Source organism: Chlorocebus sabaeus, chromosome 12 (assembly GCF_047675955.1).
Source record: "Chlorocebus sabaeus isolate Y175 chromosome 12, mChlSab1.0.hap1, whole genome shotgun sequence".
NCBI classification, from domain to species: domain Eukaryota; kingdom Metazoa; phylum Chordata; class Mammalia; order Primates; family Cercopithecidae; genus Chlorocebus; species Chlorocebus sabaeus.
Window position 1 is genome coordinate 45,515,853 of NC_132915.1, and position 144,179 is coordinate 45,660,031.

Here is a 144,179-nt window from a genome sequence, read left to right on the forward strand (position 1 = left end):
ACTCAGTGGTCAGTAGTAAGTACTGCTGGATTTTGGATCCAGGCAGTGTGACTTTTGTTTAGAGTCTTAAAACAGTTTGCAAAGATTTTCACAAACGCTATTTCACCAACTTCTCCACTTAGCTCTGGAAAGAAAGCAGGATAAGAATTATTATTCCCGTTTGACAAACAAGAAAACTGAACTGCAGAGCTTAAGTGATATCCAAGCGTAGCTGGCCAGGGCAGAGTGGAGTCTGGAACCCCAGTTTCTTCTTTGGTAATTCCAGACCTCTCAGGGCTGAGCCTCTGCAAAATGAAATGCTCGGCCTGATGATTTCTAAGCTTCCTTCAAGCCATCTCCTCTGATGATAAACGCTGACTTCATTTTTCTTTAACAGTCTTTAGAATGTAGGAAGGAATTTCTTCTCATGGAGGCTGTCATTGTATTTAGAAAAACCTTGCTAATACTTCTTTAACAAAAACAACAAAAACATTCGGTTGGATATTTTGTTCTTCAACAGAAGCCTAATATTTACTCAGGATTGCCCTATCTAAAGAATATTAATTAGGAAATGATTAAAGGATATTGAATCTTCTTCCATTCATTGCCTCAAATATGAGGAATGCGTATTTATGGAAACGCTTATTTTGTCATCTTTGAATCTACTCTGTTAGTTTGCATACTGTGTTTAATTTTGTCAGGTTTCTCCAAAATCCAGTTGTTAATAGGACCTAAATCTATTAAATATTGACTCCAGCTTTGCCATGCGGAAACATTATTCCGTTAATAATGCAGTTCTATGAAACATCATTGATACCGAAAGTGGAATAACGTCTCAGTTTGAGTGGCTGTGTTTACTCTCAGGCAAGATACTAGAGAGAGGTTTTCTGACTTGATGTTAGCCAGTTTCTTCTACCGTGGGGATGCTCGTGAAAGAAAAAATTGACCGAATTAAAATTGGCCTGTGGGCTTTATTTTTTATTTCCTGTAGCTAAAAGTGTATAAACTGAACTGCACTAAATAAAACACAATAATTTGTTCTCGAAATTAGCAAACACACGTTCCACCCATAAAACTGTTGGTCTGTGATGTGAGACTGGATTTCATTTCAGTGGTCTTGATTTATTGTTTGGTTTGTTTTATTTTGAGGGGGTGGGGCTGAGACCACTGCAGGACAAATCTATTAAAATGGTTGACCGGAGCAGATTTGTGAAGGTTTATTAATCTTTAAAAAGTCTGAGTCAGTGAATTGAAAGTTTTTAAATGTTAGAAATGATTTTTAAAGGCCTTCAAGATGAATATATGTAGCTTAAACCAAAAGATTTGTGTGAGCTCAGAGAGATCTTCCTCTGTGTATTTCACTCTTCTCTTGAAGGTCATTCTCTATGGACTTGCATTTTGTGCTTAAGGGACAGATTTTGTGTCATGCGAGTTGAGAACATGGTGAACTAGGATACCTTAGCTGTCCTGACAAGGGCCTGGATGCTGCTCAAGTAACCTCCCCTACAGCTTCCCACCAGCCCCCCTGCTCACTACATCCATGTGCATCCTCTGAAATGAGTGGGCATAGATGGGAAAGGTGAGAGGCATGTTAGTTGAAATTGGGAGCCAGGGGGTGATTTGGAGAGAGGAGATGGGTTTCCGTCAACTCCCTTGGGCTAGTTTTAAGTTTCTCTAGGAAAGCAGACTAAAGGCAAAAGCCATCAGAACAGCTCAAAAGAGGCTTAGTGAATATCGAGGTGTAGATATCTTTATGAAGTGGTGATTTCATTTCTTTTGGGTATATTCCTTTGTATTGCTAAATCATGTGGTAGCCTTATTCACAATAGCCAAGATATGGAAGAAATCGAAGTGTCCATCAATGGATGAATTAATAAAGAAATTGAGATATGTGCATGTATATATATATATAATTTAAGGCTAAATTATATACCTATATATAGAGATTATATAATCTCTTTATACACATTATATATACATATTTTATATATATATATTCATATTCCATAAAGAAGAAGATCCTGTCATTTGGAACAACACAACATAAATGAACCTAGACCACATTATGCTCAATGAAATAAGTCAATCACAGAAAGAAAAATACTGTATGACCTCACTTATATGTAGAATCTCAAAATAACAACAACTTGGAGAGTAGAAAGGTGGTTATCAGCAGTGAGAGAAATGGGGAGATGGAGGTCAAAACCCAAGTTGCAGTTATGTAGGATAAATGAATCTAAAGATCTAACATACAGCATGAGGATGATAGTAATATTGTACACTGGAAATTTGCTGGAAGTAGGTTTTAGATAGTCTTACCACACACAAAAAAGTTAATTATGTGAGAAGTTAGGTATGTTAATTTGCTTGATTAGTAATCATTTCATGATGTTTATGCATATCAAAGCATCACGTTATATATCTTAAATATGCACAGTAAATAATGTGCTAAGGAAAAATAGACTTGGGAAGTTGCTGGATGCAAGCATAAGTGTTTTGGGGCTCAGGATTCTTAGTTCTAGTGGCACCTAGTCTAAGGAAAAGAAAAAAAGAACTTACCGGTTCATGTGAGTGACAGGAATTACCTGGTTTTAGCTCTCAGGTTGTCCCAGGGACCCAAATGATGTCACCCTTCCCTTTCTCTTGGCTCTGTTCCCTACTAGTTGGCTTCATAACCAGACTCCATGCAGTGGCAAGATGGCTGCCAGCAGTTCAAGTCCAGTAGAAAGAATTTTAGCCTCTTTCCCAGCCTACCCAGCAAAAATGCCTTTGCATCTTGTTGCTTCTGATGGGGCCACCTGACCCTCTCAAATCAATTGCAAGATCCGGAGGAATGAATGCTCTGATTGGTCAGGCCTGAGTCGTAGGCCCAACCATAGAGCCAGGCCCACTTCTGGCACTGGCAGAAGAGGATAGATGGTTACCCAGAGGAAAAGAAGATGTTTGAAAAACAGGTGTCAGAAACAATAGAAAGCTGGGTGCTCTCTGCAGGGTAACAGAGAGACAGTAGAAGAGAACAAACAGGGCCAGCTCCATGGGTGGCTGCTGCTGTCACAGTTTGGGACATGAAAGGGAACTCCCAGAAATAGCTGAGAAACACTCTGAGGGAACTCCCAGAAATAGCTGAGAAACACTCTGAGGGAACTCCCAGAAATAGCTGAGAAACACTCTGAGAGGGCTAGTTTCTGGCAATTAAATGGACTTGGACCATTACGATTTCGGTATAAAAACAATGTGTTGATTTTCCTTCCAAAGCAAGGCCTAGGGCATTTGATTCTACTTGGAAATCTAGTAAGACAGATGTCACTTAACAAAGTTATATGAACATATGTCATCAAATCCCTAAAATACTCTGTTTAAACCCTTCTTATGGTTTGTTTTTGCAGTTTTTAAATGTCTCATTCTGGTAAAAATTCATTTATAGACTGATTCTGAGGACCTGGAGACAAAGAAGTCTTTATCTAAGGCAGTTATTAAGTTGAAATTTTCTTAGGCAACCTCAGCGGCTAAGAGATGTGATTGCATTTGTCTCCTAAAATGCATTCAGTCTCTTCAGTATCTGTGACTGTGCCATTTATTCTTCATTCCTCATGTTGTAGGTTTTAGTTTTCTCTCTTTATTTCTTAGGCTTGCCAGGGATTGGTTAATTTTGTCTTTTCAAACAACCCACTTCGGTTTTACTAGTCACTTACACTTTGCTATTTATATTTTTCTAAAATTAGCCATAGCAATTTCTAAAATTGCTATTTCATTTTTATATAATTTATCTTCCAACTTTGTTTTAGTTGATTTTTTGCTGTCATTTTTCTATTTCCTTAAGTTACATGTTTAGTTTGCTTGTTTCCTTAAATACTAAAACTATACATTTTATTTTGAATACAGCATTAGCCACTACTCATAAATTTGTATCATGTCATTTTTCTGCTAATTTTCTATGTAATGTATTATTTGATTTGATTTCTGCTTTGATTCAGGAATTGTTTAAAATTTTCCTTTGAATTACCAGATGAGTAAGTTTTGTTTGGTTACCTTTTTGTTGTGGTTATGGCTGGTTTCTAGCTTTATTTCATTATACTGAGAGAATATGACCCTTATGAACTCAACATTTTACATTTTTACAATTTTCTTTTTGGTCAAGCACACTATCAGTTTTTTACATATATGTATATAACATAAGAGGAAAAGTGAATCTTTGTAACATACATATGTGCATGTGTGTGTATATATATACTCGCACATGTGAAATATTAGAATTTATTATTTTACTCCTTTATATCTTTTTTTGTTGCCAAAATTCATCTGTTGGAATCTCAGAGAACTGAAGTTCCCCACTATGATTATGGTTTTACCTAATTGTTTGTATATGGTTAAAATGTTTTTTATATATGACTTCTTGCTGCTATATTTTGCTCATTTCAACAACTCAAAATATTCCTTGTTACCTAATCTCATGCTTTGGCTTCAAGTACTACTTAATCTGACATTAATATTGGTATTCTTCCTTTCGTTTGGTTTGTGTTTGGATGATATAACGGTAGCTATCATTTATTTTTAAACATTTTCATTTTGTTTTAGGTATCTATAATCTTCTAAACAGTGCCCGATTAAATTTTGTTTTTTGTTGGTTGGTTTCTTTTTCTAACCTAATCTGTGAGTCTTTGTCTATTAATCAGAAAAATAAAGCCATTCACATTAATTGTGATATCTGATATGTTTGTTCTGATGCCTTCCATGTTATATTTTCTTTAATTCTTATTTTTTCTTCTTCTTCCCTGATTTGAATATTTTTTAAATCCTCTTTTCTTCCTTTAATATGAAATTCTGCTATGTTTCTTATTTTGTTGATAAAGTTATATCTATAAAAGTCATTTTTAAACATATGTCTCTGCCACAATTAAATAACAACTGTATGCCTGCCCCCCTCTCCTAAAAAGCACAGGGCCTTCAGCAGAGTTTTTGCCTTCTCACTCTTAATTCCTACACCTACCTCTACCCCTACTCCCAATTTTGAGTATTGTTTAATTAATATGGGATTTTAATTCAGACAGTTATTAAACTTTTATTATAATACATCTCTTTTCAAACATTCTTTTTTATCATTCACATTATCATTTATACTTGCATTATTATGAGGCTATGCATGGCATTACCATATACAGAGTAAATGTGCAGGTTCTGAAATCAGTTTATCTGACTTTAGATCTTGGTTGAATGAGCTTGGACAAGTTACCAAAGGAAAAGTAATAGCAAAATGTGATATTTGCCTCTAATGTGGGGAAAGTAATAGTAAATAATAGATATAATGTACTTAGAAAAATGTTGACAGATGGTAAGTAGTCAAAATCTGTAAGGTAGTATCATCATCATTCCATTTAGATCGAATTGTAAACGTCATTGCATTGTTGCATTTGGTCTCCTCTAATTCTTACACTCCGTTATCTGCTACCTTGAGATTTGCATTCTGATTTTATTTTTATGTGACTTTCACATTTTATTAAGTAATTCCTTTATAAAAGGTACAAGAGTCTTTGCTGTGTGGAAATGTCTTTCTTTGGCCATCCCAATATCTTGGCCAGGTAGATAATTTTGAAACTATAATCCTTTTCTTACATATAAGAAAACCAATGCCTGTCTCATTCTGTTCTGTGTTAAGTAAATCATTCTCCCTCTATTGTCTGATTTCAGAAACTTTATCATCCAGTTATAGCTAGCTTTGTTTCTTTTGTCTTATTAAGTCTGCCTGGCACTAAGCAAGCATTTTTTATCTGAAAATGCAAGTCATTTTTTATGTAAGAGGACTTGTCTTCTAAAATGCATTTGATTATTCTCTTCAAACTAGTCCTTCCTTTCCTTGTAGACTGCTATTTTCACATTATAGATGTCCTGGATCCATCTTCCACATCTCTTATCTTTTTATTCATTGTTACCATTTCTTTATATTGTTCTCTGTCTTGTGAGATAATTTGTCCGTTTAATCTTCCAAGTCACTAGTTGAGTATTCATCATGGTCCAGTTTATTGTTCAATTTTCCTGTTCTAGTTTAATGTTTAGAAATTATATTTTTATTCTAGAAAGATTTATGTTCTTGGGTTGTTCCATTGCAACCTCATCTTTTATCATTTTAAGAGTTTTCATTTTAGTTTTTTATTGTATTTTGTTTTATATCCTCTTTCTATCATTAAATCAGCCGCAATAGCAGCCATGTACCCTGGTTTTAGCTTGGTTTCATTTTCTGGAGTCTACTGATTTTACTTGCAATCTTTCTGTTAGTGTGAGTTGTTTTGGGACCTGTGTAGATAAGGCTACCAGTGTCTACTGGGCATGTATACATAGTGGAAGATTGACAAGTGAACAAAGGAAAAGGAGGACTATGTTTTCCACCAGTTAGTTACCAACAGATTAGCAAATTGAGTCCTGTTGTCTGGGGCATGGGGAGCCCTCTAAGATCTTATTTTTCTCCATGACTGACAGGGAAGCACTGTCTTCAAGTCTATGGAAGGGAAGCTGTTCATTCCAAGATTGTTGTTCTTGAAGGCAGCCAGAACCAATGAGATGAACAGTTGTTTCCCAGGGTTGCATCCAGCAAACAGATGGGGCAGTTTCTGTGCCTGTGCCGCAGAATCCATTGACTCAGTTGGGGATCCCCCTTAGGCAGCCAGGGGAGAAGTGATCTCACCTGGTGAGCCCTTCAAAGTCAGACCACATCCTTCAGCTCTCCTCCCCACCAACCCTTAGTGTCAAAAACATGGCTCAGAAAAGCTACCCTTCATTGGCCCCTCATAGCACTTCTTCTTAAGAACCCAAAGTGTCAATTGCATGTAGATTCCCTCGAGGCTCCAACAATAGACCTCGCTTAATCTACAGGTTTTCTTCTGTGATCATATTTGAATTGTAAGGATTCCTATGACATCATTTAGTGCTAGACATTTCTGTTGGGAAATAAATAGTTTTCTTTCTTCTTTAAAGAAAAAATAGAATATTGTTCCTTTCATATTTGGAGAGAGAGAGAGAAAGAGAAAGAGAAAGAAACTGTATAGATTTCATGCGACAGTTAAACAATTTTTTTCTTCTTTGGTGCCTGAAGACAGAGGGCTCAGAGGAAGCAGGAAAGGAAATTTCCTAACTCTATGTTTTCCAAACTGCATGTGGCAGACATTGTTAAGTAGCCCCCTCTTATCTGCTGTGATGCTTTCCATGGTTTCAGTTACCCACAGTCAACTGCCTCCGAAAATGGATGAGTACAATACAGTAAGATATTTTGAGAGAGAGAGAGAGAGACCGCATTCACATAACTTTTATTACAGTATATTGTTATAATTATTCTATTAGTTGCTATTAATCTTTTACTTTAATTTGTTAATTAAACTTTATCATAGGAATGCATGTATAGGAAAAAACATAGTATATATGGCATTCTGTACTACCAGTGATTTCAGGCAACCATTGAGAGTCTTGGAACTTGTCAGCTATGGATAAAGGGAGGCCTTACATTTGTCTATCCAATAGATATTTCCTGCCTCCTTATTCCCAGTTAGCCAGTTAAATGAATCAGGATTAGTCTAAACCAGTCATGGGAATTCTATTCCGCTTTGCCAGAACTTACATTCCAGCCTCCCTTGTAGCTAGAGAGAATCATAGCAAGTGTCACCCAAAGAGATTTATATATATATATTTTGGAGGGCCTGTCCCTTACCTTTCATTCTTCTTGGAATGATAGTATGAAAAGGAATGCCTGGAGTTATGGTAACCATTTTGTGATCATGAAAAAACAAAACAAGACAATCATAGAAAGCCAACACATTGAAGATGGTGTATTAACTTAGGCTCGGAAGAGTCAGGTCACTGATGACAGAGTTGAACCACTTAAACATGTTAAGTCATAATGTAGGTACCAATGGCTTAACCCACTATGGTTGGGTATTCTGTTACCTGCAGCTGAAACCCTTTCTAATTGACACACCGATGTTTGGGTTGGTATACTGCAGTTATGCAAAGGTCAAAGATGAACATTATTTTGTTTTTAAAACAAATACCAATGTATTATAAAAAGAATTCAAAACCCACATGAATTTTTAAAATAAAACAGGAAGCATCAAAGTGAATTTCTATTTGCCAGGAAGTTGTTTGGCTTATGCCTATGGATGGTCACTCTCCTGTGCCCTTAGGAATTTGGAGGGCAAGAGTTTCAGAAAGACACTAGAGAGGCAGACCAATGTTTTTTGTTTAATAAAGATCAATAGTCATGCAGATTATTGCTGCCACTACTGCTGCTGTTATTGCTGCTGCTGTTGCTGTGATATCATTATTTTTCCACCAGTAATGGAAGAAGAACACATTGCTGACGACTGTAAGACATTGATGCCAAATATCCCAGCCTGGGAAATACCTGATTTTACCATAAAGATTCAGGGAGAATTACAAATATATTTTTCAATTGAATTAAAGTTAAATGAGGCTGTGATTCATAACAGTTGGGGGTTTGTGTTATTTATTATATTTTGAGTTGCCTCTGAGGTGAGCTGCTCTTTAAGTACTTTTTCTTTCCAAAAGGGAAAATGGGCGAAATAATAATGAATGCTACCTATTAGGTACATATCATGTGCCAGTCACTGTGCTGAGCACTTCATAGGCATCATCTCATGAAGTCCTTCCAAGAATTCTAGAACAAGCTGTCATAGTCATTGTTTTACAAATAGGCAACTCAGGGCTTAGAAGCATTATATAACTAGTGGGAGAAATTTGTATCTGCCAAGCCCATATTCTTAATATAACACTATGCTATCTTCCATAAAGTAATTTAATGCCACTTCAAGGCCATGAAACTTACAGTTTAACATAGTGGTCTGGATCTTTTAACCAAGTTATCTATTTAATAGTGACATATTTTGAACTTCAGATTTAGTTTTTTCTTACTTTACACATCTTTGAAATTGAATTGGCAGAATTACACCAACTGATTATCAACAGAATATGGCATGATTTGTTTCTTCATTATCAACCAGGGCAGTGTTTATCAGTAGTCACATGTATACTTTCATTGTATTAAGTTTTTGAAAAATCAAATTCAGCACAGTACAGATAGTCCTTAAGCCACTGACTAAGTGAGAAAAAAAATCAAGGGGATAGTGAGGCACGTCACAGATAATTTGGACATAGAACACTAGTTTTCTTAGTTTTCTTCATAAGACAGTGCTCAATAGTCTCTGACTATTTTTCTATATTGACAAAAAATAATTCCAATTTTCACACTGTCATGGTACAAATAGAAGTGTGACTTACATCTCACAATTTGCATAGCTGATTTCCTGTCCTTTTGACCATTCCATCATCTGTATGACAGTTACAAAATTGTTTTTCTTTGGGACATCATTGGTATATGCTTATGCTTCAAGGAGTTTCCAAATGAAGCCATGGGTTTATTACATGACACACAAGGAATCTGATCCCAAGTAGCATGATAACCAGACTCTGCAACTCAATAAATCAGGCTTCACTGATACTCAGAGCTGCAACTCCAGCCTCAGGAAGCACTTGGCTTTACTCTGGGTACCAAAGTACTCAGATAACCAGTTGTGAATAATAAATAGACTCAGCCTTACTGAGGCCTGGAGTTAACCAGTTTGGAATCCTATTCTACTGATATAGAACAGCCCTGCTATATACTTAGTGTGAACACTGTAGAGATGGGGTTTCACTATGTCGGCCAGGCTGGTCTCCAACTCCTGACCTCAGGTGACCCACCCGCCTCAGCCTCCCAAATTGTTGGGATTACAGACGTGAGCCACTGCACCCAGCCATTTAATGGTCTTTACTTGTAAATATGGGGATAATGAAGGAAACCTGGATGACTCTCAGATGAGACCAGTCACCTGCCTTAGTCACACTTCTCCCCTTGATTATGCTGGTAGAGCACTAAGACCACCTGGCATGCCAACGTTCCCCTTCTTGGAGAACCTTCCCTTCCTACAGCTTCTGTTTAAAAGTCTTAGGGCTGTCATCTTTGATACCATATGACTTGGACCAGGTATGGATGACTGGACCAGGGATGCGCAGTGCTCTAAGGAAGCCAAGCCACAGACACAAGGCATGGCCTGACCCCCCAAAAGATGAGCTGAATCAACCAAGATCTTCATTTGAGCTGAGAGAATGCAGTGAGGTATCATCGACGGGAGCTGAAGTAGAAAGGACATCCTGGGGTAGAATCAGGCTGGACAAGATTCTGGGGAAACAAATTCTGAGATGAGGAAGTAGATATTATAGGGACACAGGAGCTATGAGGCAGGGAAAATATGTGGTGCAAAAATGTGGTGACAGGGTGAATGTAGGTCACTGAAGGATGGAAGAGAAAGAGATGTACAGGGAGAAGCAGAGTGTGAGAGACAAGAAAGAAGAAACAAATAGATGGAGAGACAAGAGAGAACTAGTCTCTAAAACTGACGAAACTGTCTCTAATACTAACAGTTTTCCCATTCCTGCCCATGACTGTGGATATTCACAATAAACCCTCCTTGTTTTGCTGGATGTTTTGCCCTGTCAGGCCATTTTCAGAGGCAGAGAGTTTGAGAGGCTTTCTCTAAAATGTGTCTCACAAGTCTGGAAATTGAAGTTGGCTCCACTCGGTATGACCTTGACTATGACCTAAGCAGTGTTATTACTAAGAACTAACCCTTAAGAAGGGGCACGCCTAGTAACTAATTCAGATAAGCAGAGTTTGCTTGGTTGGGAATCCTCTGGACTGCCTGTGGCCTAATTCTATGAACAAAACCACAGAGAAGAGCCACTGCTTATGGCTGAGGGAGGGGTCCATTTACTTAAATAGGGCCCAACATGCTGGTAGCTCGATGCTTTGACAAGTGGGAAAGGACAAGTGGAATCATCTAAATGGCTCTGGCTATTTATCTATATATTGTAAGTGCTGTATTTCCTGGAAAGAAGCTGGGAGTTAAGAAAATAGTTTTAACCTGTTCTCTCAACTTCCTGGCTGCCGTGATACTCAGACCACATTTCAATATTTCTGGGTTTTGTCTGACAAAGTAGAAGTGTGTGGAGGTGGAGGTGAGGAGGGGAGGAAGGAGGAGGATGTAGTGAAGATGAAATCATAAAACCGGAAGGAATTCAAAGGGTCAGACACTATAGGCCCCATCTGCAAGCGGGACTGTTCTAAAACGGGGGGAGATGCACCTCCTACTTCAAATTGGCAACAAGGACATTCTATGTATTTAGGCCATTTTGCTCATACTGCCAAAAGCCTCCTTTGTCAAGGAGAGTAGACCTGATATCTGATCTATCTGAAGGAGGACTAGGTAGTTGCCCTTTTTTCCAATCTCTCTTCCATTGCTGCCTTAAAATTTTGTAAGTTAAAAGTCATCTGTTTGGGCTACCTATCTCCAGGCATTCTCTTTCGATCTTTATATAAACTTATCAAATAACATTTCTCTAGGGCAGTAGGGAATTACTGAGTGATTTTGAGATTACTGGGCATCTATGTGGACTGTGGAAAAAAACAAAACTATGATATGATATGGTGTGATATGATATATGAAATGATATGACACCATCAATCTGTGGTTTTTAAAATTCTTCATGTATTTATCTCATTTTTTCCCCACAACACAAAAGACAGATACTTTTATTATTCCCGTCTCTCAGATGAGAAAAACCAAGGCTTTGAGAGATTGCATGACTTTTCCAAGCTCTAGACTTAAGGGGCAGAGTCTAGGTGTGACTCGGGTCCTTGGGTTGGGTGCTTTTTTTCCTGCTCTAGGTGGGTTCTCCAGGGAACTGAAGATATTCACAAACTGTTTCAGGTTGGCTTTTTAGCCAGTGACCAGCAGCCAGCAGAATGCAGGGGTAGCAGTATGCAGTGGGCCCTCCTTTCCCCATGAGCAGACCAAGCCCTCTCCAGGAGGGGAGGCTCCAGGAGGTCATGGCACCCCCGAGGAGTAGAAGCTTGGCTAGCCCTTGGGAGAGATGACAAGAGTTGTCTCTCTACCTAGCACATAAAGTTTTGCAATAAATTACCAATCCTATTCTCTGCCTTCTCTTTCCACTCAAAGGCATGTCACTTTCAGACAGAAATCTAACTCAAAATGTACTGTCATCATCTATACTAGTTATCTATTGGTGCATAATAGCTTACCCCAACATTTAGCAGCTTAAAACAATAAACATTAATTATCTTAGTTTCTGTGGGTCAGACATTTCAGAGTGGCATAGCTTAGGAGCTCCAGCTCCAGGTCTCTCCATGGCTGCAGCCTCTCCACGGTTCTCCAAGCCATGGCTGGGGCTGGAGGACCCACTTCTGAAATGGCTCACCCAATGGCTATTGGCAAGAGATTTCAGCTCCTTGTTGGCTGTTGGCAGGAAGCCTCACTTCCTTGCCACGTGGACCTCCCCCTGGGGCTGCTTGAGTGTCTTCATGACATGGCAGCCAGCTTTCCCCAGAGTGAGTAATCCAAGGTAAAGGAGGAAGTCCTGGTGCCATTTATGTTTGAATCCTGGGAGACCCACACTGCCCCTCTGGCACACTCCATTCCTTAGAACAAGTCACTAAGTACAGCTCGCATTTCAGAGAGGGAATTAGGGCATACCTATTGAAGGAAATAATATCAAAGTATTCGTGGATATTTATTATTTCTATTTTATTTTATTTTCCATTTTTTGAAACAGGGTGTCACTCTGTCACCCAGGCTAGAGTACAGTGGTGTGATCATGGCCCACTGAAAACTTAAACTTCTGCATCAGCTTCCCAAGTAGCTAGGACTACAGGTGAGCAGCACCATGCCTGGCTAACTTTTTAAGTTTTTTGTAAAGACCAGGTTTTGCCATGTTGCTCAGGCTGATCTTGAACTCCTGGCCTCAAGCAATCCTCCCACCTCGGCCTCCCGAAATGCTAGGATTACAAGTGTGAGCCATCATGCCCAGCCTATTTGTGGATATTTGAAAACCACCATGCAGGCCCACAGGAGCACTCAGAAATGTCAACAACATTCAAGAAATGTGTGACTCTCACAATTGTCAGTTAATAAAACCAGAAGGATGAAGGTTTATCTTAGTTATGCACCTCATTAGACTAGATTATAGGATTGTTTTGATGGAGCTCTGAGAAACATTCCGAGAAGCACACAGTTCTAAATATAGCAGGCAGATGATTACAGTCCATTGCACACAGTGCACTAACAACCATGACCAGGATGTATTGATAGTTTACTGTGTGCCCACCATTGCCAGAGAGGTTCTACTTGCATTAACTCAACCCTCATGTTATGTACCTATGAGATAGGTACTCACATTATCCCTATTTTACTTACAGGGACAGCTCATAATTGGTAGAGCTGGGATTTTTAAAAAGGCATGAACAGAGTGCTAGCGGAGTCCAGTGGGGAGGAGCCTCTTCCTGCCTGGGTCGGGGTGAGAGTCTGAAAGCCATTCTGAAAGAGGAGATATTTGAGCTGGACTATAAAGAATGAGTAGAAGTTTTTTGAGCAGTCGAGGTAGAAGAGAACACAGTTTGGGCAGGGAATTATGACTACTGAGGTTAGGTTGTGTAGAGCTGCTGGGATTTTCTTACAGGCCCCTTATGTTCAGGTAGATGCAGACAGGTTTTCTGTAATGTTTGCATCTGAGTCTTACACAAGTCATGCCCACAGTCTGATCTTGGTCCCTCCCCAAATAGAATTTCCCGCACCAATAGGCCTTTGAGGAGACAGTGGTGGGTGTGGGAGAAAGAGGAAAATGTCTTCATGTTGCCTGTGTCTAGTTAGACTGGGCAGACAGGGAATGAAGTGAGTGTCTTGATTTCATTTCCCACATGGTCTGGTTTGTTTTCTTTGATGCCTGCCACAAACAGTAACCACCACTAGCTAGTTTTCCCACTGGTGTGTCTGGCTGGTCATGCTCAAGCTGGGTAAGTTCCATCCACTTTACTGGGGGTAACTGAGAAGCCTTAAAGCACACATGTTAATGACAGAAACTATACATCTATAGGAAAAGTCACATCATGGCCATAGCAAGCTCCTACTTAGCATGGCTGGGTAAGTAAAGTTGTAGTGGTTAATTGACTATTTCATTTAACTAAGGGTTACCCATACCTTACTGATTTTCAAATAGTTAGAATCCAGTTAGGCACCACTTTGGTCTGAAATAACTCTGTGCCTGATTCAATATTTCTATCAAGACTCACTATCAAGAAGGCACTGCAGATTTTGTGGGTTCTTGAAGTCCATGTTGTAAAGATAGGTTAGGTATATGAGGTTGAGAGGGAAAAACAGGGCAAAGAATGTTTTCCTGTGGAAACCACCAAGTTTGCTCTGGGGGCTGAGTGTGGATGTCAACTTAGGAAGTCATGGGTCTTCCAGGTTATTCCTGGAATGAGAAGACCTTCAAAGAGCAACACGGGGCCATTCCAGAGGACAGATGCCACCACAGGCAGTGTCTTGGGTCTTCTCTGACCCAGAGCTAGAAAGGCATCTATGAAAAAAAATTCCCTCCTAATCAAAACCAGCTGCTGAGTAGGGTCTATGTGCAGTTTTTAGGGGCATTGCTTCTTATGGGAGCACTGAAGTATCACTTAATGCTAAACCTTACTGGAAATGTAACAAGATGAGAAAAGTTGTATTCATCAAAAGTGCATGTGTAGATGGAATATTTCAATTAAATATTCTTTGCAGAAGGTTGGGATTTCACAATACTTGCATGTCTTTTCATCTTCAAAGGAAATCAGGTCTCGTTTGCTGCAGAACTTTTGTTTATTTGAGTGGGATATGCAAATTTGAGGCAGAGCAGAATTGTTAGAAGAGCACAGGAGAGGCCCATCACTTTTATCAGCTGTCGTTTTTCTCTTTCCCTTACTCCTCCACAAACATGTTGAACAGATATTTAAAGAAAATATGGAGGCATGCTCCATTATTAGGCTTCCTACTAAGACCATCATGTCAGGGTCCGGCTTTGTTCCTAATGCATTGATTGTTTAAAGCTCACTGGCCAACTTATCTTGTGACCCTAATCACCATGTTCACTGTTAATCATACTTTCATGGGAAAACGGGAAGGATAAAAAAGAAATAAGGAAGGGAATCTAAAACATCAAGTATTCTACTTTTTGACAATTCTAACTTTTAAAAGGGGTAAAAATCAATGGAGAAGGTTCAAATGAATGTTTAAATGAGGTTTAGCACATGGAGGCCAGTTGGGGGGTGTAGGGGGCAAGGGGAGGGAGAGCATTAGGACAAATAGCTAATATATGCGGGGCTTAAAACCTAGATGACACGTTGATAGGTGCAGCAAACCACCATGGCACACGTATACCTATGCAACAAACCTACACATTTTACACTTGTATCCCAGAACTTAAAGTAAAATAAAAATGAGGTTTAAAAGTTGCCTATATCTGACTTTTAAAATCATGTACACTAAAAGGGATTTTCAAGAGGCTTTGCAGATGAGGAGGCATTGCAGATTTTCAAACTGACTGCAGGTCATGATGCTTTTTTTTTTTTTTTTTTTTTTTTTGAGACCAAGTCTTGCTCTGTCGCCCAGGCTGGAGTGCAGTGACCGGATCTCAGCTCACTGCAAGCTCCGCCTCCTGGGTTCACACCATTCTCCTGCCTCAGCCTCCCAAGTAGCTGGGACTACAGGCACCCACCACCTCGCCTGGCTAGTTTTTTGTATTTTTTAGTAGAGACGGGGTTTCACCGTGTTAGCCAGGGTGGTCTTGATCTCCTGACCTCGTGATCCGCCGGTCTCGGCCTCCCAAAGTGCTGGGATTACAGGCGTGAGCCACCGCGCCCGGCTTGTCATGATGCTATTATAACGTGTAATAAAGCTAATCAATGAGGTACAGGAAAGGGTCCCTAAGATGGAAAAAGTATCAAGGATGTGTCTATCTGGTCATCACGTCTTTTCCTTTTACTTTCCTTTTTTTTTTTTTTTTTGGAGATAGGGTCTCACTCTGTCACCCAGGCTGTAGTGCAGTGGTGCGATACTAGCTCACTGCAGCCTTGACCTCCCGGGCTCAGGTGATCCTCTTATCTGTCTCCTGGTAGCTGTGACTATAGGTATGCACCACCACACCTGGCTGATTTTTGTATTTTTTTTTTTTTTTTTTTAGAGACAGGGTTTAGCCGTGTTGCCCAGCCTGGTTTCCAGCACCTGGGCTCAAGTGATCCACCATCTCGGCCTCCCAGAGTGCTGGGATTCCAGGTGTGAGCCACTGTGCATGGCCCTGGTCATCATGTCTTTGTGTTCTTTTCTTCCTTTTACCTAATGAGAGATGGGGGAAAGGCCCCCAGGATTACTCAGGAAATAGCACAACCAGCCTGGGTTATGTACTTTTATTTGACAAAGATTTATATAGTGGTTATTATGTGTCAGATACTGTTCCAGCAGATTCTGAATATTAACCCATTTTATGACCATCACAACCCCATTAGGCAGGTACTGTTGTTATTTCCATTTTATAGATGAGGCAATTGAGGCACACCACTAGTCCATGATAGCACTGGGGTGCACGCAGACAATCTGGCTCAGAATCCATGCTGTTAGCCACTAAACCTGCCTGACCTCAGAGCTTTGTTCTTTAAATTTTTCCAGAAATCTTTACTGAAATCCCCTGTGATCTGCCTAAACTAATGAGCATACAGAGATGTGGTGCCAGTGGGAGCACGCAGACTTTGCTATCTGGGAAGGGGTCCCTGGAAGGGCCTTCAGGATGGAACAATAGAGCAACAGGATGACACCCAGAGGAAGTTTCCCAAGTTTCACACAACTTGGGAGCAGAGGGAGGAAGGCGGGGACGGTGAGTCTGTGGCTGGAAGATGCAGTCCATATGGGATTACATGAAGACATCTGTATATATGTGTTTGGAAGTCTGTGTACATGTGGTTCTGGTTGGGTGTCCCTGCGTGTGAAAGTGTTCATGCATTTCTGTTCTAATACCCACCATATGCGTGTGTGTGTGTGTATGTGTGTGCGCACGCGTGTGTATGTGTATGTATATACATCCTTGGGCTTGTTAATATACACGAAAGGTGCAAGAATAGACTCCTTGTAAAGTGACTTGGTTTCTGTCTTCTTAGTGAATTCAAATTCACATCCAACAATTCTAAAATCAACAATTTTTATTTTTCCTGAAAGGACCATTAATTGCTTATAAGTCCATAGGATGAGCAATACATTTGGTATTTTTCTCTTATCTTTACTGAAGCTGAGGCCCAGTTGAAGATGAACACAGAGTTCCCTGGTATGCAGGCTCCCTAAGCCAGAGCCCATTCCTGTGGGCAGTCAGGACCTGTCCCTGGGGCTCGTAGGCATTAGCCACCCAGCTATCAAATAGAGATATGTAAAGACCCTCCAGGTTCTATTTCTCCAAACCTTTAAATCTTCAGATCCCATCCAAGACCAGCCCTTCTGACCCCAGCAACACTGTTTATTCAAGGGCTTTTCAGGGAGCCACTGCCTATGCTGACAGGGACAAGGAGGCAGAGCATATTGCCGTCTGTTGTTGCTGCTGCTGCAGTTTTAGCACAAACTGTGAGCACGTCTGTGGGCATTTGTCTGTCAGCAGAGAGGTCAGTCCAGACTTCTCTCACGGGAAGGCGATGGCTGGAGTGCTATTCCTAAGAAAGCAAAGAACAAGGGGTGGAGAGAGGAGTCCCCGGAATTGCAAGGCTTGGGGCTTGGTCCAGACTGCGTGGCGAGGAAGGAAAGCAGGCCCAGCAGAGGGCGCCACCGCGCTGGCTCTCGTCTCCCGCGCAATGCAGGCAACGGGGCGGTGTTCAGGAAGGCCAAGGAAGGATCGATTCAATACCGTACCCCCACCCCACCCGCCTCTGCCTCCCTCCTTCTCCTATCTCTTCTCTCCTCCCTGCCCCCTCCCTCCCTTCCCACCCCTCTCTCAGTCTTTCTTTCTTTCCATCTCTAGCCCCCTCATCCCCCTCCCCAGCTTGAGCAGCTCACCCCAGGGAACCTCAAGTCTAGTAACTGAGTGTTAATTATGTCTGAGTGGATTCTGGAGAAAAAGAAAACCATATACTGTATCAGCAGAGAAATGGTTTCACTATGAGGAAACTAATGATGCTTTTATCAGGAACAATATAAAGATTGCTTTTTTACTAGTGTGTGTCCCATAGGGTTCAGGGCTATGAGATATTTCTGTATCTGGCTTTAGGTTCCTCTGAGCTTTTACATAATCAAATCAATAGAGCCATGATTCACCCTCTGGCAACAACTGCTCCCTGCAAGTTTGCTGTTGCTTCTTTAGTGGCGAAAGAGAAAATAAATAAATATATGGAAAGGAACTTATTATGAATCTGTAAACATTGATTTGTTTCGTCTTCAGTCTTCCTTTTTAATTGCTCTGCATACACATGTACGCATACACTGTGAGTGTCTAAGTTCACAGCCGGTCAGAGAATGAGGTGACTGGCGATTGCCCAGGTATTTGCCATTGTCTGATGGGAAGATACGGGTTCTGTTGAGCAGAATCAGAGGTGGAGATGTGCTGCTTGCCTGTCCTCCCGTGTCCTTTTCAGACATTTTATTCATCTTCTTTCCCATCCCTGTGAATTCCCTACATTCCAGGCATGATTTTGGTTCTTCCCTTTTTTTTGAGTTGTATTGTTTTTATCAGAAATTTCTCTCCCCTCCGCCTGGCAGAAATGATCACCCTTGGACCTACATCTGTCCCCAGCAGCATCAGTGAGGCCGCAGACTTCTCACCCTCCTCAGCCCCCATTCTAAGAACAGCTGGTTAGGACCTCAATGAGAATACAAGATGGGAGTGGGCAGGAGCAGAGAGAGCAGATCTCACCATTTACTCCGGAGACACATCTTTCCTTCTCATTTCTCCTATCCCCAAACCTCCGAGTTCATAGAAAGAGAGCGCCAGGAATAACTCCTGAATTCTTTCAGGACACATGCAGTTTGCCACTCCTTTCCCTCCTTTCTTTAACTAAATAAGCAAAGGCATCTTTCAGGCTAAAACATGGGGGAGGATTTAGTGTTGTGCTATTGTGTCATCTACTTTTCACAGGCAAATTTGGATGACCAGGGCCTCAAAATACAGGTGTTTCAGTGTCACTTGCTGCTTTGCATTGACGAAGTCAACTGATAAAATAGGTATGTTCAGCTGGGCTTGGAGAAATAAAAACAGGGCCTCACTGGCAATCCAGCTGGTCACAGGGACAGGCAATGGTTGCTTTGTATTTTCTACTCCAGTCCCCAACTTACAGGCCTTCTTCATAGATATGCTTCATTTTTCCCATCCTTCAGAAGAAGAAAAACATTAGAAGAAATAACAGAGATGAGGAAGGAAAGAAAAGCCACTTATGTAATCAGGTGTGCTGGGCCCTGGGGATGACAGTATCACAAAAATAAAATGGCTCCCTAATGATGACAGTCGTATTACCAAAGCCATGTTCCTGTGACCATGCTGCCAGGCTCCTCTGAGAGGACAGCAATGACAGAATTCTGTAAGGACCTACCTTCTTTGGGTAAATATTTGTCCCTAAAGAACATCATCTTTCAGGACCCTCAATCCTCCTATATTCTGGGAGTTCTAGGCATTTGGACAGATGGGATCTAGCTTGGGTTTCAGGAAAGAAAGGGACTTTCACACAGCACTGGGGATTGTGATACCAGCAACACAGTGTATTAGCATACAGACAATTGCAATGGTGGCCATTTACTGAACATCTACCTTGTACCAAAGACTGTGCCAGGAGCTTTGTGCGGATTATTGCATAAGTTAACTTTAACCCTCAAGACAGTATAGCAAAGAAAGGCTTATTATTCCCATAATTGGGAATTGAGACTCAAAAAGATTACATAATTTGCTCAAGGCCACAGAACTGGTACAAGATTGAGCAGGGGTTCCAACTAAGTCTCTCTGAGCCTCAAATCTCTGGTCTTCCTGCCATGCCAGCATCATAGAGAGTGTTGAAAACATGCCAAGTTAACCTTCAATGGATCCTGGACAACTTTATTTAAAAATTATATAATTATGTACTTTAAAAAAAAATCAAAATCTTATTGTTACCACATTAAATCAGGGATATTATTCTTAGAAAAAGGCTATTCTTTGGCTTATAAAAAAGGGAATCACTGTAAATCAATTAAGTAAATATATTGAGATGACAGGGAGGATAGATATAGTCAAAATCATGAAGGAGATGAACAGATGACTGGAGGTTGGGGGATGCCACAGCTGGCTGTGCTGCCTTGAAGGGCAGTGAGAATGTTGTTAGTAGCTGCTTACAATGTTGTGTAGAGAAGGAGTCTGAGGCCCCACATGTTGTCTGTTAGTGACGTCTGCCATGGCGCACAGGGCAGCCCTGGGGGTTGCTGGGGGTAACAGCAACTTGTGAGGTCTCCTTGCTCTCTTGAATGAAGCCCAACATGCTCCTTTTTCAGAGGAGGAGGAAGCCCAGAGAAATTAACTGAACTCTTCAAATGTCTCAAGGCAATGATTCTATAACCAGTTACCTCTTTCTAACAGGCCCAAACATTTACTCATGATTCCCAGTCAATATATTTTGTCTTTTGGGGAGTGGGGATCATGGTTTTGAATAATTTCACCCAGTTTAGATTCTTTCCAGTAGAAAGGCAGACCTGGTTGAGAATCCTGCCTTATTCCACGTGTGCTACAGGAAGTAACCATATCCCTTTTAACCTCTGAAGTTTCTTCCTCTGTGTAGTGAAGAACATCATCATCACAGTGCTGCTGTGAGGGTTGAATGAAATAAACTACACACAGCACCAATTACGAAATGCAAAGTAGAAGTTCAATAAATGGTACCTAATGTTCTCTCTTTCCCTTGTCTATAAAATGGATACTTGTTAAAAGCCTACCAGGTGCCTCAACCTTTAACCAGTAGGGTTTTCACTACCGTGAAAGCAAGGGGCAAATCCATTTTCCCAGCATGCTCGGGAGGCTCTGCTGACTCTCCCAGGCCTTCATGGTCATCATCATTGGGCGTGCAGCCCACCACCCTCCCAGCACAGACTCACAGATCCCGATCACATACTCTCAACCAGAAATATCCAAAAACACACTAAGAAAAATCTAATAATACTTACTTGAGGTTTTTAAACTCCTTGGGGGTAGGTAGATACAAGGCAGTAAACCAGCATAGGGAAAGAAAAATAGCAAAAAAAAAAAAAAAAAAAAAAAAAAAAAAACGCTAATAAATCCCATAGGAAGGAAATGGAACCCCCCCACCCACCCCAAAATGGATCTAAATTTTGTGGTTGCTGGAGCTGCTTTCCTGAAAAGAGGGCCAGAAACTGAGCATGGAGTGCTTAGACCGGAATTGTTTTCTAAACAGATTTCTTTAGGGTATATTTTTCACATATATTACCCTTTCTCAAAACGGCCTGGCCAAAAGTAGTAAAAATACTGTACTATTAAACTTAAATTAGGGGCCTGTGTCGGCTGAGGGACCCAGCTGGGTTTCTTCTGGCAGCTGGAGAAAGAAGGGGGCAGGAAAGTGCCACTGCACCCTGTTACCCTCAGGTGCCCATTTGGTGCCGACTGGGGGATGCTTGATTGGACTTGGCCCCCAGCTAAGAACAGTGAGGGTAGAAATGGGGCAACAGTAAGAGAAAGTTTAAAAAATAATGAAGGGACACAGGTATGTTGAGAAGAAGAAAAAAAAAAGAAAAATCACATCTGCATATTTTCTGAACCAGCAAGAGAGGCTATGATTACAGCTTCATTTTGTGTTCCTTGTTAAAAAGAGGCAGGGCCTCTTAGGACTTGGCAGGGGTGCCTAGAGGTAGGGTAAGAAGAGGGTGGAGAATGGCCGAAGTTTTATTCAAAACAGTAGGTTTTAGCTAAAGCCAAGTTGGGCAAAAGACATGTTCACAAGTCATCACCAGTTGTGGCCAAAGAAAGGTCACTTTCCATCTTGTGATTTTCCACGGTCCTTGGGGACCAAATTGAAAGCTTTAGGGCTTTGCCTTTGTCCTCATGAAAGCAAACTCAGCTTGAAGTACAAGTCCCTGGTAGCACACTGGGTCACATTGCCACAATGAAAGTCCAGCACACCCTGACTTGTTGGAGGCTACCTGAGGAAAGGTCTGTAGTGAGAGCTGAGTGAGTTTATTGATCTCATTGGAAAATGGGCATTTCAGCTTCTCTCCAAGGAACCAGCCCAGATGTGTCAGCAAAGAGTCCGTTTGGACACATCAACCCAAGCTGAAAAATGTACGAAAACACTTCATGTCTACTGATTCTGGTACTACTAGCTGTACTGTCTGATGGTCCATCCAAGAAGAAAGGGAGGGACTGGGAACAGTGACTGCCTCTCTCTGAAGTCCTGTGTCTGCACCAGAGCAGCCTCACAGGCCTATGGGCAGCCATGGAAGCTGTCAAGGACCCACCAAGCCTTGGCACAAAGATTGTTGCAATTGGGAAGAACCTTTAGCTTACAGATGTTTTGCAGCAATGGATGGAACAAAAAAAAAATGTCTGTTAGTGCCACCAGGCCTTGCAGTTGGAATCTGAGTTTGGGCTGCTAGAACATGACCAAAGGAAACAAATGTTTGACCAGACATCTGAGAACATCTGTTGTGTTTTGCTTGTGTGGATGCAGACTGCTGGGCTGAGGTGTCTGCTTTTGGCTGAGATGCAACATACAGGCCCATTGCAGACACGCGTCATGCCAAATACAGGCAAAGCCAACCTAGAGGATTGCACTGGTTTCTGTTTAAATCCCTCAGTAAGATGGGTTACCCCCTGTTCTATTCCAAATCTAAACTTACGGTGGTTGAAGAGACGGGACAAAAAAAACGGATGTGTGGTTTGAACCCTCTGGACTTTGAGCTCTTTGTTTCTCTCCTTTTCCTAACTTGGATACCAAAGAGCCTCAACTCACCACTGCTTGGACCACCCCACAATAGCCCCACTTCTTTTCTGACCAGGACAAGAAAGGGGCTCCTGAGGGAAAGGGTTTCTAATAGACCCATCCTGGGATACCCTGGAGGCAGTAAAAAAAGGAAAGAAAGAAAGAAAATCAATTCTGTTCTGGTGATGTTTATGTGGGCTTTTTAAGAATGTCCAGGCTCCTGTCCAGTGGTGGCTGTCGTTTCTCGGTGGCAGAGATGATGCCTGGTTTATTCTTAGTAAAGTGTTTAGGATGCTGAGCCTGAGGGGCTCTGGAATGGAAAAACAACAAAATAAACAAACCAGAGGCCTGCTCTGCCTGGCTCCCAGAGACTTGCCAAGCTGGGCAAAGGAAGGAGATTGAGGTGGGACTGAGACATTGTTGCATTGTGAATGCCCCGTTTCCCCACCTCCTGCCCCCCAAATCATGATTGTTTTATGTGGTTATTTTTCCCTTTGGTGAGGAAAATGGGATGTGGTGTCAATTACTGGGAAAAATATACAAAGTCCTAATGGCTAATCTATTCTTCTAAGTATGTGGAAGGCTACTACACCTAAGAGACTTGATCTAATTGTATAATAAAACTCAAATCATTTCCAGCCAGATTGGACATGCCAGGGTTGCTGCTGCCGCCGCCGCCGCTGCCCTGGGCGGAAGAGAGGTGAGCTGACCCTGGAAATTGCTCGTGGGTAAAATCAGCGGAGGATCTGAAGGCAGTCGGGAATATGGCTGCGGGGAGCAATGAGGGACCATAAAGATGTTGTACCGTAAATAGTATCTTCTTGTTTTATGTGTCTCCGTGGTGGCAGTTGTTTTCTCCGCTAGAATGTCTATGTCAAGAGTCTAACCTTGGAGAGAAATCCACAATCCTGCTCCATGATGTTCTCTCCCTTCTTCCTCCTTCCGTGGACTCATCGTTTATAGGTTGTCGTTTAAAAAACTCACAGCGCCAAGCATTTTCACATAATTTGTCTAGTTTAATTTCATCCTCCTGACGACCCTCCCAGGAAAATCCAATTATCATTTTACAGATGAAAAATCGAAGAGAGGCTAAGTTGTCCAAAGTTGAATGGCTAAAAAATGATGGTGCCAGGACTCAAACCCAAGCTTTCTAACTCATGTTGGCCTTTTCTGCTCTTCCACAGCTGTCCCAGTTTGGGGCCAGCAGGCCCTCTTTGCAAAGCCCTGTTAAGTGATTTTGGTGTCAGGGCATGGTGGAGACCTGAGGCTTGGGAGGAAGGTGTGCACAGTGTGGAGGTGGTGGAAACACATTTCCTAAAATTAGCTTTCTCCTTTCAACTCTTTCTGATCTGATCTAAAAACATGAAAAGGCTTGCAACCACCCCCTTGCATGTAAATCCAATGACAGCATCTTAGGCCACCACAAAAGGCAAAGCCTCTGTTTATTTAAGCATTGGGATTTAAAAAAGAAAAAAAAAGAACAATACATCTGGGAGTAGAAGTCTTTGGGTTATAAATGAGCTCTCGCCCCACCAAAGAAAAAAATAATAATTATAATAAAAATAATGGCACCGTATTCTCTGATAAACCAGTGCCAGAAAAGCTCTTGGGGATCAAGTTTTGTCAGTCCCCAGCTTTTACCAATTTAAATTCTTGGCACAGTATTAAAAAAAAAAAAAGTATAAGGTATTTGAAACTCCAGTCCCTCAGGTACTAAATCTAGCATTTCCTGGCAATAGATGAATGTTGCTGGAGTGAAAACCTAGCATCATAGGACCATATCTCCATGGCTGTTCATATTTATACTTAACAGACAAATATGTCATTCTTTCCGGATCCCTTTATGGGGCCAATTTTTTTTTTTCTCACGTGTTACCCCCCCACTTCTGATAAAAAAGCCTAGGACACAGACTTTGAGTTAGCAGGATGCTCTGTGGTATCAAAAACCATGCTTCCCCCCAGCTGCTTAATTCCTGAAGCCACAGGTACAATAAAGTAGGAACAGGATTCTAGACACTCAAACCTCGGTGGAGATTGTGAGCGGGCACAGGATCGATGTAGCCTAGTGACATTCACTCCTTGGTCCCTTCACATGTTCTTGTTCTTCATAGGGTGGTTGTGATCCACAGAGAGAGTTGAAGCTAAGATGATTTTGCCAGAACTTGGATTGGCAGAGGCTGTGTGACTCTTTCTGGGCAGTTAGCAAAAGGACCACTTTTCAGTGTTAAGGTCTACACTCATTCACAAACTATGGATCATTTTCTCTATTCGGGGGTCCTGCAGTTCCACTTCATCATAAAGTGTTCTCTAGTTGCCTTTCAGAATCAGAATATCTTTTCTATTCCTCTTTTTTTTTTTTTTTGAGATGGAGTCTGGCTCTGTCGCCCAGGCTGGAGTGCAGTGGCACGATTTCGCCTCACTGCAACCTCCACCTCCTGGGTTCAAGTGATTCTCCTGCCTCAGCCTCCTGAGTAGCTGGGACTGCAGGCGCCTACCACTATGTCTGGGTAATTTTTGTATTTTTAGTAGAGACGGGGTTTCACTGTGTTAGCCAGGATGGTCTCAATCTCCTGACCTCGTGATCCACCCGCCTCGGCCTCCCAAAGTGCTGGGATTACAGGCATGAGCCACCGCGCCTGGTCTATTCTCCTAATTAAGTTTCTTCTCTTTCCTCTCCTCTAACCCCTGCTAATGGCATTAAGTGTAGCCTGGAAGTATCTCAGATTATTCACCTCCCTGAGTCTACAGACCGCATTTCAACCTTTATCACATAAGAAGGGAAGAGGACACACATTAATTGAACACCTACTAGCCTTTGGGCTCTGTGCTTACTCCTTACCCAACTTTAAACTTGCATAATGAAACTTACAAGCCTCATGGAGAAAGGAATGGAATTAACATCTTCAGTACTTTGAGGCCCTGAGAAACACTGTATAAAATATTGCAATGTGATATGTCCATTTCTTTGTCCAATCTAGAGTTTCATATTTTTGTAAGTGGAAAATGCATCCTTTAACTTTCAGAAAAATGAGTTTTCAGTTAAAGTGTTAAGATATCTCAACCCTCTGTGTTTCATAAAATATTTATACCATAACCTGAGGGACACAGAGATGTCTCAGCAGGAATGGAAAATAACTGGGGTGAGGATTTTCAATAAGAAGTTGCCAAGGGAACTTTCCACATATTCTGTGAGTACCACTTAAGCTTTAGCCCACACAGCAGCCTTTCCTTAGCTCAGGCTGATGAGATGCTACTCAGCTGTCTAAGGCAACCTGAGAACCACAGCATCTTCTGGTAACAGCAACAAGGTCGACTTTTCTTTTTCGTTCTCCTGCTCCCAAAATAAGGCAGCTGCCCAAGGCAGCCTCTTGCTCTCTGCCCTTTCTTTCTGTTCCCTTTATAGAGTTGCTCATCTATTCTCTCAATTTCAGCCATGCCCCATGCTGACCCCTCCTTAGGGTCTCAGTCCTATGTGCTTAGCTGCTTGTGGGACATTTAAACATGCTTGCCTCACTTCAAACTCAATATGCCCTGAAACAAACCCTTTTCCTCCCAGAGTTTCAAATTTGAGCCAATGTCCCAATTTTCTGAGTACACACATCTGAAATACCAAAACCATTCTCACTCTCCTGTCTTTCGTAATATTAACAATGGTTGCCATGTATTAATAATCATAGCTAATTTTAGTTAGATTCTTCCATATGCCATTGTCATTTTACAGATGAGGAACAAGCTCATAGATGGGAAGGGACTGGCCCAAGGTCACCTCACTGCCTGTGATGCTACAAGAGGTGGGTCTCAATTCTGATCTGGGTCTGTCCCTCCTCAGAGCCTACCCTCACAACCTCTCCACACTTTGTGGCAATCAGGCAGAGCCCCATGAGTTCTTCCCAAGAAATATCTCTTGAAGCCATAAACATTGGTCTATTCCCAGTTCAGCTTGTCCCTCACCACCTTTCTCCTGGACTGATTTCTCCAGCACCATGATTTCCCTGGCTTCAACCTTTTTCCATCAGAAACAACATCAACAGCTCATCTTGTTAAGGTGTGCCATGTTTACCATATTGAGCAAGAAGCAACCTCCAGTGGTTCCCAGGAGAGCAGCCTTGCCCAAACTATGTTTCTGGAGTATTCCACATACATCCCCTCTTTGGAGGAGTGAGAATCTGCTCTGTGCCAGGAAGTCAATGAAACAAATGAATGGAGTTTCATGGTAATAAAAAAGTAGACGTTGAATCAAAAATTGCACAGGTGATGAATGTTTCTAAGAAAAATGCAGAATGCTTTTGGGAGCCCCTGAAAGGTGAGCCAATCTCACCTAGCTGGCTGGTCAGGGAGGTTTCTTTGAAGAAGATCCAAATGCTCTTTGTGGGTGTATACTGGATTAAGGAAAGCTAAAGCCATGTCTTTGTTCTAGGTCTTCTCAGAGTGTGACAATGTGCTAGAATGTAGTATGACTTTTTTGAGGCGATGACTTTGTACACAGCATCTTCCAAGTGTCCTTCATGTTGCTGCCCTCTTTTGTGAAGCATCTTAGAGGGTGGGTGTTCCATAGCATACTAGTTTAAGAAAGACTGCCTTAGAGGATAAAGTCCAAGTTTGTTATCCTGGTCTTGGTGTTCCAAACACAATGACTAACTTGACTTGAATATTGTTGCCCTGCCCTGCCCATCCACCTAACCTCCTGTTAGTGCATCCCCTTCCACAGTAGTGTAGCCATTTCCTATTAACGTGGCTCTATGCTGCTCATCAGACACACAAGCCCCCCTCCCACAGAGAATACTGCCTTTCCCCCCAACCCTTGTCAAGTCGTTCTCCACTCTCCAAGGTCCAACTGGAAATTCCTACTACCACCAAGAAAACACTGTTTCCCTTTCGCTTTATTAGTTCATGTGTCTCTTGCATTTTTCAGTCCCCTAACCCTTAGCTATATGATTCAATTAGATTAGGTAGCTATTGGAATCTAAAGACCTTGTTTCTAGTCCCTGCTGTGAATCCACTCTGTGCAACCCTATGCTCTTGGCCTTTCTAAGTTTCAGCTTTCTCATCAGTGAAAAAGAAGTACTGTTCCCGCAGAAGCTGAATTGGTTTTTCCTTTAACGAGTGTCTTTTTGTTGTTGTTGTTTAACACAAAACAAAACAAACAAGAATGTGGAGAGAACACATCTTTGCAGAAACGCTGTCTCTTGGTCTTTGAGCTAGTCCATCCAGGCTCTGTGCAGAACTCTCCATGAGTCCAGGCAGCACGTTTTGGTTGTTTCCCTCAACTCTGCTTCTCTGTTCCCAATACTTCTATCAAAGGAATGAATCAAAGAAGAGCAGTAATGAGTCTAGTAAAGCAGATGATTGGCGGCTAGGAGCGGTGTGATTGGCCTGCCAGTTGGGGACTGGGTGCCGTGGGAGGGCTGATGTGAATCCACGTGTGAGATTCGGCTGCGTATTGATCAAGTCCATTTGCACGGGAACCTCATCATCAGCTCCTGCTTAAGCCCTCGCTTCCCCGGTAATTGACTCTCGCATATTGATTAAGATGTTGATGTGTCCCAGGATTTCTCGGTGGTGATGCAGGCGCGCCTCCCGGCAGGCCAGGCTGGCAAAGCTCTTGCTGCACGGCTGTCACCAGGCACTCCTTAATGGATAAAGCTGTCATCTGAGAGCTGGAATGTCTTGCAGGCACAAAGACGAAATTAACTGTTCAATAATGTATGGGGCACGGAAAAAACTTTACCCAACAACTCGAATTGATTGCTGTAAGTGTTTTGACTGCACTTGCCTGCTTTGCATAAAGTCAGCGACTTTGGCAAGCCTGATGTTCACGTACATCCATTTCTCAGCTTCTTTCAGAATAAGAGTTGCGAGACTTCAGTGGCTGCCAGGAATGGGCTGTCTGGAGGGAGGGGGGAAAAGGGGTTGGGGAGTAGATGGCACCACTGACACCTCTCCCTTGAGAGCCTTCAGCGATTTCTGGGCTTTAAAACAATGTGTTACTGGCAGTTTATTGGAATCTTGCTGGAATGGATCAGCTTGGGCGAGTTGGGTGAATCACCGGGTATGGAATTCCTGGAGCTCTGTGTCCTCACTTTGCCCCTGGCTTGCCTCCTCCCCTTCCCTGTTAGGCTGGGACCTCTTGCAGAGAGAGGCTGTCAGTCAGACCTATGGGAGGAGGTCTGCTCTTGGTCACACATTTAACACCAGTTTGATAAACAATTTTCATGCATTTAAGTTGGACCCTGCTTATTATTTGGGACTTGGTTAAACACGTGCTGTCTGACGATCCCACAGGTACTAGAAACCACTGTATGTGTCTCCTCCACTTCTCCCTCTCTCACCTGGAAAAGGGGGAAAATACTAAGGTAGCAAAGCTATACTCTACATGTTTTCTGCCAAGCTCAGCCCTTTAAAAACATAACAAGATCCTTTGAACATAGCTCTGTTTTATCACAGGATCTTTATTGAAGTTTTAATCAACACAAGCAGCTGACAAAATAGGAGACTGTAGATTCGGCTGTACATTATGTATCTTCCTTGTGAGTCTGAAAAAAAAATCATCACATTAAAAGAAGATAAAATAAACAGCCCCGTTTAAAAAACAAACGAATCCCACCAAACCAAGGAAATCCTTTCACACCCCAAGGAAGGCCTGCCGTGTGGCGTGCCGACTGCAGCCCCAGAGTTTGGAGCCTCATGGAGATCATTACCATAAAACAAATAACCATCTCATTTTTGTCACCCACTATGAGTGAACTCAAAACCTCAGGCCCACGTCCAGAGATTCCTTCTCCACAGGCCCAGCCAGCTACGAAGGGAAGGAGGGTACCAGCCCCTATGTACAAATCCGTATCCTTTTCTCGGTCCAGCCACTGTGCCATGGCTCTGGATGGTGATGCATCATTCTGGCTGGCAGAGTCCCCTCCTCACCACTGCCTCCATCTCCTTTACTTGCTTCCTTTCTTCCCAAAGGAAGGGTCTCCACTTAGTGTGTGAGGGAGCACTGGACGAGAGGGAGGAGTGCTTTCCTCTTTCTATCCCAATCTCAGTTCCCTTTTTGAAGCCCTTCTGCTGTCTGGCACTCCAAGAAAGGTGTCTCCCAGGCCTACACAGTGATGTTATTTCCACAAGTGGTGAATGGAAACTATTGAAGAGATGGATCCTGGGGGCTACAGCCCAACTGGTGGGACTCTTGCTTTTCCGGTCAAAGTGATGTCTCTTTTCACTGAGAAAAGAAGCTAAGTCTATGTCAAAGAGAACTCAGGGGCGGGTGGTGCCGTGGAGTGTTGTGATGGAGAGCCAGGCTCTTTAGTTGTTTAGATCTGGATTTGAATCTCAGCTCCACCTCCCACAAAGTATGGGCCTAGCATGTGGTAAGGTTCTCGAAATATGCATTGACAGAAGGAATGCATAGGGAGGAGGAGGATGGGCAGAACGTGGTCCAGACGGGGCACCCGAGCAAGGAGAACATACAAAGTGTGAGAAAGATGAGCTGGATGTGGTCCCTCAGAAAGGTTTCTTGAAATAACAGATGAATACCTATTGGCACAGAAGCATTGAAAGGTCTGAGCTAGGACTAAGCACACTGGGGATGACAGGATTGGCCTGAGCATCCTTGGGGAGTCTGGAGGGTTACGTGGTGCCACGGGCCCTGTTGGAGAGCCTCAAAGGCCAGGCGGGGCCTGGGAATGAGCATCTGATTCTGGAATAGGACAGTGGCAGGATCTGTCCTTTGGGAATGATTACTTGGCCATACTGGAATGATGGTGAGTGAGCCAGCAGGAGCCTAGACACAGGCTTTGTCCAGGATGGCCACCTTGTGTTGGGTATCAAGGACCAGAGCTAAGACTGTCAGCATCAGATAAGGAAATGACATGGTCTTGGCAGGTCTTGGGGGAGATGGCTACCCAGTCATCCTGATCCTATGAATACTGTGCTGGCATTCATATCAGAGTTTCCATCTGAGAGTAAGATTTTCCAGGAAGCTTCCCTGGAAGTTCTGTTTCTGTGCATCTTATCAATTTGCAACCACATCCAGGGAACTGGGCCAGTAGGCCAAGACTTCTTCCTGTCATCCTTCCCCTCCCTTGCTTTCCTCAGATACTTGTTCCCTGTGTGCTCTGGCAGATGGTGGAGATACAATGATGAGACACATCAGGTTCCTCATTCCCAGATGTTCTCAGCCCAAAGGAGGTAGACAAACCAATACACAGGCATGGCCAAAGTGCAGAGGAGGCCAAGAGAACAGGATGACTAACTCAAATGGGAAGCATAGTTCACAGAGACTCATAACTCCCTATTGATCAAGAGTACAGAGGAACTTGGCCTCTCCAAAAAAGTAAGAGAGGTTCCAAACCTTACTCATTGCAGCGGGATGAAAGACTGGGAGAAAATGGAAGAAGTACACAGGAGAGTATGATTGGCTCTTATCTGAGTCCATTTGTGCTGCTACAACAAAATACCTCAGACTAGGTCACTTTTAGATAATCGTAATGTGTCTCTTATAGCTCTAGAGGCAGGGAAGTCCAAGATCAAGGTGCCAGCAGGTTTGGTGTCTGGCAAGGCCTTGCCTCTGCTTCAGAGATGGCCCCTTGTGCTGAGTCCTCACATGGCAGAAGGGAGAGCAGAGGTGGGTGGGGTGAACTTGTTTCCTCAAGCCCTTTTTATAAGGACACTAATTCCATTCATGAGGGCTAATCACCTGCAAAAGGCCCCACCTCTTATGCTATTGGATTGGGAATTAATTTTCAACATGCATTTTGCAGGAACACAAACATTCAAACTACAGATCTGTCCAGGCATGTGATTTGGTAGAAAACCCAGGCAAGCCCAGCCACAGCAGCTCATTTGAGCACTCGGGCCTGCAAGAGGCCACTTCGGAGTCAACACACAGGTACAGGATTCTCAGAAAAACTTTGCAATTATTCTGGCCACCTTTAACTTCTAGATTTCCCTGGGATACAGAGAGTACTTGCCCTTCAGCCTTAGGGAAGAGAAGTAAATTAGGTCAGAGCTGCATTTTGTCCTCATGGGTAAATGGGGGGAATTGTCGCAGAGCTTAGGTAACCAACGGCCAACTCCCCCATTCTGTCTCAGGGCAATTACAGTAAGTGATCTGAAGTGGTGAGAATGGAAATGATTTATTCTGAGAACCTTGTCAGTACCGCTGTTAAATCATTTGTATTTCATTATGGACCACGAGCGGGCTAGACTACATTCCTTTGCTTCAGGCCCCCGTGCCATTTCCACAACTGGTTATTTCAGGTGACAATTAACAGGAAATGATGCTAACAGCCCCAGGGTGGTCACTTTTCTGGGGGACTCTGCGTATTAAGTTTCAATTACTTAGAGTCTCCCATCTAAGTCTCCAAAAGGAAATGAACTGCTTTTATAGTTGTCACAGAAAGTCAGTTACTTCTTTTTTTTTTTTTTTTTTTTTTTTTTTATCTTTCCCAGTCTCTGTTTTGTCAGTCAAGTTTCAGGAAGTTAAACTAAGAGTTAAACTCAAGGTTCTCTGGGGTCTCATCTGTAAGAAAGTCATCTATTTCTTCTACAATCCAAACACCAAAGACAAAAATGAAAAGCATACGAAGCAAATCATAATGTGGAATAAAATAGTGTTTGTCTTTTTCCCTTCGGTATTTTAATCCCATGTTATGGAGAATGCTCTCAGCAGGGAACCCAGCATTTCCTGCCCCGATGGTCTCCATGTTCTTTCCTTCTTTTCTGAGGACTTCTGCTTCAGGACCACGGAATAGGATGTGTTGGTTTCCAGTGCAGTGTAGCAAACGGAGGTCCTGCCCAGACAGGCAGGATGTGCAGCATTTTCTGCTGACTGCAGCCGTCGCAGCTGCTGTGGTGCCTTTCTGCTAAGACAGCGAGCAGTGTCTGTTTGAAGTCTGGTCTTTGGGAAGGAGACCCAAGAGAACTTGAGCTGGGCTTGTCTGGATATCAAAGTCCAAATTAAAAATTTATTCTAGTGTTTGAAAAATTCCTGGCCAAAACCTTCATATGGATTTAAAAAATACAAACTCCCTGCTTTCTTCAGTGTCTCTGATTGAGGACGAGAGGATTTATTTCTAAAAAGAAAAAATGAAAGCGAGTCTGAACAGTTCCATAAAAGGACTCAGGTCAGACGGCCTCTTAGCTAAATCTATAAGAAAAGTAATCTGTTAAACCACTTTGGGCAACTGGGAAGCACTTGTGTTAGTTATCATTTGTGAATCTTCGTTTTCCCCCTTTCCTATTGCATGTCGGATCACCTGGCTCTTTCTGCTGGATGTAAAGGGTGAAGAATAAGAGAGTTCCTATTCCACACCCCATACTCCTACCCCATTAGACAGAAAAGTAGAGGAGAAAGCTCTGTTTAAAAGTCGTGATATTGGGAAGGAAAAAAAAGATTGCCAAGCAGATAATGTAATAGTAATTATGAAATTATTGATAAAAAGAACATAAAAATCATTAGGCCAAAACAGAAAAAAATTAAACAAGGAAAGAGTGAACATTTAAGCAATAAAATTAAACCAAGGCCATTAACAAAATATACAGAAGAAGTAGAACTACCTGACATGGGACATTATTAGTGAAATGTGATTTTGGTGGTGGTTGTTATTACTGTTTTTGTTTGTTTGTTTGAGAGGGAGTCTCTCTCTGTCACCCAGGCTGGAGTGCAATGGCGCGATCTCTGCTCACTTGCAACCTCTGCCTCCTGAACTCAAGTGATTCTCTTGCCTCAGCCTCCTGAGTAGCTGGGATTATAGGTACCCACCACCACACCCAGCTAATTTTTTTGTATTTTTAGTAGAGACGGGGTTTCACCATGTTGGCCAGGCTAGTTTCAAACTCCTGACCTCAAATGATCCACCCACCTTGGCCTCCCAAAGTGTTGGGATTACAGGCGTGAGCCACCACGCCCAGCCGTGAGCCAACACACCCAGCCATGAAATGTTGAAACAGAAGTTGAGAATGAGAAATTTGCTCCAAGGGCAGAACAACTCGATGAAGGATCAGGATGAATATATCAAGTTTAGATTGAAAGCAAAGTGCTGAATAAAAGAAAGTGACAGACCCATGTCAACAGACAGAAGCAATGGCAACTATGAAGGCAGACAGCCCCAGAACTACAAAGACACAAAACAGCCTGCAAAAATGAATGCTAAGCCTCAAATGAATTCATACAGATCCTCTGGTAAAGGGTTTTTGCTATTGTGGTTGTTTTGGTAAACTTCATAATTTGAAGTATATCTAAGATACCTAGCATTAGTGTATAGTTTGATTAATTTTTCAGAGTGAACACACCCACATGACCACCATTTGGACCTGGCCATGGAATAATGCCATTTCTGTAAGGCTACCATCTTGACTCCCACTTTCCAAGAGTGACCCCTCTTTGGACAGCCATCAGTATAGATTAGTTTTGTCTGTCATTGAAGGTCCATAGAGTCATACAATATCTTTTATTTCTTCCTTCACTCAACATTATAATTTTTATCCATACTGTTGCACATAGTGGTAGTTTGTGCATTCTCAGTGCTATATAGTATTCCATTGTATATATGCCATAATGAACACATTTCTCCTGTTGATAGACATTTGTGTTGCTTCTAGGGTCTGGCTAGTAGAAATAGCACTGCTATGAATATTCTTGTGTGTGACTTTTGATGCCGTTATATGCACATCTCTTTGTGTATATATCTAGGAGAATGGTTGTATCAGAGACTATGCATATGTTAGCTTCAGTAGATACCACAAAAACAATTTTTCAAAGCATGGCATCAGGTTCCATGCCTGCTAAAGGCATGTAAGAATTCCCATCACTTCAGATTCTCACCAGTATTCAGCATTGTCAATTTATCTTAAATTTATATTCTGATAAGAAAGTGGCTTAATATTGAATTGTGATTCTAAGTTTGCATACTTTCATAAGTTTGTTACCAATTTAGACATCTTTTTTGTAAAAGGACTGTTCAATAATTTTTTGTCCATTTTTAATACATTATATGTCATCTTGTTATATAAGAAATATTTAAATATTCTGGATGTATTTTTGGAAATACCTTCTCCCACTCTATGACTGGCCCTTTGATTCTCTTAAATGTATGTCTGTGTTTTCTTTACTTTTCTTTCTTTCATGAGAAGTTGTTAATTTTAATGAAACCAATTCATCAATCTTTAGTTTTATAGTTAGCAAATTTTATGCATTGTTTTGATTTATCTACACCAAGCTCATGAAGATATTCTCATATGTTATATTTCAGAAGCTTTATTGTTCAACCTTTTACACTTAGGCCTATGTTCCATCTGTAAGGGACTTTTGTGTATGGTGTGAGATGGGGGTCAAATAAATTTTTTCTTTTGGAAATCCAATTCACCTAGCCATTTATTTTCACACACTACATTGCAGTAGTGCCTGTGTTGTACATCAGGTGATTTCTATGCAGCTCTGTTTCTGGACTCTCAACTCTGTTCCATGGATCCATTTGTCTCTATTTACACCAATATCATATTGCCTTAATTACTGTGGCTTTATAAGTTTTGATATCTGGTAGTACAAGTCCTTCAGCTTTCTTCTTTTTCAATTTTGTCTTGACTACTTTTGACACTTTGTATTTCTAGGTAAATTTTGGAATTAGCTTACCAATTTTAAGAAGGAAGGGAGAGAGGGAGGGAGGGTAGATGGGAGCGAGGAAGCAAGGGAAAAAGAAGGAAGGAGAGAGAAAGAAAACCTGCTGGAATTTTGACTAGTATTGCATGGAAGCATAGGCCAATTTGCAGAGCATTAACATTTTTACAACTGTGGGTCTCCCAATCCAATTTACATGTTATATCTCCTCATTTATTTAAGTCTTTAAAAACTATTCTCTGTAATGTTCTGCATTTGCTATGCATTGGTCAAGTGCATATTTTGCTAAATTTATTCCTAACAAGGTGCTTAATTTTTTAAATACTATTATAAATGGCATCGAATTTAAAGTATTATTTTCTAATATTTGTTGCAAGTATACCAAAACATAGCTGATTTTTGTATGTTGACTTTATATTCATTAGTTTAGCTAAATTTGCTGACTCATCCTAATAATTCACCTGTAGATTCTATGCATATAATCATGTCCACAGATAATATCAGGTTTGTGTCTTTTCTAATCCTTAAATTTTGAAATTTATTTTTCTTTTCTAAACTACGCTGGCTAGAACCTCCAGTACACTGTTAGATAGAAGTGGTAAGAGTGAACATCCTTGTCTTGTTTCTGGTCTCCAGTAAGAGGGTTCCTATTTCATTATTAAGTATAGACTTTTATAGGTGAAAGGGTTCCCTTCTAGTCCTAATTTGATGCCAGTTATATTTTCAATGATAAACAAATTCTGAGTTTTACCAAATGCTTTTTATTCATCTTTTGAGGTATTCATATGGTTTTTCTTCTTTATTCTGTTTCTGTGGTGAATTATATTGATTTTTAAGTGTTAAACCAACCTTGCATTTTTAAAAGAAACTATTTTGTCATGCTATCTGATACTTTAAAAATATCTCTAGATTTGGTTTGCCACTATTTTGCTCAACAGTTTTATATCTATATTACAATGAAGGATTGACCTATAATTTTCTTCTCCTGGAATATCCTTGACAAGTTTCAGTATCAAAGTAATGCTGGCCTCATAAAATGAGTAGCAAAGTATTTCTTCCTTTTTCCAATCCCTGGAAGAATTTGTGTAACACTCATATTTTTTCTCATATGTTTGAAATAACTCCTCACTCAAATGTCTAGGCCTCATTTCTTTGTAGGAATTTTAAATTATATATTCAATTTCTCTAGCAAATAGGTGAATATTCAAATTATCCACTTTTTCTTCTATCAATTTTTGCATTTTTCTAGGAATTTGTCCATTTCACCTGCATGTTTAGAGATATTGACATAAAATTCCTCATAATATCATCTTAATATTTTGTTTAATGTTTGTAGGGTGTGTGTTAGTAGTTTATGCTTTTGTTTTATCTAGGTTAGTCTCTCCAGGGATCTATTTATTAGGCTTTCCCTGGAAATATGGACAAAGACATAGAAATTCATTATTCAATAAAAAAGAGAATGCCAACTGAAAGATATATAGTGTGTTGGTAGTTAAAGGCAAGATAAATTATAATTGATTGGGAAGCTCACAGGGACTTAAAGTGGGAAATAATTAAGATAAATCTTGAAGGAAAGTGGAATGTTGACAGTATTAATAGAAAAGGCGTTGTTGGCATAAGAGAAATTTGGATAATGTGTAGCAGAAAATTGGGAAAAGATGGGACGGTCTGGACAATCAAGAGATGTGAGTCATAGACAATGAGAAGACACTGAATTAATATTTTCAGTATTTTCGTATGTTGACTATTTGGAAAATATGAGGAATGATGTTGAGGAAAGACACTAAGTTGTCCAGCCTAGTGATTGGGAGAAGAAAAAGAAGGCAAGAGGAAGAGCATTTCAGGGTTAGAAATGTAGACTTTGTAGGTCCTAGTCAACAGCTGCAGGCTGGGGCCAAGACAGTGGAGGAGCTGTCAAGACAAGGAACAGCACAAGGATGTGATCAAGCTGTGTCCAGAACCATGGGCTTTCTCTCTTTACAGCATAAGAGGAGGAAGGAGTCAGTGAGCACAGACCAGAGAATGGAGCCTGGAGCCACACAAGCCAAGAAAGCGGGCTTTCTAGTAGGGCAGAGTTGATTCTATCAGACTCCACAGCTCAGCCGAGGGATGAGGACCCAGAAAGCCACTGGACTCACTCAGCATACAGGAAGTCACTGTGGGCCTTTGTGGTATATAGGGAGATAGTAAATGTCTGGCGTCAATGGGAAGAGAGAGAAGAGAGGGCTTCATTCTAAGGGGCATGCTTTTCCAAGCTGTGCAACCCACTCTGTCTTCCATTCACAATTGTTTATTGGTTGCCTCCGTATTCCAGGCACAACGCTAGGTATTCATTATATAGTAGTGAGTAAAATAGACATGATCCCTCTCCTATTGAGCTCATATCTAATGAGGAGCTAAACATCAAATAAATATAAAGAAATGATTAAAAACCATGATTAGTGCTTGGGGAGAAGGAAGAGGGAATTATGAAAGAGAATAAAAGGAGGCCAATTTAGATTGCAGCGGGGATTGGGGAACGCTTGACCATGGATTACACGTAGAAGCATGAAAGAGTTCTGACAGCATTGAAATAACAAGATGGGCTGTTTGAGTGCCTCCTTCGGGGGCCAAGTAAATTCTGGGGTTCTAGAACTTGCCAGGCATCATAACCCCACAACTTCATCTAATTCCCAAACCTCCCTCCCCATCACATGCCTGTCTTCAGGAGACAGAGAAATCAGTCAGAAAGCAGAAACCACCACAAATCAAAGGAGAAAATGTGTAGCTCAAGGCAAAATCTTCTTCCAAAGAACACAAGGAAGATGAATCTACCATTGTTGGGTTATAACGCTGGGAGATTATGAAGGCTAACATGATTAATTGTAATTATCATTTATAATGTATACTCATAATGATATTGCTTCTAGAACATCTTCATTATCTTTCACTTTTGAAATGCTTGGGCTTCCCAACAGATTTCAGAAGGGGCTTTTATTGGGCCCAGATCATCAATCCAAACCTTTTAAGGTAAGGGTGTTGCTACCTCAGAAGCCAAAGACACATTTCCTATCCTGGAAAGCACTAAGTAGTCATTAGCTTCTTCAATCTGTTTACCAGCCCGCCTGTCACTGGGGTTCGACAGGCCTCAAAATTAATACTCTGCTCTATTTGTCCATCACAGGGCTGTCCCACAGACTGCGGTTCTCAAGTGGCCTCAGGCAAGCCTTATTTCATGCCAGAGCTGAGTTCCTGGGGAAAAACATGTCTAAATTGAATTTGGTTTATTCAGTTCCATTTGAAATGAAGTCTTGTTTAAAAGAAAGCCATACTCGATTTTTTTTCAAGCAAATCTTCACCATCTGACCTAATTGGTCTCAGAGACCCTAATTTGGAGACATTTCATGCCCTTCATTTATCATTGTGGCAATGTCAAAATCAGGATGGTTTCTTTCAACCACCTATGCTGCCTTTGTAAGAGCAAGGATGCTCCAAGCAACACTACTCTCCCCAAGCGTCATCGAGGCCCCTCTCTCCATAATCGCTGGCCACCCTCTGTCTGTCTCAGTTTCCTCTGACTACACTGTAGGGCTCCCCAGGCCTCCTCACTCTTGTCTCTCTTGGACACCTGCTCAGTGGGAACCCATGTCCTTGACCATCTCGGCTGGCCCATGCACCTTGGCCTGTTTATATTCAGACCCTTTGGAATCCACAGGGACAACTCACCAGTGACCAGGGGCAGAGCAGCTGTATCAACTCAGCTTGGGGAAGCTCAAGTATCCAGTGATCTTGGCTGTGTGGAGTTTGAAATTAAGCCCAATGTATTACTCACAGCAAAACCAGGGGCCAGCCAAGTTAAATAGAGCACTCCCCGAAACATTCACGGACTGATTAGAGAAGGAAGCTCTGATTTGAAGAGAGGCTATTTTGTGTCTCCTTTTATTTTTTTAAACAACACACTTCCCATTAGTGAGATGGGAAAAGTAGAAACCTCAAAGAATGATATTTATTAATTTTAAAAGTTCAGGTCTGTGACCATATGCCATGTCCCTTTAACTTCATTATAATGGCCACACTTTTATTGAGGTCTTCCTTTGTCCAGAAACTGTGGTAAGCACTTCGTAAGCATCTTCTCATTTAATCTTTATGAAAACTCTGTGATGTAGGCACCATTCTTATTCCCCTTTGCAGATGGGCAAGCCGAGGTCCAGAGAGAGTAAGCACACACTAGTTTTAAGTGGTAGAGCTAAAATTTGAACCCTGGCAGTCTGCCTTCCTATTCTTGCGCACTCTTAAACAAATGTAAGTACCCAGGAGCTGTCATGAAGAGAACCCCTCAAGAGAAAGCTGTGACATTACCCCATGGGTTCATAAGTGGGCGAAAGTTTTTTTTTTTTTTTTTTTTTGAAAGATCTCTGAAGGCCAGGAATTCAATAAGGCGGAACACACCCCACTGAACCTAGCAGGGCTTGAGTTTGCAGATTATTTTCCAACCAGAAGGAGTTCACTGACTTGGAGAAAGAAAGGAGATCATTTAATGGACTTACAGAAAATATTTTTGTTTTCGCTTTTTTTCTCTCGCAGAACACTTCAAATCTTCCAGGCCATGGTTCATTCCCTCTGTTGGCCTTTCTACCTGGGATTGTTATGAGAGGCCTGAAGCTAAGTCCCCGTGTCCCCCACTGGCCAGGCCTGCCCTCTCATTTGGTCAGGGCACCCATACTGCCTTTGCAGCTGCATATCCACATAGACATGTTTATTGGAGCGCTGAGAATCTCACTTCTCAAAAAGCCCCGGGAATTAGATTGTTTTCCACACTGAAAGTTTTCGTTTGAAAAATAACCCTCTTTGTTTAACTAATGAAAAGGAGGGGCTGCTGCTCGCTTCTCAGGCTGGGTAAGAATTCCATGGGCAGTAATTCTGTTTCTCAGTGGAAAATGTTTCGGTTTCTTAATGTTGTTTTGCAGACTGGTCCCTGCCCGGCCCTTGCTCCCAGGACCACACATATACACATGTGCACATTCACCCATGCACAGTGCAGCATTTTCCACCCTTCCCTGTTGGGGATGGTTGCATCCTCTTTCCAACACCTGCAGAACAAAAACTAGGTGGGTCAGTGGCTGTCACCCAGCCAGAGGCATCCCTGCATGTACGGGAACAGAACGCTTTCCCTGGCCACACTTTCAACCCCAGAGGCTGGGTGGGCCACAGAGGAAGGAAATTGGACTCCAAACTTCTCTTGTTTCTGTGCATCTCCATGTCAAGCAATTCTCTCACACCGTGGAGGGGGTGTTCTGTAACATTCCCTCCTCATTAGGTTCATATGAAATGGTGATAAACACAGTGCTGTCATCATTGGACTTACAGTGTGGCCAGCATGGTGCTGAGTAGTCTGGACTGCACAAAACAAATCAAAACATGGCCCCAGGAGACAACTTAGTGGTGGTAGAAAAAGCACGGATGCTTGCATTTAGACAGACCTGCACTGTCACTGAAACAGCTCAGCCCACGTGCAAGCAACTGCTGAACTACTCCGAGCCTTTGCATCCACAGCTATGGACAAGAGAAGTTATATAACTCACGGGCAGGTGCCGTGCCCTGGGTGGTGGCTCTCACATAGTAGATGTTCAAGGAACATCTCTCTTCTTCCCTCCCCTTTGTTCTCTGAAAACTAGCCGTCTCCCCTCTAGCTGGGGGCCAAGCCCCATTCCTGCAAAACAAATTACAAACAATTGAGTGCAGCCACAGCAGAGCTGAGTTCAGAGCAGGGTGTCCTCACCAAGGTCCACTGCAGAGTTAATGTGTACTGTCAAGGGGGTGCTGTGTGCTGTAGGACTGGGGGATCCAACACCAGTGGGAACTGTTAGGTCTGTTATCCCGAAATTTGAAGTATTCCTTCTCTCTACAGTCTTTTTGTGAGACAGATGTATCTGCCCTGAGTATGTGGCTTAAACACAGTTCTGCTTAAAGCAGGCAAAAGGACTGGGCAAAATAACCGCCATGTGAAAATAGACATTTAGGAGAGCCGCATGCATTAAATGTAAAGAGAAGATTAGCTGTTAGCATGGAGCAAATGAATAGCTTTAAAAGTAGACAGGATAGTATGAAACAAGTCTGTCAGTCAGACTGCTTTTAGTTTTAAGTGATGAAAACCTTCGTCTATATTACCTCTAGCAAATAAATAAATGAGTACTTTATTGGTTCATATAACCAAGACATTCTGGGTTAGAGCTTCAGCTGGGGCTGAACACACAAAGTCATATGATGCTGGTAGGGCTAGCTGCTTTGCTGGCTCTCTTTCTCTCTCCATATTTTCATTTTGTCTAATAGCCTAATTCTCTCCTCTTTTGAATTAGCATCCTATTCTCGACTTAGTAACTCCAACAGAGAAATTCTGTCTCTTGGCATAGGTACATCAAAACCAGGGAGGATTCTAATGGACCCAACCCTGAACATATTACTGGCTAGAGGATAAGGCACTATACTTTCTCTGCTACAGAAAGTGCAGATCTAGACAGATCTGTTTAAGTGACACCCTCTCTAAGTGACAGTGTAGGTCGAAGTCTCCACTCAACCCAACGTTTTAGTGTCTACTCCCTTCTAGCTATGATCTAGCCACTGGGAACACAGCAGTGGACAGGGGAGACGATGCCCGGCTCCCAGGCAGCTTACGGTCTTGTGAAACGCCAACACTTTAGTTGAATCCTGTTACTTCCTACTACTCTGCATCAAGAACCCAACAGAAGTACAGAGTCCTCTCAGTTCACAAAAAAGCCAATTTCTTTATAAAATTAACAAAGTCACCAAATACACTTCTATAAACTGAAAGTTTCCACATGTAAAGCAAGCATACATATTGTCTCACATTCCAGCCAGCAGGCAGCCTCAGTGTGGAACCTGCCTGTTGAATGGCACCTCCAGAAGGTATGCAGCAGGCAGTACTGCCAACCAGAAACAGCTGGGGCTTTCAGAAGACATCACTGCTTTGGAGTTTCTTGCAGAAAACTTTCACGTTCATCTCACACACAAGGAATGCAAACTACTTCCATCACGTATATATGTATATTCCTCTGTGTGTGTGTGTGTGTGTGTGTGTGTGTGTGTGTGTATGTTCTCTGATCAAAAGAAGGTGGGATACTCTGTAATACTCTGTAATCAATGATATGAAATGGAATTACACCCTCAGTACACTATAACGGGCATTGTGGATTTAGGTTAGGGGAGAAAAGGTGGCCTCCCAAAATTGCTGTATTTGGAGGGACCAGTAGACTTGTTTTTTGATGACTTGGATGTGTGATGGTATGGGAGGGCAGTCTCATCAAATATAATTTACTCAGTATTTACTGAGTGCCTACTATGTGCCAATCCTCTGGTTATATAAAAACAGATAATACAGCATTTCTGCTTCATGGATAGAGTGGCTAAGTTGGTGACCTGCACATAAACCAAGCACACTACAAGTGGGTAAGTGTTCTAAGCATATGTGCACAGCACATTACACTTTGACATGTCTAAGGCATGCAGTAATCTCTTAGTGCTTATGGTGGGGATTAATGGTTTTCTCCTCATCTCTGAATGGCTGGCTGGAACCCCAGCATGGAGCCTTGGCTGGAAACTAGAGGATTCTGGACAAAGACGAGGACAGGCTCTAATGTCAGACCTTGGAACCATCTGAGGCCACCGCCTGTTAAGCACGCTTAACCTCTGTGGACCCAAGGTGGTGTGTGACAAGCATCCCCAGGGCTTTGCTGGGCAATGATTACTTTTTATTATGTTTCTTACTGTCAGGTGCTCTGAAATCCACATGGACTGCTCTTATGATTTCAGGTTATCCCAAAAGAGAAACTCAAGAATCAGTGATGAGCACAGCGGGGAGTGAGCCGGCTGCCTATCTCAAAAGGGCACATCACCATAATCACAGATATACCGTGAGCATATGCAGAAAGAATGTACCGAGGGAGTGTGTGTCAGGAGCAGCCAAGAGGATACATACACCAGGTGCCCCTCCCAGCATCCCTCTCCCCCACCAAAGCAGTGCCTTTAAAATATGTGATAGGTGCCCACATCATCTCTCTGGCCCTGCAGAACGGCCCTCCCCCAACAGCCACCTTTGCTGCTCTTCCTCTAAATCCACCCTGGGTCTCCCCTGGGCTGGCTGTTGCCTTCATATTTCATGCGGAATGTGCAGCTTCCCAGGAGCCGGAGGCATGCCCTGCATTCTGATGCATCGGCTGGCTCTGACACCAGCCAGCTCCAGAGCATGCCTAATGAGGAGGCTGACACCGAGGCAGAAGAGCTAGGCCAGGCTGCGGACGGCCCGCTGCAAACATGGAGTGGGGTGACAGGAAGGCACCAAGGGTGAACCTGGGGGAAAGATGGCGGTTGCCTCTTTAAGACACTACTCTAGCATCAGATACCACAAACATGGGCCAATTTAAACCACACCAGGAATGAATCACAGCCTCGAATAAAGAGCAGTTTGGATCAAGGAACATCCTTGGGGAAAGCATAAAATTAAAAGAGGAAGGAGAAGCGGCAAAGACTAAGAGAAGGCAGAAGCTTTGAAATCACTCATATTTCAGTAGGCAGAGTGGTTGCCCATTTTAGTTTTTCTTCCAGTATAGAGCGCCTTCAAATTTCCTTAGAGACCACTTCATTATCTAAAAGATCCTGCTGAACAGAAGTTTTTCCTTTCCTTAAAGCCTCATCTACCTTAATTTCATGCATTATTCCTCGTTTTGACTGGTTCTATCAGGATAAATTGACCCTTGCTTCCATGGTATTTCTGGCATTTATCCTTGGGGTAGAGCCAGTACCTACAGTCACCATCCCAAAGCTTTGAGGATGCAATGGTAACAGGCTCATCAGCCATCTACCTAACACTTTGCCCAAGCCTGGTCCCGTTTCATCATTCCAGCAACTGGATGAGTTAGGTGCAGATGAGAAAACCAAGAATGACACAAGTTTATCCAAGGCCATACATCAAACCAAAGGTCTCAAACATGGGCCCGCCTTCAGTACTTTCAAATGAGCTGGATACCCACTAAAAAAAAAAATCAAAATCTACCATTCCACTTGGTTCTCTGTGGAATGATGTGGCAAATCATGATTTCTAATTATTTAATGTAGATAAAAATGTAAGCAAATGAAACTTCACATTGACATAGGAAAGATTGTTATTTACATCATGGACTCTTAACAAAGAAGTTTCCTTTAAAGCTTTGATTTTGTCATTTGTGTTTCTCTCTCTCTCTCTGTGTGTGTGTGTGTGTGTGTGTGTGTATATGTGTAATAAGTCTTTGTTTTTGACTCTGAAGACGCTAATTTCACAATGAAATTCATAGTTCTTTATTGAATACTTAATGAAATTTGTAGTTCTTTATTGAATGCTTACCATATGTCTCACAGTTTTCATTAATTGTCTCATGTCATCCTCCTGACACTGTGAACCAGGTGATATTGTCCCACTTTGCAGATGAGGAAACTCTTGTTCAGACAGGTTACACAGTTGGACCAAGAACACAAAGCTCTTAAGTGACAGGACAGGAACCTGCCTGGATTAAAGCTACAGATACTGCTCATAGTAAACCACCCTGTTTTGCAGCCATGTGGTATCAAATGTATTTAATATCATTCAATGCCTTGTGTTTCCCAGCATCATTGTTCTTCTTGTACTTCCTGCCCACTGGGTTCTTGAAATATTTTCCCTGTTAATTCTTGCCCTTTTCCAGAGGAATTGAGTATCAGGATATCAAAGAGATATCTGCATTCCAGTGTCCACTACAGCATTATTCACAACAGCCAAGACATGGAAGCAACCTGAATGTTCATCAACAAATGAATAAAGAAAATGTGGTGTGTACATATAATGAAATACTACTCAGCCTTAAAAAGAAGGAAATCCCGCCTTTTTTTTTTTTTTTGAGATGGAGTCTTGCTCTGTCACCCAGGCTGGAGTGCAGTGACGTGATCTTGGCTCACCCCTCCGCCTCCTGGGTTCAAGCGATTCTCCTGTCTCAGCCTCCTGAGTAGCTGGGACTACAGATGCCCATCCCACCTGGTTAATTTTTGTATTTTTAGTAGAGACGAGGTTTCACTATGTTGGCCAGGCTGGTCTCAAACTCCTGACCTCATGATCTGCCTGCTGTGGCCTCCCAAAGTGCTGAGATTACAGGCATGAGCCACTGCACCCGGCCCCTGCCCTTTTTAATAGCATGGATGAACCTGGAGTCCGCTGTGCTAAGTCAAAGAAGCCCAACACCAAAGGACAAATACTACATGGTCTCACTTATGTTAGGAATCTAAAATGGTCAAACTCAAGCGGAAAGTAGAATGGTGGTTGTCAGGGTAAGAGGGAGGGAAAAAATGAGGAGAAGTTAGACAAAGGGCATGAAGTCATGTGATACACATAAGTCCTGGAGAGCTACTACACAGTGTAGTCCCTAGAGTTAATAGTATCGTGCTGTATACCTAAAATTTTGCAAAGAGAGTAGATCTTAGGATAAGTACACTTTTTGGTCGGGTGCAGTGGTTCACGCCTGTAATCCCAACACTTTGGGAGGCCGAGGTGGGCAGATTACCCAAGGTCAGGAGTTGAGACCAGCATAGCCAATGTGGTGAAACCCCATCTCTACTAAAAATACAAAAATTAGCCAGGCGTGGTGGTGCACGCCTATAATCCCAGTTTACTCGGGAGGCTGAGGCAGGAGAATTGCTTGAGCCCAGGAGGCAGAGATTGTGCCATTGCACTCCATCCTGGCCAACAGAGCGAAACTCTATCTCAAAAAACAAAACAAAACAAAAATTTGCACTTTTTCTTGTATAGAATTACGTTTTACTGGTTCTTTTTTAATGCTTGTTTAGATTCTGTCCTTTCTAAAAACAGAACAATTCCTAATTGAAAATCTTCAGGTAATTTTTTGTTTCCAAATACTTTTGGAGTTAGAAGCATAGAATTTTACAACTGAAGGAAATCTTGGAGATTATCCATCCCCGGCTTGCGGGAATTTTCCCTATAATAGCTCCAGAAACTGGTCATCTCATCATCTCCACTTACACATCCTCAATACTACAAAGCACACTACACCAAAAGGCAGCTCAGCCCACACTCAGACCATCTGAACTGTTAGAATGCTCTTCCTTTGTGCTTTCTTCAACATATAAATTTGGGGATATAAGGAGGGGGGGATTCAAACCCTAACAGTCTCTTGTCTGCAAATCAATGCTTTAGACACATGAAGAAGTAAGTTGTGTGATCCCTGAAGCTTCTCTTTTTCTGGTTTAACAACCTCCAACTTTTCGCCAGACCCCTCTGTCCTGGGAGTCTCTTCTGAACGCACTCTTCTCTTTGTCAGTGCCTAAAAGGGTGGCACCCTGCCAGCTGGGCTCAGAGGACCCTACTTCCCCATGTCAGCTCCGGTCAAGTTCACACTCTCCGCTGCCTATGTGTGCAGAGCTAGATGTATATTGATCACAGACTCTGCTAATTCTCTCAGGTCCTGATCACACGGATGATTCTTAAACCTGGACTCCCACATCCAGTACTATGCTATTTGATTCTCCTTCTAGAACATCAACAAAACAACCCTGGCCAAAGAGACATCCTTTCAGTACTTTGCTGAAAACCTCTTTTCTGCATTTGGGGCTGTGCCACGTATTTGAGGGTCTTTCCATTTCTCACTGCTGCAAACCCTATTCTAGTCTTCACATGAAATCCAACAAAGAAAGGAAGATATGTGAAGCAGTTTAAAGCCACCCTATTTGCTAATTCTGAAACTCCTGAAACTGAAGTATGCAAAGAGCTGGAGTTTGTTTGGCAAACTCAGTTTTCCAGAAACATGCCATGTTAATTTCTCATTGTCCTGTTGTCTTGTAGATAGTGAGGCTTTTTCTCTTAAGATTTGTTCCCTTTTCTTGCAAAACATTGAACTTCCCAGTTCTATGTTTTCCCTGGATTATTTCCAGGGAAATAATGCTTCCCTATTCTGGAAATCAGTCTTCTTTTAATACTTCTGATAAATCCCCCCTTTAAGTCCTATAAACAAGTTCACTTCTTAAGCAATTGTTTTGATCAGTTTCTAATTTGGGGGCAGGGAAGGGCAATTCCTTCAAATCTACTGATCCATATTCTCCAAGAGCACCCTTTCTCTTTAGGCTTCCTTTCTAGATATCAAAGAACTAAGGTGGGGCCATGAAGAAATCAGGAAGTGGAAAGAGGGTAAAACAAGTAGCAGGCTTACAAGAAAAAAACAGTCAAATCGGTTTTTCAAAATTCTTTGTGGAATATGAGATAGGAGAACTATAGTCCCAAGTGGAAAGTCTCGTGGAACAGGAAGGAGAAAGGTAGGGTGGACGTGGGATTATAGAGGGACCTGAATTGCCATGACATGTGAAAAAGATAACTCTACCAACCCAAGCAACACCCAGGTCATGAATTCAGGTCTGAATTCTTCCAGGACAAGTTCTGGAATTTCTAGAAAGCAGGGATGTCCTAATATATTTTACACTGGGAGCATGTCATTGTTTAACACCCTCACCTATATCACATTAATTTTTAGGAATCAGCATGTAGCATTCGATTATAAAATTTTTGTTATTTAGTTTTAAAACAATTAGCAATTTTAAAAGGAGAAATATCAGCCTTAAAGATACTAGTCAAAGTCAGCAAAATATTTCATGCATGTACTAAAATTTATATTTATTAAACAAAAACATTACATCTCACAGTTTGCCCTATTTCACTGTCTTGAATTTCAAACACAAAAACTCCAAGAGGTCACATAAAATGACAACATTGATATAACCTAAGTTTTGTTTTTTCATCCTTACAATCACATACCATCACTTTAAAAAAAAAAAAAAAAAAAAAAAATCTGTTGTTAAGGCTGGCAAGATGGCCCAATAGGAATAGCTCTGGTCTACAGCTCCCAGAGAGATCAACACAGAAGGCCCGCGATTTCTGCATTTCCAGCTGAGGTACCCGGTTCATCTCACTGGGACTGGTTGGACAGTGGGTACAGCCCATGGAGGGCAAACCAAAGCAGGCTGGGGCGTTGCCTCACCCAGGAAGTGCAAGGGGTCAGGGAATTTTCTCCCCTCCCCAAGGGAAGCCATGAGGGACCGAGTCCAAGGAACTCCAGCACAGATAACTGCGCTTCGCAACTGTCTTCGCAACCGGCAAACCAGGAGATTCCCTTAGGTGCCTACCCTACAAGGGCCGTGGGTTTCAAGCACAAAACGGGGCGGCCATTTGGGCAGACACCAAACTAGCTTCAGAAGTTCTTTTTTTCCATACCCCAGTGGTGCCTGGAACACCAGCGAGACAGAACCATTCACTCCACTGGAAAGGGGTGCTGAAGCCAGGGAGCCAAGTGTCCTGGCTCTGCAGGTCCCACCCCCATGGAGCCTAGCAAACTAAGATCTACTGACTTGAAATTCTCACTGCTGGCACAGCAGCAGTCTGAGATCCACCTGGGATGCTCGAGTTTGGTGGGGGGAGGGGGCGTCTGCCATTGCTGAAGCTTGAGTAGGCAGTTTCACTATCACGGTGTAAACAAAGCCGCTGGGAAGTTCGAACTGGGTGGAGCCCACTGCAGCTCAGCAAGGCTGCTGTGGCCAGACTGACAGATTTCTCTTCTCTGGGCAGGGCATCTCTGAAAAAAAGGCAGCAGCCCTAGTCAGGGACATATAGATAAAACCCTCATCTCCCTGGGACACAGCACCTGGGGGAAGGGGCGGTTGTAGGTGCAGCTTGAGCAGACTTAAACGTCCCTGCCTGACAGCTCTGAAGAGAGCAGCGGATCTCCCAGCACAGTATTTGAGCTCTGCTAAGGATTAGTCTGCCTCTTCAAGTGGGTCCCTGACCCCGTGTATCCTGACTGGGAGACACCCCCCAGTAGGGGCCAACAGACACCTCATATAGGAGAGCTCTGGCTGGCATCTGGCAGGTGCCCCTCTGGGATGAAGCTTCCAGAGGAAAGATGAGACAGCAATCTTTGCTGTTCTACAGCCTCCGCTCGTGATACCCAGTCAAACAGGGTCAGGAGTGGACCTCCAGCAAACTCCAGCAGACTGGCAGCAGAGAGCCCTGTCAGAAGGAAAGCTAACAGAAAGAAATAGCACGCCCACTCAAAGACCCCACCCAAAGGTCACCAACATCAAAGACCAAAGGCAGATAAATCCACAAGGATGAGGAGAAACCACCGCAAAAAGGCTGAAAATTCCAAAAACCAGAATGCCTCTTCTACTCCAAAGGATCACAACCCCTCACCAGTGAGGGAACAAAACTGGATGGAGAATGAGTTTGATGAAGTGACAGAAGTAGGCTTCAGAAGGTGGGTAATAATAAACTCCTTCAAGGTAAAGGAGCATGTTCTAACCCAATGCAAGGAAGCTAAGAACGTTGATAAAAGGTTAGAGAAATTGCTAACTAGAATAACCAGTTTAGAGAAGCACATAAATAACCCTATGGAGCTGAAAAACACAGCACAAGAACCTCATGAAGCATACACAAGTATTAGTAGCCAAACTGATCAACCAGAAAAAAAGGATATCAGAGATTGAAGATCAACTTAATGAAATAAAGAGAGAAGACAAGATTAGAGAAAAAATTAAAAAGAATGAAAAAGCCTCTAAGAAATATGGGACTATGTGAAAAGACCAAATTTACGTTTGATTGGTGTGCCTGAAAGTGACGAGGTAAATGGAACCAAGTTGGAAAACACTCTTCAGGGTATTATTCAGGAGAACTTCCCCAACCCAAGACAGGCCAACATTCAAATTCAGGAAATACAGAGAATGCCACAAAGATACTCCTCGAGAAGAGCAACCCTAAGATACATAATCATCAGATTCACCAAGGTTGAAATGAAGGAAAAAATGTTAAGGGAAGCCAGAGAGAAAGGTCGGGTTACCTACAAAGGGAAGCCCATTAGACTAACAGTGGATCTCTTGGCAAATACCCTACAAGCCAGAACAGAGTGGGGGCCAATATTCAGCATTCTTAAGGAAAAGGATTTTCAACCCAGAATTTCATATCCAGCCAAAGGAAGCTTCATAAGCAATAAAGAAATAAAATCCTTTACAGACAAGCAAATGCTGAAAGATTTTATCAACACCAGTCCTGCCTTACAAGAGCTCCTGAAGGAAGCACTAAACATGGAAAGGAACAACCAGTATCAGCCACTGCAAAAACATACCAAATTGTAAAGAACATCAAGACTATGAAGAAACTGCATCAACTAACAGGCAAAACAACCAGCTAGCATCATAATGACAGGATCAAATTCACACATAACAATATTAACCTTAAATGTAAACGGGCTAAATACCCCCAATTAAAAGACCCAGACTGGCAAATTGGATAGAGTCAAGACCCAACAGTGTGCTGTATTCAGGAGACCCATCTCATGTGGGAAGACACACAAAGGCTCAAAATAAAGGGATGGAGGAATATTTACCGCGCAAATGGAAAGCAAAAAAAGAAAAAAAGAAAGAAAGAAAGAAAAAAAAAGTAGCAGTTGCAATTGTAATCTCTGATAAAACAGACTTTAAACCAACAAAGATCAAAAGAGACAAAGAAGTACATAACATAATGGTAAAGGGATCAATGCAGCAAGAAGAGCTAACTATCCTAAATATATATGTACCCAATACAGGAGCACCCAGATTCATAAAGCAAGTTCTTAGAGACCTACAAAAGGACTTAGACTCCCACACAATAATAGTGGGAGACTTTAACACCCCACTGTCAATATTAGACAGATCAACGAGACAGAAAATTAACAAGGATATTCAGGACTTGAACTCAGCTCTGGACCAAGCAGACCTAACTGACATCTATAGTACTCTCCATCCCAAATCAACAGAACATACATTCTTTTCAGCACCTCATCGCACTTATTCTCAAATTGACCACATAATTGGAAGTAAAACACTTCTCAGCAAATGCAAGAGAACAGAAATCATAACAAAGTTTCTCAGACCACAGTGCAATCAAATTAGAGCTCAGGATTAAGAAACTCACTCAAAACTGCACAACTACATGGAAACTGAACAACCTGCTCCTGAATGACTACTGGGTAAATAACAAAATGAAGGCAGAAATAAAGATGTTTTTTGAAACCAGTGAGAATGAAGAAGACACAACATACCAGAATCTCTGGGACACAGTTAAAGCAGTGTTTGGAGGGAAATTTATAGCACTAAATACCCAGGAGAGAAAGCAGGAAAGATCTAAAATTGACACCCTAACAACAAAATTAAAAGAACTAGAGAAGTAACAGCAAACGAATTCAAAATCTAGCAGAAGACAAGAAATAACTAAGATCAGAGCAGAACTGAAGGACACAGATACACAAAAAACCCTTCAGAAAATCAGTGAATCCAGGAGCTGCTTTTTTGAAAAGATCAACAAAATAGACCGCTAGCCAGACTAATAAAGAAGAAAAGAGAGAAGAATCAAATAGACACAATAAAAAATGATAAAGGGAATATCACCAAAGATCCCACAGAAATACAAATTACCATCAGAGAATACTGTAAACACCTCTATCCAAATAAACTAGAAAATATAGAAGAAATGGATACATTCCTGGACACATACACCCTCCCAAGTCTAAACCAGGAAGAAACCAAATCCCTGAATAAACCAATAACAAGTTCTGAAATTGAGGCAGTAATTAATAGCCTACCAACCAAAAAAAGCCCAAGACCAGACGGATTCACAGCCAAATTCTACCAGAGGTACAAAGAGGAGCTGGTGTCATTCCTTCTGAAAATAGTCCAAACAATAGAAAAAGAGGGACTCCTCTCTAACTCATTTTATGAGGCCAGCATCATCCTGATTCCAAATCCTGGCAGAGACACAACAAAAAAAGAAAATTTCAGGCCAATATCCCTGATGAACATTGATGTGAAAATCCTCAATAAAATACTGGTAAACAGAATCCAGAAGCACAGCAAAAAGCTTATCCACCACAATCAAGTTGGCTTCATCCCTGGGATGCAAGGTTGATTCAACATACGCAAATCAATAAACATAATCCATCACATAAACAGAACCAATGACAAAAACCACATGATTATCTCAATAAATGCAGAAAAGTCCTTTGACAAAATTAAACACCCCTTCATGCTAAAAACTCAACAAACTAGGTATAATGAAATGTATCTCAAAATAAGAGCTATTTATGACAACCACAGCCAATATCATACTGAATGGGCAAAAACTTGAAGCATTCCCTTTGAAAACCGGCACAAGACAAGGATGCCCTCTCTTATCACTCCTATTCAACATAGTACTGAAAGTTCTGGCCAGGGCAATCAGGCAAGAGAAAGCAATAAAGGGGATTAAAATAGAAAGAGAGGAAGTCAAATTGTATCTGTTTACAGATAACATGATTGTATATTTAGAAAACCCCATTGTCTCAGTTCAAAATCTCCTTAAGCTGATAAGCAACTTTAGCAAAGTCTCAGGATACAAAATCAATGTGCAAAAAATCACAAGCATTCCTGTACACCAACAACAGACAAACAGAGAGCCAAATCATGAGTGAACTCCCATTCACAATTGCTACTAAGAGAATAAAATACCTAGGAATACAACTTACAAGGGATGTGAAGGACCTTTTCAAGGAGAACTATAAACCACTGCCCAAGGAAATAAGAAAGGATACAAACAAATGGAAAAACATTCCATGCTCATGGATAGGAATAATCAATATCATGAAAATGGCCATACTGCCCAAAGTAACTGATAGATTCAATGCTATCCCTATCAAGTTACCACTGCCTTTCTTCACAGAATTGGAAAAAACTACTTTAAACTTCATATGGAACCAAAACAGAGCCCGCATAGCCAAGACAATCCTGGGCAAGAAGAACAAAGCTAGAGGCATCATGCTATCTGACTTTGAACTATACTACAAGGCTGCAGTAACCAAAACAGCATGGTACTGGTACCAAAACAGATATATAGACCAATGAAACCAAACAGAGGCTTCAGAAACAACACCACACATCTAACAACCATCTGATCTTTGACAAACCTGACACAAACAAGCAATGGGGAAAAGATTCCCTATTTAATAAATAGTGTTGGGAAAACTGGCTAGCCATATGCAGAAAACTGAATTTGGACCCCTTCCTTACACCTTATACAAAAATCAACTCAAGATGGATCAACGATTTAAACGTAAGACCTAGGACCATAAAAATCCTAGAAGAAAACCTGGGTAATACCATTCAGGACATAGGCATGGGCAAAGACTTCATGTCTAAAACACCAAAAGCAATGGCAACAAAAGGCAAAACTGACAAATGGGGTCTAATTAAACTAAAGAGCTTCTGCACAGCAAAAGAAACTATCAGCAGAGTGAACAGGCAACCTACAGAATGGGAGAAAATTTTTGCAATCTACTCATCTGACAAAGGGCTAATATCCAGAATCTACAAAGAACTTAAACAAATTTACAAGAAAAAAACCCCATCAAAAAGTGGGCAAAGGATATGAACAGACACTTCTCAAAAGAAGACATTTATGCAGCCAAGAGACATATGAAAAAATGATCATCACTGGTTGTTAGAGAAATGCAAATCAAAACCACAGTGAGATACCATCTCACACCAGTTAGAATGGCTATCATTAAAAAGTCAGGAAACAACATATGCTAGAGAGGATGTGGAGAAATAGGAAAGCTTTTACACTGTTGGTGGGAGTGTAAATTAGTTCAACCATTGTGGAACACAGTGTGGTGACTCCTCAAGGATCTAGAATTAGAAATACCATTTGATCCAGCAATCCTGTTACTCGGTATATACCCAAAGGATTATAAATAATTCTACTATAAAGACACCTGCACACTATTTTTATGTTTATTGCAGCACTATTCACAAAAGACTTGGAACCAATCCAAGTATCTATTAATAATAGACTGGATAAAGAAAATGTGGCACATATGCACCATGGAATACTATGCAGCCATAAAAAAAGATGAGTTCATGTCCTTTGCAGGGACATGGATGAAGCTGGAAACCATCATTCTCAGCAAACTAACACAAGAACAGAAAACCAAACACTGCATGTTCTCACTCACAAGTGGGAGTTGAACAATGAGAACACATGGACACAAAGGAGGGAACATCATACACAGGGGCCTGTCAAGGGGTAGGGGGCTAGGGGAGGGATAACATTTTGAGAAGTACTTAATGTAGGTGATGGGTTGATGGGTGCAACAAACCACTCTGGCACGTGTATACCTATGTAACAAAACTGCACGTTCTGCATGTGCATCCCAGGACTTAAAGTATAATAATAATAAGAAAATCTGTTGTTTAAAAGCAGGGATATGTTCTATCACAGTAGTGGAAGGCATAAACCTGGACTCCCTGCAAATACTGCACCCAAAGTGAACCCCAACAATCTGTACCTGCATGAATTTACTCTCAAAAGGAAGATAAATATCTGTGTCTATCTGTATTGGAGACCATGTGGATGAGAATTTATCAACTAACTTCCACGTGGAATACAATGTTTATTAAATTATAAACAATAAAAATGTACACATATGTAAATAACACGCTATAGAAATTTTCAACAGTTGCTTAACATTATCCACCAGAGGATTTTGGGAGGTAGGGGAGGCATATTTTATCACTGATTTTTTTTTAGAATCACTGGTGTAGAGTGATAATACAAATCTGGCCAACAATACTCCAATACTGGGGCCTTTAGCCCTGGCTGCCCCATCCTTGACGTCTACATCTAAAAAGTCATGGGAATGGTGAGCAGGACTGGATACTCAGATATGCCTGGAGTACTGTTGCAGGCAACAAAAATTAGGGCTTGAAATAAGGGTCTGGGTATGGTTTGGTTAAATTATACATGATTATTTCATTTCACAAAATTATGCTTTGTCTCCTTAGCTCTATAGATATCTTCAGGGAATTGTCATCATGAGCTGTTTGAGGGCCAAAATCCTGTTTTGTGCTTCTCTGGATGGTACCCCCTCTGACTGTCTCCTCAGGTGGTTGGCACACCTGAAGTCCTCTGTAAATGTCCACTGATGGAGAGATTTCTCTGGTATCATCAACAGTTTAAAAGCAGCTCATCCTCTTTGTGCTATTCGAATTCATGAATTGCACTCTCTTCCTCTTTCATTTATTACCTACACTAGTGGGCTTGTTTTTCCCTAAGACAGTTATATAAGACTCTTGATTCTCTGCAACCCTATTAGCTCATCTTCACTTCTTTGGCTTCCACTGCCTCGGAAGACCAACACTGGGGAAGGAAGACAGGCAGGCAGGAAGCAGGAAGAAGATCCCCAAAGATTTAAGTGCGTTGGATCCGCCTGTGATGATTCAAATCAGGTTCTTAGCGCCCCAGGCCTGGTGAGGTTTCCCGATTGTCTTTACAAAATGGAAGTAACATGTCCATAAAGGTGTCCCGGGATCCAGGTTGGAGTATCTAGTGGGGTCCACAAGATGTAGCCCTTAGGAAACTCTGCCTGCCCTTGTGTGCCTTCCTCAGGGAGAGATTCAGCTCTGCTAGTTGGAGCAATTCCTCCTGCCCACTTCCAGACCCCGCATTTAGCTCTTCATTAAAAGAAAGTCCATCGAGGGGCTTAAACACAAAACTCCCTATAATGGTGAATACTCAGAATTACTTTCCACCTGATACTGCTTCATTTAATTGGACTAAAGCAGGCTCCCCTGGCTCCAGGCTCCCTTGAAATCCTGCCCAAATTTGCCTGGCTCCTGCGTGGGCCTGAGTAAATATGCGGCAGGTGCGCCGAGGGGTTGCGAACTGGGCGCCCATGAACCGTAATGGTTGCTGCATGACTGATTCCCCAGCCCCTCCGCCCTCCTGCTAAATCCCAGGACCCTCCCTGCTTATGCAAAGAGCGGGCTCCCCAGTGCCGCCTTATGAAGAAATGGTAGAGCAATTTCATTTAATATTGCTAGTGCTTCCATTAACCTGAGTATATTGCTCTCCATCCCCAATTTAAGACTCCCTCTTTCTCTTGATTATCGCTGTATTTCAGAGCACCTGAATGTCCTCCCCAGACTTCTAAGCCAGCCTGGAATAAGTTGATGATCAAAAGCTACAGCTCCTTGAATTTTCTGGCTTTGGAGTACTGCAACCTTCCTGTGCCCCACCTGGAGGCCTTGAAAACCCGCCTGGGTTCTCCACTTTGCTCTGAATGAGGCTCCCTTTGGTTGGCTCTGGTGTTGCCTGTACTCTCTCCACTAGCACTTTCCTTCCTTCCTTTTTTTTCTCATTCTTTTGACTGTTGAGATTTGTGAGACAGGAAAGTGTTTTGAAGCTTTACAGGGTGAGGTGCAAGTGGACACATCGGCTATGGACTATTTTGAATCTACTGGGTCATTACTTGGATTTTTCTATGACTCTACATGATTGATAAAATCATTAATTCAGCAACCCTGTATTAAGTGCCTACTATGTGCCAGGCACTCTTTTTGGTGCTGAGAATGAATTCTGAGCCAAACTAGTAAAAGTTTTTGCTCAGGAAGCTTAAATTCTAGTAGGGACAGATAGTAAGCAAACATGTTTCCAGCAGATGCTGATAAATGGTATGAAGAAAAATAAAATAGGGTAAGGGCTGGAGAGTGGTGGGGAGGCCACCATGAGCACTCTGGTGCACATACACACCCTCCTTTGAGTGATACAGGCCTCCCTACACCTGAAGTCTACATAATCTACAATAAGAAGGATGATGGGGGCGAGCTAAGGACAGACCCTTCCTAGGGAGATCAGAACTGGCAGTATACTTGAGTCAACTCCACCCATCCCCTAGCCTCCCTGTCACGGCTTGCAGGAAGCTGGGGCAGTCCCTCAGGGACACAACCCCAGGCTTTCCTCTGGAGGGTAGGCCTGGGATGGGGAGGCATTGATATGACTATAGCATACACAGTGGTAATGCATCCTGCCCCACCCTGTCACCACCATCAGAACCGCTCACTCTACCTCTATGCCCTTGCCAAGCTTTAAGGAAAGGCTATTGCTTGCCCTGCCATCCCTTGACTGCTGTGGGCAACTCAAGAAGGAATTAAAGCTGGCTTTTCAAAATCTGTGATCAAGGCGAAGTGCCGTAACTCCGGCCTGTAATTCCAGCACTTTGGGAGGTCGAGGTGGGAGGATCACTGGAGCCCAGGAGTGTGAGACCAGCCCTGGCAACATAGTGAGACACCATCTCTACCCAAAAAAAGAAAAATTAGCCACGTGTGGTGGTGCATGCAGGTAGTCCCAGCTACTCAGGAGGTTAAGGTGGGAGGACTACTTAAGCCTAGAAGGTCAAGGCTGCAGCAAGCCTTGATTGCACCACTGCATTCCAGCCTGGGTGACAAAGGAAGAGCCTGTCTCAAAAAAAAAAAAAAAAATCTGTGATCATTGGGCAACCAGATTCCTAATGCCTTCAGGGCAGTAGGCTAGGCCTGGCCTGAATCAAAGTACAGCCTTCTGAACTTCGGGGGAAAAAATGGAAATTGTGGGGTCCGTCAAATGCTCCAAGGAAAAGACATTTTCCAAGACAAAGATGCCAGGTCAAGGATGGGGCCCGAGGGGGAGAAAGATCATATGCCGTCCATGCAGATGAGTTTCTAGGCCATTGTGTGCAGCTAAGTAATGACTGAGGGAAAGCTCTACAGCCAGACTTGGTTTTGAATTTTGGCTGCACACGTCTCTAGTTACCTGGCCTTGGATAAGTCACAAATGCTGTCTGAGCCATTGGGTCCTTGTTGATAGAGTGGGCCAGTCATACCTTCTTCATAGAGCTGTTGTGATTATTAAAAGAAAAATATAAATGGACACTGCTGAGCCCAGGGCAAGAGTTGGCACTGAGTTCATGAACCTAGATATCATTTCCAGGATTGTGCTTAAGTAGGAAGATGTCCTTATTTTGTGAATATGTGCACTAAAGAAATTAGGAGTGAAATATCATGTCCATAATTTACTTTAAAACATTCCAAAACATATTGTGAAGTAAATATGACACCTTTCTTCCTTCCCTGGAGGACCTCTAGCCAGCACAATACTTATTCACTTGTATTCAAAATCCAGGTAACATCATTCATTGCCGTGGTTTTAAAAACCATCTACTTGTCAACAACTCCAATTTTATATCTGCAAGCCAGACCTGTTTAAGAACTCTGGACTCAAATATTTGCCTGCCAATTTGACATCTCAGTGCCAACATGTCCTAAATGGAATATTTTGTTTCTCATCCCCAAACCTATCCCAACAACCTAGTTCTCTGCCTACCGCATCCCACCTTTCCCGTCTTGACAAATAGGACCGCTGTTCACCGAGATGTTTGACTCAGAAGCCTGTGCAATAGTCCTGGTCCCTTATCTTTCTGATGGCAGTGGCAGCCTGTGTGCAGTGGCTGCTGACATGACACCAACTGCAGTGGGGCACTCGTGGCTGGGGCAGTGCACTCCATGGAGCTGGTGGGAGTCCTACCCCCTCTCAAGTGGGAGGGGCGGAAGCCCCACCCTCCCAGGTGTAGCTGCAGCCACCCAGCCATGGCTGCAGACCCGGGCATCCTTGGGGACCAGGGAAACCCCTCTGTCCCTGCAGGCTCAAAGTGTCTGCTCCTGCTGCCCGGCCTTTCCCCACTCACAGCACCTGCTCTGATTTCACAGCAAAGTTGTGGCTCAGCCCAGGCACTATCACAACCCAGTCTGGTGTGCACGTGCTTGGGGCAGTGCTAACATGCCAGCCCTCTGCTGCCTTGGCCCCCTCTGAACTTTGGGCACCAAAGAGCATGGGAGGGAGGCCAAGAGGAGGCTGAGGACAGCTTGCTGTGGGCCTGCAGGCACCTCTTGCCACGAACAGCCTGGGGACCATGGACACCATAGATGACATGGATGGCAGCAGGAGGCAGACAGGCTCTTGGGTGGAAAGAGGTAGGCCCCTGTTGAAGTCCCACCTTCAAGCCAGGGACAGCCTAAAGCCTGAGGGCCAGGCTGCCAGTTCTGTGGACCAGAGTGAGAATTTATGGTGCTTTTTCTGGGCCCACCTATGGCCACCCATGGATCAGTCAGGACACACATTCTCCCCTCGGAAGCTCATAAAAACCCCAGACTCAGCCAGACTCAGGCAGAGGACAGAATGACCTGCCTATGAATAGGAACCCACTCCAGGTCTCCACTCCATTGAGGGTTGCAGATGATGGGGTGACCTGCCTGAGGATAGGAGCTACCCACCCCAGGTCTCCTCTCTACTGAGGGCTGCACAGACATTGGGGTGACCTGCCTGTGGGAAGGAGCTACCCACTGCAAGTCTCCTCGCCTCTAAGAGCTGGACACTCACGGGGACAACCTGCCTGCAGGAAGGAGCTACCCACTTTGGGTCTCCTGAGGACTGTTCTGCTGCTCAATAAAACTCTTCTCTTCCTTGCAAACCCTCCAGTTGTCCACGTCCCTCATTCTTCCTGGACACAGAATAGGACTCAGTACCTACCAAATGGTGGAACTAAGAGAGCTGTAACACAAACAGGGCTGAAACACGCCCCGCCCCCCACATCCTGCTCACCATGTTGCGGACAACAAGGAGAGAAGAGCTCTAGCCCTTTGGGAGCCCAGACCTAGGGGCTCCCCAAGCCAGGGCTGTGACACCTTTTTAGGTTTCTGTGGTTCCTGGCATCTCCATGCTTCCAGGCAGCACGGCATTCCCCCCTCATGCAGAAATGTGTGCCCTCAGAGGAAGCCACATATAGTATATCTGGTCCAGCTGCAACCTTGCAGAGAGCGGGCACCTGGAGTTGCCTGCCCTGCTGCAACAGCCAGTGTGCCTAGCTGTAAACAGTGGCTGGACCCCACGCTTGCTTGCCCACACACCCCTCGCCACTCTGTACCTGGCTCCTGCTTGGCAGGTGTGGGATCCTGGCCAGTAGTGCAAAATGAGTAGTGCACAGCCTGCTGGGCCAAGTGGTCAGAACAACCCCAGTGGGCATGAGCAATACTCAGGCAGAAGGTGCCACCAGCCACAGAGGTTTCTGGCTGGTGACGTGACTCCTCCTCACTGCCACATCCAGTCCATCAGCATTCCCTGCTGATCTTACCCTAAAGACTGCCTGCCCTCTTCCCACCATCTCCACTGTGACCCATATCTAGACCACAGCAGCAGCCTACGAAGTTCACCTCCCTGCTTTGACCCTTGCTCCTTGTAATTCATCCCCTCTATGGCCAGCATGAAGGCATAAACCCAATAATTTCACTTGCCTACTAACAACTACAAGTTCCGTTGTGTATACAGTTAAATCCAAATGCCTCACCTTGGCCTGTAAAACCAGGCATGACTCCCATCTTTGTCTCCACCGTCTTCCTCCTCCTCTCCTTCTCTGCCTTTCACTGTACTCCAGCCACACTGGCCCCCTTTCTGTCTCTCCAATGTGCCAATCTCTTTCCCCTTCCAGGCTTTCCATTAGGCTGTTTCCTCTGGCTTGAATTCTCTCTCCCTTCCTCTTCCTGTTTCTAGCTCATTCCCATCCTTCTAGTGTCAGCTTAAATTTTATCTCTGAGTGTCCTTCTATGACACCTAAATCTCAAATAGACCCCTCTGTCATTCTCATAGCTCCCTAATCTCTTAACTTTCATAAACGGAAGTATCAGCTGTTTACCACATATATCCAGTGCTTGGCATAGGACTCATGAAGTACCTGTTCTGCAAATGAATTGAATGAATTAAAAATTCTACTGCCCTTATTTCAAATTCCCATCTCTGAGCCCCACTTCTCCATTCTCAGCCCCAGGTTCCAGGCCACACCCATCTGCCAGCCACACTGTGGCCAGAGAGCCCCTCTCTGTGAGGCTCTGCAGCTCTCTCATACTTCCTACCTGCTTACCACTCTGCATCCCAGGGCTTTTGGAAGGCAGGTTGGTTGACTTGGTAGATGAAGTGGTACCTATGGTCCAACACATTGTTGTGTACACACACGTAGGTGTTAGTTCTATGTGTTTCATATGCAATCTTTTTGCTTGCAACAACTGCTGCCACTAGGTTGCCCGTCCAACAACTTCTGCAAAATCGGACCATGCAAACATGAACGGCAGACTACATGCCCTCATTTTCTCATGTTGGGGCTCCATCAGAGGCCTTCTCCTTGAGCCTTTTGCGGTGATTTCCTGCTATTGCTGGGGTCAGCGTTTGGACCAGCTTTGAACGTGGAAGCCTCTCCCATCCCAGGGTGACTCTGGCTTTCCTATGAGACTCTACGCTAATGAGAAGTGAATGCTGCAATCGCAGTGCTCACTCTGAGGTCGCAATTACGTAAGGATTATTAATGAAGCAACAATGTCAAAATTGTGTGAAATCAAACTCAGATTTAAGTACTTAAAATAAACAGATATAAAGTAACAGATGTCCCGTTTTGTTCTCAGATGATTTCATCCCTTGTTAAAAATAAATGTCTGGCTTGAAAGGAGAAAAAAAATAAAAGGGACTTTACTTCCATGTTAAAAATTAATTGAATCCAGAGATTGGTAAAGCAACTAAGTGGTGTGGGTTCTTTTTTTTTTTTTTTTTTAAGGCAAAGACATATTTGTGTTGATTTTTATTTCAGCAAGTAATAAATTCATTGCATAGCCCCAACTTTCGTAGGCCTAAATCACATCCTTTGAAACCCAAAGGGAAAATTTCTCCAAAGTTATTATGTAGATAAGAATGAGGCCTCGTGTGTCTATCTGAGAAGAATTTAGTTTGACGCTAAACCCCGAAGGATGCAACAGCAGAGGCTTCGAAAATCAGGAGTCCAGAGTGTCATTTTCCGAAGCCACAAATTCCCATTGTGGAGCTCTTGCCTTGGAATTTCAGCGTGGAATTCCCAGAGACGACTCCTACTGAAATTAGTAATGGGAAAGGCAAATTAGGTCATCTTGTCCGTCCCCCTGCCAGTTTCCTACACTGTGGTTAATTTTCTCCTCCTTTGATCAGATACATTTTAAATGTTTCAAGAGATGGAAATTGCACCAGTTGTCTCTCTCCAGAGTCTTACCGTCTACTGAAGTTACAGGACTCCATTTTCCGCCCGTGAGACTCAGAGGAATTTTTCCAAGAGTGGAAGGTTGTTTGTGGGCTGGAAACTGTCTTTACTTCCCCCAAATTTCTCATCATTTTCTGGTCATGGCCCAATTCATGGGGATTAGGAATCCAGAGGTATGTTCATCTGCCCCAAATCACAAAATGGCCCCCAGAACATTCAAAGGAAATAATTCATTTGTAGAATCTCAGTACAAACACAAGGGGATTGATACTGATGCCCTTGAATAAAAGATGGGGCAGCTTGGCCCTGATACCAGATTTCTGTGCAAGAGAGTTACACATAACATTTATTGGAGGGGGATAAATAATCCAGATCAGAAACCACATGTTCCCAGGAAGAAATTACATGTCTTTCTACACTGTTAGACACATCTAATAGTAAAAGCTCTTTGTGTTTTTGGATGAATTAAACATTTCACTGCCTTTATTTCCAGTCTCCATCTCTGAACCCTACATCTGGAAAACCCAACATTACATTAGCAATGAAAAGCAAAATACAGAATAGTGGCAATGATTGCACAAGAAGTACATTGTAGACGCAGTCAATGCCACTGAATTCTAAACTTAGAAATGGTTAAAATGGCAAAGAAAATATGTAAAAAACTAAAGCCATTCTAACTGTACCAGAGGACAGCAGGGGGGCTTTCTGCAATGGGTAGTGCGGGTGGCCACCGGAGAAAGGGGGACCTCTTCTTCCTTGCTTTAAAGCACACCCCTTGGCTCTAGGAGATGAGACGTGGGGTGATGGAGTGGGCAGTGGGCTGAGAGGCAGAGACTGGTGTGGTTTCACACAGGTCCTTCCCTTCCCTTCTCAGCACTTCCCTCTGCACCTTTTCCATAGAGGAATCGGGTGGGACAACATGTTCTCTGAGGTCCCTTCAGCCCTAGCATGCTGCTGTTTATGGCAGACACTGTTATTGCCAATTCCCTGTCCATTCTCCTTTCCACTTACTAGTAGAACCTCCTTTTTGATTTTGCGTGTCACCATGCCAAATTATTTTAAATAAATAAAAATTAAAAGCTGTCTTCCACAGGCTCCCTTGCAGCTGGGGGTTGGCTATGTGACTCAGTTCTAGCCGATGAGATGTCGGCAGAAGTCCCTGAGGAGGTAGTCTCTGTGTCTTCCACCTTTTTCATCTTCTTTGCCCCATCGTGGTTGCAATACTTCATGTGATCTTCTTGCAACCATGGGGATGAAGCAGGAAGAGAGAGGGAAGTCTTGCCTGTAGTGATGGGATAGAGCTGCCACATAAGCCCTGGACAGATGAATCAACAATTTGCGTAGGTGTAGGTGTGAGTATGAATGTGTGTCTATCATAAACTCCTTCACTTCTTTAAGCCACTGTAGTATGGCTTTCTGTTACAGCCAAAGGCATTCTTAACTGATATAAATTTCATGTCAATGACATTTGAAATTCCACACTACTCCTTTGAATGAAGTGCTGAAGGTTTGTATTAAAATACAAATGCTTTTTGGAAGGGGAACATTTTAAATTATAATAAGCCATTGATATCCTAAATTCAAGAGCATTTATCAAAATAGCTATCCGGTCCAATGGCAGGAACCTAGAGGAATAGGAGACATCGACTTGGGTGTGAGGGAGGTTCCTTCAGCAAAGTTATGATGTAAAGGAGCTTCCTTACTGAGTCACAGTAGAGATGGAGTCCTGAGGTCTGGGGCAGGGGTGCTGGGCGAGGTGGACAGAGCTTATGGAGAGATGGAGAAAGGCTGGAAAGAATAAGGAGAATGATATGGTTTGGCTGAGTCCCCACCCAAATCTCATCTTGAATTGTAACTCCCACAATTCCCCCATGTCATGGGAGAAACCTGGTGGGAAGTAATTGAATCTTGGGGGCGTATCTTTCCCATGTTGTTCTTATGATAGTGAATAAGTCTCACAAGATCTGATGGTTTTAAAAATGGGAGTCTCCCTGCACAAGCTCTCTTTTTGCCTGCTGTCATCCATGTGACTTGCTCCCTTTTGCCTTCTGCCATGGTTGTGAGGCCTCCCCAGCCATGTGGAACTGTAAGTCCATTAAACTTCTTTCTTTTGTAAATTGCGCAGTCTTGGGTATATCTTTATCAGCAGCGTGAAAATGGACTAATACAGAGAATGCCAAATTATTCCTTGGATTTGTCTCCTGTGGAGGAAGCTTCAATGCTGAATGGCACCTGTAGGCTCTCAGAGTGGCTCTCAGACATTTAAAAGAAGACAGGAAATTTTGTAGGATTTATCCTGGGAGTTTAGAATTTAGTTTGAAGATACCTCCAATTGTGCTTTCTCCTGCTTAGGTGTGTGCTCCCTCCTGTACAGCCACTTCTTATCTTACCCCTTCCTCCAGAGGCTGTTCAAAGCCCAGAGCCTGTACTGTCTCTTTCTACCCCCTGGAACCGCCACAGTGTGTCTGTGCTGGCTTCCCAGCTCTTCCCTCCCAGTGCAGATATGTACTGCCTTAGCCCTTTTGGTCCAGGCGTCCCCTGAGCCTGGTGTCTCCTGCAGCACCAAATGCCTCATGGCCCTTTCTTTCTTTAACTGCACTGAGTACTCACAGCCCGGCACCATTCTAAACTGTATCTATGAACCAGCTCCTTCCATCCTGGCCCTCGGCTCACCCCATCCCAGCCAGGGCCCAGGGCCCTCAGTGTTGCCCTGACAGAACAGGGGCCCCTGTCAGCTGTGTAATAACCCTAAGCCTGTTCATCCTCCTCCCTCCTCCTCCCTGCAACCCTTACTTGAAGTAACCTCCTGGTTTCTCCTGCCAACAAGTGCCATGCCCTGTGCTATTTTTGCGGTTTAAAGAGGGACCAGTCCCTATAACATTTTTTATGAAGGAAATGACTGCATCATGAGGCTCAGGGTCAGAGGCAGAAAACAAGGACCCTGGAGAAAGGGCATTCTAAAGAGGTCCCACGGAAGCCAGTCTCACACAGCACAGGCAGGAAGCTCCCATCCCTGAATACCCAAAAGGCCCTGATAAACTCACCCAGGGGCGGGGAGCAGAGGCGTTCTTGAGGGGCAGAGTTAAATGCATGGATTTAGCCATCAGACGGACCTGATTTATGTCCCCACTCTGCTACCACATAGCTGTGTGACCTGGAGCAAGCCACTTAGCATCTCTTAGCCTCAGTTACCTCATCTGTGAATAGGAAGTATAGTTTTAATAGCTCATCTCTCCCAGGCTTGTATGAGAATGCAGTGAGATAAGTCACTAAAAGTAGTATCAGTCAGTGTCCTGTCAGGAAACAGAAACCACCCTGGGTATTTCAACAAAGGAAGTTTAATGCAAGTGATTGGGTATGAATGTTTTGGAAGGGCTGCTGGAGAAAACCAGGCAGGCAGCGTTGTTTAGAGATAGGTACCTACAGGAAGACCCTGCCCTCTGGGACAGAAGCCCACAGGGAGGTGGGGTTGCCCATAGCTCACAAGCTGTGCCCCATGGGGCTGCTATGGTGCCTCTGCTTCCTCTACTGTTGTTACCTTGGCTGCCATGATGAGAAAGCAAGGACCTGGGCCTTTGTGGTCACTGCAGGGGCCCAGGAGCTCAACAAACCCCAGGGCATCGTCACTAACCAGCTATGTTAGGGGCCCCATGGTTACCTGCTGTTGTTTGCTGCTGCAGCCACCAGCACAAGACACTGGATTAGTTAAAAATATCAAAATAATGACTTTTTGCTCCCATTTCCCAGTATTCTGTGAGTGCTTCCTATTGACAGAATGGAACTGAACCTGGCAAGGACATCTGGGAGATACAGTTTTCAGGCTTCCAAGCCCTGGATACAGAACAGGAAATCACTAACACAAACAACACAACTCCTGGCAAATAGTAAGTGCTTGATTATTTTAACCCTCATCATCATCGTTATTATTTGCAGCATACCTTGTTTTTTTTCTCTTCCTGCAACTGACAAGTAATGGGGTCTCGATCAAATTATTTCACCTCTTCACGCTTTCATTTCTTTATCTTTAAAGAGAATGGATGAGTGCCGGGGCCACATGCAACAAATACTTTTCTTCTTTCCCTCATTTGTCCAATTAACAAACATTGCTAAGTATGCTATATCAGCCAGGCATGGAGCAGGCAACCATGGATATAAGATCAGCAAGATCAGGTTTGTGCTAAAGGTCGCTGTCTCTAGTGAATGAAAAAATGTGCTTCTTAGCCATCTTGAATTCACCCTGCTAGTTAGAAGCAAAACAAATGGACTCCCAGTCCAGTGCTCTTTCCTGTATATTTTATTACCTCTCTAATTGTTCTAGCAAAGCCCATGGTCAGGGAACATTTCTTCTTCTGTTTCTGGGTGTGCACATAACCAATAGTCCCTTTCTCCAATAAGTTCCATTACCCACTGCCCTTCATCCACCCACCCCCGCCCTGCCATCATCTGGGCCCCCATATCAACTTGTCAATGATGTAGCAGGGAGATGAGCTGCAGAGTGGGTCAGCAGCCTGGGGCCCTGGTCAGCACCTGCAGAGCAATCAGGGTAATAAGGAATGTAAAAATATGAATGCTCTGGGTCTCCATGATTTCCCTGTTTGCCCAATCCGTCACTCTGCTACCCATGGATTTCCCACTATTACTCATGACCCTAATGTGGAGTGGGAGACCCTGTATATTCCATCTCTTATTCCTGCGCGCTCCGAATGCATTTCAAATATTGCCGTGGAAACGTCAATTCCCCAAGCCAAGAAGACCCCCATTTCCCAGAAGCTACTTCTACAAACTCTAGAATATAGATGAGCCTGGCCCAATCACGCGCTGCATCTGGGCCCAGTGGATTTGCAGCACACCTGCATTGGAGGTAAATCGATTGGCGCTTCTTAATCCTGGCTACTACCAGGCAGGTTCTCTCCTACTCATTGAAGCTTAGTAGCAACATGCCCTTCACTGTAAAGAGAATTTTTTGTCCTCTCACTTGGGACTAAAGGTCAAAGTTTAAATCTATATTTAATGCCATTTTCTGAAAACTGGATTTGTGATTCCCTTTATGTTGGTATTACATATCTTAAGGGATTTCAGGGGGAGAAAGCTGGGAAGCCCAGTTTCTGAGAATGACCTTTACTTTAAATGTGTAAATAGGATGGAGCTTGTGTTTCTGGTTTTTAAACCTTCTAATTGTGCTTCCAAAGACAGCTCTGGAAAGCATGGACTGTGGTGAGTGGTTATACAGAAGCCACTTTGAAAAGGAAAGACTTTGATTTTTGTCTTATACACATGAAAGGCCGGAGGCCATAAGGGCTCATGCTCTTTTGGCCTGCTAGGGACAGTTTCTTTTGAAGCTTTGTACCTCCAGCTACAGTGATCCCACATTAGAATATGCAAATAGTACGGCCTTTAAGTGTCTCGGAAAAGGGAAAGTTCAAATTTACTTAATTCTATTTTTCCTCTGAATTTTATAAAACATTATTGAAGTGGCATCAGAATATCATTCAGAATGTCAGTTTTAGAATATTTCAAATATTTACCTAAAGGTTTTTTAACAGCAGCTTTTACAGTCTGAATGTGGCACTAAAAGCAGATATAAAATCGACTTTTTTTGTACTTCATAAGCTCACACTTGCATATTTAGAAGGTAGGGATAAGGGTCTCTCAGTTTGCCAAGTATCTCCAGCCAGGATTAATGGATGGATGGCTAGATAGACAGATAGGATAGATTAGATAAAGAGAGATGAATAACTGTAATAATAAATATGCCATGATAAACTTATTTTTTAAAAAACAGATCGACCCTCATATTATTATCACATAATCCCCGGCTCTCAGACTCCTAAAATTTGGCATCTGTTATTTTGAAATAAGATATGATTTGTCCTCCCTGGCTATACAGAAAAGAAGGGTGACTATAAAATTATATTTTTTTATTACTTAACACCATTGTAAAATCTGGCTCTGGGAAATTTGCTCCGTGAGTCCTACCAGATTCTTCTGCCCTCACACCTCCCTGCCACTCCCACAGCAAAGGTATGGCCCCCTCTGCTGCCAGCCACTGTCTGGATGCTAACTCTGCACATTGATGAGAACTGTGAGGACATCACAGCCCAGTCTCAATTCAAAAGTGACAGGACTAGGTCACAATCCCCAACCTTTCTGACCCCAAACCCACATCCTCCCTCTTTATGCCACTCGGGTGCAAAGTGAAGCTCACTGGGCCTTCAACTTGGAAAAAAAATGACTTCTTTACAGAGCAAGCCATTTCTTGTAGCATTTAATTTTTTTACCCTCATTCACCCATGTCTATCAGATGCCTCCTCCATCAGAAAGCAAAATCCCAGAAACAGGTTGTGGTAGATTTGGGCTGGTGTTTGCAGCCACTCTAATGACCAGATCAGGTCTCTGTGTGGTAAGCACTGAGCTGGCCAGATGGACCAAAGCTGTACATGCCTGGGGCACATCTGTTCCCAGTTTATAGCCACAGTGAACTTCAGTTTTTAGAGAGACATCTAAGTACCCTCTTTATGACTGCCCCAAGCTTTCCTCTGCCTCCTGTGGTCATACAGGCCTTAACTGCCACCATCCCACCTGCAACTTCCGGCCCCCAAACACCCCCTAGGGAGGAATACAGCCCTTCTCCTGCCTGTGTCCCTCTATTGATTTCCTGGTTGGTGTTTGTTTCCTCATTCTTGCAAACTGGGCTCCTCCCACTGTCTTCCCACCTTTGTTCCCTTGCCCCCAATAGCTGTCACTGAAACCACTGTTGACCCTAGACTTTCCAGAATGCCTCCCCTCCTCCCCCTGCATCCTTTACTTAATGGTGGCTGCCTTAGGCGAAGCTGATTAATCTCACCTCCTCCACGGCCACGCTTTCTTCCCTGGGGCTCTGTACTACCTCTGCACTTTGTTTCCAGATGACCTCCTCTATTCCATCACTTTTAACTGTAGCAGACTCAGGGAATGTCTTACACACACACACACACACACACACACACACACGCAAAACTTGAACATACTCTCTTCCCTCTCTTCACCACCGTGTCTCTCCTAGCTCCTCCTCCTTTTAAGGAAAGTTGGCACCATGTCAAACTACAATCAAGTTTTATTTATTGTCTTTGCCTGAGGCCATTTTCTTCCTCATTCCCAACTCCTCGTCTTGGAGCCTAAGGTACTCATATGATTTATCATATTGAGACTCTCTTTTCCTTAGGATCTCCAGGAATCTTCCACTTCACTCTGAGCAAAAATGTCTTAATTCAGGGTCCTTGTCTCTTACACCTCAGCGAATGTAATGTTTGACTTTTCATGATGTAGCCCAAGACAAAAAACAAGACGGTCACATTTAAGGCAACCTTGAGGGGCTCATGTAGTTGTACATCACATTAGAAGCACCTTGTTCATTGTGGATATTTAATACATTTTGAAACAGAGAAGAAATAGTTAAGAATGTGGTCCCTGGAGTCAGGCAGACCAGGGTTCAAATTCTGCCTACATCCCTTACCATCTCTGAGACCCTAGTGAAGTGACTGAGTCTCTCTAAGCCTCACTTCCTCTTCCATAAAAGATAAATTATAATCAGAGTCGTTCTTTCCTGGGCTTGTTGTGAAGATTAAGTGAAATAATGTGTGTGAAGGCTTAGCCCCAAGTCTGGTACAAAATATTAGTTGAAAAATATTATCTTTTATTAAATATTAGGTTGATGCAAAAGTAATAACAGTTTTTGGCATTACTTTTAATGGCAAAAAGCGCAATTACTTTTGCACCAACCTAATAGCATTCAATAGACAAAGAACAAACCCCTTGGTTTAGAGCCGTAGCCTCTTACAGCTTACTTCTGAGTCTAATTTTTGTTTTTTAAACTCTCTGCTTATTTCTAGGCTTAATTGACCAAAAATGATTACCATTGCCTCCTAGGCCAATTTCTAGTTTCTTGCTTCTGCCGTACATTTTGGTTCTGAAGTTCAACAGGAATCAGGCCGTCTCCCCTCTTTTTCTACCAGTCTCAGAATTCACCTCTTCACTCTCTATGGCCTTCCACTGTCTGAGAGCTTGGAGGTAGCTAGGGGTCACATTGGAGGACAAGCATATGGCTTGGAAAGCATTCTCTTTGACTCACTTTACCCCCCGCCCAGCTGTATGCAATGTATAAATTTTTAAGCCAAACACATGAAAGGCATGAAATTCTTCCACGGAAGTTTCACCACCAGTTCAACTCTTGTAATTAATTGGCCAGTAAATTCAATCAAAGAAACAGGGAATTCAGTTCAGTCATAGGTTTATATTTTGCCCCCCGCTTTTTTTTGGTTAGTTGTGGCTGAGCCACCACTGCAATTGAGACAAAAGAGTTGGATCTGGATTACATCAACCGCCTTTAAGCACTTTCAAGGAACTTGCCTTGGCTCCGGAGGGCTAAGAAGTAGGCATTTCACTACCTTTTCAGCAAATGGTGATTTTCCTTGTCAGCCCCATAAAGTGAAAGTTCTAGCTGTTCCTAGGAGAAAAAAGAAAAAAGGAGCTCAGTTTCACTGTCAAGGCCAAGAACTGGAAGCCAGAACACTTAGAGCTCTTGGTTCTGTTGCATGATTAATTCTCCATGAAAGCACTTAATTTTCTCTCCCTCATCTTCTGCATCTGTAAAATAGGAGTAAGCAATACCCTAGAGTTGCCAGAGATCAATGGGCAGGGACAGGCATTAATGAGGCAGCATATGAAATATTCAGTGAGATTCTTGGATAAGGAGTTACCAATGATTACATGCTTGCTTACCAACTTCCAGATTTAGCAAATCTGTCGTGTTAGTGCATACTAAAAATTAAAGGATAGCAAGAAGTACAAATTTAATTTGTAAAAACTCTTCAATTACTGGTTTGGAAATGCCCTTTGGAGATACAGGCTTCATTCTGGCTTGCTTTTCGAACTCAGTCACTAACCACAGGGTGTGAGGGTCCCGCTCCTGCAGTCTTCAGGGCCACTGGCTCCACTCTCCACCCCCAGCTTTGTGCTATAGCTTCCAATCTGATTTCACAATAAAAGGTCACATAGCTGCCTTTGGCTGCCAAGTTTCAAATATGCCCTGATGTTAACCCTTTAGAGGCTACAGAGCAGTGGCATTTTTCTCAGTGCTGTTCCAGTATTCACATAATGGGTCATCTAAGTCCCAAGAATATGCCTCCCCTCCACTCTCCACATAGGACTCCATAAAGCCATTTCATTGAATGAAAATGTAAGATGCCTAAATGTAAGATGAGAATGTAAGATTTCCTAAATTGATTTTTTTGTGAAGACAGTTGTGTTGTAATATTCCACCCTCAGAGTGTCTTAACCAGTGAGCATCTTGTAGACAGCCCTTCCCAGACATCTGCAACACCTCACCCATCCCCTCCAAAGTCTCTGGGGACTGAAGAAGGCTAGAGCCAGCAGCTTTCCTCAGAGAGGGGACCTGGGCCTTGGGCTTCCTGAACCTCATTGCGACTCTCCTTCATGTTCTTCTTTATCCTGCTGCTTGAAAAAGCCAACTTGGAGCGTACATGGACAAGCTCCAGAAAGCAGTGTGCTCTCATCAGTGAGCCCATCTAGTGAGGAAGCCAGACGGAGTCAGGCCTCTGGACCCCCGTGGTGGAACCAGGCCAGCAGTCAGCTTAGAATGTCTAAGGAAGGAGACTCCAGCAGCCAATCTAACCTCACAACCCCACAACTCCTCCCTGCCATGAATCACTCTTTCCTTGCTGGTCCACAGAGCTTTGGTGCAGCCCTTCAGAGACCCGGGTGCATTGCTGACGTACCTGTCTAGCCCACTCCCCTCTGAGGCCTCGTGGGCAGTGTTATGATTTTCTCTGTGCTCCTCTGTGCCTAGCACCGTGCCTGACACTTGAGAAGCCCTAATTGTCAGATGAATCAACAAAGATAAAATATCAGTTGACAATTAACCTACTTCAAAGGATGAACAACTCTATTTCTGGAAACTGTATTGAAGTAATTGGTTCACAGATTAAATTGCTAAAGTGCTTACTGGACAAGTGAGTGAGTGACTTTTTTGGCACACTTCATAGTAAGTGACACATCTTTGACCAGTCACCAGGAATGTGAGTTTATCCACCAAGCATTTATTGAGACCCGCATATGTGCCCAGGGCAGTTCCAGTACAGTGGGGGAGGGTAGCAGGGAAAGGGAAATAGAACAGAATTGTGAGTGCTGGGTCCTGTCCTCCAGCATCTTCATCCTAATGAGGAGGAACAGATCCAGAAAGCCTGTGGCAGAACACTTGGGACACTCCAAGCTGGCCCCTCAACCCTGGACAAACTTGCTGAGATGTAGACATGGCTCAGCCAGCCAGATTTGTTCCGGGCAGAGTGTCTCGGGACCACATCATGTCACAATGCAGTATGGTCACATCATTAAAACATCCAGACATGCCTTCAACCATTATGTAGCCAAACCAGTGTCTGTGGGGAGATGAGTGGTTTCAGTGAAATCACAAGTCTGAGAGCAGAAATGGCAAATGAAGAACTTCACTGAGCAAAACCCCTGGAAAAGCGAGGGGGCCGTGCCAGCGTCTTCCTTCAGAGCGCAGAGCTGTTACCGCTTCCTCCCACCTGCCTGGGTTTCCTAACTTCTCTTGGAAGGTGGGTGTGGCTAACACATTTAAAAAAAAAAATAACTTGGCACCTATCCAACCCCCCTTTTCTTCACCTCTGTCTGCTATAGCAGCTGGAAAATGTAAATATGGTATTTCCCAGACTTCCTGGTGATCTCCTGGCCAACGAGACAGAAGCACAAGTCAGCTGGAGGCTTCTTAGAGAGTTTCAGCTCTCCTGACACCACCCCTACCCAAGCCCCTTTTCTGTCTTGAACACAGACATGACCGCTCAAGGTGAGGCGAGCCTCTTGTGAACATGACAGAAAGGTTAAAATCAGCACAGAGACCTTGGTCCTGACACCACGGAGGCCAAAGCAGCCTTCAGATGTCTTGTTATGTAAGAAAATACAATTCTGTTTAAGTCACTGTTACGTTTTCTGTTATATGCAGCTAAACATATTCCTAACTGGATTAGAGAGTTTAAAATTTCCTTTTCTTTATATGAGGAATGATCAATAAGATAGCAAAAGTGAATAACAAATAGGAAAGAGGAGTATGGTAGCAGAGAAACTAGTATCCCTGGGACGCACGATGACATTTATGGAACAGCCCATTGCGACTGGCTGTGGACACAAAGTGGGCCCTTTTCCTGCCTCCCAGTTGACACAGCATAGAACCTTTTAAAATAAACAGTGTTTTTAACGATAAAACCTCAATTAGTCATCTAACTATCCTCTAACTAGAACTCTCAAGCCGTTGGACAAGCTCATGTTATTCATGACCAATATTTGGACTGATGCTTTAAAGTTTTAGAAAACACTTTTATATACATCATCTGGTATCATCTCTGCCATCTTTATCAGCCCCTTAAATACAGATAGGCACAGGAGTGCCTGCCTGGCTTTGGAGAGGCAATCCTTGAATCTTCCAGAAAATTAACTTATTAGTCATCATATGTGAAATATATTCTGGTTTTATTTTTTTAAATACACTTTTGTTAGGCAATACGGCATAGTTGGTTCATAGGAACATTACTCATCAGAGCCACAAAGTGGAGACAACCCAAATGTCTATCAACTAATGAATGGATAAGCAAAATGTGGTATATCTATACAATGGGATATCATTTGACCATAAAAAGGATTGACATTCTGATACATACCACACCATGGCTGAGCCTTGAAAGCATCTTGCTAAGTGAAAAACAAGCCAGACACAACGACTACGTATTATATGATCCCATTTATGTGCAACATGGAATAGGCAAACTTGTAGAGACAGAAGGTAGATTAGTGGTTACGAGGAGGGGGAAGAGGGAATGGGGAGTAATGCTAATGGATATCAAGCTTCTTTTGGGGTGATAAAAGTGTTCTAAAATTAGATAGTGGCGATGGTTGTACAACTTTGAACATACTAAAAATTGCTGAATTATACACTTTAAAGGGTTTTATGGTATGTAAATTATAACTTAATGAAGCTGATATCTTTATCATATCTCATGATGGTATAAAGCCATCTTCTTGGGTTTGAATCCCAACTGTGCTGCATACTGACTGTGTGATTTTACTTAACTTCTCTGAGCCTCAGTTTCCTCTTCTGTACAGTGGCTGTAGTAAGATACCTTATCTCATAGGACTGTTGGGAGGATTAAAACATATCAATTACTCAGAATTGTACCTTTCACACAGGGAACACTGTGAAAAAGTGTCTGCTGTTAGTATCATCATTATTCAAACCTGGGATTTTTATTTGACACAAAGACCATTCTTTGTACCAAGCTGTGGATAAATCTGTTTAGAATTATAGATGACTTTTTGGTGTGGAGTTTGTCCTTTCCTTGTCTATTTGCTATTGAAGTGGGTATCTATTTTGTGCTTGGTTGCTTGTAGGTACAAAGGTAGTAATTTGGAGCACAAATAAATACCACCCAGGTCTCACCAGCTGGTGATTATACACACACACACAACAAGCTATGATTTTGAACCCTGCATATCTCCAGAAAGGAGCTTGCACGAGTCTGCAGTTTGTTGTTGGAGCTTCGGTGGGCACCAGGTGTCCGCATTTCTTTCCTCTCCTGCATCTTCTTCCTTTCCTTCCTCTATGGCTCCCATAGAGCTGCTTAAAGGAGCCCCTGCTGCCCCAGGACAGTGAGTGTCCCCAGAGCGCCATTTTCCACCCAGGCTGCCATCTGTGATGTGCCCAGAGCAGGCTGTGGATCCTTGCAGGGAAGAGAAGGATAGAAGCTTCCATGGCTACAGGATCACCTGGGCCCCAAAGCAGTGGATCCATGCCAGAATCTCACCTTCTCAGGAGAGCAGCTCTCCTGTGCTCCGGCTCTCATTCCTCTAGGCGTGGGTTCAAACCCTGTCTGCCAGACCAGACTCAAAATAGCTGTTCCTGCATGCTAGCCAATATCTCCCTTTTCCTTCTGCCTCTTTCCCAAAGAAAATGTCACCCATGCAGTTAAAGGAACAGTCACAAACAGGTGCAAATAAGGGGTGAAAAGTGGGCCTGTCTACACTAGCAACACCTGGGACCCAGCTTGGCCAGCCAAACTCTATCCCAATGTGGATAGAGAACTACCATCTTGACATTACACAGGAATGAGGTGTAACAGGGCAGTCTTTTAAAGGAGCAGGCATCACTGATCATTGAATAAATAGTTATTGATCACATACTATGGCCTGGCACTAGAGTGGTGCTAGGGATATCATTATGAATAAATGTAGAACTGCCTTATTCCTCATTTGCAATGAGGAGAAACAAAAGATGAATGTTGAACACAATTTTCTTTTCCATGGAAACATCAATGGTATGCTACCACATTTGGATCAACAAGACACTTTCCCAGCCTGGCCCCTCCGATTCCCTCCTAGGAGAACCAGAAAGATAAACATTCTTTTATATGAAGTTGACATGGTTTTATTTTCATGAACTAGGAGTGGCCTTAATAGACAACAGGCCCTGCTCTCCAGTCACTGCCAGAAAGAAGAGCTACAGACCTTTTATTCTGAAACCACATCCCCAAATCCTTAACTGACTCCAGGTTCACAGTCCTATGCAACTGTTACCTTTTGGCCTATAACATGGCTAAACATATTTGATGCTTCTCATCTAAAACTCCAGGACAGCACATTAAGCATATAGTTGCCAGGTGGTCATGCTATACTATTCCTCTAGGATAATGAAAATTCTCCTAGGACAGGTTGTGGAACCCATCTAAGAAACAGAATAAAATATTTTGGGAAGACTTTTAGTAAGCATGATTGAAACAAACATGAAAAGATCTAATTAATCCTCTGTTAGCCAGAATATTATCTACCTCTTAGAATTCTGGTTGATTGAAGTTTTCTTATGCCCTCAGGGTTTGTCATAACCCACTCAAAGTATTGCCCAGCAAGTCTTTATGGGGTCTGCTCCAACGTTTAAGTGGTGCATACTTCCACTTCTGATATACACCCCAAAGAACTGAAGTGAGGACTGGAATGAATATTTATACACAAGCACATGAAAAGATGCTCAAATTCACTAATCATTAGGGAAATGCAAATCAAAACCACAATGAGATACCACCTCACATCCATTAGGATGGCTACTAAGAACAACAAAAAAGCCAGCTGAAAATACCAAGTGTTGGTGAGGATGTAGAGACATTGGAAGCCTTCTGCACAGTTAGTGGAAATGTAAAATGGTGCAAGTGCTATGGAAAACAGTATGGAGCCTCTCCAAAAAATCAGAAATAGAATTACTGTATGATCTGGAAATTCTACTTCTTGGTATATGCCCAAAACAATTGAAGGCAGAGTCTGGAGGAAATATTTATAGACCCGTGTTCATAGTAGCATTATTCACAATGACCAAAAAGTGAAAGCAACACAAGTGTTCATAGATGGCTGAATGGATAAACAAAAGATGGTATGTACCTACAACAGAATACTATGCAGCCTTAAAAAAGAATGGAATTCTGGTACAGGATACAACATGGATGAACCTTGAAGACGTTATATGAAGTGAAATAAGTCAGGCACAAAGAGAACAATATAGTGTGATTTCACTTATATGAGGTACCTGGAGTAGTTAAATTCATAGAAACAGAACGTAGAATAGAGGTTACCAGGGGCTGGAGGGATGCAGTGACCAGAGCCTGGAAGGAGTTGTTGTTGAATGAGTAGCATTTCAGTATGGAAAGATGGAAAAGGTCTAGAGATGGATGGTGGTGATGGTTGCCCAATGATGTGAATGTACTTAAGGCCATTGAATTGTATGCCTAAAAATGCTAAATTTGTTATTTATATTTTACCACAGTAAAAAGAAAATTAAATAGAAAAAGAATAGGTGTACTTAGAATGCCTCTTGCATGGATATGAGTAAACTCTTCTCTCCACAGCCTTAAGGTCTTTCCTTTTCCTGGTTGTTTATGCCTCAGAGGATGCTCAGCCCCATGGTCTCTATTCTTATCATCCAATAAGGAGTGTCTAAGTGGCACTGTTGCATCCACATGTAATTTACAAAAATAATATTTCATCCTTACTATTGGTACTTTCTGTGGCTGCCTGCTGAATGGGAATCATTTCACAAGGTTTCAGCTGGCCTTCCTCAAAAGATACAATCCTGTAAAGGATGATTTCTGGGATCTACTAAGAAGAGCATAATGAAGGTTGTAGAACAAACCAACTTAAAAAGGTGGTGGCGGGGGGTAGATATTGCCAACTTGCAGAAATTCCCTCTGCCCCCTTTGCACCAAAGGAGCCCTATCTTCATCTTGTAATAAATGCAAACTTGGAAAGGCTCACAAGCCCGCCTGCCTCTTCAGCTAATGACAGCTTCAATTATGGGGCCTAATCCTGCATTCCTGACACTCCCCTTATCCCTGCATAACTTCCAAGGGAGTCAAAGGGCCCTCTGCCCTGGCCCTGGTGAGGGAGACATTAGTTATGCAGGAGCAGTGCCTGGGGCGTGCTGGCAAATTTAAGGGTCTGTTCATATAACTGCACACACTTGGAAGCCTTAAATCCTCATACTTTGACTCTTCACCTTATACTGAAATAAAAAGCCACAGTAACTCCATTAAAAAGTATAAAATTCCTCTACAGGAAATGAATACTAGTTTGCTTCCAACTTACATTGGTTTTAGGTTTCTTCTTCCCACCCCCTTTTCACTTTTAATGTTGGTGTTCAATTCCATGGAAAATATTTTCTATGAGGAAGAAAACAACAAACACAAGCACCATGCAGGGTCTTTGCATTTTATTTACTAAACTAGGCAAAACGTCTTCGATTTGCTGGCTCTTACTCCCTGGTAAATCAGTGGAAATTCCTCACACATACAAGGTTGGCTTAAGTCACCCTATGGGGACACCTAATGACCTCTGGCGTATTGAGAAGTGGCCTTGTTTTATATACTAATCATCCACCCAGCTGTATTAGTAACGAGACTATAACTCATTTTCATCCTAGGCACACACTGTGCATTATCAGTCTCCTAATTAATCCCAGACAATTCAGGGGGCACGTATTCTTAGTTCTGATTTTCCTCATTGCTCCTCAAGCCAGAGAATCAGAGAGTCGGCAAACAGAGGGTCGTGCTCTGTGTCCCGGAGGCATGCCCCTATGTCCCAGCCCAGAGCCCACTTCCCCCCAGCACACTCCCTCTGGACTGGGGAAGCCCTGGGAAGCAGCACACCTCTGCTGATCTCTGAGGCAGTGGGGCTTCCTCGGGGGAGAAGGAACCTGGGGTCAGCAGACATCCTGCAAGCCTGCTTAATGGACACAGTCAACAGCAGCTTCCCCAGAGGCAGAAAATAAATTCAAAGCATTGGTAGACAGCAAGCAGGCTGGGCTCTGTGATCTGGGCGGCTGAGACTCCCACACATTTGCCTTAAGCCCTCATTGCATTCACTTATGTCTCCTGGGATGCAGGGGAGTGGCTCCAGCCCACCTCTCTGAAGAGACAAAAACAGGTAACACATTGCTAGGCATCAGTTCCAAAACACTGAGCTGGTATTAGCTCCTTTTCAAAAAGGAAGACACAAGCGGTTGTACATTTTCAATCATTTAACTGCTTATTTTTAATGTCCCCAGTTAAAAGGGAAAAGCGGCACCTACAGTAGCCAAGCTCTCAGCTTGAATGCGTGATCTCATTTTATCTTCACGCAACCCTGTGAGGTAAGTGCTATGAGCCCTGTTACAGATGAGGAAACTTAGAAGCTACGTTATCTTGCCCGATATCACACAACTGGTGGGTAGATGAGCTAGGCTTTCAATCCGGGCCTGCCTGAGCACAAAGCCCATCTTGTCCTGTACAACTCCATTTCAGGCTCTATGCCAGAGAAGAATCTGAGGGTTCATGTGCTTGAAAACATGTTCATCTATGAGTGTCTAGTATTGCTAAATGGAGTATAATTGCTTCTGCTTTATTTCTTTGTAAAAATCACCATAAATCATCCCCCAGCTTCCCTTTCTCCCCAGGTTCTGAAATCTGGCAAGGTGAGTATTAAACCATGAGCACTGGCATCTATAAACACCTTCAAAAGAGGACCAGTTCTTTTCACTACTGGGGCCCTCCAATGCTGGGAAACCTTCCCTTGTTGGGTTTAAAGGAGCACTAGGCTTAGGGTCAGGAGCTCTGTGTTCAATTTCTAACCTCCCCAAGCCTTGGTTTTCTCCTTTTTTTTTTTTAATACTTTAAGTTCTAGGGTACATGTGCACAACATGCAGGTTACATATGTATACATGTGCCATGTTGGTGTGCTGTACCCATTAACTCGTCATTTACATTAGATGTATCTCCTAATGCTATCCCTCCCCCTTCCCCCTACCCCACATCAGGCCCGGGTGTGTGATGTTCCCCTTCCTGTGTCCAAGTGATCTCATTGTTCAATTCCCACCTATGAGTGAGAACATGTGGTGTTTGGTTTTCTGTTCTTGCGATAGTTTGCTGAGAATGATGGTTCCAGCTGCATCCATGTCCCTACAAAGGACATGAACTCATCCTTTTTTATGGCTGCATAGTATTCCATGGTGTATATGTGCCACATTTTCTTAATCCAGTCTATCATTGATGGACATTTGGGTTGGTTCCAAGTCTTTTCCTCATCTTTATAATGGAGATAATAATACGTATATTGCTGCTGTCTTTGCAGGATGGTTGTGAAACAGTAGTCCTCAGCCTCCTTTCTAAGCTTCTATTCTAATCAGTCAGTATGTTTTGGAAGGCCTCAGTAAAGCAGTCTTGAGCATCTCTCTTCTTATTCCATCTCCCTAGGCAATTCTTGTCCACCCCAATAGTGAGGATGTCAGCACTCCACCCAGCTGCCCTGGGACCTCTTTTTAGGGTTTCTGTGCCCCACCCCTCACCAGCTGTGGTGTGCTTTCAGCTGCACCTGCAGCCGTTGGAGGAGGAAGAGGTGGAGGAAGATTGCCCTCAGGGATTGCCCAGGAGTTTGCACAGCCCCTCCCAGTGAGGTTCCTTTGCAATAGTTGGGGAAGCTGTGACTTACCAGAGCCCCTGAGAGATCAGGCTAAAGCCTGTCCTCTGCAGGGATCACCCCTTGATAATACCTTATCCTGAGGTAACCCCATGCTCAGCTTCTTCCCTCCCCCTGCTCCACTCCCCACTCCCTGACCAGTCTCCCAGGGGAACACAGCCTTAATAAGTAACTTGTACATGACCCTTCATCTCAGGGTGTTTCTAAGGACCTCCTCCAAAAAAAATAATGGTTTCTGTTGCACCTATTCCAGGCTTCTCTGAGCTCCAGATCTAAGAATTGAAATTGTTCCTTGACATCTTTCATATTTCTCAATGGCAGCCTCAAGGTCAAACACCCAAAACAGAACTTGTGATCTTTTCATGTCCCCAGTGCCTTCCAGTGTTCCCCAGCTCAGTGACCCCTCCTTCTGTCCCTTCTCATCCATCTTTCAAGGTGGAATGCTAAGAATCTCTCAAGGCTTTCTCACCTTTCAACCTACCTTCCTCCTCCCCAATTCCATACAAACCATCTTCAAGCTCCTATGATTTTCATCCCCTAAATGTACCTAAAATCTGTAAAATTCCCCCCATCAACTTCTACCACCACCCTGTCCAAGCCACCATCAACTTTTCTCAAGATACTCATAATTCCCTCTAATAGGTTTACATACCTCTCTTTCAGTTTCCAGTATTAGTGATCTTTCCCATCTAATCATACCACTTCCCTACACAAAGCTCTTTGGTAGATTTTTATTGTTCCTAAGCTAAGCAGAAGACTTGTGGCAAGGCTCACTAGGCCGTGCATGGTGCCAGCCTCACCTTTCTTTGCACTCCAGCCCCGGGTACTTGCCTCCTTCAGTTCTTTCGACCAGAATGCTTTCCCTCTCCTCTTCCTTTTCATTCTTCCCAGCCTTCCACTCAGCTCAAGCATCGCCTCCTCATCTCCCTGCCTAAGATGAATTCCCTATTTAAGATTCCTATAACACCATGTACACCTTCTTCTTAAGATCTGCCACTGTTGCAAGGAGTTGCAGTCAAATGATTACCAACATGCATCTGTGTGGTCACGTGGCTCAGCAACCCAGGTACAAGTGCTTTGAGAACAAGGGCTACATGGGTTTTTTTGGCCACTTTATCCTCAGTAGCACCTAGCAGGCACTCAATGAGCTGCATCATGACTAAGAAACTGCAGCACCACATGGGGAGGATTTTAGGAGGGGTGTTTCCCCCAGTACAAGCAGGGGCAGTGTCTCTTTTGTCACTGAGCTATTACTGTTGCTGTTCTGCCTCAGGCTGGTGTGACCCAGAGAATCAGAGGATTACACTATCAAATGATGAGTTATTCTCTCTGAAGACAGAAAGACATGAAACACACTGTAGGCATCAGTTCCAAAACATTGAGCCGGTATTAGCTCCTTTTAAAAAAGGAAGACACAAACAATTGCACATTTTCAACCATCTAACTGCTTATTTTTCAATGACCCCAGTTAAAAGGGGAAAGGGGCAATTGTGGAGCGCCTACAACAGCCAAGCTCTCAGCCCTGAATGCATGATCTCATTTTATCATCACAGCAACTCCATGAGGTCAGTACCATGAGTCCCATGTTATAGATGAAGAAATTGAGAAGCTACGTATCTTGCCCAGTATCACACAACTAGTGGGGAGATGAGCTAGGCTTTCAATCCGGGCCTGCCTGAGCATAAATCCCATCTTCTTGTCCTGTAGAACTCCTTTTAAGGCTCTACTCAAGACAAAAATCTGGGAGTTTGTGTGCGTGAAAACGTGTTCACCTGTGAGTATCCAGTATTCCTAAATGAAGTATAACTGCTTCTGCTTTATTTATTTGTAAACATCATTATAAAAGCTTTTCTCTTGATCCAATAGATACTGTATTTTGAAAGAGTGTGATTCAAAGTAGAGACCACGAGTTTGTGTACAACAAGGACCAGGTAGTATTTATTTTGCGCATGCCCTGAAGCTAGTAGGTGCTCAATAAACATTTGTGAAATGAAATTCAACTTCTCTCTTATTGAACTATTGTGTTAATATGAAATGTTAGAGATTTGTGGTTCCATTTATTTTCTTCTCTCAGCATTCAAGACCAAGAGTTTGATTTGTTTTATGAAAATTAAATAATGTATTTGGAAGCACAGTAGTGACATTTTTCTCTTTAATTGCTGCATGACTCAGTCACAGTATTGCAGAGCATGGGAATGGGAAGGAATCCATTTCGAGGAAGGCTGGTGCTTTTTAGCAGGGAAGCACATCTGCGTATCTTCGTGTTTTATCCCATTCACTACACAGAATCTGTAGAGCCCAAGGTAAGCAATATACCTGAAACCGATTCTTTGTCTAGGACTTCCTGGCAGGCCACAAGCAGTGCCCATAGCCTCAGTGTCCCTGTGACAAGGGAGGCTCTATGTTTGGAGAGACAAAGAGTGTCCTTCCCAGTTCCTCCCGGAATCAGTGTTAGATGTGTTGTATGCTTTATACTTCTTTGTTGCCAGCTTTGTCTTGTTGAAGTTTGCCTTGATTTGACAACCCTTACAGTCTAGTCAGATTGAAGGGGACAGAAGAGAAATATTGAATTCTCAGCCTCGGAAAAGGCTCTTGATAATGTCACTCAGAGCCAGCATTTTGGCCACACTGTGTGCTCTAAACAATGCCTTTATACATTAACTTTAGGACTGAAGCCTGCTGCCCTCGTTCTAGATGTTCTGTCCCAGATGTTTCCTCCTACTGGTTCAGATCTCCACTCAATGCCATTTACCCTGACTACCGGTAGAGGCAGGGCTTTGCACAGCTATGCATTTGTTCCCAAGCTCTTGTCAATCTCTGAAATTACCTTGTTTATTTTTCTGTTTGTTTATCTCTTTCCCCCACACTAGAATGTCAACCATGCAAGGGCAGGGATCTATCTTTATTACTCATCCCTTCCTGGACCTACAACATGCCTGGCACGTTAAAAGCACTCAAGATTACTTGTCATATTGGTGAATGAGTAACAATTTCATCTGAGCATCACGGTCCGTTTTAGGGCAAGGGAATGCTCACCTCCGTTTTAGAGAAGAGGCACCTACATCTCTGTGACACTCAGCGATCAGCCTGAAATCACAGGTAGGTCTATAGCAGAGTCGTGACATGAACCCAGGTCTTCTGTCTATGATCTGGGAAGCAGAGTGAACTTTTGCCCAAAACTTAGGTCATGAAGGTACTCTTAAAAACGAGGGCCCCATCAAAGATGATCAAATGCCAGCTGCTTTGGGTATAAAGGCCTGATTCAACCCTGAATCCGTTCCCCGTACCAGAGATGAAAACTCGTCTACAAGATGAACTTGCAGGTGCAGCCAAAGACTGCTTCCTGCACCAGCTTCTGCGTTTGTGCACTGGGACCTGCACTCATCCCTCTGTGACCTTGGCCTCGGGCCACACTGGCCTCTGGGTCCCTCATTCCAGGAGGCTCTGGCCTGACTCTAGACTTTCGGCAATTTTTCTGATGTCCTAATTTCTTGATCACCTGTGCTGACACGATCCTGATTTCCTTCAATATGTCTTTTTTCCACTCCTGGGAAATTTATGTCTGCTCCAGCATATGTCCCCATCTTCCTTTGTGAAAAGAGAGGCAAGGAGCGGGAGTGGGGGAGAGCCGTTTAATATTTTTGAGCGATGTCTTCATGTTCTGTCAATAAATTGCCTCTGCCAGCTTTTAGAGGCCCTATTGGCTGTTGTACTGACCTCTTGTTCCTTCTGTACTTGAAAAATGCCTTATTATTTATCTTAGCCTCTCTCGCAATCTTTTCATTCCTCACCTTTGCTTTCCTTATCATGTTTTTGCACTTTAACTTTGTGCTATAATTTCTCTGAGTCGCTGTTTGATTTTTTTTTCATACTTTCTCGCTTTCCTAGTTTTGATTACTTCCCCTACCACACCACATCCTCTTTAGAGCTATTTGCTTGGCCTATTCTCTACACTTCGTGTATTTGTTGCTAGGTAGCACATATTTTCTTTGGGCAGTTTCTATTCATTTCTCTCTGATTACACTCTTCCATCGGCGGCTGTTCTTTTCAATCTCTTCGTGCCCTTGGCTTTTCTTGGTAGGAGCTGACTACTTTATTTGATCTGGGATCTCCTGCATGTCCTTCAAAGAGGGTCCTAATGCCTACTGAGCCTTATATGGGGTGTGTATTCGTTTGCTAGGGTTGCCCTAACAAAATACCACAGACTGAGTGGTTTAAACAACTTATTTTTTCACAGTTCTGGAGTTTAGAAGTCCAAGATCCAGGTGCCGTCAGGGCTGGTCTTCTTCGAGGTCCCTCTCCTTGGTTTGTGGAAGGTCACCCTGTTGCTGCCTCTTCACATGGCCTTTTCTTTATGTGAGCACATCCCTTGTGTCTCTTTTTGTGTCCAAATTTCCTCTTCTTATAAGGACACCAGTTAGATTACATTAGGGCCCACCCTAATGGCCTCAAGGCCTCATTTTCAACTTAGTCATCTCTTGAAAGGCTCCAGCTCCAAACATAGTCGCATTCTGAGATACTGGGAGTGAGGACTTCAACATGTATATTTAAGGAGACATAACTCAGCCCATAACAGAATAAGCAGTAACTCCTGACATTCAACCATGGGTCAAGAAGAAGCTAGGTGCCTCAGTTTACATGTCATCCAAGTTTCCCCAAGTCAAACTGCCTGTGGGTACAAGTGGAGTCGCCTTACAGTAATATTCTACAGATACTGGCAGGCCCTCAAGCCCTACCAAATACTTTTCTACATACTTCAGTGAATCTCAGAGAGTGAATCCCACTAACAAGACAGTCAGATGAGAATGGCATCTTCTGGACTCCTCAGCCAATGTCTACCTTCTGGATGTCTCTGACCACTTGGCACTAGTGCTGATGCTGGGCACCTCTGCCACTTCTGCTGGGTATTGCCATTGGCTGACACCACCTCCTAGATGCTGCCAGACACCTGCAGTGCCATGGTGCAGACTGCAGTTCTTAAGATCCCAAAGCCACACCACGAAGGTGGAAGGCAGAAGCCTTTTTACCTTCCATACCATGCTTTGTCCTCAGGTGCCAAGATGGTGATGCCCTATGCCACACATATTCTCGATCTTTCAGTGAAGCACCCTGATTTGTTTTAACTTCCAGCTCCCCTTTCTTAGTATTCAGGCAGGAGTCCATGCAGCTTGAGACAGCCACACTCAAACACTGTCTGCTTCTCTGCCATTGAGGTGACATACATCCACCAATTTTATCATCCGTTAGAATGAGTTCTCCCACGTGTCTCCTTGGTACCTCCTGCTGGACAACTTGGGGTAAATGCACTTAGCTATGGCTATCAGCTATGGACTCAATGTTTGTGCATCTCCCCCAAATTCTTACGTTGAAATCTTAACCCTCAAAGTTGATGGTATCAGGAGGTGGGGCCCTTGGGAGGTAATTAATTCATGAGGATGGAACCCCCATAAATGGGATTAGTGCTCTTATAAAAGACATGAAAGCACTTGTTTTTCTCCCTCTAGTCTCCTCTGTGTTAGGATAAATGAGATGATGGCCATCTGCAAACCAAGAAGCAGGTCCTCACCAGACATTGGATCTGTCAGCACCTTGATTGCTCTGGAACTGTGAGAAATAAGCCACCCGGTCTATGGTACTTTTGTTAGAGCAGCCCAGACTAAGACACTATTCTATAGTGGTCACAGTTTAGGACCCTATGCATACATGTGGAATTTGGACACAAGTTGAGTCCAGTTCTGACATCTGTAAAATCTCTGCTCTCAGTCTTCCACTGAAACAGCATACTGAGTATGCCTCTCTCCCACCATGGGAAGCTGCAGGTAACAGACAATTACAGTGAATGGAAAATTGAGAATGAAGGTGATGGCAGAAACAACCGGGACAATCAAAGTTTATTGAGCCTTACAGGTGCCTGATGCTGTGCTATTTTCTGGAATTGCAATGGTAAACATGAATATATATGATTAAAGTGTTTACCCTTATTTTAGGATTTAAATTGTGATGAAGGATAAATTAAGATAAATTTTTATAATATTTTCAGTGTTAAAGGTTTGTACAATTGCAGCACAGAGAGCCAAAAGTCTACCCTGGATGCTTATGGCAGATTTCCTGTGTTTCCAGAGTGCTCACATGAGTACATGCACCTTAGTAAATATGCCGGGCATCACCTCCCCATCCACGCCCACTCACACCTTGAAAGGTGTGACATTCAGCTGGGTGTGCTGGCTCATGCCTGTAATCCCAGCACTTTGGGAGGCCAAGGTGTGCACACTGCTTGAGCTCAGGAGTTCAAGACCAGCCTAAACAACATGATGAAACTCCATCTCTACAAAAAATACAAAAAATTATCCAGGCATGGCGGCAGGCAGCTGTGGTCCCAGCTACCTGGGAGGCTGAGGTGTGAGGATTACCTGAGTCTGGGAAATCAAGGCTGCAGTGAGCCAAGGTCGCACCACTGCACTCCAGCCTGGGTGACAGAGCGAGACCTTGTCTCAAAAAAAAAAAAAAAAAAGAAAGAAAAGAAAGAAAGGTGACATGATATACAACCTTACCCCTTCTGGCTCCAGGCACCAATTTACCAATCAGATATCAGTGACTTAATCAGAGCCAGCTGGGTTCTCTGTCCTCAGCAGTAGAACACTGAGGGATGGAGTCAGGTGTGCCCACAGGATGATAGGCACTTTACCTGAAAGGTTATAGGAGATTGGTCCTGAAATTGATGCCAGAGCAAGCCAGGAATGCCTATGAGGAAAAGATATGGGATTCCTAGGCCACATGTAACCAGAGAAGAATGGACCTCAGGAAGACGGGGAGTGGACAGAGGCACAGAGCTTAGAGGCTGCAAGTCCCTGTGCCTCTGTCAGGAATTGACACTGGATCATGGTTTCCTGGGTCCAGTCCCCATGGCAACCCACAGCACTTCTTTCCTCTTACTTTCTGTTAAGATTCTCTGTTGTACTTCCGTGGTAATTCTCCTCATAACTTCAGCTCGTTTAACTGAACTCTTTTGCTCTGCAACCAGAGCCTTCATTGTAATAGCCTTGTGGTTACTCAACTATAGTCTTTGGTACAATTTTTCCTTCTTTACCGTGCTCAGTCTTTATTAAGCAGCCTCAGTGTCACCTCCTCTCTGAAGCATTCCCTGACAGCTCTCTCCCTTATGATCCCTCAGGATTCTGTTCATAATCATTGTATTGCAGTGTAATTTATCTGTTTATAAACATTTTACTCCCAGACCACAAGATCCTCAAAGGCAGAGCTCTGGTACCTACAAGGCACTCAGTAAATGTTTGCGAAATTGCCTGAGTGGCTCTGAGTTGGTTCTGGAAGCAGCCCGCCAGTCAGTATGCCATCCAATCTGCTGCTCAACCTTCCAGCCACTTGAGGGGCTCTGTGTTTACACTAACTTCGCTGCCTCACCCCTTTACTCTCAGTTCTATCTTTTCTCAGTCCTCCTAGTGTTCAGGCTTGCTTGTTTGCTGGGTCCCCCTGCTCTGTGCAAACTTGACTACCTTTGGATCAGTGACAATTCCAAGGCAACCCCCCTGGGGCAGGGCACAATCTGTTTCCCAGGGTTCTAGAACTCTTCGCTGAGTTTTGGCTGCTCTTAATGGCTTTGTGTGGTTGCCTGGGGCCCATGCTACCTGTGTGTCTGCTCGTGACAGCATCCTCCACCCGATCCAGCCATCTGTTTATTTTTGGCTGCATCTCTGTCTTTATGTTCCCTCTTCTGAGAAATAGTGAATGGTAGCTACTCTCTTTAATCAGCCAGAGGCCCTCACTACCTTGTCCGTCGGAGAAAAATTGACTCCAGATCTGTAGCAGCTTTCTTGCATGGGAGAAAACACCAGTGCTCATTTGCTCAGGAAAAACAACAACAACAACAACAAAAACCTCTTGCTCTGCTGAGACAATTTTCCTTTATGGATTGCAGGGCCCCCTAGCAAGCCCACCGGGTTTCCCTGCCAACTGCAGCTGTATATCCAAGCTGCCGACTCACCCCCTGTCAGCCTGGGGCAGGGGGTGGCGACTGGAGAGTTTCACAGCCTCAGGATGTTTATTTGCTTCACTTTCTGTTCTCTGATAGGGAAGGCTTTGCAAGAGGGGTTTCTGCCAGTGCACCTACTGTGCTATCCTCAGTACTGATAGATATGTGATTGCCTGGGAGAGCAGGGGCTTAAACACACTGGAGTTCTGACACCTTTGCCCTCACCTTGGGACACCTTTCTGGCTTCTGCTTTTGGGAGCGGAAAAGAAAAGACAGAGAGACAGATTCAAGTTCAGCCTTGAGAATTTCAAAATGGACTCTCTTGCCTGCCTCTCTGAACCCCACCTCTCGTGTAGATAGCTTGGGCTTTTTATAGATGCTGTGACCTTCATGTTGGTTGGTCTGGAAATAAATAAAAGAGTAATAAAAGAGAAAGAGTAAGAACTTCTGGCTAAAATATTGCCCGCTGGCTTCACGTGCCCAGGCTGTTTCTGGTCCCCGCAGGGGTCAGTGCTGTGTGTCCGACTAGATACACGTCTACTCAGGATGGGCCAGTATCTTGAAAGGCTCCTCCTTGCTTGAGATTAAAGAAACAGCACTCCTCTGCCAGGCAATACTTCAGACTCTCCTTTCAGCCTTTGGCTGTGGGGCAGGACATAGACCGAGAAATGAAGACAGCCTCCAGCCAGGGCTGAGAGCCCTGAGTGATGAGCAGGGGAGTGGACAGTGCCTGTCTTGACTTTCTTCCTCTCCATGGCTTGCTTCGTTCTCCATTAGGATATCTCAGCACATCAAAATATTAGCTAAGAAGATACTTTAATCTGAGGACAAAGTGATACCTATTTAAACTAACTTATCAACAAAGACAGCTAGAAGGTTATTTTGCACCTGACCATAAATGATACCCCAAAGCTTTTCTATGAAAAACTGATTTTGTGGTTTGGGGCAGCCTAGAAGTATGTGTAATAAAAGAGAAAGAGCACTTAACCCGAGGCGGGAGCCTCAGTTTCTAACGCTAGACTCATTACTAACGATGCCACTTTGGGCAAATAATTCTATTTATCTGGCTTCATTAGTGACTTCAGTGGGAGCAGCTTTAGCAGAGAAACTGACATTGTAATTGCCAGATCCATAGGCTAATTTTCATTCCTCATCCTCCTTGACAACTCCACCACATTTGGCACTCTTGACTGCTCTTTTCCTTCTCGAGACCATCTCTGCTCTGGGCTCCTGGGACCCAGCCTCTGTGAATTCTTCTCCCTGCTCTCTCCCAGCCCTTTGCACCCTCCTTCTCTATCCCCCGTAATCCCCCAACCCAGCACCACCTGTCCATTGCCTGGTGGTGTTCCCCAAAGCTGTCTCTTTTCCCCTCTTCTCCTCACACATCTGTGTCATACATAATCCTGTTCACTCCCACGGATCCAGCCACCATCACTTTGCTGGTAACTGCCATATCTCTTCTTCAGAACTCTCCCCACCCCTCTCCCGAATGCAGACCGGCCTTTCCAGTGGCCCTGAAGATGCCCCATCTACATTGCACATTGAGCACTTCACATTCAGTCAGCCCTTGACCAAGCTCATGGTCTCTGACATGTGTCCTACCCAGCCCTTAAACCTGAATCCTTGCGGGGTGGGTGGAGGGGGACCGAGTCTGCCCTCTATATTTCAGTCAGTTTCAGGAGCTATACTGTCTTTCAAACTTCACTCTCCCTAACAAGATGTTGCTGCCAAGTCTACCTGAGAGCCGTTCCTCATGTCTTCATGCCACTGGCTGCTGTAGTTAGGTACTGAGGGGCTGTCACCTGGATCTATGAAACAGTACCAGAAAGAGTTAAGAACAGGTTTAGCTGATGTAACAGAAAGCTGAACTTGCCGTGGCTTAACCAAATAGTGATTTTTTCCTCACACAGTAAGAAATGCAGATGTAGGAGATCCAGAGTCAGCATGGATCTCAATGCCACCCCACAATGCCTCCAGGGACCCCGCATGCCTCCTATCTTTCCAGTCAGCCACTCTTGCCATATGGCTGTCCTCGGTATGCTTGTCACCTCATAGTCACAAAATGGTTACCTTCTTCCACATCCACATTCCAGGTTAGGAGAAAGGGAAGGGCAAAGGAGAAAAAGCAACTGCCTCCTGAATCTGACCCTTTTCAAAGAGCTCTCCTGGAAGCTCCACCCAGGGAAATGTCCCTTGACATTTCTTTGGCCAGAACTGTGTAGTCTGACCTCTCCCTCTGCAAGGAAGGTTGGGAATGGTAGTGGGGGTTTTGTTTCTTTTGTGTTCTTTTGCATGCAGCGCCCATTGCCTCTCTGAATAAAACTGAGGTTCTGTTAGGAAGGAAGAAAATGAGAACTGATACTGAATAAGCAAATAGCTGTGTCTGCAACAGCCTGGTCTTGGTACCCCAGCCATCAAACTCTTTCCTTACTTCTCTACCCTTCATGTCCCTAAAAAGGGATTGGACCATATTGTTCCCCATTCTAACTATCTGTGTTGATTCCTTGTTGGCTACAGAATAAAGAACAAACACCATAGCCCACAGTCTGGGTCCCATCTTCTTTTCTATGCTCTCCTCTTGCCATCACCCTCTCCCCTGAGAACACACCATAGGTCCCACAGAAATCACCATGGTTTCCTCTGCCCACAGTGCTGTGCCTTTCCACATGCTATTCTAGTGCCCTATTGCCTTTCCCATTGTTGGCCATTTATTCAGCCCTCATTGCTGGGGAGGGAAGAGGCGTATATCAACTCGGATTTCTTCCTTAACCTTTAGAAGACAGACCTTCCTCACACTTCTGAGTCCTCCCCATTTGCTGTGGGCTCCACTCCATGGGACAAGGTGCTCAGCCTGAGAAGACAGAGCCCAGCCTTAAGTGGGTCATGTTTCCTAGAGGGTGGGGTCACTGAGTTGAAAGAGAACACAAATCCCCAAGCATGGTGCATTCCTCTTCTGGCTCTCTCAGAGAAGCCCTGGACCATCCCCATTACTATTATTTCACAGCTGCTCCCTTGAGTCAGTGCCCTTGAGTGGGACATCAGTCATCTAGGGCAGCAGCTTGTCCTGACCAGTTCACCCCACTTCTGTAATTCGTCCATGCAGTTGCTTCAGGAAGTTGGCTCAGCATCTTCTTAACAGACTTAGAAGTCTTTCTTGTCCTCTCTGTGGACAACCTGAGCATAAGATCCCAGCACTGCTCTCATGGAAGTTAGGGTCCCCAGGCCAAAGGCATGGATGTGAGTTTTTATCAGAGCTTTGCATTGTGGTATAAGCCTTTGCCAGTCATCTAATAAAATCAATGTTGAGTTTTTCATACAGCCAGGGACTCTTGTATGCAGACAATGGTGTGCTGATCGGTGTTTAACAGCTGGGTCTGGGGGCAGGGGTAGCTGTAGAAGAAGAGCTCTGGCTTGTAGAGTTTGCCAATTTCTGTGGTATAAATACTCCCACCATGGCTAAATTCAAGCTACCAATGCGATACAACTGAAAATACAGTAGGAAATAGGTTGGCATGACGGGCTCCCTGGGCCAGTTTGACCTGGCTCCAATGCAACAGCAGGAGACCCCAACCGGGGAAAAGGATGTGGATTGAAGTCTAAGCACAAAAGCCATACCCAGAACTCTGCAACCACCTCCTTAGCAACATGTTCTCTAAACCTACCACCATCCTTCAGATGGATCCCTATTTTCCCTGTGATTACACAACTCTGTGATGATTCTTCTCCCACAGCATTGTTTTAAAAAATCTTCTTTTGGGCAAATAAGTTTACTTTTCCTTGGTATATATGCCATCAGTCATTGACGCCACAAAGAGGCTGTGAAAGCCTTGCCCTATTGAATGATGAGCAATGCCCTGTTGAATCCTCCTCTCACTGAGGAAGCCGCCACACTTTGGGTCACCACTGGGAGTTACTCTTTAGCAACGGGAATAGACAGACTCAATAGCACTTAGCACATAGTAGGGCTAAATGCCCACGTGTTGAAGGCATGGAAGAACTACCAAATGTGGGTTAGATGCCCCCTCTTGGGGGTCCCATAAACCTTTGAAATCAGCAGACATTATCATCCTATATACCAACATTTTGTAGTATCATGTGGTAGGGTGTCCTATTAGTAGGTATGACTGCCCCATCTCTAGGTCATTCACCTTAGTATGCGGAAACCTAGCACAGTGTCCAACACGAAGAAGCTACTCTATAGACATCTGCAGAATGAGTGATGGAGCTGAATATGCAGTACTTTAAAATATTCCCTAAGGAGGTTTAGTTTCATTTCTTTTTTTCATTTTCTTCTTTTGTTACTATTACTATTGTTTTTCCCACAAAATTCCTGCTTTCAACATGATGGTACCAAAAGAAAAAGAGAGAGAGAAAAGAGTTCAATGAATTGCAGCTTCCAGCTGGTTATTATTATTATTTAAATTTTCGCTTTAACTTTGTGTGCAACTGAAGCCTATGATTTAAGCCATCTCTAGCTGAGCAAGGGGCTGTGCCCGCCCAACCACTCTGATTTCCAGAATGCACTTTGCTGTGTCAATATACATTACTTGTCACATTGCCATGAGTCTGAGAAGTTCGATCTCTGCTCTTAGATTGTTGTCATGTGTCAAAGCATACAGCCCAGGGGGAATGACTATATTGCACAGGAAAAGCAGACATCGAGCCGTGGTCAGACCGCCTCAAAGATAAACACTGCTGTGTGGACCAGAAGAAGAAAGGTCGAAAAACAATCTGAAGCCTCAGACACCGTGAGGTTTTTTCACTTTCATTTTCTCACCACTCTGAGGCTTCCATTTTATCAGCATGTGCAAATATACATTTTTCTTCCAACTGACCTTCCGACAGCCTGTCCCACAATATGGGACTAGCTTGAGTAGGTGGCCCTGTCATTGGTGAAACGGGGTGGTATCTATGATGCCCTCAAATGAAAGCTGAGTCTGCAAGCCCCCACCCACTGTTCCCTGCAAAATGAAAGCTCAGAGAAAATGTAAAAATATAAGTAAACTCAGGGAAGAAAAGTCCACTTCAGTGAGTATGAGCTACCCAAGCAGGACGGCTGAAATCATTGTTTGCTGCTGCTGCTGGTGCGTTTTCTATTTTTTGAAGTCAGCTAAAAACAAACAAACAAATGAGTACGAGTAGTTCTCATTAAAAAAGGAAAGGGCAGAAGTCAATCTCCCTGTTTAAAGACGCCCACACACTTGAAATAGTTTCCTAGAAAGGCAGATTGAATTTAACTGGGTGTAGCTTAGCACACTCACGGAGCATTTTTACAACACCTCCCGAATCCTCAATGGCTGATCCCGTGGTATGACAGCAGCATGCCACATTCCTTGCACCAGACAAGGATTAGGGAGTAAAATTTGTCATGTATGTAAATTGTAATCACAGTGGATCGTTGTATGTGCTCATTTAGGCATTTTAACAGTGTGTGATGCTATCCTCTCCGCAGGACTAATAAGCATTAGCCATAATGAGGTCAGTCAGTCAGGCATTATCAGGGGATTTAATTGGGACATGGGTCTCTGCTGAAGTGAAAATTAATAACTTTTGTCAATGTTCTGGTGAAATGTTCTGTCTTATTAAACTATGAGGGTCAATTAGAAAGCATTATGTAATAAAGTCCCCAGCAGCAGAACTCAAATTGAGTTATACCACAGTCATTATTCCAGGGCGAATGCATTTGAAAATGGAAAACCAGAGTGCCATATGGAGGATTTGGGTCAGATTTACAAGCATTGCATGTTAAGGCTTCCACAAGAAGGAAACAATTAAACGTAATACCGAAATAAATCAGCGCGCCGAGTGGGCTGTGCAGGGCCAGGAGCCTGGGGCGGGCCATGGCCCTGGAGTTGTGACACTGCAAAATGGCATTGTCAGGAGCCTTCCATGGGCTGCGTCAGGCAGCGCCAGCCTACAAATCGCTCGGAGTGCTTAAAATCTGGGGCACACCTGGAAGGCTCAGGCCTGCACATTGACTCATATAAATAACTCTTTATTGTGTAGCTATTAAGACGAGAGATTGCTTTTATTAAAGTGCAAGTTATTGTGGCACAGCAAATTAAAGAATTTTAAAGCATACTAAACAGCCACTGCTATTCCCCATTCAGTCATGTTTTACGGTTCTTTAAATGGGCAGTATATTGTTAGGGAGATATAAACTCTGTGCCAAGACTGGGATCTGACACAATGGTTCAGGCACTTTTTCTGGCCAGGAAGGATCGGGAGGGGTGGAGCAGTGCTGGTGAGGACACTGTCCTGGGCCTGGATGTGTGTGTAGAGGTGGAGGTTGGTGTGTGGTAGGGGATTGGATGTCACCTCTCTTCTGGAAGACTGGGGAGGTGGCTTTTGTCTGCTCCATTCTGGTAGAGAAGGTTATCTTCAAACTGAGCAGAGTTTTAGAGATGGTCTCCAGATAAGGTAGTTAGAAGATGGAAGAAAGGGAGAAAGGAAGAGAGGGAGGGAAGGAGGCGTACGTATGTACAGAGGGTCTGTAGTGTCCATTACTAAAGAATCACAGCTTCCTCCAACTGTCTTATCTTGACCAACCCCATTTTCTCTGAACCTTCTCTTCTCTAGTGAATTGAGCTTGGGTCTGATTATTTCCCCATTGACCCCCAATGTTGATTATGTTTCTAATTAAAAATACATGGCAGCAATGCCTCTCCTTGGCTCCACATCATCCTGGGACCTAGCCCATCCCCTCCCTCTCACCTCCATGACTGCTCCTTCAAGCTGAGCTCCGTCACCTCCCGTGAGGCCCGACAGTTGCAGTTTTCGCTTCAGCCCCCTCCTACCCATTCTCTTCACAGCAGTCATAGAAATCTTTAAAAAACACAGATCTGACCATATCACTCCCCTACTGAAAAATCCTTTAACACCTTCCGTTTGCACATAGGATAAAACTCAAATCCTTTCGCTGGCCCACAGAGCCCCTCCCTGAAGTGTCAGGGCTCACCTGGAGGCATGCTTCCCTCTCACGTAATTCCCCCAAGTTCCAGAACATATGAAGCTCTTGTTCTACCCAGAGGTTTTGCCCCATGCAATTCTCTGAGACTGGAATCCTCTTCCTCTTGACCATGTGTGGCTGGTGCCTCTCAAGCTTCGATATTCATTCTCTGGGAGGCCTTTCCTGACCATTCTACCTAAAATAGATCCATCCAGAGCTCTGTATCCTCACCCGATGGGTGTTTCTACAATAGTACTTACAGTTTCTAATTTAAAAACGAACCAGACAACAACAACAACAAAAACAAAAAAACTTTTTAGTGGCCTACTCCTTTTTTCTCTGACATCTTCCGTGGTCTGAAATTCTGTGATGGCCAAGACTGTACCTGTTTTGTTTTCCACTGAATCTAGCAATGGGGGCAAATTGCAGGTGTTCATCATGTGTTCAGTGAGTGAACAACTGATTGAGTTCGAAGGTTACCTTAGAAGAGAATCTGAAGCTTATCCAACTCAGCTTCTTTACTTTACTGAAAAAGTGTTTCTGAGAATGGTGAGATAACATGTACAAGGAAGACGATTAGGAGAGTTGGGAGCTAGGGCCTGGTTTACCTCCCAAATGTTACTTTCTGGCACAGCGCACGGTGGCTCATACCTGTAATCTCAGCACTTTGGGAGGCCGAAGCGGGTGGATCACCTGAGGTCAGGAGTTTGAGACCAGCCTGGCCAAAATGGTGAAACTCCATCTCTACTATTACTTAAAATACCAAAAACAACAACAACAAAAACTAGCCGGGCATGGTGGTGCATGCCTGTAATCCCAGCTACTCAAGAAGCTAAGCAGGACCATCTCTTGAAGCCGGGAGGCAGAGGTTACAGTGAGCTAAGGTCATTGTACTGCACTCCAGCCTGGGCGACAGTGACTCCATCTCAAAAAAAAAAAAAAAAAAAAAGTTTCTTACTTCCTTTGGCCAATCACCTAGTCCTATTTAACCACACTTTGGCTTTACCTCTACTGGAATAAACACTACTGTAATGGACTGAATGTTTTTGCCCTTGAAATTCATATGCTGAAATACTAACCCTCAACATGATGGCATCAGGAGGTGGGGCCTTCGGAAGGTCATTAGGTCTGAGCAGGGAGCCCTCGTGAGTAGGATTAATGCCCTCAGAAAAGGGAGCCCAGGAATTCACTCACCCCCTTTCTGCCACGTGAGGACACACGGAGAAGTCAGCAGTCTGCAAATGGAAGAGGGCCCTCACCAGAACCCGGCCGTGCCAACACCCCCCTCAGACCTGCAGCCTCCAAAACTGCAAGAAATATGTTTCTGTGGTATAAACCAAAGATTATGTCTTTGGTATTTTGTTACAGCAGCCTGAACTAAGACAAGTACCCTAAATCCTACAGTGAAAGCATGTTTAAAATAAATGCAAAGACTAAAACTGCACTATCAAGAAGAGGAGAGACGACTGATTTCTGGTATATTCATAAATGGAATACAATGGAATGAGAATGAATGAACCAAACCTAGAGGCATAAAAACTATCAAATCACAAACACATAGCATTGACTAAAAAGAGCAAGTCCCAAAAGAATACATACCTGGTGATGGCATTTATATGGAGTTTAAAAGATAAGCAAGACTAAGTGATATATGGTTAGTGGATATGTGATCAAACTATGCTACAAAATAGGAATAAAGAATATTGTTTTAAAAAATAAAAACACCATTCAGATAGTAGTTCCTTGCCATGTATTCCGATGATGGGAAGGAAAGGGCCAAGCGTGAGGAAGAGACCCTGGGATGGAGTGGAGGGTGACAGTGTTATTTATCATTAATAGGGTGGAAGTTTCATGGCTCTTCATTTATTTCGCATGCTTCATAGTTTGTAAGTTTATATTTAGAGAATAATTGATAAGTTTAAAAAAAAGTAAAATCAACATGATTTCACCTTTGCCCAGATATACCTCATCTCGGGAAGAAGAGCTTCTTCCCCCTTCTTCAGGGAGCCCTCAAAGAGCTTCACCCCAGCTGCCCATTCACTTTTCTTGTTTCTGCTGAGGGAAGACCAATACTTATTTTCATCTTCAGGTCTACCAAATGAGAAACTGAGGCATAGTACGGGGTGAGTCTCTGGAACCCAGAACAACACTCAAGGGACAAATGCTCCCCATCTCAGTGGAGTCGCTCATGACATTTACATACAGTGACTACCTGCAGAAAAGGCCTAATGAAATAGTGTCAGTTTCTAAGGCAGGCGACCATGTCAAAAGTCAGATCATCTTTGCACCTAGGCTTTTGTTCTCTGACTGTGCTGGGGACAACCATACAAGCCACGTATCCTAATACTACTCTGCATGTGTTCATTTCTGAGTCTCTTATGAGACTCTGTCACATACATGACCTCATTTGATTCCCCCCAAGACATGGCATGGAAGACGCACAGCAGATACTTTAGTTCTCATTTCAAGAATGCTGTTTCCTGTATATGTTGATGCCTTTCTTCCAGCTGTCAACGCCCATTTAATGCTGACAGAATAGAATCCCTGCAGCCCGTTCCTGAAACAGGTCAACACTGTATAAAAAAAAGTATTTGGAAGATGACTTTGGAGGCAGGCATTGGGCAGGGGCCCCAAGCAAAAGTAACCTCCTTACTGGTCCTTCCACTATTAGCAAACTATTCTTTGCTATCTTCAAGGCCTTTTCACTTTTTACAATCCCTTATTAAAATGCAAATACTTCTGAGAGTATCCACATTAAAAAAAAAAACCCATTAATGATATTCATTAACTGAAAATGGACGGGAGATGGAAGCCGGCACCAGGGCAGGATTGGGCACCAGTGAAGGGAAGGGGAATGAATGAAGAAGGAAGAGAAGGAGACAAGGAAACCCAAAAGCAAATCGTGCCAACATCACCCTTTGGTACAGGGCAGCCTTGCTCTATTTTTCTGCACAACCTCATTCACTTCACGCTCTCACTTGACTTGAGCCCCTAGACTTGCTACTGGCACAGGATGGCCTGAGATGGCCAGTCGATGTCCCTCTGATAGTTTGCCACATGCTGTCGTCCCCATCCTTGAGCAATTCTGTTCTGTTAGTGGAGGGAGTTCCCACCATAAGGGTTTCTGGATCATTTGTGCTGCTGGTCTCCCTGGGTCACACTTCTGTTTCGGGAGAGAGTTTTCGCATTGGGCTCCTTCTGACGCGTCAGGCTGAAAAGTGAATTTGAGCCAAGAGTTCTGTTGTTTCATTTCAGTTATTTATGAGAAGCTGGTATTTTCTGCTCACGAAGACAATATGAAATTTCAAACCCTAAACATTATCAAGCTATTGGGATACTGGTGAGAAAATAGAAATTGCAAAGTATTTCTCAAACAGTCTGAGTAATTTTCCTTCGCTATTCTGTCCCCGGGAGTAATAACAAATAGAAATGCTACTTGTCTTTTGCAATCTTTTTTGCTGAAATGTATGAAGTGATTCTAGAGATATTCTGAACAGAGGGACCCCATCAGCATGCGGTCCTATAGGAAAATGCAATCTGTCTGCACCTTCTTCCCAAGGGGGCCAGTGAATGAATGAACGAAAGAATAAATGAATGAACAAACCATTCAGCTACACACGCTTAATTTTACAGAGCAAATGCCTGCTAGTCGTGCATTACTATCCCAGCTTGAGACCCAATTATTTCTTTATCTAAACAATGTGGGTGTTTTCTTTGATCATAAATGTAATATGTGCTCATTATAAAATGCTTAGAAGATACAGAAAAGTATAAAGAAGACAATAAAAGTTATCCATAATCATACCCCACAGAAAAGTCTTATTAATATTGAGGTTTATATCATACATGTGTTCTTCTGAGCTCATAAACAATACATGGCTGAGATCTTGCTGCATATATACGACTGGTATCTGTGTTAGACAGAATTCTAAGATGATCCCGGAATCCACAGGCCTTTATATAATCCCTTCCCCCTTGAATGTGGGCAGGTGGGACCTGTGACTATTCTGGGCCATCACTCCCATGATTTGGTTATGTTCCATGGCATGACTTTAAGGGTGGGAGATGATCCTGGGTTGGTCTGGCCTGTTCAGGTGAGTCTTGACAGAGATTGGGCTTTTCCTGGAGACAGATATGAAGCATGAGAGGGACTTAAAACAAGGAAGTGTCTCCTTTGGTGACTTTGAAGATAGAGAGCCCAACACGGCAAAGAATGCTAGAAGCCTCCAGGACCTGAGAGCAATGCCCAGTTGACACCCAGCAAGGAAAATAGGGACCTTGGGCCTGCAACCACAGGAACTCAATTCTACCAAAAATCTGAATGAGCTTGAAAGAAGACCCCAGCTCTAGATGAGAACACAGCCTGACCAACACCTTAATTTTGGTCTTATGAGACCATGGGCAGAAAACCCAAACAAGACTGCTGGGGTTTTTAACCTACAGAACCATGAGATAGTAAATGCGTATTGCTGTAAGTGGCTAAACTTACGATTTGTTATGCAGCAATAGAAAATAATATAACGTTGTATTTTTTCACTTCACATTACAACTTGAACTTTGTCTCCTATTAATGTTAACTAAAAATTTAATGTCTATGTCTAATGTATGTATTTGGATTATAATCAATGTAATGAGTCTGAATGATTTGGCGTTTAAATGTAGCCAATATTTGTATTAGGTATTTGTTATTTGGAAGTTGTGTTGTTTTGTTATTTGTGTTTGTTTTGACTCCTGCGGTCACAGGAGAGAAAGATGAAACATCTTTCTCAACAACTGCTGTGCTATAACCCTGACAGAGAGAGAGAAAATGTACTTCTGAAAGGTTATTTTGCTTATTTAAAGGAGACTGTGGTACTTTGTGAGAGGGCTTTGAGAAACGGCTTTGTGTTTCAAAGACAGAGGCCCTTGACACCTGTAAACTACATCGTCCAAGGAAGAGGATTAAGGATGTGGGCTGCAGACGTTCAACAGATGGGCTCCTCCCTGGCTGCATGACTCCCCAGGACTGGGAAAAGAAATAAGACTTGAAATGTGACCTATGGTGGAGATACGGCCCTATCTGAGCCCGATGCTCTGGGTGACCTCAGGTGGGCACCGCTACATGGCTGTCTGTGGCTGATACCACACACTATGGCTAGAGAGGTTCTGCCGACCCAGCTGGGGTGAAGGAATTCAGAGCTGTTCTCACCACCCTTGACTGGTATCGACTTCTATCAGATTTCATTTCACTTTAGAAAATATAGAAACGTGGCATTTCATGCAGTCCTGGGATGTGGGATATTCCTACCTCTTCCATAAATGGTACTATGATATATAATTCTACAGAAATGTGTCACCATGTTTATCATTATTTTAATAGATTTTTAGCAATAGGTCAAAAGATATACACATTTTAAGGTTCTTTATATAAATGATAAAATTGGCAGATTTCTAGACCTGTAAGCAAAAGTATATATAAGACGCTAGATTCATCATAAAGTCTCCCTTTGGCCTCTGCCCCAAACCATCCCAACATACCAACTCCTGAACATCCAAGGCCTGCAGGAGCACATCCAGGCGCTCGCTGGGCACTCATCCAGGAAACCAGCAGTGTGCAGGCTACACTGCATAACCGCGGGGACAGGCAGCGCCTGGGTACATACACACCAGCTCCACCACCCACAAGCTGGGTGAGCTTGTGTAGTTACATCCTGGGGCTCCCGTATAAAGTACCACGGGCTAGGTGGCTTCAACAACAAACATACACTGTCTCATGGTTCTGGAAGCTAGATGTCTGCTATCAGGGTGTTGGTAGGGTTGGCTCTCTCTGAGGACTGTAAGGGAAGGATCTCATCTAGGCCTCCCTCCTAGCAATCACTGGCATTCCTCAGCTTACAGTTGCCTGTCCTTCCTCTTCTCCCGGAGTCTTCACATGGTCTTCCCTCTGTGTCCAAATCTCCCTGGTTTTTCTATCAGTCATATTGGATCAGGACCCATCCTAATGACCCCTTCCTAACTTGATCATCCACAAAGACCCTTTTTCCAAATAACGTCACATTCACGGGTGGGCAAGGCTAGGATTTCAACACATTTCTCGGGGTCAGGGACACAATTCAATCCGTAATACCTTGGCAAATCTCGTATACTCTCTAATGCACTGTTTCCAGATCACGTCGACAGGGATGACACTGCCTTCCCCACTGTGAGGATTCAATTTAGATGACAAGTGAAAAGAGAGGTAAACGATAGGTAGAGCATTTACCCAGTGTCTGGCCCATGGTTGTTGCTCAACAAATACTGGCTAAGTTATCAATGAAAATTCTTGCTCTAAGTATCTCATGACACACACATGGGATACACAGAAACCCATGCTCAACCGGGCAGGGATGTGCGTTTATGTGGCCCCCAGTGTCCCCAGAGAAGATTCTCTCTTACTTTTCAAGTGTCTTTGGCCTTTTTCTCTTCCAGCCTCTACAAGCAGGTTGTTTGCCCAGACACAGACCTCTCTCCCACAAAGACCACTTTGGAGGTTGGCGCCCGCCTTCTGCTGCTAGTTAGTTGTTTGAAAAGTGCTGACGCTTCTCTTCATCCACTGTGCCAGGACTCTGTGCCAAAGCTGCCCACACAAGCAAGGCTCGCCCTGCGTGCCAGGGTTTCAGAAAGTGGACCTGGCACCAACCAAGTGTAGGGAGAGAGGCCCTTGTGGTATGGCCCCCCGACACACTCACACACACACATACACCAGCCAGAGACCAGAGATCCCCAATCAGTACTTTTAAAAGGAATAAAAATTGCTCAATCTCTTTGATGATATTCAAAGAGTCTTTTTTAATATATGAGAAAGCACATTCTGAATTCTTAACACATCTGGTGTCACCCGCTCTTTTCCCCCTCTAAACTCTCTTAATTCCATAATTTAGAAGGTCTTAAGATACCGAAGGATCTCGCTGAGGCATAATTGGGTATCTTTTGCGCTCCAAGTTGCATCTGATGCCCCACCTCACCCCAGAAACTTTTCCACTGAGTTGGAGAGAAAATGTTTGGGGGTTGGGGGAGCAAGGACCGTGCCCTACCTGCTCAAGTGGCCTTTGACAGGAGAGCTGAACTGCCTGCAGGAAAATGTTTGCTATTCATTTTGCCCTGACACTCCAGGAGAGGAGCACAATTTCTTCTGTGATTGGAGGTAATGTAATCTACAGGAAAATCAATGTGGGCTGACAGGAGACTCGCCCAGCTGATCTGCAGACCAGAGACACTGAATCACAGCAGCCGAAGGCGGCATGGCCGTGAGGCCGTTCCCGCAGCCTCCAGGAGAAAGTGGTCTTGGAAACCTCACACCCTGGGGTGCTCCAAACCTCAAAGGAGCCCATGGACCCAGCTGCCCAAGCCACCAAGAGTTAAGTGGCAAAGGGCTCAGTTGTGGGGACAGTGCTGGGGGTACAGAGGACCACAACATGCTCTGCTGGGTTACTGAGAACAGAGAGATACACACAGAAGAAGGAAGACGGACGGAGGACCTGAGATTGTAAGACACAGAAAGAGATAGGGAGGGAGCCAGAAATAGACAGACAGACAGACACACACACACACACAAACAGGGACCTCTGTTTCAAATTGTCTCCTACTACAAATTGTCCTTTACTACTTTTTAAATTAAAAATTCAGACCATGTCCCCACCACCCCCAAACAGCAATCACTTTAGTAATCAGCAAAGAAAATGTTGCAAAAATACATAAATAAGATAGACTTAATACAAAATAACTCTCGCCACCCCAAAAACATCTGCGCATCTGCTGGCCCCTTACTGGCCTGGTTCAGCTGACTTCAGCACTCACAGCAGCCACGGCGGCGGCACCAGCGGCAAAGTTAGCAGGTGTCACCCCAATATGGCTGCGAACCGCTTCGCAGGATTCAGAGACATAAATCAGAACAACAGGCCCATACTACCCCCTTCCCATATGTCCCATGTACCTAAGCCACAACCACTCACAGCCTTCTGGTCCCTGGATGCTTGCTTTAAGGCATTACAAACACTCACCCCCCAACTTTGGAGGTGAGGGTGCTTTTCTAGAATCTGTGTAACCTGTCTGTGTAGTCAAAATACCAGGTCATTTATTATTCATACCTGAAGCATGTGGAAAATTGCATTTGGGAAAGGAGTGTGTTAACTAACAACCAGAGCCCAGACCTGGAGTGCTGGGAGAGAGGCTGGTGGTTCCCACTGGTACCCGTCGATGCCCACTGCTAATCTCTGACTTGAGGAGGCCGGAGAGGCCCAGGGTGGGGTGGGGCAAAGAATTGCCAACACATGCAGGCCTCTTGGTGGCCCCCTCCCTCCTGCCTATAACGAAAATCCTTCCCCCATCTCTCCTTCTGCCTGCAGTGTGTAACAGGCCTCTTCTATCCCCTCACAAACTTCCTGGCAGAGGCTTCCTATTTCACCTATTATGTTCCTGGCAGAAACTTTTAAGGCCACCGAGGCAGCAGTCTCAAACACAGTCTTTTCAAAGACTTGGGGGCAATTCCGAGCCTGAATTGGCTCCGTTTTCTTTCCCTGTACAGTCCCCGCTCTGCAGTGGAGCTGACAAGGGCTCTGGACAGCGGGACAGTGGGATCCAATAAATCTGAGGCCTGTCTAGGTGCTTCATTTATCAAGAGGCCTAATTTACCCAGGCCCTTTAGACTAATTGCAGATTTGCAAAAACTGCTGAGAGTGTAGAACCGTGTATTGTGAGTGTCCCTTGCCATATTTCTGCTAATGTGTTTCATCTGGAGTACATAAAGAGGCAGGGATGCTGATTTTAGACACAGCACTTTGGGGCTAATCCAGCTAAATGATTAGCCCTAAAATTCTGCAGTGATGTCATTTTCCCTACAGTGCTCTGCCAGTCGGGCTGTTTGCTTTATAGTGAGAAATATGTACTCGCAGACACAGGCTCGCTCTCTCAGCATCACAGGGAACTCTGCCCTTTGTGGCTGACTGCAGGGAATCAGCACCCTGCCCACGGTCTCTGGGTCTCCTCTGAAGATGACAAGGGCTGACAGCAGGAAAACAATCATGGGAAAATGTCCCTTCTTTAAGGGACCCAGATAAGAATCACTGTCCACTAGCACGCACACGCATCCGTGAGTGGGTTACAGGAGAAGTCACCCAGGTTCTGGGCAAGGAGCAGGTCTAAGCTGTGTGGGCATGTGTGGGTTACTTGACCTCTCTGAGCCTCAGTTTTCTTCTCTACAAAAGAAAGACATGAACACCTGTCTTGCTGAATGCCTCAGGACAGCTGACAAGGTGATTACCATGGAGTTTAGAGTGAGAGGGTTCGAGTCCCAGCTCTCTCACTTCTGAGCTCTGGTGACTCATCTCCTCTGAGCCCTGGGCTCCTCCAGCATAGACATGAATAATAAAAGTAGCCTTCTGAGGCTATTAGACTGAGCGCTTACCCAGCATCCGGCTCTGCACGCCACACAGTGTAGTCGCTCCAAAAGTAGCAACTCTGACTTGGGTTCATTGGGCCCGTGTATTTGTTTCAGAAGGAGGAGCTGAGCTGCAGTGGATGGTTTTTAAAATACCTCTGCATCCTAGCAAGTTATTTTCCCAGTAAGTGCAAGTAGGGTTTGCACTTGGTACAAAGTCAGAATTTACAGATCCAAGTTCCTGAGGCTGGTGAGGCTTTCCACATTTCTTTGATATACAGTCGACCCTTGAACAACACAGAGGTTAGCGATGCCAACCCCCCGCACAACCGAAAATTCACATGTTACTTTTGACTGCCCCAAAACTTAGCTTCTAATCGCCTACTAATGACTGGAAGCTTTATCAATAACATAAACAGTCAATTAACACATATTTTATATGTTATGTGTATCATATACTATATTCTTACAATAAAGTAAGCTAGAGAAAAAGGAAGTGTTAAGAAAAGCATAAGGAAGAAAAAATATATTTACTGTTTATTAAGTGGAAGTGGATCATCATAAAGGTCTTCATCCCCCTCATCTTAGGTTGAGTAGGCTGAGGAGGAGGAGGAGGAGGAGGAGGAGGAGGAGGACGTTGGTTTTGCTGTCTCATGGGTGGCAGAGGCAGAAGAAAATCCACTTATAAGTGGATCAACACAGTTCAAACCCATGCTGTTCAAAGGTCAACTGTATTGTGGATAAGGGGCAGAAATATCACCTTTCCATGTAGCCAAAGCCTTCACAGATTCCAAAGTACATATCTTATCTAATATTTATAACCTTTACTAGGTGCCTGGTTATGCCAAGCAATGTAACATAAGCATTTTACATACAACTGCCCATCCAATCTTAACCCTAACTCTCCAAAGGAAGAACTATTTTTATGTCTATCTTACTGATGAGGAAAGTGATGCTTCATGAGATTAAATAATTCATCCAAGATTGCACAGCTGGAAAGAGGTACAGTAGAAACTCTAACCTTAGTCCAGCTGCCCCGAAGCGGGTCCTTTTAGCCAGGACATTATGCAGAAGCAAAACCATAGAAAGGAACACCGCCAAACCTAGGACACAACCCAGCAATGTTTTACTGAGGGCCAAGTACTTTGCTGGGTACTGTCCACGCAGGGTCTCCAGTCTTTCCAATCATGCTGCAAAGTAGGAATTTCTACTGTTGCCCCATGGTACAGATGAAGAAAGTAAGACTTGTGTATTCTCATAAGTTACTCAACTTACAACTGGAGGAGTTGGGAGAGGAAGTGAAGGCCAGCTGCCCCTTGAGGCTGCCTCTTAATCTCTGTTCTGCTGGGAGGAAGATCAGCCCTTCAAATGGGCTTGTAAAGTAGATACCCGTGATGGGATTGCTGGACCCATTACCTTTAGACACTGGCTCAGGTCCTCTTGTAAGCATGATCTTCACAACTCGTCCAGAGTAAATGAGGTTATGCTTTAGACACCTCACAAAGGCCTATGCTTTCCTAAAAACTCTAGGACACGATCTTTTAGCCTAGAGAATTGTTGAAGAACAGCCCAGGAGAAGCTGAGGGCAAAGTACTCCGTGTTCTGAGAGGCTGGGTGTTAAGCCATCTTATTAATTGGCCTTCCTAGTGGGAGTGTTTGTCCTGATGGGTCAAAGTTTGAAACAGACACAGCACCCAAAGCCTGGAGATAACATTTGTCTTACATCCCCCATCTCTGGTTAAGCAGCTGGGGGCATGGGCCAAATTGCATGATGGATTCCTCACACATCGTACCATAAATTTACCCCTGAGAGCCGGGTGCTGTGGGTCCCACCTGTGTCAGCACGCTAACATGCAGCCTCAGAACCATAACATAGTGTTCTTGGGGGAGGCTGAAATTAATGAAACTCTAGCTGACATTTTGAGCACGCACACACATATCTCAAGATTATCCCACAAGTATATTTCTTGTGGAGAGAGTAGTTTTTCCGTATTAAAAGATGGCATTAACCTTCAATAGTCCATCACTTGCTTTAATCCTTTCCACCTGTAAATATTTCAGATAAAAATATCACAGCGGCTGTGCCTGCATCTTACAAATGTGGCTTAGATCCGGGCTTAGGGGGAGATGACAGGTTGAACTTTTTCACTTTCAAATATCCACCAAAACTAGAGTCAATGGGTGGTAGTGGAGGAAGCATGGAATTTGGAGTCTGAAAGGCCTGGGTTCAAATCCCTGCTTCTTCACTGCTAGCCCAGGGAGTTTGGAAAAGTTGCTTGCCATTTACCACCATCAGTTGTAGAGTTTCTGCCCTGCCAAAGAGGGCTTTGCACAGTCTGTCTGTTCAGAGGAGGTATATTTTCTAAAGTCATCGGCCTGAGGATGTAGCTTTTAATTTCAGTCACCATAAGCATGAATTGCAGCCCTCTTCTTGGCTTCTTCAAGGCTTATCAACCACATCTGTAAAATCAAGACCATTCCTTCTTTTCCAAGCCTTGAGCTTGAGAGGTGCTGTGTGCATAATCCAAGCACCACACTCCTATCACGGAAGGCAGGCCCAGGGCAGTCCTGGGTAACTGCTCACGGGTCTGAAACTAGGGTTGCAAAATGGCAGCCTGTGGGTGCCATTCCAGCTATGTGTTTTATTTGACTTGCACAAAAATCAGGAAATTTTCCCACAAAACCCTGTATTTCCGGTTCCTCTAGACGAAGCCAAATATCTGGACACACAGGACAGTATTTCCACAGATCAATAGCCAGCAAGACCTGCAAGGACAAGGAGCTGCTTCCTCCACACAGGCAAGCTCACTCCAGGTCCCACAGACCCCAGCTGTCAGCCAGCATGTGCGCCTACACCCACCATCTCACTTACATCCACTTCTGGCTTCTGTGGCCCCTGCAGTCTGAGATGTCCAGAGCCTTGCTTCTCAAAGTGTGGTTTCTGCCCCAGCACCACCTGGGAGTGTGTTCAGAATGCAGAATCTCAGGTCCCGGCCCAGCATCTACATTTTAGCAAGATCCTGAAGTGATGAGTGTGTGCATGAAGCTTTTGAGAAGTTCTGATCTAGAATAGGGGCAGCGATCTGTGGCCAAATTCAGCCAGCAATTTGCTTTAGTAAATTAAGTTTTCTTGGAACACAGCCATGCCCATTTGTTTATGAGTTGTATGTTGCTGCTTTCACTTACAATGGCAGAGTTGAGTAGTTGCAACAGGGCTCAAAGACTAAAATATTTACTCTCTGGCTTTTTACAGAGAGAGTTTGCTGACCTCTGGTCTAGAAGAATGCTCTAAAAAATAGATTTTATAGCCTGTTTAATTGGACATTCCAAGTACTACAGATACCACAAAGAATAAACATTCAGGAGAGTTTCTGCAGTCTAACCTACTAACTTTCCCATCCCCAATTTTTTCTTTATTTGGGGATTTTAGCTGTCAGCCCTTAGAGAGCCCACAAAGCCATGAAGGCTAGCCAAAGAGATCTTCACCCTGGACATCCCATCTCCTCTTCGCCTCTCTCTCTCAGCCTTCCAGCCTTTTCCTCTCTTTTTTGTCTTTTCTTCAGGGTTCTTCCTCTTCTCTTGCTTGATCTTTCAGCTTGGTCTAGTGTCCTGGATGACTTAGGAAAGTAGAATACTGGGCAGGAGGTGGAAGACAGGAGGGTACTCTGTCAGAGTGGTTTCTGCAATACGAGCAGGCCTTCCACCCTGCCCAGATGCACAGCACTTCTACATCAGGATTTTGCTTAAAAAAAAAAAAAGAAAAAGAAAAGTCTCCACTGATATCCCAGTCTTGTGTCTACAGACTGCAAGAGGCAAAAAGGGAAAAGGAGACTAGAACTGTCCTAAAATATATATCAAGCACCTGGCCCATAGAAGGCACTCAGCAGGTGACAGTGCGTCTTCCGCACCTAAGGCATCTCGTGCTTCTTGACTTATCCTGAGGTAGAAAACGCTGTGAAATACTGCAACACGAAATCATTTTTGAGCGCAAAAACTGTCTAGAATGATACCGAACTTCCATATGTGGTATGATGAGTTTTTAACTGACCAGTCAACAAAGACTGTTCATCTTCAAAGTGGAATGCAGCATTTCAGAAGGCGTGGCAGCCAGCAACGTGTTCACCACACGGGGCGTCGCACAAACATCCACAGTGACTGGAAATTTCAGGTGGGCCTTAGGACTCACTGAGTCTCTGGAGGCGCAGTCCCATACCTGTCCCTGACAGAGGAGGAGGCTGGGGCCACAGAGGCACATGGCGGCAGGCAGTTTTCCATCTAGTCCTGCCTTCCCACCCCACTGCCTGCTGCAGACTCTTGGCCTGCTCAAATGTGATTCCACTGGGGAGGATTTCCAGAGACCGGCATGTAAGTCCGCAGTCCTTTTGAGCCTGTTGTGGAACTCATACCCAGCTCTGTTGGGAAGTGATCCTTAAAGTAGAGCTGATTCCCTCTTGCCACACTCTCTGCTTTCCATTTATTTCATCTCTTCCAGAGAAGTATCAGTTGCTGTTTTCTCCTTAATAATCTTTTCATCTCAGACAATGGCTCCCCATCCCCTCAGTCATCTCCTCTCCAAGTTAATAATTGTAGTTCTTTTCATCTTTCCCCATTAGTCCTGTTTTTCAACTCTTAAAATCACTACCTTCAAACCATTTCCAAATTCCCTGCATCCCTATGAACCTGCTTTGTATTTTAAAAATTATATAGAAATGTACTGAGTAAGCATATGGACAGGGCGGCTGTGTAGGTACTAATACACTCCATCACGTCACGGACTTCGCCAAGATTTCTTCTGAAGGAAATGTTCAAAAATGGAGAGTAGTGAAAACCTGCATTTTCTCATTTATTTGCTATTTTGGAGTCAGGGATGAGGGAGATGGTTAACAAAGACCTACTAATAAATCATAATGGTAAAATTAATAATGATAACAGTATTTTATATGCATGATGTTCAGGGCACCAGCTAAGATTTACACATATTATCTCACTCAATCCTCCTGATAAACCTGTGAGAAAGTACCATTATCATGCCCATTTTGCAAACAAAGGAATTCAAGATTAAGTAACATATTGAAAGGTATCCTCTGGTAACGTAAGGTGATCTCCCAAAAATATTTCCATCTTACTCCCAAGGATATAGAATTTTCCACAGAAGCAAGAGAGAATTTGAGAAGCCTATTCAGAGAAGTTTTATTCCCACTGACCCCCTAGCCTCCAGCAACGTGCCTGGCACACAGTAGGTGCTCAGCAAATGTTTAGAATAAATGGATAAACCTTACTGCCCACTTTGAACGTGATGTAAGGGATCAATGGACAACTTAAGCTGAGATTCAGGTGATAGCACTTAATTCAGAAGACCATCACATGACTGATACGGTTTGGCTGTGTCCCCACCCAAATCTCATCTTGAATTGTAGCTCCCATAATCCCCACATGTTGTGGGAGGGACACAGTGGGAGATAATTGAATCATGGGGGCAGGTTTTACCCATGCTGTTCTAGTGATAGGGAATAAGTCTCATGAGATCTGATGGTTTTATAAAGGGCAGTTGCCCTGCACACTTTCTCTTGACTACCACCATGTAAGACATGCCTTTATGCTTGCTCCATTTGCCTTCCGCCACGATTCTGAGTCCTCCCCAGCCGTGTGGAACTGTGAGTCCGTTAATCCTCCTTTCCTTTATAAATTACTCAGTCTCAGGTATGTCTTTATAGCAGCATGAGAACGGACTAATTATGATGACTTAGGAAGGCATTTTCCATTCTGGCTGGGCCATAGAACCACCCAGAGAGCTCTGGAAGGGTATAGCTTCTCTGGGCCCATCCCAGACATCCTAAATTGGAAACTTCCAGGGGCAGCCTGGGAATTTGTATTTGTTACCAAACCTCTCCAGGTGACTGTGAGGCACAGCTGCATTCAGTGTGACCTTCCCCCACCCGCTTTGTGCCCAAGGAATGGAAACTTTATAGGCCACACTCAGATGTTCTCCACTGCTCTCTGGCTTCGGATTAGGTTCAGTCACAGTGAGGCACTAGCAGATCAGAAGCTGGGAGAAGAGTGGAGTGGGGTGTTCACGCCCCAACTTCCTCCAACCAAGCCACAGGGTGACCATGGCTGGTTCTTCTCCCAGAGTTCCTCGGGTGGCCCTCCCTCAGCCACTGCTGCCTCTCCAGGTTCACTCACTGCTCCTCCCCTCACCCCGTCAGCCCTCCTGGTGCTTGGCTGTGCTCAGCGTGGGTGCTTCTCCAGGACCTTTTAGACTCCCCTTACCACTGCCCACACCTCTGAAAACAGTCCCTTCACTAACCTCCTTTCAATCCCCCTGTTGTAATGTGCTGTCAGCTTCCCACTGAGACCCTGACTGAATATCTATGAAATTATCCTGAAACTGGGTTTTTACAAATCCATGGGTCAGGGTATAAAGGGGGTTGTCATGGACACTTTTCTAGGAGCTTGCTCATGGGACCGCCCTAAGCCTTCTATCACTCTGTCCTACTGCTGGGACCCAGAGGCTCACAGCAGACAAGGTCTTCCCTGGCCCTGACTGACGGGGGCAGCCCAGGTGATAGTTGTCATATTTTGTTCAAAGGAAGAAGGGAGATCCAAATAATATCTTTTGGAGTCACTGAGCTGTGCCATCAGAAGCTTGACTTTAAAGGCCATATTAAAAAGAAAACCATTTTCTTCTGCGGTTTCCACGTACAAATTATTGAAAAGCCAATCTGTTTGAGGTAGCTCCCTTCACTTACACCCTGCATCTTAGAAGGCCGGGGTGGTGGGTGAAAAAAATATATGAGCCTTATGGGAATGAGGCTGAGGAGAGAGGCCAGAATTCCCTCCAGAAGGTGGAACTCAGGTTTCAATCACTTCCCCCAAAACCTCAAAGTGAAAACTACTCATAGCCCCAGGCTTTGCCTGTTTTTTGCCCAAGCCCAGTAAATCAGCCCATTCACATAGCACCCAGACCAGCCTCTGCTGAAACAGACTCAGCCCCTGAAGAAACCCAAGCTGAGAAAGCTCTCTGCAAACCCAGCCTAGAGCTTGCGAACCTTGGCCAACCTTTCCCAAGTCCTTGGCCCAGCATGCGGGTCTGTGCCTGGTTTAGGGTTTCATAGTGGCAGTTTCAAAGCCGTCTCATTATTACTGATGACCGGGGCTTGCTGAGCGCAATTGTGTTTTATAGCCCACTGAGCAGAGGGCCCCAGGAGCTGTGGAGGACTTGCTGCCTCTGAACTTGTACAAAGCACTGATTTCGAAGGTGGGTGGAGGCCACATGCTTAGCTGAAGCTGTTCTAAGTGAACATTGCAAAAGCAGACACCCAGCATCCATGCACCCATGGAGCAGCCTAAAGATGGGGCAGGCACATCCAGGTGTGGCACCCCCTCATCTGCAGACTTCCCCACTGCCTGAAAAAGCTCAAGGAACTTGTGTGTAACTGCCAGAGATTTGAGGCATGTTTTAGTCACTCAGGACATTATCCGATGCCCTTAGGATAACTCCCGTTTCAAATTGGATGTATTTTTCAACTTATTGCCTGGGCCATTTTGGTTGGACTGAAACCTGAGCTTCCATTATTTACCAAGCCCAATTTCCTTATTATCACCATTCATACCTCATTTTCTGGGGTTACAGAAGTTCTGAGAAAAATTAAAGTTGGAGGTTTGGGGAGCATAAGGAATAATATTTATCAAGGTGCCGGACAGATTTCATCCTTGGACACATTTAACTTTCATTGCAATATAGGAGGTAGCGGCTATAATTTGATTCTATGGCTAAGAAGACTGCTCAGATTTCTATGCAAAGTCTTACAGGTAGAAAAGAGAGGTCAGGTTTGTGTGATCCAGAGTCAGGGTAAACCGCATGCACTGCCCTACTGTGTAGGGTGCAGACAGGGAGATTTATCTGCAGCCCACACTTAATTTTATACTCTACTTTTTATTTGCAAAATACGAGAAATGACAAAAGAGAAAATAAAAGTTATAGACAATCTCATCAGCTTTTAAGATACAAATAAATTAGGAAGTGGAAGTCATTCAGCTCCTGAAATCCCAAACCCTCATTAGTATAACAGTTGGGAGGCCTCTGGCAAATGGAAGAGAACACACAGAGCTTCTGTTGATACAGGCAATAGGACATTCACTATTTTACGTAATAGGAAGTCATGAAGCAGCATGGTTCCAGTGTTGGTTAACTCAGTAACTCACATCAATGAGAACACAGGTTTCTTTTATCTTTACTCTCTGCTATTCTCCATGTATGGACTTGGTCCCCAGGTTAGCTCTCCTCATGGTTCCCAAATGCCCATAGTGATTCCAAGTGTCATATTCAAACAAGACAACTTCAGCAGAAGGCATGACTCCATTTTTTTAAGACAGGGAGACCTTTCCCAGAAGCCCAACAGTAGATCCCCATCACCTTTCATTGGCCAAGACCAAGTCACATGCCCGTTCCTAACCAATCACCAGGAAGGAAATGGGACTACTAGGACTGGTGTAGACTCATCAGGATTCACCCCAGAGCTGGGACTACTATCTCTTTCCTTGTGGGGTGGATACCTGGGTAAAGTTAGGGTTCTGTTAGGAAGTAAGAATGAGGCAGTGGACCCTGGGTAGGCAGTCAATAATAATTGCCAAACACACACACATTTACACATACAACCACAGGTTACACCTCTTAATAGTTTATTCATTATTCCTCAAAATTTTCACCATGCAAAAAATGTGTGTGTCTTTGCTTTCTTATTAAGAGTGCACTATTGTATTTTTCACTAAATGAGGTTTTTTTCATGGTAGAACACACAGATTTTATTTATTTTTCCTCTATGGGAAAATAGCTCTAATTGAAGAGGCAACCCATCTTTACTAACCATTCCCCTATTAATGGATATTCATGTCATTTCTAGCTTCGTGGTACTGTAAACAGAACTTTAATTAGACACCCTTGCATGTGCACTTTGACCATTGCATCTCATTATTTCTATAGGACAGCTACCTCGGGTACTTTTTCAAAAAATTTTAATAATTTGTACCAATTTACACTTGCATTAGTACTATTCTAGAGTACCTTTGCCAGCAATTACAATTATCATTTTAATTTTTATCAATACACCAGATTTTAAAAACTGATTTTTTAAAAAAAAATTTCTGGAGTAAGCTGTATGGTTTTTCAATGTTTATTGGGCAATTGTATTTCAACTGCGAATTGCCTTTTAACTCCTTGCCCACTTTTTCCCATTGGACCATTTCTTCTGGACCCCAGGTCCACTGCTGGGCTCAGATCTGGTTGCATTGTTGCTGTACCACCATCACCGTTTGCTGTGGTTGGAGTTGCCCCAGGCAAGCTCCACTCCCAGTGAACACTGTAATTCCTTTTTCTCCAAAGGAAAGGCATTTTTACCTCGAGTAGAAGCCTTAGATTTAAACTATGGACCAACCAGAGCCAACTTTATTCTGTCAGCTTCATGGTTGTGAAGTGTGAAATGTCCATGTTTCCTCCCATGATGTTCTTAGGATGCAACTTTTTGGATAGTCACAGCTTCAACAGAGTCTAATACAGATCCTCCAGTTGGTAATAGTGAACCCCAGGATGGTGGCGATGGTGGACACCTCCACAAGGAAGCAACAGGGACCAGGGAGACCTCCCATCACTCCTCCCTATATGAGACTGTCCCTTCCTTGAAAAGTCAGACAGGTCTTGATCATGGCAGGTCAGCCAGCAGGTTTCCTCGTACCAGCCTTTGTGGTGCTTGATGCCTCCATGAGCATCAGATCTGAAGGTGAAACTGAGCTTGAAGATGGAGCTCACGCCTCCTGGCTTTACCCTATCCTACCTGCCTTTGCCCCTTTCCATCATGATTGAACCCTGGATGGTTTAGAGATTGGACTCTATGTGACTTAGGGCAAATTAATTCTCTTTCCTCCGTTTCCTTATCTGAAAAATAGGGATAATAATAACAAAACCTACCTCACAGGTTTGTGAGTTATCAGACATAAAGCACTCAGGACAAAGCCTCATGTATGGCAAGCCCTCTGTAAGTGTTCGATGTTGTAATTTATTATTATTATTCATCAACACACCTTGTTGAGTACTCTCAAGTATAGGCACTGGGAAGATCAAGATGAATTAGTAACTATCCTTGCCCTTAAGCAGTGCACACTCTAAGAGGGAAGGCAGAGAAGTGAAGACATAAGTAGGATGAAGTGCTGCAGATGTTGTGAAAGCTCTCTGCAGAGCACCTAGGGGACAAAAGAGGGGTGGCATTTTACATACCTCCCTTCACTGTTTTGCCCCCTGCTAGTCCCGAGTCAGCATTCTACTAAACTGAAAATTCATTAGGAGCTGACTCTGAAGACGAGCTTCCTCCAGAGCAGAGTTTGAGCTGACTTAAGCTGTCCCAGGTGAGCAAGGGGGATCAGAGTTAGGAACAACCATGTGGCATGAAACAACCTAGAACATTCTGAGGACGACAAGTTCAGTGTAGCTGATCCCTAGGGAGGGGCGCCAGAGGAGGCTGAATGGGGAGGTAGGAAGGATGAGTAACAAAACTGGAAGTAGGAAAAGCAGTTAGAGAACTTTGTGGCGATCCAGGGGAGAGCTACTGAGGACCAGAACCGAAGCTGAGCCAGCGAAGAGGGCTAGGGGAGTTAGACAGGTGCATCGTTAAGGAGGTAACCCTGACAGTATGTCAGGTGTGAGCTGACCCAGACCTGCCTTCAGATCCCAGAGTCCCAGGAGAGTCGCAGATTAAACCCACTGGGACCCTCATCTATAGGGAAGAAAAGGTTTTGCTCAAGAAAAGCAACACTGTCTATCCTACTGGTAAGTCTGCAGGATGCTTTGTTCTTTTATCAGATGTTTTCTTCAAGGAAAAAGAAGTCATTTTATTTTGTGTGGGGAAACGGGATGAGTGTTCACAGTCAGGACTTCCCGAGATGTTCTCCGGCCCCAAGGCTGCCTCTCACAGTCAGACCCCACTCTCCCCCTACTGGAGGTGTGAACAAAAAACTTATGGCTGCAGGCAAAGCAATGTAGCCCACGAAGTCAGATGTGACTCCACAATCTCAGAACTCATGCTTTTCTAAACTTCCCCTCTGTGTGAGAAGCATCTCAGGGTTTCAAAACAAACCCATGCTTCCCCAGCATTGCTTCTGGTGCACTGCAGGAGGCAAAGGAGACATGCCCGGTGGCCTGTTTGAGGACTCCCACCTGTGAGTCCTCCACCCCATCCAATAGCAGTGACTTCAGGAAGCACAGAGCAGAAAGCCTGCACGGGGAGCTCACTTTGGCTCCACTGTGATCGGAAGCATCTCGTTCTAAGAGCCTGCAAACATCTCTTTCTGTTTCAAATGTCAAAATTCCCTTCCTCGAAAAATGAAAAACGAGTCCAAATGTATCTCAGTGTATCATCGATCTTTACAAATGAACAAAGAAGGGAGAGTATTGGATATTAGCAAGTGTATTTTTTCCATTTTCATTTGGCTATGAATTTTTAATTCATAAAGCATTTCACCATTGTTAACAATTTTAAATAAACCATTAAACTGTCCTGGGCACTGCCATCATTGGAATATTTTTAAAGCAAATATATTATTGACAGCACTTTTATCCTATGTTCCATCCATTCAATTGCCTTCCTAACTGAAATGTCTTTCAAGAAGCACATGTTGTCAAGGTTGCCTGTCTTCTGTCCTGTTCCTATATGTTTGATGGTAAAATACACTGGCATTTGTCAAAAGAAACAGTAATGAGGCTGTCCAACAGCCAGGCTTAGCCTGCTTTATGCAATACGTATGCTCCTACAAAGTTGTGGCAACATTTTTGGTAAGTTGTTTCATATTCTGTGTCCTCTTAGGAAATAAAAAGCAGTACTAACCTCTTTTTTATGTATGAATTGAGATTCTGCATGCCAAGTTTCTTTAAATTGAAGTTTACCTGTACGAACCATTTTTTAAATTAGGTAAACATTTATTTATTAGTTTATTCAACATACATTTATTGAGTACCCACTGTGTACCAGACAAGGCTCTGAGAAGCTGGGAGCTACAGTGAATGAGCCAAAGTCCCTGCCTTCATGGTGACTGTAGTACTGTGGGTCAGTCAGACTAAACAAGTAAATAATTGCATAATATACGTTCAGATAGCAAAAGAATGCTATAAAGAAAAATAATGCAGGCAAAAGGGATAGAAACTTGTCGAGGGAAGTATTTTAGATGGTGTGCTCATTTTCTATTGTTGCCTAACAAATGACCACAAACTTAGTGGCTGACAAGGAGATACACAGGAATCAAGGCCTGGATTACCTGGGTTCCCTGATTAGGTCTCCCAAGGCTGTAATCACAGGGTCAGCCAGAGCTGGGGTCTCATCCAAGGCTTGAGGTTCTCTTCCAAACTCATGGGCTTGTTGGAAGAACTTATTTCCTTGCAGCTGGAGGACTCATGGAGGCTGTGCTGCCAAGGGCAGGAGGAGAATGTCTGTTACTGCTTCTTTCTCATCTAAGGGCTCACCAGATTGGGTCAGGCCCATTCAGGATAATCCTTCTTTTCACTGAGTCAAAGTCAAGTGAATAGTAACCTCATGACAGGAGTTATATCCCCTTGAATCATAGTTTCCACCTGCACGAGGACATTACACCAGTGGGTAGGGATGGGCCATCTTAGAATATTGCCTACCACAGCCAGGGTGGTCAGGGGCAGCTTTTTTTATGAAGATGACATTTGAACAAAGATCTGAAAAAAGGCAGAGACTGAGCTACCTAAAACTTTGGCACAAAAGCATACTGGCTTGTGCAAAGGCCCTGTGGCAGAAATTGGTGCATTCAAGAAATGCAAAGAGGCCAATGGAGTTGGAGGCTAGTGAATGCTGGGAGACAGCATGGAGTGAGATCAGAGAGGAAGGCAGGCCACAGAACCTTACAGGTCATGGTGATGTACATGGAAGGCTCTTGCTGGGGGGTGGCAGAATCTGGTTTGTATTTCAGAAGCCCTCTCTGACTTCTTTGTGAAGAAGGAATTGCAGGGGAAATCTAGAATGAAAGCAAAGAGAGCAAAGAGACTATTAACAAGCCTGTTGCTAAAGTCCAGGCATAAAGTAAAGGTAGTTTGAACTATATGGTAGCTATTGAGTTGAAAACAAATTCAAGGCAGATTTTGGAGGGTAGGGTCAATTAGACATACTTAAAATGTAACGATTTAGGAGTATAGGCCCTGGGAACAAACTTCCTAAGTTCAAATCTTTCATCTACCACATGCTAGCCATATGAGCTTGAGCAAGTTATTAAACTTCTCTGAACCTTAATGTCCTCATCTGAAAATTAAGACTTAGTACCTATCTCACAGGGTTTTGTGAGCATTAAATGACATAATAAAGGCAAAGCACTTAACACAGTAGTTGGGCACATAATAACCGATATTTATGTAAATGACATTTATGTATACATAAATGGCTATTGTTATTATATCTAGTAATGACGGATTGAACATGTGATATTTTCTCATATCAAGAAATTAAGGATATTCTCAAGGGCTTTGGCTCGTGTAACTGGGAGCATAGTGGAATGAGGACAACTGAAGGATGCTTTGGTATCAGCTTTTCTAATAGTCTAAAGATCAGAAAAGACGATGCATGCATGGGATGTTAGGAGAAAGGTGGGCTTTACAGATTAGGATCTGAAACCCAGCTTTGCCACAAACTCACTATAAGACCCTGACTAATAAACTAAACATCTATGAACGTGTTTCCTCATCTGAAAAAGTAATGGATTTGCAGGATAGAATGAGGTAAAGCCCATGGGAGCCCCGGGCACCCACTAGGGCCTCAGAAAATGTGTGCATTATGGTCTGAATGTTTATGCCCCCCAAAATTCATATGTTGAAATCCTAACCCCCAATGTGATGGTGTTAAGAGGTGGGGCCTTGGGGAGACACTTAAGCCATGAAGGTGGAGCCCTCATGAACGGGATTAGTGCCCTTACAAGGAGAGGCATAAGAGCTCTCTCACCCTCCTTCCACCATGTGAGAATCAAATGAGAAGTCCACAGTCTGCAACCCCAAAGAGGGCTCTCACCAGAACCCAATCATGCTGGCACCCTCATCTCAAACTTACAGACCCACAACTTTGAGAAATAAAATTCTGTTGTTTATAAGCCATCCAGTCTACTGCACTTTATTATAGCAGTCCAAAGGGACTGAGGCAGTGAGGATCTCATGTCCCTAGAAAGCAGATGAATAGGAGAGAAGGAGTTTTTCCTTTTTTTTTTTTTTTTTTTTGAGACGGAGTCTGGCTCTGTCACCCAGGCTGGAGTGCAGTGGCCGGATCTCTGCTTACCGCAAGCTCCTCCTCCCGGGTTTACGCCATTCTCCTGCCTCAGCCTCCCGAGTAGCTGGGACTACAGGCGCCCGCCACCTCGCCCGGCTAGTTTTTTGTACTTTTTAGTAGAGACGGGGTTTCACCGTGTTAGCCAGGATGGTCTCGATCTCCTGACCTCGTGATCCGCCCGTCTCGGCCTCCCAAAGTGCTGGGATTACAGGCTTGAGCCTTAGACTCTGATGTACAAGCTGTCGCCTGTACACTCACTTAGCCAGGGGGTCATTCTGTAGTGCGCAGTGCTTTGGCACTCACTTAAAACAGCCTGTGAAAGTTTTGGGGGCTGTCACCAGAAAGCCACTAAGTAGAAAAGACGTTGCCTTCCATTGTCCATTTGGCTATCTGGGATTCTAGCTATGGTCTGACAGAAAGCAGAAGTAATTGACTCTCTCACCTGGAATGATGTGGCAAAGTGTTCCGCCCCTCAATCACCTCAGGACTCTGTCAGCAATGCTGGGATCCTCCCAAATTCACACACTCACACTCTGGGACACAGAAAAGAGCAGTTGTGCCCAAAGAATCAAGAAGGAATGAATTTTCTCATTGCTAACCTAGTCCAGTTATTCCTAATTCTTAAGATAAAATGTTAATTTCTCTTTAATAGTTTTAGAATCAAGTAATTCTCACAGAACATAAAAACTGGAAAGAACCTTGGATTTACTGTCTAGTTGGCCATTGTTTCTCCTTTAAGACCTCAGATTCAAGTTTGAGGGGATCATGGTGGACCAGAAACAAGACTAGATTGCAGCTCCAGGAAGAGCAGCATCTGGAGGCTTGAGTTGTGAATTTTACCTCCAGGTTGAATACAAGAACAAAACAGCAATCCCAAGAGGACCCACAAACCCTCTGAAAGAAGCAGACTGCTCCTGCAGGACCTGGGAGATACCCCAAACACTGTGAGTGTCCCAACTGCAGAAGTGGGAAAGGGAGAGCCTCCTCCCCCGAACACACACCCCACTGGAAAAGCTCAAGGTCTGTTTGCAGGAGAAACTTCCAACTTTACCTGGAGCTGAGCCAAGTTAGAGAGCCTAGTGAGATACAGGGCTAGAGGAAGCAGCAGAAAGGCCCTGGGAGGCTCGCTGGGTGCCCAAGCAGCCCATTCCTGCCTGGCACCAAAGGAATCCACTGGGAGGGTGGCCAGAGGAGGGGCGGGGGGCAGTGAAACTCTACAGGGAGAAGGAATTCTCTAGCCAAACTTTGTAACAACTTGTATGGGGCAAGAAGCCTCCTGGCCAGAACTCTAGGGGAAGAACTAAAGCCCTTTTCTTTTTTTCTTTCCCAGCCAAAAGGCGGATTGCCTTGGGCAAGTTTTCAAGCCCTTCTCACCCTCCATCTGGAAATGGATTCAGGGCTGTTGGTGGGGCACGGTGGGAGTGAGACCAGCCCTTTGGTTTGTGTGGGAGCTGGGTGGGGCCTGGGACTGCCGGCTTACCCCCACTTCCCTGACAACCTGCATGACTCAGCAAAGGGAGCCGTAATTACAGGTACACAACTCCAGTAACCTGGGAGTCTCACCCCCATCCTCCATGGCAGCTGCAGCACGATTCGCCCAAGGAGAGTCTGAACTCACACACACCTAGCCCTGTCCCCACTCGATGGTCCTCCCCTACCCACCCAGGTAGCAGAAGACAAAGAACACATAATCTTGGGAGTTCTAGGGCCCCGCCCACCACTGATCCCTCTCCACACTACTACAGCTGATGCTTTCTGGAAAGTGCCACCTCCTGGCAGGAGGCCAACCAGCATAAAAATAGAGCATTAAATCGCCAAAGCTAAGAACCCTCACGAAGTCGGTCCACTGCACCCTCCGCCACCTCCACCAGAACAGGTGTTGGCATCCATGGCTGAGAGACCCAGAGACAGTTCACATCACAGGACTCTGTGCACACAGCCCTCAGTACCAACCCAGAACCAGGTAGACTCGCTGGGTGGCTAGACCCAGAAGAGAGACAACAATCACTGCAGTTCAGCTCACAGGAAGCCACATCCGTAGGAAAAAGGGGAGAGTACTACATCAAGGAATGCCCCGTGGGACAAAAGAATCTGAACAACAGCCTTCAGCTCTAGACCCTCACTCTGACAGAGCCTACTCAAATGAGAAGGCACCAGAAAACCAACCCTGGTAATATGACAAAACAAGACTCTTCGGCATCCCCAAAAAATCACACTAGTTCACCAGCAAGGGATCCAAACCAATAAAAATTTCCTGATTTACCTGAAAAAGAACTCAGGAAATTAGTTATTAAGCTAATTAGGGAGGCACCAGAGAAAGGTGAAGCCCAATGCAAGGAAATCCAAAACATGATGCAAGAAGTAAAGGGAGAAATATTCAATGAAATAGATAGCTTAAAGCAAAAACAATCAAAAATTCAGGAAACTTTGGACACACTTTTAGAAATGCAAAATGCTCTGGAAAGTCTCAGCAAAAGAACTGAACAAGTAGAAGAAAGAAATTCAGAGCTCGAAGACAAGGTCTTTGAATTAAGCCAATCCAACAAAGACGAAGAGAAAAGAATAAGAAAATATGGACAAGGCCTCCAAGAAGTCTGGGATTATGTTAAATGACCAAACCTAAGAATAATTCGTGTTCCTGAGGAAGAAGACAATTCTAAAAGCTTGGAAAACATATTTGGGGGAATAATCAAGGAAAACTTCTCCAGCCTAGCTAGAGACCTAGACATAAAAATACAAGAAGCACAAAGAACACCTGGGAAATTCATTGCAAAAAGATCTTCACGTAGGCACATTGTCATCAGGTTATCCAAAGTTAAGACAAAAGAAAGAATCTTAAGAACTGTGAGACAGAAGCACCAGGTAACCGATAATGGAAAACCTATAGATTAACAGCATATTTCTCAGCAGAAATCCTACAATCTAGAAGGGATTGGGGCCCTATCTTCAGCCTCCTCAAATGAAACAATTATCAGCCAAGAATTTTGTATCCAGCCAAACTAAGCATCACATATGAAGGAAAGATACAGTTGTTTCCCAACAAACAAATGCTGAGAGAATTCGCCATTACCAAGCCACCACCATAAGATGGACTGCTAAAAGGAGCTCTAAATCTTGAAACGAATCCTGGCAACATGTCAAAACAGAACACTTTTAAAGCATAAATCACACGAAACCTATAAAACAAAAATACAACCTAAAAAGAAAAAGCAAAAAAACAAAAAAATACCAAAGTACACAAGCAAGAAAGAGCACGATGAATGCAATGGTACCTCACCTTTCAGTACAAACGTTGAATGTAAATGGCCTAAATGCTCCACTTAAAAGATACAAAATTGCAGAATGGTTAAGAACTCACCAACCATCTGCCGCCTTCAGGAGACCCACCTAACACATAAGGATTCACATAAACTTAAAGTAAAGGGGTAGAAAAAGGCATTTCATGCAAGTGGACACCAAAAGTGAGCAGGGGTAGCTATTCTTATACAAAACAAAACAAACTTTAAAGCAACAGCAATTAAAAGAGACAAAGAGAGGCAGTATATAATGGTAAAACACCTTGTCCAACAGGAAAATATCACAATAATAAAAACATATATGCACCTAACACTGGAGCTCCCAAATTTATTTATAAACAATTACTAATAGACCCAAGAAATGAGATAGCAACACAATAATAGTGAGGGACTTCAATACTCCACTGACAACACTAGACCAGTCATCAAGACAGAAAATCAACAAAGAAACAATGGATTTAAACTATACCTTGGAACAAATTGTCTTAACAGATATATACAGAACATTTCATCCAACAACCACAGAAACACATTCTATTCAACAGCACATGGAACTGTCTCCAAGATAGACCATATGATAGGTCATAAAATAAGCCTCAATAAATTTAAGAAAATTGAAATTCTATCAAGCACTCTTTCAGACCACAATGGAATAAAACTGGAAATCAACTCCAAAAGGAACCTTCAAAGCCATGCAAATGCATGGAAATTAAATAACCCCTGCTCATGAATGAGCATTACGTCAAAAACAAAATCAAGATGGAAATTTAAAAATTATTTGAACTGAATGAGAATAATGATACAACCTATCAAAACCTCTGGGATACAGCAAAGGTGATGCTAAAAGGAAAGTTCATAGCCCTAAATGCCTGCATCAAAAGGTCTGAAAGAACCCAAATAGACAATCTAAGGTTACACCTTAAGGAACTAGAGAAACAAGAACAAACCAAACTCAACCCCAGAAGAAGAAAGGAAATAACCAAGATCAGAGCAGAACTAAATAACATCGAAACAAACAAAAAATACAAAAGATAAATGAAACAAAAAGCTGGTTCTTTGAAAAGACAAATAAAATTGTCAGACCATTAGCAAGATTAATCAAGAAAAGAGAGAGAAAATCCAAATAACCTCACTAAGAAACAAAATAGGAGGTATTATAACTGACACCACTGAAATAGAAAAGATCATTCAAAGCTACTATGAACACCGTTACATACATAAACTAGAAAACCTAGAAGAGATGAATAAATTCCTAGAAAAATACAACCCTCTTAGCTTAAATCAGGAAGAATTACATACCCTGAACAAACCAGTAACAGGCAAGACTGAAATGGTAATTTAAAAATTACCAACAAAAAAAATCCAGGACCAGACAGATTCACAGCAGAATTCTACCAGACTTTCAAAGAAGAATTGGTACCCATCCTTTTGACGCTGTTCCACAAGATAAAGAAGGAACCCTCCCTAACTCATTCTATGAAGCCAACATCACCCTAATGCCAAAACCAGGAAAGGACACAACTAAAAAAGAAAACTACAGATGGATATCCTTGATGAACAAAGATGTGAAAATCCTTAACAAAATATTAGCTAATCGAATCTAACAACATATCAAAAAGATATTCCACCATGATCAAGTGGGTTTCATACCAGGGATGCAAGGATGATTTAACATAGGCAAGTCGATAAATGTGATACACCACATAAACAGAATTAAAAACAAAAATCACATGATCATCCCAATAGATGCAGAAAAAGCATCAACAAAATCCAGCATCACTTTATGATTAAAACTCTCAGCAAAATTGGCATACAAGTGACATACCTCAAGGTAATAAAAGTCATCTATGACAAACCCACAGCCAACATAATACTGAATGGGGAAAAGTTGAAAGCATTCCCTCTAAGAACTGGAACAAGGCGAGGATGCCCGCTCTCACCTCTTCTCTTCAACATAATACTGGAGGTCCTAGCCAGAGCAATCAGGCAAGAAAAAGAAATAAAGGGCATCCAAACTGGTAAAGAGGAAGTTAGATTGTCACTGTTTGCTGACAATATGATCATTTATCTTGAAAACCCTAAGGACTCTTCCAGAAAGCTCCTAGAACTGATAAAAGTATTCAGTTCTTTTATCAGTTAAAAGTTTCCAGATACAAGATTAACGCAGACAAATCAGTAGCTCTTCTATACACCAACAGCGACCAAGCGGAGAATCAAAAAACTCAACCCCTTTTACAATACCTGCCAAAAAAAAAAAAAAAAAACAACTTAGGAATATACCTAACAAAGGAGTTGAAAGACCTCTACAAGGAAAACTACAGAACACTGCTGAAAGAAATCATAGATGACACAAACAAAAGGAAACACATCCCATACTCATGGATGGGTAGAATCAATATTGTGAAAATGACCATACCACCAAAAGCAATATACAAATTCAATGCAATCCCCATCAAGATACCACCATCATTTTCCACAGAATTAGAGAAAAACAATTCTAAAATTCATATGAAACCAAAAAAGAGTCCACATAGACAAAGCAAGACTAAGCCAAAAGAACAAATCTGGAGGCATCACATTACCTGATTTCAAACTATACTATAAGGTCACTGCCACCAAAACAGTGTGGTACTGGTATAAAAATAGACACATAGACCAATGGAACAGAATGGAAAACCCATAAATAAACCCAAGTACTTACAGCCAACTGATCTTCAACAAAGCAAACAAAAACGTAAAGTGGAGAAAGGACACCCCTTTCAACAAATGGTGCTGGGCTGATTGGCTAGCCACATGTAGGAGAATGAAACTGGATCCTCATCTCTCACCTTATACAAAAATCAACTCAAGATGGGTTGAAGACCTAAACCTAAGACCTGAAACTATAAAAATTCTAGAAGATAACATCGGAAAAACCTTTCTAGACATTGGCTTAGGCAAGGATTTCATAACCAAGAACCCAAAAGCAAATGCAATAAAAACAAATATAAATAGCTGGGACCTGATTAAACTAAAGAGCTTTTGCACTGCAAAAGGAACAGTCAGCAGAGTACATAGACAACCCACAAAGTGGGAGAAAATCTTCACAATCTATACATCGGACAAAGGACTAATATCCAGAATCTACAACGAACTCAAACAAATCAGTAAGGAAAAAACAAACAATCCCATCCAAAAGTGGGCTAAGGATATGAATAGATAATTCTCAAAAGAAGATATACAAATGGCCAAGGAACATATGAAAAATGCTCAACATCACAAATAATCAGGGAAATGCAAATCAAAATCACAATGGGATACCACCTTACTCCTGCAAGAATAACCATAATCAAAAACTCAAAAAACAGTAGATGTTGGCATGGATGCAGCAAACAGGGAACAACACTTCTACATTGCTACTGGAAATGTAAACTAGTACAGCCACTATGGAAAACAGTGTGGAGATTCCTTGAAGAACTGAAAGTAGAACTACCATTTGATCCAGCAATCCCACTACTGGGTATCTACCCAGGGGAAGAGAAATCAGTATTTGAAAAAGACACTTGCAGACATATATTTATAGCAGCACAATTCACAATTGCAAAATTGTGGAACCAACCTAAATGCCCATCAATCAAAGAGTGGATAAAGAAACTGTGGTATATATATACCACTGCATTTCCAGTGACCTGGACGAGATTGAAGACTATTATTCTAAGTGAAGTAACTCAGGAGTAGAAAACCAAACATTGCACATTCTCATTGATATATGGGAGCTAAGCTATGAGGATACAAAGGCATCAGAATGATACAGTGGACTTTGGGGACTTGGGGGGAAGAATGACAGGGAGGCAAGAGATAAGAGACTACAAATATGGTGCAGTGTATAATGCTTGGGTAATAGGTGCACCAAAATCTCACAAATCACCACTAAAGAACTTACTCATGTAACCAAATACCACCTGTACCCCAATAGCTTATGGAAAAATGAAATTAAAATAAATTAATTTTCTTAAAAATCCTCAGATTCCTAAGATCAGCTCTCCATAGAAACGTACCTTAACCCCCTAGACTAGTTCAGGATTTCTTGTATAATCTCAGGGCTCTCTGTAATGTGTCTTCATGGTCCTCATAGTTCATAATTATTGCTTAAAGTCTATGTCCCCTCCTAATCTATAAGCTTTGTGTAGACAGAGATAATATCAGTTTTGCTCACCACCATATCACTAGTGCCTTACTGTCTTGGTCCATTTGTGCTGCTGTAACAAAATACCTTAGACTGGGTAATTTACAAACAACAGGAATGTGTTGCTCACAGTTCTAGAAGTTGGGAGGTCCAAGATCAAAGTGGCAGCAGATTCAGTGTCTGATAAGCGCCTGTTTTCATAAATGGCAGCCTCTATGTGTCTACACGTGACTGAAGGAATAGGCAATACCAACTGTTTCGCAGGTCCTGGGCAAGGCAGTGGGAATACGATGGTTTGCAAGACATGATCCTTGTCATTTAGGGTTTTACAAGCAATGTGATTGTTAGCACTTGCACCAATGGTGAACTGAGGTGGGATACTGGTGGAAGGGAATGTGCTGGTATTTTCATATCTCAGACATTTAAGAGGTTTTGAGGAAATATAAGGATTACAGAATTGGATGACTGTTGCTGGAAGTTATTGACACCTTGCTTCCCAGCAAGAGTCCCATTAAACTTGAAGCTACAAGAACCTCCTAGTCACTTCAGGCCTCTGGAGACAAGAGGCCTTCAGGCAAGAAGGGAAGTAACCCATCTTAACAGGGGTAAATGGCCCTAATCAGGCCCATATGAGGCAGGGTTGCTGTCACATAATATCTTTTAACTTGGGTTTTGTAAGTGAAGTCTGATAGGACCATGCAGCACACATGTGAGCAGAGGAGACAGGTACAGTATGAGTATCTGCTGTCCCTTGCCATCCCCTTCACATGGAGCATTTGCCCCGTGGCAGAGAATGTCAGAAACCCATGGACAAGACTCAAAGTGAGTACAAGGTAAGTGTGTTATGTCTACAAATAAAGTGAATAGACTGGGGGTGGTGGGAAAGGGGCTGTGCTGAGAGCCCTGAGAGACTTCATCCTCATTTGAACTAGAATTTGCTTCAAACACAGAAAGAGGGCAATGGCATTCTAGGAAATATAAACATCCTTTCTTGCTGTTATGACTTCCCTTTATTAGCTAGCCACTTACACTGAAAATAAGGGAACAGAAAAGATAGGACAGCCCACAGCTCCTTTTCCTTAATCAGCAGTTAGCTGAAGGTAGAGTGTTGGTAGAATGCATGCATATCAAGAACCGAAATAAAACAGTTGGGTTAGTTTTGTGGAGTGTTTCTGCCATTCTAGCAACAATGAGATACGTGTGCAAGCTACGAAATACAAATTGTGTAATTTTGATGACTCCACATCAGTTAAATGCTGTAATAAAAGTGGCCTTTTGCAATATAAAGCTGAATGTAAATGTATGCTAATAATTCAAGATTTTTCATTTTTTCATGTAAATGGCATTAAAAAGCAAATTTTAAAACCCATGGTAAGACTAGAGAGAGACTACAGAGGAAAGGAAAAAGCTTTCTATTTCTATAGCATTAGTGGCATTTTTTTCTGCTTTCTAAAAAAGGGACCTGCATTTTTGTTTTACACTGGGCCCCACAAATGTAGGTAGACTTGGAAAGGAAGTCATAGAGCTGGTGCTATTAGGTGCTATATCATATTGCATCCACAAGGTAAGTCCCATTCTCATAACCATTGATGTATGATGGTAAGAAGGGCTGTGTGGACCACCATTATGCTATATCCTGTCTGCCACATAGTCCTCTGGCCATGGCCTTGAACTTCAATTTCAAGCCTCAGTTTCCTCAGCAGCAGTGTGGGGGCAGTGCAGGTGTCTATGAGAACTAAGTGGTGTAGAGTATGTGAACATGTTGAGCAACTGTTATCAATACTCATGTAAAGACTTGTGATTTTTATTGCATATATGCTCCCAATGAAGGGCAAGACTGTCATTGCAGGCCAGGTGGAACCAAACTTACGGGAGGAGTCAAGGGGCAGGGCTGGTGATTTGTTGATGAGTAGAGATTAGCTATTTTCCAACATTTCTAAGATTAGCAAGTTTTCTAACTTGAAGCACCTCATGGAGATGACATACTTTCCACTGAGTTTTGTGAAGGAAAAGTGGCTTTTTGTCACATCCACAGAATGAGGATGAAGGCACTCCCTGGAAGATTTGGGAAGAGTGACAATGTCAGCAGTGTTTGAACAACAGTGACTCCCTCTTGAATAGGGGCTGGGTAAAATTAGTCTGAGACCAACTTGGCTGCATTACCATGAGGTTAGGCATTCTTAGTCACAGGATGAGATAGGAGGTTGGCACAAGGTACATGTCACAAAGACCTTACTTATAAAACAGGTTATGGTAAAGAAGCCAGCCAAAACCCACCAAAATCAAGATGGCCATGAAAGTGACCTCTGGTCCTCCTCACTACTCATTATACGCTAACTATAACGCATTAGCAGGCTAAAAGACACCCCCACAAGCGCCATGGCAGTTTACAAATGCCATGGCAATGTCAGGAAGTTACCCTATATGGTCTAAAAAGGGGAAGGGCCCTCAGCTCTGGGAATTGCCCACCCCTTTCCCAGAAAACTCATGAATAATCCACCCCGTGTTTAGCATATAATCAAGAAATAACCATAAAAATGGCCAACCAGCAGCCCTCAGGGCTGCTCTGCCTATACAGTGGCCATTCTTTTATTCCTTTACTTTCCTAATAAACTTGCTTTCACTTTACTCTATGGATTTGCCTTGAATTCTTTCTTGTGCAAGATCCAAGAGCCCTCTCTTGAGGTCTGGATCAGGACCCCTTTCCGGTAACAACAAGACACCAGAAATTCAATATCATACTAAGCATCACTGAGTCAAAATCCTCTGCCCCAAAACTCAAGTGAATCCACGATGAACCCCTGGCCAAACTCAGCAGTTGAAAAGTTCATGTGAACTTTGGGGTTTTGTGCAAAACGAGTAATCAGGCCAGGTTTCAGGTTCCATAACAAAAGTTCTTCCCAGACTGGTGACCGCAAACCAGTCTAACATTTGTAAGTGCATTTCCATGGAAAAAGAAGGCGCTGCTTAATTGCGTTAGGAGAATAGTACCCCATTCCGTGGGAGAACACTGACATGCTTTGACAAGCATAAGGAAAACGTACTCCTCTCTGTGCTGTATCCATTTTCTTTGGGGTCATGGCCGTTATCGTGGAGATGGCGTGCAAAGAAGAACTAGAGTTTATTCCCCGAATTAAAACCAAATTGGCAGTTCTTCCTTAGTAATGACCACAGCAAACACCCAGCATACTGCTACCAAACCATCCTACTTTCTTCCAGCCACAAGGATTGTAATTCTGTTCTCCACAATGCCCTCCTGGCTTAAGAGCTCCTCCAAATGAAAAGGGTGCTAAATGAGGAGACAGTCTCCGGTTGCAGAGAAAGAGCAAATAGGTAGAAATAACACATATTGCTGATTCCGCGTTGTTTGTTAGCCAGAAAAATAGAGAAAGGATGTGGAATGAAATCCTTCAAAGACAGTCTTTCAAAGAACATACGACTCTGGGGAAAGTGTTTTAGGAAGGAAGTCGAAAATTATAGATGTTTCCAACAGGAAAATTGTATAAATGGACATTTCCTAGAAGGGGAGTGTTTAACGGTGCTTCATGAAAGCTAAGAACCATATTTCTGTAACAAGGATAATATTTTGCAAATATTACACTTCTAACTTTTCAGTTTCCTCTTAAATCACCTTCCCCTGCCGTCTTCCACCTCCAAGGCTGAGGCACGAGGCTTATGGCCCCAGGGATACTGCCTAGAACAAAGAGGCCATTGATCAGTTTGAATCTCAAAGCTGACTTTCTTGACCTCTTAAGCAAGAAAATAGTCTTCAAAGCCAGGCATTGTTGAGAAGGAAAGGGATTTTCTAAATTCCTTTAGCTCCCATTAGTGTATCAAGAGCCATACCTGGTGGAATAGATCATAGAGATTTACTATATGCCATCAGGATAGGCTGTGGAGGAGTGGAAAGCTGGCTGCTTTCAGCCTGAGGGATTGGATGAAGAAGGCAGAGGACAGGGGAGTCAAGGGAACCCAGTTAGGTCCCCAATTCTTCTTTCCAGTCCTGCATCCTGGAAACGGGGGGCATGTTCGATAGACAGACGGGAAGGCTGCAAATGTCAGGAGAGTGCTGAAGCACTTCTTGTCACTCATATCTGGGGATTCTAGTGGAAAGCTACAAGCCTTAAGGAGAAGTTCTGTGAGTGGTCACTGCCAGAATGGTGCAAGGCAATGGGGCAACAATGGAGGCAGAAAGTAATCAGCAAGTGAGCCCAGAACAATGCTCCTAGGTCCCTACTGCCCTAGGGATGGCACACTGGGGAACTAGAGTATAGAGATGTGAAGGTGCTAGAAAGACTGGTGGGATAGATGAAAACCATGGTCAAAATGAAGAGGCCGGAAGCAGCCCTGAGATCAGAAAACATGGTCAGAAGTGGGTGCCAGCATGTTATCCCAGAATTCCAGGTAGACAGTGATTACCAGTACAGGAAGCAGGCTACACCGGCCACTTTGCAGCAAAGACCAGCAAGAATCTAAAGGATCTCACATGATCCCCTTTCTCCTCTCCACCAAATAACAGGCGAGCCTCCTTAACCACCCTGAAATCACCTTGGGATGGAGAATGAGCTTTACCTAAAAAGGAGGAGATTTCTAAAAGGAAACATTTAAATCAGCCTTGGGAAAGGATTGAACATCTGATAAATACACTATTTAAATTAAAATAAGAACATTTAACTTGGAGGAGACTGCTACAGTGTTAATTGGCAAATAGGGGAGTATCTAAAGATTAGCTCAGCTTTAGGAAACACAGAAACTATACAATATTGCACGTCTGAGTGAGTGTGAGTGAATTTGCAACTCTGCTACATCTTTATTCCTCACTGCTCCTTACCATTCTATTGCATGTGCACGTGTCAACTTTCTTTAAGTCAAAGCAAATTTGGTGTTTGGAAGTGTCCTCCGGGAAGCCTAGGGGCACAAGAAACTTGCTTTAAAGTCCCAAAAAGGCAAGAGCAATTTGAAGTTTGCAAGATATCCTCTTGAGAAGTCCTCGATGCTCACATCACTAGAATTAAAATCAAAGCTGCGGAAAGACTTGCTGAACCCCAGCGTGTTCCATGTGAAACTAGAGGTCAGCATTCTTCTGGGGGGGGGAAATAGTGTTGCCAATTGTTGGGAGGAAATGGAAGACGTGGACCGAAAATCACAAGAGCTTATCTCCTTTATAGTCTCCATTGAACCTACAATGTGGTGAAGCAAACTAGGCAAACTCAAGTTTGCACAAGAAGAAAGAATAAAATTAGTGGGGAGAGGTAACTAGCAACAGTTAGTGAGCAGGGCTCCATCTAAATCCACATCTATCTATTCTACCGCCTTCACCCCCTAGATGTGCAGGGCACTGCTTAATAGACACATACATATGTGACCCAGGCATAGCCCAAGAACCCTTTCAAGGACATCAGAAAGCTACACTTCAAGAGCAAAGCTGCAGGCTGGGCAACAGAGTGAGACTGTGTCTCAAAAAAAAAAAAAAAAAAAGGAGCAAAGCTGAATATGGGGGACAGAGTCAGAAAAACAGTCATATGACTTAAGTCAGCTCCAGGGTGCTAAACTGCTGTTGAAAGCCTACTGTATTGTCACTGACTGTTTTTATGGAGCTACCCATACTCAGAAGCTGCTCTACCTTGGCTTTGCCAACCCTCATTGATTTTCAGCAGTTTCTGAAAATCATGCCCAGTGCAGGAGGAGCTCAACTCCTTACAAAAAAACACGGAGCATCAGAAAAGTTCATACTCAAGGTGACTGGCTGACTTGAGCATTGAGGATTAAAGTATGACCCGGTCTGTTTTATCGCTGAACACTAGGTGTTCCACAGCACAGAAACATTCAGAATAACGGTTCTCTTGCTTTTCAGCAGTGTGCCACCACATTTCAGGCTTAGTGCAAAACTGATTCCTGGTAAAACAGGGATACATTCTGCTCAGGTGATGTCTGTCAGGGGGAGGTAAGCTGAGCCAGCCCTGCACGAGGGTGGAGTGGGGTCTCCTGCATGTGAGGATGTGTAAGAGGTGAGGCTGAAGGAGAAGCTGGTGCCCAGGGCACAGGGTGTTCACTGGGACATGGGCTACCCCTCCTCAGGAAAGTAGAACAGTGTGTGACCCAGGCAGTCAACAAGTCTATTCCAAGGCAATTCAGCACTGTAGGGCAGGCAAGCGAATAGTCAAATGTCTGTGGATATAATTTAACTCCATCACATGTGCCACCAGAAATTCAGGTTCAAAGAGCACAGACAACAAAAGAGAGAGAACCAGAGGTTCAGTAAAATACATTCCTGAGGAAGAAAGTCATGCATGAAAAAAGTCGTGCCACATATACATTATTGGCATAGGCTGACATACATTAATTCAACTCCCACCTTTGTGCTGGAAGGCATATCAAAAGTCATCTAGTTCCATCCATTCATGCTTCCATACATTGATCTTGTATACACGGACTATGCCAAAATAAGATGTAATCCCTGGCTTCAATGCACTCTCACTTAAGATGATATTGTATATTCTATGTCACAGAATTATAGATTCTCTCATTGAAAAGGGCTATAATATTCACCACATCCAATTCCCTACATCTGATAAAATAACTCCAACCAAAACATTCTCATCAAGTGGTCCTTCAACACTTGTAACTTAAGCACATCCAGTGACCAGAAACTTACTTCCTCCTAAGGCAGCCCACCCTACCTTTGAAATTGTGGCTATAAATTACTAAAGTACTCTTGGAAATTTCTCATGCTTTGTTTTTGGTTAATTATCTGTCATTAGCCAACCACGAACATTAGTTTTCTATGTTTAAACTCTTCTCTGCAAGATATTACATGTGCATATGTAAATGCACACACTTAAACACAGAATCAGCTACTATAGTACTTCTCAAATTAATAGGATTAATCAGAAATAGATTGCACTTTTGTGTGTTCACACACACACACACACGCACACACATGCACATATATTGTCACTCCAGTGCTTAAATTGTCAGCAAGAATGGTTTATTTATTCAACCATTCACTGCTCTTTTCATTGGAAATTATTAACAGACCTGAAAAAGATTAAAAAAAAAAAAAAAGCTCACCAATTTGCCTTGAGGCAGAAAAAAATGAGTGCAATTTATCATTTTGCCAAAGTAAGTAAACCTTCATGAGGTGATCACCCATCAATTTCATAAATAAGTCAATAATGGGGATGTCAGCATCGGAACCACCCATTCATTGTCTGGATATCACACAGGTAAACACTGCCAGTTTACAGACTCTCGCCTCAGCGTATATCCAAATCATTTTTACAAGTTAGACTGCAGAAATAATGATTACAAGTCTCATTGTCATTTTTTAAATATTAAATACTTTTTTTTCCTACTGTATTTCCTTGTTGCACACACTCTAAGACATATCATGTTAATATCACCTTTTGGTGGGCACTGATACATCTAATGCACGTGTCAACTATAAGATGTCTCAATTTCAGAAATGATGAACAGTGGGTGGGGAGCATCCATTAGAGTTACAGAAATGCCTTGTTTTTTGTTTTTGTTTTGAAATGAAGTCTTACTCTGTGGCCCAGACTGGAGTGCAATGGCGCGATATTGGCTCACTGCAACCTCCACCTCCAGGTTCAAGTGATTCTCCTGCCTCAGCCTCCTGAGTAGCTGGAATTACAGGTGCCTGTCACCATGACTGGCTAATTTTTGTATTTTTGGTAGACACGGGGTTTCACCATGTTGGCCAGGTTTGTCTCAAACTCCTGACCTCAGGTGATCCATCTGTATCGGCCTTCTGAAGTGCTGGGATTACAGGTGTGAGCCACCACGCCCAGCCCAGAAATGCATTGTTTACTTGCCTGAGCATCACAGAAATAATATGTAAGGGGTCTGTTCAACTGAACCACTGCAAAGAGGGATGTGCTTGGGTTTGTTAGGTGTGTCTGTGTCCTGTAACTTAACCCATCCCCTCCAGTTATGGTCTGGGTTCCCCCCGTTTTCAGGAAGGCTGTACTTTCACTTCTGTTAGCATCTTCTCCTGGACACATTCACTTCTTCAGCTTTGATGTTTGGCAGTGGTGGAGTTTTTTTCTAGCCAACTGAAAAAACCAGGGCCAGCTCTAATCTGAAGGCATCTAGTTTTTTTTGTTTGTTTGTTTTTAAGCTCCAAGGCTGGTACATCCCAAAACCAGTTGCATCATGAGAAAGCCAGTCTATGAATTATGGACATAAATAGTATTGGGGAAGATTGACCTTCACACAGACAGATAAATAAGTGATAACTGTGAGACAAACAAGAGCATGTAGATAAATAAGTGATAATCTCAAGAAAACTTTTCTTCTCTCTAAATTAGCAACCCCCAAACTTGGGAGTTCTTCCTTTCTTTTACCAGAGAGCTGTGCGTAATTCCTCCGTAGATCATCGTGTACCCCAGCTGCTGGTCCCTAATGAAACTGAGGCCACCATGTCACATTCCCCAAGCTTCTTTTGTGCACATTGGCACAGTTTGTGGAGAGTGATGAGCACACTTTTTCTCTTTATGGAAAAGCGTCGTGGGCTGAGCCTGGGGATGGGGAGAGGCACTGGGGATTGGGGAGAGGTCCCTTTTCCCCCGGAATAAGCTTTGCAAGACGTCAGCTTAAATGCTGGGAAGAAATTAAGGGCAGGTCAGAAGCTCTTCGGGTCACTGTTTGCCCATTCACTGGCAGTCCCTTCCTCAGCTTTGTTCAGCTAATTAATCCCCCCAGACACTTACATTCACCACATGCAAATTATCACAGAAGGGCGCTTTTTTTTTCCCTGCTATTTTTTCCCAAACATTCACTTGAATTATACTCTTCTGACATCAGCTTCCAGCCCCACTGAGGGGTTTCCAACAGCCTAATAACAAACAGATTAGAGGCCAGAGGAGCGTGTACTCCTCGAGTCCCCCTCTGGCTCCAGCTGCGAGCTGCAAGACTGCGCCACGATTACCGGCAAAGGCAGCCCAGGCCGCGGCTCCAACTCTGATGTTCAAATGGAAACTCGGTGTGAAGGCCTCTGGGGGATTCGAGAACACTAACTTTGTTGCCCATCAGAAATGGATAATATTCCCTGTTCTGTTCCTGCTGGGATCAGTTCCAAGTTGGAAAGCGGCCTCTTCTCCTAATTCAAGCTGGGGCCAGAGTGGAGCAAGCCTTCTCAGATATTATAAGCCAGTGTGAGCTCAAAAAGGAATTCACCGCTCAAGGCCAAATAGCTTCAAAGCTAATAATCCTCCAGAGTCGGCGTGAGAGTGCTACAACTGTCAATGTCAACTCACACCATGCACGGTGAGAGCGCAACTTCAATAATGACATCATGGAGGAGAGGGCAGAGGGCAGCCGCTGCACAGCGAAGTGCCCGGGCCCTTCAGATCTTTGAAACCTGCAAGGATTTATCTGGACTAACATGTCTCCATGTAGTCATCGCAGTTTTAGGCTACTCTGATTAAGGATTTAGTGTATTCAAAGGGTTTCGGCGGTGCAAGATGACACGTTTTCAGGAGCGCTATTGGATTCCATTATCTTCTCCTCTCTTCTCCGAATGTATCCCCTCCCCAGCTAGAGCCCCCTCTTCCCTGTCACGTCCCCTACTTCCAGATAGGCCTCCTCACACAAGCCACTGGCTCAGCCTGGGGTCCCTACTGCTCCCCAGTGCCTCCCCCCTCTTGTTCATGCCTGGGTTTGATTGTCAAACAGGCTCGGCCGCACTTATGCACTTGAGTGTCAGGATGCAGACCCCAGCAGACTTGAACAAATTCCTCCAGGACTCCCCTGGGCCCTGCATAACTTCTTTTTAGCCAGCTCAGCGGTGGAAGGAACACAGGTTCCTGTTAGAAGACACCCAGAGATATATACAGTCACGGTCACAGTTCAAAAGAATAAACTTTACAGAATCCTAGGGGAGGGAAGAAAGGGAGAACGTACAGCTCAGGGCAGGAGTAGAAGGTCAGGGAGGAATTTTCCCCCACCCCGAAAGCCCATGAGGACAAGGCAATTCAACTTTGCAGTTGGTTGCAGTCCATGAATGATGCTAACAAGAACTCGTCACACAGTGTGAGTCTATCTGCCAGACACCGTGGTGACTGCAGAGAAGCCTGAGCTACAGAGGGCTCCTCCGGGATGGGAAGCTGCCCTGAAGATGCTGGCAGCAGAGCAGACAATGTGTACTCCGCAGCAGCAGGCATGCCTTGTGCCCTCCCACGGCGGAAGGAGGGGTCAGCCCGGCCCAGGGTAGGAAGCCCTGGAGTGCAGTGACAAGAACACAGCAACCTAATCCGACATACTTGAACATCAGTGCTGGTCTGACCAGCTGTGTGTGCTCTTGACAAGAGTTTTCACCTCTCCAAACCACCATCCTTTTCTAAAAAACGAAGACAATGCCTCACAGAGTCAGGGTTATGTGAAGATAACATAAAACAATGCAGGTAAATTACAGAACACAGTATCTGGCCCCAGTATGTGTTCAATAAACGTTCGCTGTTACTATCATCACTATCATTGTAATTCAAACAGCAGTTTTTACCTACTCCTGAAGCCGTTAAAAACATTGGAACTTCAGAGACACATAAAAACACTTTAGAGGGAAGAAATATAAACTTCTGTGGGTTCAAACATGCAGAGTTCCCCATAATGGTTCATGTAAATGTACTTCCAGATTGAACACTGCAAGTGTGGTCTTCAGGCACGACTCTGGAATGTTGTTGATGGGGTTCCACTCAGGAATAACCACAAAAAGCCTGGGACATATTATTGAATTAATCAATATCTGTCCTGGTCCTAACCCTTGGGTTTTTTCCTCTTTCGTTTCAAACTTTGGTTTCATATCAAACTCATTAAAGTGTAATTTACACACAATAAAGTGCACACATTTTAGGTATACAGTTTTGATGAGTTTTGGCCAATATGTTAACCCATGTAGCCACCAGGGCAATCAATCTAATGAATATTATCTGCACACCAAAAAGTTCCCTTGTAGCCCTTCTCAGTCAATACTTGCCCCACCCTCCGCCCCAGGCAACCATTGTTCTGCTTTCTGTCACTATACATTAGATTTGCCTGTTCTTGGTCTTCAGATAAATGGAATCAAACAGTGTGATTTCTTCTGTGTCTGGCTTCTTTTGCTCAGCATAACGTTATTAAGATTTGTTACTGGTTGCAAGCATTGGGCTTTATTCTTTTTCAGTTGCTGAGTGCCATTTCATTGTATGGATATACCACATGTTGTTTATTCATTCACCTATTGATGAACATTTAGATTGTTTCCATTTCGGGATTATTATAAATAAAGCTTCTATAAACATGCATTTCATGTGTTTTCATTTCTCTTGGGTAAATACGTAGAAGTGCAATTTCTACAATTTTAAAAGAAACTGCCAAATAATTCTCCGAGGTGGCTGTACTACATCTCACACACGCACACATATCCCGCTGGGATGTGGCTCCACATCCTGGCCAAGAGAAGTGGGGTGCCAAGGGAGGGGGCTGTGGGAGAGGTCTGCCCTAGCTGGGGAGGAATATCTTATCACTGACATTGTTTAGAATTGCCGATGCATGGTGATAATAAAAAGCAGATTGTCTTTGCAGTTTTACTATTGTTTGAAAATTCTCTACAGAGAATACACCCCCTTATTCAGCCTGCTTGCCCCGCCCTGGGCACACCACTGCTCACCCACGGTTGGTCGACAGCCTTACACATTAGCTACCTTAGTGTCTGCATGGTGCTATTTTACTGTGGCTTGACTTTGCCTTTCCCTGGCAACTGATGAAGTTGGACTTATTGGCCACTTGCATATCTTCTTCTGTGATGTGTCTACTCAAATCTTTTTCCTATTTCTTATTGGGCTATTTGTCTTCTTTTGTGTGTGTGTTGTAAGAGTTCTGCATGTATCCTGGATACGAGTGCTTCATCAGGTGTGTGTCGCAACGATTGTCTCTCTGCGCAGTACCTAGCTCTTGACACTTTGCCCCCTAGCATCCTGCTCATCCAACCTTATGGGCCTGAATGGACCCTGGAGTTATGCCTCAGCTACAACAGTTCACTAAATATGTTTGATTGCAGCTTCATGAGCTGCAGGAGTCACGGGTTCCATGATGCCCCTCATTGAAGGAGGCACTATTCTTTGTTCTTCCTACGGTGGTTCTTGTTGCTGCTGTTATTGCCCCATTTCTAGACTCCATTTTGAAGCAGGAAGCTCTGTCTCCTGGTCCGCATGCTGCCAGGAATCATTCCCTCACTTCCAGTCCTTCCCACCACAACCTCATGCCACCTGAGCACCTCAGACGGTGTTTCCCAGGGTTTCGCTGCTGAACATTCCACTCTGGCCCTTCACCCTCCTTCATAGGAAAGGGCCCAGAGCTGGGCTTTATCCTTTTTGAGCACATTCCACCAATTTTTCTATTTCACAGCTCCCACCCCATGGATTTACTTGTCTACTTCTTCATATCTGTCCATGAAAACTGGAACCTGGGTTGCGCCATTTGGAAGCCACCATACCCCTTCCCCATGGATCCATCAGGGGCTGGTCTTTCCAAAGATCTGAGGACTTCAGCACCTTCTAACATAAGGCTGTGAGAGGCAGGGTACAGGGATGCAGTTCAGCAACAGGCTACCAGCTGGCAAGAGAAGGTAGAGTGGATGGGAGGCAGGAGAGACCAAGATCTGTTAAAATCGGCCCATGTGCCACCATAGGAAATATTAGTATCTCACTCCTGGGGAAACTGTGAGGATTAAAAGAGCTGTTACATAAAAGGCACTTAAGCATAGCATCTCGCATTGAATAATTGCTCAATAACTGTTAGCTATTAGATCAGGCCCCTTTTATCTGATGCAATGTGGACTGCTATTGGTCAGCTAATGGAAAAAAGTTGTTCAAAAAGAGAAATCCGAGAAAATTATGTGACACACCTTCGACGTTTTAACTTAAAACATAAATGTACATCCTTTCACAGTCCTTAGATGTACGCACAACACCTTTCCTTTGAGTATGGGTCCCTGGATGGGCACGTCCAGCTGTCTTTCCTGAGCAAACCATCCCTGGCATTTCCAGCTTCCATTTCCTTAAAGGGATACAAAAATTTACACTTGCCAAGTAATCTGAATGAAGAATCATTTTTGAAGTCTTCATTTTTCCCCAATCTTTTTTAGATTTGCTTTTAATTGACAAATAATTTATGGGGTACAGTGTGATGTTTTGATCCTAAGGTGAAGGAATGCCTACTAAGACTCTGTGGATCTTTGTTCCTTTTGCAAAAATAAGCCTATTGCAATAAGTAATTTAAGAAAATGTTCACAAACAGATGACACAATGAGAACAAAGAGGAAATGTTACTCCTATGAAAACTAAGTCAAATAGTGTGAGATCAAATGACCATGCATCGCTAGAAAGCGTTGCTTTCTGTTATGTATAAATCTTTCTGTAATGTATACATTACATACATTACATACATATATATGGAACTTGCATGCTAGTTGTTGTTGAACTTTGCCCTGACCTGTAGGATTACTTCACACACCTCTGGGAAAGTCAGCAGGATGACCTTTGGGAGGTAGAAGACCTAGGTTCTAGTCCTGGTTGTCACTCATATACCTGGTGACCTTGGCAGACCCTCATCCCATTCACTAGAAGGAAAGCCTGATGCTTTGGTTAGTGAGAAATCTGCCCACATCACCCTTGAGGACCTAATGAGATGGAGTGAGCAAAGCCCTGTCTACTTTAGGATGGGCTTCAGTCCGAGCAGCTTCGCTTGTCATGTTACCAGTTCCCAAAACCCAGATGCCAAAGGTCGGGCCATGTCACATGTAGGGGTTTTCAAATTCCAGGCCCCTGTCACTCAGGAGAAGAAAGGGCAAAGGTATGCTTCTGCTGTCAGTTCCCCTCAGCATCTGGCCTGAGCCCTCCCTCTGCCCTTTCACTGCTGCCAGAGCGCTGTTTATCAGGCAGAGCCCTCCAACCCGGCTCTGGGCACCTCCGGGGTGGCGGCTGCCAAACTAGACCATCCTCAGCCAGGTCAGTAGGTCTAGTCCCTGCAAATGCAGTTAGCCAAGGCCGGATCCATGCTCATTCTCAATGTGCCTCTACTTGGAGGGTGGGAATGTTGCTTGGAATGTGAAGAAGAAATGCATGTTAAATAATCCTAGCTACTGGGGAGGCTGAGGCAGGAGAATCACTTGAACCTGGGCAGCAGAGGTTGCAGTGAGCCAAGATCGCGCCACTGAACTCCAGCCTGGGCGACAGAGACTTCATCTCAAAAAAAAAAAAAAAGCAAGACAAGACCTTATCCTCAGAGCAGGCCTTTGAGGTGAGCAGGAGTCAGCAGCCCTCAACTTAGGGTGACCTCTGCACTCCCCACCTCAGTGCTTCTGAGCCATGAGACTCCATACTTTCATAGCCGTTTGTCCCTGAAAATGCAAAACCTCCAGGAAGGGGTCACTTTATCTCAGTCCTTTTTCCTTTGGAGTAAATGAGTGAGAATCTTTCTGCAAAGCTAGTTTTGTTGGAAGAGGAAGAGGAGGACTTGAGAGAACAGAGAGGAAAAGGAGAGGTAGGGGGAAAGAATAAAAAGCAAGAGGTTCAGGAGAGGCCTGAGGACAGGAATGGAAGAAAAGCCTGAAAGCTAGCCTACACCTCTGCAATGTTCTCCAGCGAGCACCTTCATTTCCTGGAAGTAGCTCAAGGAAGCACAACATGAGAACCAAACAATCATTTTCTGTATGTGTGTGTGTGCGTGTGTGTGTGTGTAGCCACACAAATCCTAAAATGATTTGTTAATTGTTTTAAGTTTTTCATCCAGGATGAACATATTGACATTCTGAGAATGTTTTTCCCCTATCTAAACCAAGCCCTGATTTTCCTCTCTCCATCTGTGTTCCTTTGGCAGAAACTTGTACGAAAAGAATGAAGGAGTGAACGGTCATTCTGGGAAGGACGGATGGGATGTAGGCCAAGCCGGGAATCCTCCCCGCAGTAATGCACTTCTGCCTCGGGGCCCCACCACTGGCCACCCTGGGAAATGGACTGGTGAAGGAGTTTCAGAGCCCGGAGAGAAGACTGATCTGAAGATCCATTTCTCACATGCTTGCTTTTACACCAGGTTCACAGCAGCTCCACATCAGGATTTTTTCAGTTTTATTTTTGTAAAAAAAATCTCCAGCCACGCTGTCCATACCACATGCTCTATGCAGGGGAGTCAGATGAGCTTCTGGAAAATTTGGAGCTGGAATTTCAACCCTAGGGTCTGTTCCCTGGAGGGAAGCAGTGTCCCCATACATCTGGAGGCAGAGGGATAAATCCTACATGTTTACTTTTAACCACTGAGTGCCTGGGTGGGCCCTGAAGAGGTGGTCCCTGTGACCTCCAGACAGCTAATCCTGGTTGTTCTGCTCTGATGTGGCCCTTCTGGAAGGAACTGTCTCCCATAAGGGGCACAGCTCACTCTGAGCTGACTTACATTACAGGGTTCTCCCTTTCAGGCAAGTGGAGGGCCCCTTGGGGAAGGAAAAGGAGTATGACAGTGGAATCCCAGTTCTGCCCCTTCTTGAGTGAGTCAATCTCTTTGAACCTCATGTTTAAATGTATCATAGACTTTATGGCAGGATTGCATGAGACCTGAGAACAGTTCCTGGCACAGGCGCTGAGGGTTGCAGCCACTTATATTACCTAATGTAGCTCCATGTCCTTGTCCCTGGTGAGTTCCCGGTGCCATCCAATGAGGGGCAGAGCCAGCTGGGCGGGGAGAGCCTGGCACAGATGGCCTTAGCGAAAGATTCAGAGCTATCAGTGTTCTGCTCCCCCATCCCCTTCCCTCAGCTGCTCCCCAGAGCCCTCCATGATGCAGGGGTAGCCCATGCAGCGGTTTTTATGACTCTAAGTGATTGCAGAGCAGCCCGTGGCTGCCCATCACTGCTGGAAAGGCCAAGTTGTGCTAATAGGAAGTGATGGTTGATCCCATTTACTTGGAAATGTCTGGGAAAGCAGGATTTAAAGGAAGCTCACATTCTTCTGGCCCTTCTCCTGGGAGCTGAGGCTCAGGGGTGATAAACGTGGACTGAAATGCAGCAAGGGCTTGTGATTTGGGGAGGAGGAGGGGTAGGGACGGTGGGACTGGCGGCTGGTGGCTGGCCCTGCAGGCACCAAGGATTACGCTATTTTTGCCAATCCTTTATTCAGACCAGGAAGGGGGAGAACAGGGGAAATATTGGGAAGGTTGAAAAGGGCCAGCCAGCAGAGCCTTCACAGAGGGGCAGACACAGGAGGAGCAGGCACACAGGGTCTCGATGCAGTTATTCTGAGCGTGCCCAAAGAGGGACGGGGTGGTCAACCTGCCTGGATTTTGGCAGTCTGAGGCCTGGGCTGGTGAAATGTTCCACAGCTTTGTCAACAGTTTAAGAAATACAAAATTAAACAGTGCCGCCATCACTGTGCCAGCTCAAAGTGATGACGGCATTGTTCCTTATTCTTTGTGACCCATGAGTGCCCTCTGGGGCAGTTGGGGATTTGCTATTATTGATCAGTCCCAGGAGGGGAGGACCGCTGGCTTTCTCTAGCATCCTTGTGCATCCAATGGAGGAGGTCTCTGTCAACGCAACCTCCAGAGCCAAACCTCCCTGTAAGAGAGGTGCCAGGCAGACTCAACTCTTTCTCTATCTACTTCCCCCTTCCCAGATGAGCTGATGGGAATCACTTGGTTTGTCAGGGAGCAGCCCTCCTGACTAGCTCGACAGCTCTTGCCCACTGACAAGTCAGACCAGGTGGACCCAAGAAGCAGGAAGGCCACTTCAGTTGGGGTATAGGGCCACATTTTCCTGGAACCTCCTGCTCATGCATCTGTCGTACTGACTAGACTCTTCTCCTCAGGGCAGGGACACACTATCACTCCTAACACATCTCCTGGCACATTCTGTGTATGCATTTTACTACAGACAACTGGATACAAGTACAGCCTCTGACCACAAGGATCACTCAGCCTAGCTGGGCAGAGCAGATATATTATCTGTTAAATTTTAGAACAAGCAGAGAATAGGTATCTGTGAATGTGATATATATCCACGGTGTCAAGTCGTTACAGAGTAGAGCCAAAAGGGACGTCACAGGGAAGGAATGGATTCAGAAAGGTCAAGTGACTTGCCCCAAGCCTCACAATAGTTTCGCAGTAGAGACAGGGGAAGATTATCCAGGTTCCCTGCACCTCAGTGCAGCGATGCTCCTGCTCCGTCCCCTGCTCACTACATGAAATAAAGAGCTAACAGGGAGGGCTGTGCAGAGCGATCGCAAGGTCTCTGAAACCAGAAAACTCTAGTTTTGAACTCTTCTCATGGCTCTTTGGGACTGTACAGCCTCATCCCTTAAATGGACGCAGTGATGGACAGACTCCACTGGAAGAATACGCAGAGTGTCTACATTCTCTGAGCCTCGGTTTCCGCATCTGTTAAATGGGAACAATAGGATCCCCCAGATTCTTCCTGTGGGGAGGCCTCAATGAGAGAAGACACAGGAAGCGCTAGCACAAAGTCCCGCATGTAGTGGCTGCTCAACAAACAGGATTGTTCACAAGACTGTCAATTAAAGAAAAAGCCCCATCTTGCAGAAAAGAAGGTTAAAAGCAGGTCT

General features: G+C 43.6%; 1 long non-coding RNA gene and 1 other non-coding gene across 2 annotated transcripts; one reads left to right on the forward strand and one right to left on the reverse strand.

Moving 5' to 3' along the window:
• Positions 1-29,251: 29,251 nt before the first annotated feature.
• Positions 29,252-102,246, reverse strand: LOC103219419 (uncharacterized). Its single transcript, XR_005240423.2, has 4 exons — positions 101,818-102,246; positions 40,994-41,121; positions 40,438-40,501; positions 29,252-29,355 (listed from the first exon to the last, which is right to left on the reverse strand). It is a non-coding gene; the product is annotated as an uncharacterized protein (transcript).
• LOC140713049 (uncharacterized) lies at positions 66,067-84,495 on the forward strand. Its single transcript, XR_012094929.1, has 3 exons — positions 66,067-66,297; positions 82,640-82,770; positions 83,338-84,495. It is a non-coding gene; the product is annotated as an uncharacterized lncRNA (long non-coding RNA).
• Positions 102,247-144,179: the final 41,933 nt, after the last annotated feature.